The sequence below is a fragment of the Triturus cristatus genome, chromosome 2_1 (assembly GCF_964204655.1).
Source record: "Triturus cristatus chromosome 2_1, aTriCri1.1, whole genome shotgun sequence".
Taxonomy (NCBI): Eukaryota; Metazoa; Chordata; class Amphibia; order Caudata; family Salamandridae; genus Triturus; species Triturus cristatus.
Genome location: NC_140581.1, coordinates 230,924,085 through 231,068,263, shown reverse-complemented (window position 1 = coordinate 231,068,263; position 144,179 = coordinate 230,924,085).

The following is a 144,179-nucleotide window of genomic DNA, read 5'->3' as shown; positions in this document are numbered from 1 at the left end:
CATATGCACACTTACCAACACGATATGGTATCGAAAAATGAAACCATCAGTCTTGAATAGTTTTCATAATTAAGATGAGTCGTTCTACTGAAAATGCCTAGTAGAATCGTAGTCATATCTACAAATGAAAAAATCTAAGAAACACTATTGGGCTAAACTTTCCCATCTGTATAGGACAGCCTAACAGCATTAATCCAACTTAAGCTCCAGTTCCATTTCCCAGAGTAAAACCGTAGTAATTAAGTTCTCACATACACTTACCCAAGTGTTCTAATAGCTGTCAGGTTTAACCAAGGTAGGTTGTAGATAATTGCATTAGATAGCAATAAGTGATTTCTCTGAGTCCACCTTTACCACACTGTAATTCCATCTAGAAACCAAAATGATGAAAACCGCCATGTGAGCCTAATATTGCCAAGAGCCATTCAATAACTTCAGTAGATCAAAATGCTTAAGGGAGACGTTTTATTAGAATCGCAAACAAAATAATCTAATGTCGCCCTTCATATCTCTGCATGATACACCGAAACCCTTTGTATCATGGATGTATCACAAAAAACTCTGGGTCCAACATAAATGTTGACATTAGCACATATCCTAATATGCGCTATTGTGTTTATCTACGGTACTTGAGTTTTGAGAAATGGTAAAACTGTCCTCAGAAACTCCTTGTCCTAAGATTACATCAAAAAAGCCCCCATCACCAGGCTGCGTGACGCAACCTCCCAATTATTGGTACTCGTTTGTGGTCCTATCGCACTGTCATATACTAACTAGGCTGCAAATGACACAACGGCTCCACCTTAGCTTTCCCCAAAACAAAATCCACTGCTCAACACACAGCTATAGCCGAATAAAAAGAGCAAAAAGGCCACATACCCAACAGTTTCCACTTGAATTTTCTTAAGTAAAATTATTAGTTGATCTTCAAGAAGCACAAAAGACCCCCGTCCCAATCAAAAATCATGCAACCTTACTAATGTGATAACAAACAGTAGATTGCAGCTATCCTCTTTTACATACTGTGAGTACTCCCACTCCCATTAGCATCCCCTACGACAAACTGCGCAAACTAAACTCTGTCAAGCACTGCTCCACTATATATGAGCATAGTCATTAATTAGCTTAAGGGAGGATAGCTCCAATATACAGCTTGTTATCACATTATAGAGGTTGCATTGTTTTTAATTGGGACGGGGGTCTTTAGAGCCGCAAAGCAAGTGGTGGCTGAACTATAACGTGTGGAACATCATTGGATGTGGCTGAAATCCATGTTTTAAACTAAATTTGAATGACAAAACCATGAAGTTGAAACACTTTGCAGAATAAGAATGTGTTTTTTCAAGGAAGTGATATTATGAAACAATGTGTATAACTCTTTGAAGTGAATATATAGTGCGAAATTGGTTTGTAAACATTTTATCACAAAAAGGTTTTTGGGGCTGCATTCATATGATATTAGAAATTCAAAATGAAGAACTTTGACACAAAAGTAATTTTTGAAGAATGTTTATTCGTGCTCCCTACAAAATGTATATGTGTAGTTCTAGTACCTTCTCCTGCAGCCTCTGTGCAGGCAGACAATCCATTGATTTAGGATAAGGTAAAATATTCATTTGCATATTTGTTTACTGTTTCCTTAGCTAGAAAAACCTTTTCCACACAGAGATAGCCCATCCTGTACACCACCAAAAATGTTCCACGATTTGTGGATCTACCACATAACAAACACACACCATGTCGACACATAAAATAGCTTTTTGTCTGCATTTAATGGAGGGAAATGGATTCGGAATGTTTGTTAACACCAACAAAGTTTTCATATGATGTTTTTTACGAACATCCCCACCCCGTTTTCCAATTACTTTCCTACACATACTATGATGACATTTCTGGACCCACTGTCAATTTTGTGGGGTGATTAGCTCTTCCTGGGACCCTAAATACCCACAGATCCTATATCCATGAATATAGATCTCTCATGTGTGAATGCACATGACAATTACCGGGTTCAGAGCAGACAGGACTTGGGCACCCAAAGGAATCATCATCTGAACCTACCTTCTCAAGAACCTAGTTGAAAGGGCTATTTGTAAATTTATTGAACTATGGATACTGTTTGTGTCTTTATGCTTCATGAAACATTTTCCTTAATTTCTCTGTTTTTTATAGATAACTATCAAGAATGGATGAGTGTGATGAAGAACCCTCTCTATTTAGTTTTTGGTGTTGGTCCCAATTACTTAAGTGTGGACACATTTTTTCTCATTAGGTAAGAATATAACTTCATAACCTTTGTTAGAAAATATAAATTAGTTTATATAATCAGATACTGATTAAAATATGTAGTCAGATTTCTGTTTATCTCAGAGGATCTTTTTTGGTCAAAATAACTTTCATGAACCAGTTTCTTGTTAGTATCATTATATATTGGCAAATACTTTATATAGTGATTACATCCACATTTCAATTTGAGAATATTTGTGAGATTCTAGAGAAAATATACACTATAGTGGAATTTATGGATGGCTTGGTAGGCAATAACTACATAAGGCCTTACAATGTCTATAATATTAGCTGATAAGGCATATGATTTTGTCTTGTGTTGTTTGGCTTAATAATGTGCACATATTAATAATGTTATTTTAACTTATGAGTTTTAATCAATAACGTATAGATTTAATGGCAAATGTCTTCCTTATATTGTCAATTTTTCTTTTGTTATCAGTTCGGTCATATAAGGATACTATTTCAGTGTTTCTCTGTTTTGCACTCTCCATCATTGCTTCCCAAGAGTATTACAAATGTGCTAATTTTTCACTGTGGGCTACACCTGTGTTCATCCTTGTTCTAACTTCGAGGGACAGTCTCAATAAGATTGTGTGTATATCTGCAAAGCGCACCCTGCGTTACGTAGATTGCCCAATGCTTGTTTCCTATATCAAAATGGGACTTGCCCAATGTGGGAAGGTTATATTGTAAAGTACTGCACAGCTTACCCCACTTATTATTATGAAAGAAGGGGGGCACGTCTGATTCCTGCTTATCCATTGGCTGTGCCAAACTCATGATTGCAGAAACGCAGCCCCATGCTGTCCCCGTTCTCCTTAGACTGTGGAGATGGCAGCCCCAAACCTGGCCTTACAAAGCCAGTCCTTAAGACTTTCATGCTTGTCAGCACTTGTATTACACGTCCTTGAATAAATATAAACATGACGAGGCAGCGCCCCACGCAGCAGGGGTGAGACTGCTTTTCGACATGGCAAACCACAGGTCCCAGGGCCCGGCTAACAAAGCTCCTTCTGAGCATATTTGGGTCTGACTTCTGTCTCAAGAGTAAATAATCCTAAATTTACAGCTGTTATTCATAAAGTATTTTCGATAGCTTTCCAGCAGCAAAACATGCTTACCTACAGACCACAGTCTCAAAGTACTCACACCTGCCCCATCCCCAGTTCGGCATGGCTCTACAATATCAATTGCGTAAGACCAAAAAGAAAATATCATATTTATAGGCTACTTGGCCTATTCACAAAGGAATGATGTAGTACCTAAAGTAGTTATTTTGCCTACTTTTACATGTCCTTATGAATTGACCCCAAAACATTGAAAATAGACTTAAAATGGGCATAATCAGTGAACCTTCATGTATAGTTAGTATGAGTAGGGCTTTTACTAAATGGGAGTTGTACGTAGTCTTTTTTTTAACAGCTCTGTTGATTGACAGTTCAGTAAAAGACAGATACAAAGCATAGTGGTGCACTGACATTTTGATAGATATAGTTAAAAAAATGACACTCAATATACCAGACAGAACCCCCCTCCCACCCACCAACTCAGCTAACATCTGTGAGGGACCCCACCCTTTCCCCCCTTTCTTCACCCCCCCCCCTTCTTTTGTTCTGCCTTTACCCTGTAAGGAATGTCTATTACCATAGTGAAAAGCCTGCCTATATACTTGAGGTTTGGGCCTGTTGCCCATCAATATATATATCCCTTGACGAAAGAGAGTGGCCTGACATTGTCGGATAACTGTTATTGATTGTGGGGTTTATCCATCCTGTGGTTGGGCTGATATTTGGGCATTCAGTGAACTGGTCAGGCTTAATCTTAGCCATGATTATTGGCTATGACAGTGACTTTACGCATTGTGCTTCTTATGCATATTGGTGATAACGTAACTGTTTTGAAAAAATTTGTTTTCGACACTTTTTTTAATTGCATCAGACATTTGTGTCATGGTGGGATTGCTAAAGCCTAGTTTGTGAAAAATGGCTAGTGTTTGTGGCTCATACCCCTATGCTTCCTTCCTGTGGTGTTTATGTACACCATTTGGTTTGAATAAAGTTTGAAGGCATGGTTTCACTATAGTTGACATTGTTTTACAATGCCTTTCCATTATGTTTCCGCTCCATTAAAAGATTGCCGCCGTTTTGGTGCTGGGAACGGTGGGCCATCACGTGCTAAGTTCTCGCTCTATATGGGCGTGGCCGTTCCTATAACAGTGGGAGCATGAGCGAGCTCGCTGAGGGAGTGATTGAAACACCGGTGGAATGCGGTAGCGGTAAGACGGGTGTGAGAGGGCGCTCACATGGGCTGAATGAGCAGCGTGATTTAGGCTATGCGCTGTGGACTGCGGGATACATGCAGAATTGAGAGATTTGAAGATGTGGTCACAACAAAGTTGTCGCTAGGGTTATTTTGAAAATGGCATAATGATGAGAGAGGAGTGATTTATAAGTGTCTCATTCCATTTAGTGGCTCTGCGCGTTCTAAAGATTTAAGCATTCGTGCACAACAAGGATTATGTTCTGGTTGGACACATATCGACTGTCGGTAGTAATGGCCATAAGAAATAAGGTCGTTTTTAAAAAAAAAAGTGGAATGGTATGTGATACAATGAAGTGAATGCGGATTGAGCGTAGTACAAAATGAAGAATTGTGATGCGGGGGAGCATTGAACAGCAATTGATAGCACTATATATATATATAAAAAATAATGGTATCATTATCTTTGCACATAACCATAGGGGACAGGACCAGTGGCAGTCACCCATTGGGCACGCGATCAGTTGACGCGTTTGCCATGCTGAGATGGTTGCCGGTATGAGGGATCTATGCAACCATTTGGTAATGAAATATTTGAATCATTTCTGAGTAAAACAATGGCAGTGATTGCCAGAGGTTGGCTGTGGTTTTTACAGGTGGCATGTTCTTTCTCTGTTTTAATGTCATACCATCTTAGGTTTGATGTGATATTTCACAAGAAGTCTGTATTGGAACCCCAAGAGCCCTGAAGAAGTTGCGTGACTTGATTGCAACTAAACATGTTGGCTTTGAAATTGATTATGGTTTGATTGAAACCATTTTTAGTTGGGACGGCTTACAGCACAAAATAAAGTTACGCCAAGCTAGTAAGTCCTACCTGTTTTTTAATTGTGAGAATTGTTGGTTTGATTCTCACATGGGGTCCTCTGGGCATTAATATTGACACTATGCACTAACAGCTTTTTTATTTTGACTATTTTCCTTCTCTTTACTTTATTGGGTTGGAGACTTCCATGATAGAACACACACATGTTTCTAGTAGGGGAGAAAGTAACCGATAATGATAAGTGGGTGTGCGGGCGAGTATCAGCCAGCAACCCCCCTGGTGTTACGACCGTGAGGTGCTTTCTTCCCTGTCTCACTTTTTTTCACTTGTTCAGTATTGGTGGTGAGACTGATGGTATGTTGACATTTTTTGGTTGAGAAATTGATGCACCATGACACTTGTTGACTATCAATGAGGAGTATACATGTGAGAGGGTTAAAAATATGGGAAACCCCTCCAGTGTCAACAGTGAAGAGTAGGGTGTGTTTTTGGTCAGGCCACTGTTTTGATGTTTATGCGTTGAGTGGGGGGCGGCCTGTCCTTCTTTTGTTCCCCCTATAGCTCCCTTTTTTGACGAGGGACACAGATGGACCTGACAGCGTCCCCACCAGACCAGAAGAAGCTAAATCATTGCAAATAGTGCCCCTGTAAGCAGGCCATGTTCCTCAAATTGTTGTCCACTTTCGGGGGCATCACGGTCCTTCAATATTGCCACTGGCAGTTGTTCGTTTTGGGCTTGATTTACAGTGGCATATAAAAGAAGATGAACAGTATTCCTATAGAACTTATTCCCAAACTGATAAATGCTTTTGTGAATCGGCTCCACAATGTCCAAAACAAAATTACACTTTATATATATGTCCTCTGGAAGAGCAAGTGGCTTACCTTTGTGTTAGGTTGTGATCAGATTTAATTATTAAAAGCGTGCCATTGGTAGGGTCTTACTTCAGAATGCTCGTGATGAGAGATTCCACATTGGGGTTGTATCCAGATCAACATTCAAATAGTTGACAGCTGGAGATTTTCTCTGAAGGGCTTGTACTGCAGTGGCTGTGGTATATCACAGAAGAAATATCTTAATCACCCACTGATGTTTCCTGAGAGTTATTCACCACAGACAACACTTTGGTTAGATCTTTCTGGTGTATACTTTATCTAACCACAGATTTCTCACCTTCAAGAATGGATCCAAAGACTTATTTACAGTGGTGTTCCCGCAGACTGCTGGGTGGTGTCATGATTAATGAGGGGAGAGGGGCCTGCTGTTACACCAATTGCATTCCAGCAACCACTACTGCAAATGTTGAGCTGTCTCCTCCAAGACTTGGATGGCACTGACCACATTTCCTTGATGCTGGGCCCATTAGAACCAAATAGATTCCATTGCAAAGCATGCATGTGCAACCTAGCATAGCTGACAAGTAAGATGCAGGAGGACAAGGGGCCAAAACATCTCACAGCTGCCCTTAACATGAACAAGGACAGTGTCTGAAACATAGGGAACATAGCCAGAATGTTCTGGACCTGTTGCAACAGATGGAAACCCATGAGCTTCACTTTGTTCAGGATTGCTCCACAAAATGGAACCCACTGCCAAGGAGTCAGGTGAGACTTTGACTCACTGACAGTGAACCCCAATGATGGCAATAGGTGGGCCATAATCTGAAGGGCATCCTAGACTGACTGTGGTGAGCTTGCCTTTAACATCCAGACTTCGAGGTATAGGAATACTAATATCCATGACCGCTGAAGATGCGCCGCAACTGCTACCATCAATTTTGTAAACACCCAAGGAGTACTACCGAGGCCAAAAGGAAACACTGAAAATGCCCACACGCTGCCTGCCAGACCCAGGTCCATGGTTCCAAAAGGTGTGGGATGACTCTGCAGTGGTTGAGAAGGCTGTTGCTATCTATACACCAGCCATCTTGATTACCCTGTAAACTTTCTGAATTGATGCGGGAACTGTTACGCAGGGTTCAACAGCACCAAAGATTGCGCTGTAGCTCTATTGTCCTTCCAGTGATCTAATGCAGTATTTGCCTTCTCAATGAAAACTCAGACCCATCAAAAAGCATATCCATGAGGGAGGCCTGTACACCACCAGAAAGCCCTATGGAATGCATTCACACATATCAACAAAGTACAGCACTAGTACCTCCCAGGCAATCCATAGAATCCAGACCTCTGAGGATAACATATTTGGCCACGTCCTCTCTACCACCAACATCCTGTAAATCAGTGTATCAGGCATCTTCAGCAGAGTGAGGGGGAAGCAAACCATCCCTGTCACATCATCATCATCATCTTGTGATTCCCCCTGCTCTGGCATAGGATTAGATTCATAACCAAAAAGGTAATGAAGCCTCTGCTTTTAGGTGTGAAATAGGTTGCATGATGACCAGTTGCGCATTTGTAGGTTCGCAGCATGATATCAGTTGGGCCTGATGCGAAGTCACTTCAGGGTCCAACATTGGTGTTGGCACTGGGCCCTCCTTCAGCACTGGTGGAGTTGACATTGGCGCTGGTATAGCAGGGACCAGCAAGGATCTCAGGCCCAGAGTAAAAGGCTCTACCAGAGTCAGTACAGGCCCGGTAAAGAGTTCCAGAAAGACAATTTGCACTGGGATGGGCCTGCCAGTAATAATCAGTGTTGGTCCCTTAGGTTCCATAGGGCCCGGATGTGCACCAGAGGGAGCCGGAAGCACACCAGAAATTTGCAGCATGACCTTCTTGAAGGCCTCAATCTGCTGTGAGGTCAACAAATGGCCTGAGAAATTCGAAACCAACCGAGAAGTCAGAGTAGCTGGATAGCGTCAAGTCCTGCTTTGCTTTGCTTGTGCTTGTGCTTGTACTTGGACTTACGAGAGGACTTTGAGCACAAAGCTGAAGGGTCACAGGAATGGTCTCACGACTGGGACCGTGTTCGTGTCCACCACATAAAGGTCTGGCATATATCAGACCCCAGTAGAGTTGTAACTCAGGCTTCTCCAATGAGTATCTCTCCAGCTACCCAGAAGTAGCTCTCCTCTGTGCAGCCCAGCCTAATAAATAAAAAGCTTTTTCTTGGTTGCAATAATATATGGCTACAAAAATTCAAAAGTGTGTATTTTAGATGTAAATGTGTGTATTTTAAGAACTTGTAAGCTGATGTTTGGTGGAATATGGTTGAATTTACAAAACTAATTTAAAGTTGATATTTGATTCATAAATTATGCAGGGTTGGGGAGATTTATTACTATTGTTACTACCTGCAGTCGGGTGCACCGCACCTAGGTCTGTTACGTATTGCCCGCATAGAGGCATTTTGCATTGACCAAACCTTTTCTAAATTACTGCTGGAAACTTGTCTGAAGTGGTCACTAATAAATCACTAATAACATTAGTAGCTCGGGATGATTTTTACTGGATACAAGTAGCGCTGCTAACCACAAAGGCTGGCAGTCCTTGCCTTAACTACTTCTTGTACTCAGCAGCATCCAGCCTTGCCTCCCGGTGTCATGAGGGCGCACTAATCGCTCAATCTACAGTTGTGGCCTGAGCTCAGACATCAAAGTCACACCTCATGCGCGTCTGTGACTGACATCTGCCTCCTGCAGTCACGGCATGGCTTGAAACCTGTCATTTTGGGCGGGGACATCCTCCACTAGTAAAGTAGTGAAATTGTTTTGCAGTTGTCGGAAAACTGACAAAGTTGCAGTGGAACTTCAGACCTCAATAAGAAAGCACAGAAAGAACATGCGCAGAGGTGTCACTTTCATGCTGCTCCGCTATGTCACTCTGGGGCGGTACAGAATCAGCCTGGAGCCGCACAGCGCCACCCAGTGGCAATGGGAGGCAAGTTGTAAGATATTTTCTGATACAGTCTGATGCCTTGGGAGTATTCAAAGCTGAGGAATCTGCAGTTAGGAGTATCTATGAGAGGCGACATGTCTGACTCTAGAACCTGAAAATCTGCTTCAGCATATTAAGAAAAAATCCAGTCATTCGGTCAAATCCCTTTCTCTTCCTGTAAATGTGCAGAATGTCACTATGCAGTGTATAATCCCAGTTACAGGCGCCTCCATTTTATCCAGTGTTCTGTAATGTAGGCCTTGTTCCAGATACACCGGTCACAGTACAGATGTTTGTGATGTTTTCTACTGCACTGGTCTGCGCTAGGCCAAATACCTAAAAGAGTATAACTTTCTTAATAAAAAAATAAATCTTATTTTAACATATTTTCTATGTGTTCAGTGGTCTTTTAAGCACGAGGTCTTTTTTGAACGTCTTGAAGAATTCAGAAGAAAGAATGTCTTTCCTGGTGGCACTGAAATATCTTTATAATAGAATCGTAAGGTACGTGTTTCTTGATATTCTTTTGCTATTGTCAAAATCTGCCTTCATTAACAGGGCAGAAGAATAAATTCTGATTCATGCACTGATCGGAATGCATTTCAAAGCCTGACACTGTATTCTAAAACAGTTTGCAATTTCACAATTTGACGGACGCCATGCTGGGCCCATCTACCTGCGGGTTTAACTAGCAGCTTGGCATTCATCTCTTTCTGTAACTCTCCTGGCTAAATTATCTTATCAGACAGTGGACAATATAGTCCTGTTTCATAGAAATATAAAGATAATAATTGGTATTACCAATGCGCACCGTACGGTGAGCCAAGAATGGGCATTTACTGTTGCACAATATGATGATGAATCATCATTTTGGCATGTAAATCATGTTCCCTTATTTTTAAAGTAAACTACTCATATCCGGTTCATAAAGAGGACTTGGATAGCATTGTGAAGTATGCATGCTTATTCAGTGGGTAGAGGCTCTTGGGTATACAGTCGATCTGTTATTGAGTCAACAACTTTTAAATTGTTTTTATTTTCAGATCTAAATACAATTGCTTTTCTTTTTGAGTAAGCATGTCCTTTTCTTGAAAATTCATAAGTAAGAGACGCCTGCTGCTGACACGAGACACTGCTACTCACAGATAATATTTTGTGACTCAGACCTTGATATTCAGGAGTTAATTACATGCAGGACAGGAGTGAGAGAGCTTTGACACGGGCCCTAAAGACTTCTGTAAGCAATGTTGGTGAACCAGACCCCTATTGAGTTGTCAGTAGTGTAGCTGACATAGTCTAGCAGGCTGGCTAAACAACCATAGATCATAGAAAATCAGTATATCATGACATTTGTTTTAATTTATTGCATTGAGACCGAAAAGCTTTCACACAGTTTGTCTAGAAAACAGTACATTGTGTCTAATATCCCATCATATACTAATCGTTTCATTGGTGTGTTTTCAGACTGCAGCCCCTTCATCTCTACGTTGTCTGCCTCTCGGTTGGACTGTACTCATTGGTACCATTGGGGTCTGCCTGGGAAGGACCCGAGCATGAGTTAAATAACTGCAGAGCCTCGTGGTGGACGAATATTTTGCTTCTGAACAACTTTGTAAACGTGGAGAACGCTGTAAGTTTGAGTCTTTTCAAGTACATCTGATGTGTGCGGCAGAAACGCTTGACAAAGTTATGGAATGTGTTCTCTTTTCAAGCCTGGCACAAAATGTATATTGAAAACAACAGAAACGATACTGATGGTAATGCACAGGAGGTGGAATTTAGCCTCATAGTTCCTTCACCTCATTTGAAGGTGGAGAAACCGCTGAGTTGTGGGAGCGAAGCATCAGCTGACCCTTTTTTCCCAGTGATCCAGTTTTCACACCCCCACTGGATCCATTCTGTCGAATGGCTCGCTTTGTCTAGGGAAGAGTTTATGACAATATTTTTTCCTGCATGTCATGGCAGTCCCCTGCAGCAGGAAAAAAACAGTTCTCACAACGCACTGTGAGAAAACTCCCAGCATGCCATGGATATTGTTTTTATTAATAATCCCCATTTTGAGAGTTTGTGTTCGAAAAACAAAAACCAAGCAATCTAGCCGACCGTGCCTCCGCGACATGGCGTGCGGTTGGGATTGAGCAAGTTTCGCGAATGTGCTCCTGCTATGTGAGCAGAAGAACTTTCAGTGAAAGAGTCCCTTGCGTATGGGCAAAGATTATAACATATGGAGAATGGGGCACTGTGTGAAAGGCAGACCATCCACGCATTGCCCCTGCAGCCTGGCAGCCCATGGCTAAATGAAGCCCTCTGTCCATTATAGGTGAATCAAAAGCAATATAGGAATATGATGCAAATGACCTTCACTAAGGAGGGCTGACTTAACCCACAAGTGCCCCAAAAGGCCAACTGCTCTGTGATACTCAACTTACACCACCTACTCCTTCAATAATAGTTTCCTCCCCTAGCTGATACCTGACTGCCTGATACCTTCTCAGTTGGAAAAAAAAACTTCCCAAGATCACTCACTCTTCTTCCCCTCCTGTTCTCCCATAATAGCAGGCTAAAACTCTGCACATTGTAATAAAGCAGCACATGGCTTGTACTGTGATTTATGTCATCTCACAGTGTTTTGGGGTGAACTGAACGGCAGACAACATGGAGTTCCATGGTTACTGGCACCCAAGGTCACAACTATAACACTAAGGTGCCGATTCCGATCCTGTAAAACCCGGGTACGAATGGTCGTACGGAGCGTATTCTCCGTACGACTCGTACCCGGGAAATCCTCCTTACAAAGCAGCAAGTACAATTCATACAGAAATACCATTTCCGTACGATTCGTAAAAAAATACGTGCGGCTAAAAAATACCCACAGTTCTGATCCGGGACATCGCGTACGTGACGTCCGGACGGAGTCAGGCAGCGTTTTACAGACCAGCAAGTACGATTCGGGCCTACGTCACTCCGCACGGCTCATTTTTTATGGCAGCCAAAAACTCCCGGGAAATTGAGGACGACGCGAAGAAGGAGCACCGGTATGCGACGGACAGCCATGGACCCCATCCTACGTGTCATCCCGGCCCTCCTAGCCTACGACCTGGTGCACCGAAACCGCCGCGCACGCCGCAGAAGGTCAGAACAACACCCAGGGGCAAAGGGGGGGCGAGGGGCAGGAAACATAACCCCTACCCAATGTAAAAAATACTATATTCTGTACATACATTACCTCCAGGGTCTGGTCACTTCGGGGGGCCCGTCCACCAATCCCTGCGTACCGCAACAACAGACGTGGATGTGGACGCGTATCCGCCACCACTACAATGGTGGGACGGACCGTACCCACGCTCTAAGGGCATGGGTATGGTCCGTTCCACCATTGTAGTGTTGATGTAGGGGTACGCGTGGTACGGACCGTACCCACGCCCTCAGAGCGTGGGTGTGGTCCGGACCACCATTTTAGTGGTGATGTAGGGGTACGCGAGGTACGGACCATACCCACACCCTCGGAGCGTAGGTACGGTCCGTACCACGCATACCCCTACATCACCACTACAATGGTGGTACAGACTGTACCCACGCCCTCAGAGCGTGGGTACAGTCCGTACCACACGTAACCCTACATCACCACTACAATGGAGGTACGGACCGTACCCACGCTCTGAGGGCGTGGGTATGGTTCGTACCACGCGTACCCCTACATCACCACTACAATGGTGGTACGGACCGTACACACGGACTCAGAGCGTGGGTACAGTCCGTACCACGCGTACCCCTACATCACCACTACAATGGTGGTGCGGACCATACCCACGCTCTGAGTCCGAGTGTACGGTCCGTACCACCATTGTAGTGGTGATGTAGGGGTACGCGTGGTAAGGACTGTACCCACGCCCTCAGAGCGTGGGTACGGTCCGTACCACGTGGACTCCTACATCACCACTACAATGGTGGTACAGACCGTACCCGCGCTCTGAGTCCGTGTGTACGGTCCGTAGCACCATTGTAGTGGTGATGTAGGGGTACGCGTGGTACGGACCGTACCCACACCCTCAGAGCGTGGGTATGGTCCGTACCACCATTGTATTGGTGATGTAGGGGTACGTGTGGTACAGACCGTACCCACGCTCTGAGGGCATGGGTATGGTCCATACCACCATTGTAGTGGTGACGTAGTGGTACGCGTAGTACGGACCGTACCCAACCTATGAATGCAGGGGTACAGACCGCATCACCCGTACCCCTAGGGCACCAGTACATTTGTGATACAAGGCGTGCACACACCACAAATGTTGGCTTAGGGCCTGGTGCAGCTTATAACCAGCATATTGGGGTGTGTGTATGCCCAGGACAGCAGTGTACTGCACCAAGGGTGCGGGTGGGTGGCTGCCTCGGATTCCCAGCAGTGGACAAAGACATGTGAGGTGTGGGTGCAGAGGAATACCAGCAGTGGACAGAGACATGTGAGGGGTGGGTGCCTATCACTCCCAGCAGTGGACAGAGACATGTGCGGGGTGGGTGCCTATCACTCCCGGCGGGGGACAGAGACATGTGAGGGGTGGGTGCCTATCATTACCAGCAGTGGACAGAGACATGTGAGGGGTGGGTGCCTATCACTCCCAGCAGTGGACAGAGACATGTGAGGGATGGGTGCTTATCACACCCATCAGTGGACAGAAACATGTGAGGGGTGGGTGCAGAGGAATACCAGCAGTGGACAGACACATGTGAGGGGTGGGTGCCTATCACTCCCAGGAGTGGACAGAGACATGGGGGTGGGTGCTTATCACTCCCAGCAGTGGACAGAGACATGTGAGGGGTGGGTGCCTATCACTCCCAGCAGTGGACAGAGACATGTGAGGGGTGGGTGCCTATCACTCCCAGCAGTGGACAGAGACATGTGAGGGGTGGGTGCCTATCACTCCCAGCAGTGGACAGAGACATGGGGGTGGGTGCAGAGGACTCCCAGCAGTGGACAGAGACATGTGAGGGGTGGGTGCCTATCACTCCCAGCAGTGGACAGAGACATGGGGATGGGTGCTTAACACTCCCAGCAGTGGACAGAGACATGGGGGTGTGTACATCATTATCAGATGACCACAACTCCATGGGTGTATGTACGCATCCCTAATTTTCGACTATGTTGATAGTGCCATAACAACACATCACTGACAGCAGTGTCCCACTCCCATGAGGATGGATGTCTTTCCCCCACTGCATGACACAACTCATGTGGGTGTGAGGACAAATGACACATGCATACCCACCCCTGGCGGATGCAGCACAATACACACACAGAGATCATGCCACAAGACTGTATAGTCATGTCAATGCCTACTAAACTAAGAGTGCCAAAGGGAACACACCCTGTCACACACATCCCGGGACTGATAGGAATTTACAGGTGCTGGGACAGCCACCAAGATGTTGTCTCTCATGGAAGGAATAGGGTGGAGTTCCCACAGATACACTGCCCACAATTGTAAGCCAGGTGCCCAAATACCCTGCAGAACAAGTACCATATGTGTGCTAGGCTGGGATTACACACATGCATAGTGCGGAAAAGGGAGAATTTCTCCATGAAGGCATGGCAACATACTCAATACACAAGTACAGTGACTAGCAAGGATGGCACAGACGATGCAGCCGGAGACATTGCTGAGCAGGCATGGCCATAGTTGAAGGGATCCGTCACCAACAAAGGGAATGAATACACAGGTCAGCACAACAATTGTGCAACTCTCTGAAGGAAAGATGTCAGGTGCCACGGAGGAAGGGACATTCCTTGGTACAATGTCTCAAAAAACAAATAACACACACGACCAAAGATCCTTTGCAGAGACCTTGTGATGGCACGCAGATCCCATGGGCCACCTCATGACCATCAGACTCGAACCTCTTCCCGAAACATAACACATTACCACAACCCCAACTCCTGGAGCATCAGCACCAACATCAATACCTGAAATGCAATAGTGTTCAAAGACAAAAGAAAATGCTTTAATCAGCATAAGATAAAAATTGTATCAACAACACTATATACAAAGGCCAATGGCCAGTCCAGAATAGAAGTCCTTGGGGGGACACATGGGCACGTGTCTCCCCTAGCTTGCCTGCACATTAGAACCCTCAGGTTCGTGGACTGGGGGGGGGGGGCACATCATGTGGGGAAGGACCAGGCACCGCCGGGACAGGAGGTGTAAGGGTAGGTGTGGTGGGTGCAGGGACGGACGCCTCCACCACAGGGGGTGGGGCAGCGCCAAAGGTGGAGGTGAGCTCGGCGCTGCCCACTTCTGCCAGGGCGTGCAGAGTATCCCCTGCACCGGAAGAAACCACAGGCACAAAGGAGGGTGGGCCGGAGGGATGGGGTGCAGCGCTACTGGGGGAGGGGGTGGACATGGGGGGACTCAACTCCCCTACCCGGGGAGTGCCTTGCCCGTTTGCAGGCTGGTGACCCAGTGGGGCTGAGGCCCAGCACAGACATGTAGCTCTCCTTGTCTGATTGTGTGGCAGGGGAGCCAAGGGGAGTGCCTTTGGAGGGACTGGGTAGTGAGGCATGCGGACTCAGACTGTGGCTGCGTGTATGCCTGTGTGCCCCAGACCCAGTGGGTGTGCCTTTATCCCCCTGAGTGTGCGTGCCAGGAGATGTGTGCTTGCCCTTACGTGTTGGTGTGCTGCCTGTGTCTGGTGGGGTGCGTGCTTGGGAATGTCTGGGTGTGCATGGGACAGGCATGGTAGTGGGAAGTGTGGATGGGGCTAGGGTAGGGGGGGACAAAGCGCTGCAGGAGACTCAGTGCTGCCGTCAGTGAAGAGTCCATGGACCTCAGCAACATCCGTTGTTCAGACATCGCTACTGACATGCCCTCCATGAATGACACCATCTGTGTCAACAGTGTGGTGTGGCCATGGAGGACCTTCAGCATCGATGTCTGGCCAACCTGCAACTGCCACTGAATGTCCACAGACTCTGCAGTGAGGGCAGCAGGGGTGACAGGGGCAGGGGGTGTGGTGCCTGGCACGAAGGAAACATGGTGGTGCCCTGCACGGACAGAAGGGACCGGAGCAACTGGGAGGGCGGTGATGGGAATGGAGGAGGCGGGGACAGATGTTGTGCTGCTGCCAGGTGTTGGAGCAGCCTCTGCCCCCTCGAGGAGTTCAGCCTCGGACCCATCAGCGTCGTAGTCGGTGTCGCCACCAGACAGGTCCTCCGCCTGACTCCCCTCGCCCTCCGTGCCACTTGCTCCCACAGACTCGCCAGCAGTGGTGGCACCGGTGCTGGATCCCTCCTCCAGGTCCGTGCAGGTGTCTCCCTCAGTGTCCCTCAGAGAATGGGCACAGTGTTGGATGACACACATGATTCCGAGGCAAGGGTGTCTCAGGGGACTGTAGTGGGCACACTGCTCCATGGTCCTGGAATGATCTGACTGTAACATGAGCAACCGTCCCGGCACTATGCATATCCCCCACTCAAGCACATCATGTCTGAGGCCACAACATCGGTCATGCATGCTGCAAGTCTGTTAATTTGAAACCTCACACTCCTATGTTGAGACTCAGCATTAGTGCCAACAAATATGGACCCCCAAATGACTGAACAGGACAGGGCACAGGCAAGGTACCAACACATGTCACAGACCACCCCCACACATGATGCAGAAAGCAATGTGCACTTGGATTAACTGGCAACCTAGATGACCATGTGCAATAGTGATTACACACAGACCAGGGAACACATGTCAAGGAGGGGAAGGGAGGAAGAACAGCACCGGTTGACTTGGGGGAACAGGATATGCACTGCACATATAAACCCTGGCAGTGTATCCAGGCGACTGAGCACTTCCAAAAGCTGGTGACACACAACAAACACACATGTACCTACCCCCTCCTTGCTGCTGTATCTTCTGTAACCGCCTATCCATGTCAGGGAAGACCACCGCCAGGACACGCCTCATCTGGTGGGTCAGACATCAGCACCCGCCATGGGGGCGTGGAGGTGAGTCCTTCAGCAGGACCTGGGCGATCCTCCGGGTCCAGCACCGGATGTCCTGCCACCGTTTTCTTACTTGGGCTAGGCGCCGACTGCGACCCTCCACCGATCTCACGGCCCTGACAGCCTGCTTCCAGACCTCCCCCTTCGTGTAGGCAGTTACCTGTGAGGATGACAAAGTGAGACAACATCACTACACCTGCTCCATGTCAGAGAGGCACACATTTGAACATCTTTGATATGTTGAACAGGGCATAGGATGCTGCCAAGGAATAGCATATTTGTCATATGGACATTGGCCTCTGTGGAAGCCCCAATGCACTACATGGCATATAAAGTACACAGGTGGCATGAGGGGTGCGACACACTCCATGAACATGGCACGCACTGTGCATCACAAGCAACACCAGGCTGATAGACAGCTCCTCCAAGAAGTTACATGGTCCAGGCCACTGACGCAACCTCAGCAGAGTACACAGACACACACAGGCACAGATCAATCACATGCCATTGGCAACAGCGGAAACAAATCTCACTCTGCACATGTGCCACTTGCCTGTGGGGTGTCACAGGTGTGGGGCTAGCTCAGCAAGTCAGACACACAGCACGGCTTACTTCTCACATCAGATGGGTAGAGCTGTTGCCTCCTCCATGCAGCTGTGGTGCAACACTTCACATAGACACTCACCCACATGACAAGGAACATTCACACACATCAATATCCAGGGGGCGTACACATCACTTGGACACTCTCACCACAGCTCCACTCAACTCAGACACATCTGTGAGTACAGTCACCTGTCACACCGGGGGGGACCACTAAATCACCTCAGGACTAAAGACAAAAATGCCACAAAGGATTAGCCAGGCTGAATGTGTCATGCACTATGCAGTGAATGTCACAGTAAGAACAATGCAAGTGAGGAGTGCACACATGAACTACATCATGCCCTGCATGGGAGACATAAGCCATTCTCCCCCCTGGGACTCACTCTAAACAACATTGCATGTCTGTCACACCTGGACACAATGCCAGAAGTGACAGTCACAAAAAGGTGCACAGTCAAAGCTAGTGGAGTCAGCACTCACCTGCTCCCCTGGTCTCCCATACAGGATGGTGTACTGTGGGAGGATGACATCCAGCAATGCCTCATTCTCCTCCTGGGAGAATGGCTGGGCCCTCTCCACAGATCTTGACATGGTGCCAGAGGAAGCACAGACAGCAGCAGTGTTGTCAACAGGAAAGTTGTGCATGCAAGTGCCCTCTCATGGGTTCTGGCTGACTTATATCTGTCTTGCTGAGGGGCATTCATTTGGAGGAGTACATAGTGATTGGTCAGATTCATTCCCATCTTACGTTTACTCCAATCCCTTTCCACATACACCAGTTACAGGATTTGCATCGTCCAAATTTTGAGCATCATGTCAAGACAACAACCACTTTGCAACATTGTATTTTGTGGCCAACTGACTTTTCCAGGACACCTGATGGAAAAATTTGAACTGAAAACTCTGTATCCATGACAACCAGCATGCATTTAGTGCCTAATACTTGTCCCTTATGTGTCCCCTATGTAATTTTCAAATCCACACACAGGTACGGTGCATTTCACACGTCCCCCTATGGCACCAGTTACACAGTGCGTTTGACACGTATGTGTAGGCACTGGTAGTACACGTACCCGTACGTGTACTACCAGTGCATACCCGTACGTGTACTACCAGTGCGTACACGTACGTGTAGGCACTGGTAGTACACATACGTGTAGGCACTGGTAGTACACGTACGTGTAGGCACTGGTAGTACACGTACGTGTGTACAGTCCATACCACGCATGCTCATACGGCACCACTACTATAGTGATATGGACCGTACTTGTACGGTCCGTACCACGCGTGCTCCTACGGCCACACAACTCTAGTGATACTGACCGTACACACGCCCTCAGAGCGTGTGTACAGTGCATTTCACACGCTTACACTGTTGATAGGATGCGCACACGAAAGGAATGGAGGTCTCAGACTTGCACAAGGATGTACATCAAGTCATTGTCATTGCTGTCCTACATGTGCAGGGCCTAGGTGTGTCAGGCAGTGATATTGCACATGTCTCCTCATGTATTTGCGAAATTGATGTGTGATGACCTGTGCACACATGTCATGTGTGATGGGGTACTATGTGGCACACTTCCCCGTCACACTTTGCACATGTGTGCATGTAGTACAAACGTGTCAGGCACAGCATCACTGGTATGGCACAGTCACCACCACCCGCAACTGTCCAATTGATGCCAGGGACAGGGACACTAACAACTGACATTTAACGACCAGCGTGCACCGATGTGACTATGTCATGTGTGTGTCATGTGTTCCCATGAGCTTGCTGTTGGTGTTCCGTCAACTGCATCTGCTGTTGCTGCATCCAACATGTGTCTGTGTCTAGATGGGCATGGCACACATCTATGCACACCATGCCACATGTGGATTTCCACGTAACGTGTGTCTGTATGGATCGAACTTGATATTTTGACATGAGGACATATCTGCGTCGTCTCAATGTCTGTGTTTTCTGTTTTCACGTGTACCCCTTCATCGCAATGTGTGTGATCTGTACATTTGACATTCCATGTGATCTGTGCGTCTAGCTTGCCGTCAGCTGTCTGTATGAGATGACATCATTCAAATGCTGATATGTGGATGTATGTCACTCTTGTGATGTCTCTGGCTGTTCACTGACACTGGCCCACAGCTCGTTTCAGGGCATGTCATGTAGACTTGACATTCAACGGGTGTAGCTGGCTTTTCGCAGGAGTATCATCTGGCTGGCATACGTGTCCTGGATGTATTGCACAGACCAGACTCTGTATTTAGCAGATGTGTATTAGCAGTTGAGCATGTGCTCAGTTCATTGACATTGATATTGTTATGTTCTCACTCTTCGTTATTCATTCCAATTTTCTGCAGGGCACCGCCTGTCCCCAGACCAATGCCAGACTTGGGTGCTATGAGGGAACGTGACTGCATACGCCGTTACAGATTCACCCAACAGTTGATTGAGGACTTGACCGCCAAGCTGGCACCACACCTCCAACCGCGACACAGGTATCCTACTGCGCTGACCCCCAAGATGAAGGTGATGGCAGCCCTACATTTTTTTGCCACAGGTACGTTTCAATTCACCATAGCTGATGTTGGTGACATGTCCCAGACGATGTTCAGCCGTGTCCTGCATGATGTTTTGGCAGCCATGTTGGAGCACCTGGATGAATTCATCCATTTTCCGACTCCTGAGGAGTTGACAGGTGTCAAGGGTGATTTCTATGCCCTGGGAGGGATGCCCCATGTCATTGGGTCCATTGATGGGACACATGTGGCTTTGGTACCACCACAGGCACAGGAGGTCGCCTATCGCAACCGTAAACATTACCACTCTATAAATGCCCTTGTGGTGTGTCTTGCTAACATGCTGATTTCCCATGTCTGTGCACGTTTTCCAGGGTCAGCACACGATGCCTACATCATGAGGCGTAGCAGGGTCCCACAAATGATGCTGCGGCTGCACAATGAACGAGCATGTCTTGTTGGTGGGTGTACTCTGTTTGTCCTGTGTTTTGCGGTATCTTTGTATCTTACAGCATCTCCTGGCCCACTTTTTTACATGATGTTTCCATGTAGGGGACTCTGGCTATCCCAACATGACATGGCTGATGACGCCTCTCCGCAACCCAAGATCAGCTGCAGGTCACCGTTACAACAATACACACGGGCAGACCAGGCGATTCCAGTGCCTTCACAAGACAGGCGGGTCCCTCCCATATGCACCGGCGAAGGTCTGCAAAATCTTCCTCGTGTGCTGCATGCTGCACAACATGGTAGTGGAGAAGGCAGTGCCACTCATCCTGGAGCAGCATGAGCAGGAACATCCACCCATGAAGGATGAAGGGCTTGGTCACGAGGCAAGTGAGGAGGAGGAGGAGGAGGATATCCGGAGTCAGCTCATACGCAACTTCTTCTCATTATTGTGAGTCACTGGGTCTGAGTGTGCATGCTTGGAGCCTTGTGTGGCATGTGTTGCAATGTGTGTGTCCAGCTGACTGTATGCTAAGTGACTTAGATGTGTGTTCTGATGTGTCACTCGAGTGATGATGTAATTCCCCTCATTTTAGCTGAGACCCTAATTTTTCTAATTGCATGGTGACAACATTATTCCTTTAGAGCAGAGGTCTTCAAACTTTTGTAGGTTGAGTCCCCCCAACTGAATTTTTTGAAATGTCGGGCCCCCCCACCACCTGACAGAAATTTCTGGAATCTTATACACTACATAATTGACTGCCACCCGCATATCCCGGGCCATATCCGGCAAATAATGTTCAACGCAATGGGAGTTTAGTGAACTGTAGGTTTGTGAGTGGGTGTGGTTAATGACAGGCTTATTACACAGCTCAAAACAAACAAAATGTTCCAAGATAAAATGTGTGCAAATTGTTTTACTAGGATGCTTTGTTTTACACATGACAGATTGATAATAACACCACCAACATTAATGTGACGGGTGTGCCTGTTTTTCACCACAGAGACGTCAATCTGTGGATGGATTTTTGCTACTGCCGACGGTGAGTGTAAAAATTCAGGACAAAGGGTCAAAATTCAGGACACAAATTCAGGATAGAAGGTCAAAATTCAGGACAAAACTTCAGGACAATAGGTACGTTTTACAGACACATCAGAGGAGGTCACGCCATAGTATATAAGTAAGCCCACATATTCAACCATTTGCAAACCTATCCATCACGTATCCTTCCATCTATCATTTCACTCAACCATTCCTTCATCCATCCTTTCACTCATCCATCATCCATCCATCCACCCTTTCACCCTATCCATCTGTACACTCATCCATTCACTCTTCTACCCATCCATTCACTCATCCATCCAGCCATTTACCCTTTCACCCATCCAGCCATCCTTTCACTTACTCATCCATCCACCCAGTCACTCATCCTTCCACCCATCCACCCTTTCAGTCATCCATCCATCCTCCCTTTCCCTCTCCATCGACCCTTTCACTTAGCCATCCTTCCTTCCATCCATCCACCCACCCATCCATCTACTCATCCACTCATTAATCCATCCATTGACCCTATCACGCATCCATCCTTTCTCTCATCCAACTATCCTTTCACTCCTTCACTCATCTATTCATCCTTTTGTCCATCTAACCTCCCTTTCACTTACTCATCCATCCTTACATCCACCCTTTCACTCATCCTTCCATCCATTCACCCTTGCACTTATCAATTCATCAATCCATCCAACATTTCACTCATCCATCCACCCACTCACTCATCATCCACCTTTTCACTCATCCATCCTTTCACTCATCCATCCTTTCACTCATCCATCCTTTCACTCATCCATCCTTTCACTCATCCATCCACCCTTTTACCCATCCAGCTACCCTTCCACCCATACATTCAGCTATTTACCTTTTCTCTCATCCATCCTTCCACTCACCCATCAATCCATCCATCCTCTCTCATTCTCCATCTATTCAATCTTTCATTCATCCATTCACCCTTTCACTAATTCATCCAGCCATCCACCCATCCCTTCACTTACTCACTCGCCCACCTTTTCATATTAATTTTGAGCTGAGCCTTTTTGAGAAGAGGCCCATCAAGAACTTCACCCTCGCTGCAGGAGCTATTCCAGGACTGGGACAGGATCCACCAGGGTGGGCACAGGGGTGGGCATGCAGTTTTCAAGTATTCCAGGGAGGGGTAGGGCTCCTCACCCCCTCCTGGACAAGACAACTAGAAGACAGGCTCTCTTTCCAAAATGTTAGTTTTGCCATCCCCCACTGTGATGTACAGTACTTAAAGGAGAGACTCCAAGAGAACTGATTTAACTGATTGTCCTCCATACTTTGTTTAATCTGTGTGGGTGCGATTGTGCCATTTCTTTATTTTATTCCAATTATAGACTGCATGTTTGCAGAACCGAGGTTTGCTTAAAATTTAGTGACAGTAATTAAGCTCTGTGAAGAGAACCACGTGCTGCCTCGGGGTAATCAGGGCCGGTTCTAGGATGTTTGGAGCCCTGGGCAGGAAGGGAATGTGTGAGGCCCCTCTAAATTGCAGAGACGCATTCAGGGCTGTTTGCATCTGAATAGATGCCCCTTCGCCTGAAGCTGCAGCCCCTCCCGCTCAGTCACCTTCAAGCACCTCTTAACAGCTCATCAAGGGCTGAAGGTGTGAGGGTTGCCATCCCGCTGTGTTACGGCCGAATATCAGCCATCAGATTTTCGTGTGGAGTGCGCGCCCCCCCTGGGATGGTGGCGCGCCCCCCCTGGGGGGCGCGCCCCACAGATTGAAGAACACTGCTTTAGAGTAAATGACCATGTATGCGGATAACAATCATTTAGCTGACTTCTTGTGTGTCTGTCATCCACAGGTTCTTGCGCATGTTGTCTGGTCGTGTCATCGTTGGCCTCCTGCTATTCCTCATGAGTATTGCAACATGTGCTGAATCAGCGTTCCATGCACGGACATGGGGAAAAGTCATTTTAGGTGAGGATTGCAGCAAGGCATTTTGGGGGTGTTACGTGTTTGGAATGTGTGGGGACTGCTCCTGTGCATGTTGGGTTGCCATGCATACATGTCGTCTCACCATGGGGCACATGACATGTAGCATGACTCCCATGAATTGATAGTCAACCTTCGTGACAGCCATCTCTAATGGTTTGTGGATTCTGATGAAGGCATCAATGTGTGTAAAACTTCCCTCAGAAACATACGGGATGCTACGGGTGGGCATGGTGTGGGACATCCCCATAACAGGCTCAATGGGGAATTGCAGCCTCTCCGTGTGCAGAAGGGGGTGTTTCGCTCATCCCCTTAACTTGTGTGCCAGGCCATTTGGATTTACTACATCTGTGTTGTGAAGGGGGTGTCCAGTGTAGGTCCCACATGTTCAGCCAAATGACCTGTGTGTCTGTTCATATTGATGCATTTCCCTTAGTGTGAGCCTGAGTAATAAAGGGGTTCCTCACCCTCCAAGGTGCCTCATCTCTGTCAATGTAGGTCTCTTGCCACTTTGCATGCGGCATCTCTGGCATAGTTGTCAAGGATTGTGCATATGAGTCTATGTGTAGTTTGGCTACATGCATGCAGTTCTTCATGGGTTAGAATCTCGATTGGGCATGAAGTCCATGGTTGTGTATGTATTTGGGCATGTTGGTCCCCACGACTGGCCGTCGAAACCTGCTGAGGGTGTGTCTTCTGTGCGCGGCTCGGCCTTCTGTTTCCTGATCCTGTGTCAGTCATCTTTGGTGTTTGTGCATCCACTTTCTCTGCGTTTGCCATGGGTAACTGGACACTCCTTCCTTTACATACGCCTGTTGCAGTTGTCCTTTCTGACATCCTTGTCTTTGTGTGCTACTTTTGGCATAGTTTCCAGGACATGCCGCCAGCTGCTGCGGCCCCTGCAGCAAGGGCCCACAAAGTGGCGAGATTCGGCAACACACACGCCTCAAAGATGCTCCTCCCTGCCTCCCTCCACTGTCATCATCTTGTCTGTGCCACTGTTGCGGCCACGCGGTGCCAAAGGCAGGACCGTCAGCACATGCAACGTGCACATTGCACGACCCTCATGTCCTTGCATGACCCACATCACACTACAGTCTGATGTTGTAGCCACCCTCCAAGCAATGTCTATCCGAAACTCAACCGCCTGCTCTCAGGCATACCCTAAGCGCACACACGACACCTTTGCATGCTGAGTGTGCAACTCCAACTGCCTACACAGCGCTGCCCCACCTTCCAGGCCCTGTCACACCAACCAGATAATGTCCCTCCTGCTCCACACCGGCTCCGTCCACCAGCAAGGCCATGGGAGTGGGACTCAAGCCTTCAGCATGTGGTATAGTGGCGTCATCTGGCACATGGCCCAGGGATCATCTTTCAGCGTGTCAATCTTCAATGTGTCCAGGACCCCCCTCTCCACCATCACATGCGCACACAACCTCATCATCATGTTGTATGCCATTGACACCCAGGTGCTCTTCACCCTCACCAAAGATGCAGCCATTGCCAGTTCCAACATTCAAGAAGGCATGAGGTCCGTGGATGAATGGCTGAACATCAGCCACCTGAGGCTGGACTTGTACAGGACTGAGGTAAGCATCTGAGGATTGTCCCCTTACAGCATGCTCAACTCCTTGTGTCCCACGCGCAGGGGCCCTACACAAGCACCCAGTGGCCACGCACACAAGATGGTGTGCATCATGGATTTGTCACTCACATTTGCCATGCAAATCACCAGCATCTGTACCTCATGCTGCAACACCCTCTGCATGATGCACATGACCCTCAGCTAGATCCACTCCAAGGAAAGACAGACCATCCCCCAGGTCCACGACACCAGCCGTCTCAACTACTGCCCCGCCCTCTACGGAGCAAGTACATCCAAACTCACGGGAAACTTGTCCACATCCAGGGTGCATCTGCACAACTCAGCTTCAACATCCCGCACCCCATCAACATCACCGTCCACCTGAGATAGCTGCAAAGGATCACTGTGTGCTGCAGGATGACCTTCACACTCCTCACACACACTCAGGAGGCAGTCAACAACCCCAGACCCCAAAATCAACCTTGTACGTCTGTCATCCAAGACCCCGTTGGCCCAACTCTATGCATCCGAACTTGGCCTGGCCACCATTCTTCACATCCACAACACTCCAGCATGAAGGAGATGGTTCTCACGCCTGGACAAACATACCTGGGACTCCCTCCCGGGAACCTCCACATGAGCCATGACCTCTAGGCCTTCAGTATTTCAAGCCCCCCCTCAGCAGCTTGAGGCCATCACGGTTGAGTATTTGGCTCCCAGGCTGTATCGGATGATACATTGTGACCCATGTGTGTCCTGTACCGGACTCAGATCCCAGGGTATGGATGGCTGGAGTTAGTTCAACACTCAGGCATAGTTTGACATTTACCCACACTTATGTTGTGGACTAATGCAAAATGACTGTAACATCTCATGACAAAAAAATAGTTTTATTCTCGGTGGGGTGCGTGTTTATGTAGAAAAAATAAGGTGCTCTACCGGGTGCATAGAATCCAAAGTTCACAGGGGGAGATGGGATCCTTGGCATTTGCAGTCATCAGAGTCCAGACCACAGTGTTGGTCATCATTGGTCAGACTGTGACCAGCAAGTCCATGTGGCAGAGAATTTCAGTGAATGATGTGCTGCTGTTGCGCATGAAGGCCAGGTGCCAGGCCAGGTGACCTGGGAGATGTGGATGGTCCGCTGCCTCTCACGGTCTTTTCCGTGGACGACCCACCTTCCTCCGGGGACCCTCAGATGCAGGCCTGGACGATGTTTGGGACGCTCCGTCGGATGAATCCTCCTCCTCCTCCTCCTCTTCCCTCCCTGTGGCTGGTGCTGGTCTGCGCCTGGTGTCACTGGGAGGGTTGCCCATGTTCTCGGCGATCCGACGGAGTGAATGGCTTATGTCCCTTTGCACCGCCAGGAGCTCAGCCAGTCTTGCCTCCATCCGTCCTTGGTGTTGTTGTTGACTGGCGTGTTGCTCGGGTCTATGGGACCCCTGAGGGATGGCAGTGCCTACAGCAGGGCCAAGTGTCAGCTACCTTGTCTGTACTTTGCCAGTCCCTGTGCATTGCGCATGGTGCATGGGTATGTACCTGGGCCATATGGGCTGAGGGCAATGGTGTCTGTTTCTGAGTTGTACAATTTGTTTAGTGATCCCCACCCTCCCAGCATCCCGGACATCCAGTCTGGGGTTTGTGGTTTGTGTAGGCTGGGACATGGTATGGCCTTGCTTTGTGAATGGGGCATACACATGTTAGTGGCATGAGCATTGTTTTTGAGTGTGGTTGTGTCCGGTGAGGGCTTGGGGGTAGGTGAGTGCATTTGTTGTAGTTGGGGTGTGGATGCCATTACCCCCATGTTCCGTAAGATGTTTGTGTACTCACCGGGCTCGGCAACTCCTTCGACTCCGTGTACTCCCACCGGCGGAAGCAGGGCCATCACCATCTCCTCCCAGGGATGGTAATGTACCGGTCTGCGGGGCAGCCCACCTCCAGTGATGTTACTCTGGGCGTAGTCCTCGTTCATTTTGCGCTTGACTGCCCTCCGCAGATCGTACCACCTGGCTTGGCATTCATTTCTGGTCCTTCTGATGGGCGCAACAGCATTCACCCGATCGACGATTCTCTGCCACAGGCGTGATTTTTCGGCTGCGCTGGTCTGTCTGACCAATGTTCCAAAGAGATGTGGCTCGACTCTGATGACTTCGTTGACAAGGATGTCCAGCTCCTCCCTTGTGAATTTTGGATTCTTGTCTGTGGGCATGGTGTGGGGTGTGGGTGTGGATGGTTGTGGGTGTGTGGGTGTGAATGTGTAGGTGTGTGTGTGAATGTGTAGAGGGGGTATGTGTGAAGGAGGTTGTGTGAAGGTGTGTAAGTTAAGGTGTATGGGTGCAGTTGTTTGTGTGTGGTGTCTGTCAGCAGTGGGTCTGTTGCAAAGGCTCATGGGTTGTGAGTGTGGGCCCTTTTTATTGGTCCATTTGTGGGTGTGGCTGGGTTTGAACTTTTGGTGGGTGTGTTATAAGAGGTGGTTGTGAGTTTGGGCCTCTGTTTGCCTGTTTGGATGTGCCAGGTCAGTCTTTTAGACGTTTTTTGTACTGTAGACGTGTTTTTTGGTGTTGTGCGAAGCGAATTGACCCTCCTTGTGCTGTTTTACAGTGTCCTGATTATGTACGAGTCGTTTTAGCGTATGTAAGGTGCGTACATATGCGATGTTGTTGCACAGTGCTCACATATGCAATGTTGTTGTACGGTTCGTACATACGCGATGCTGGGGTACGGCGGTGGGGTATGGTGCGTCCAAGTACAGGGCTGGGTACGGTGTTGGGGTACGGTGCGTACAAGTAGGGTGCTGGGGTACGGTTTTGGGGTACGGTGCATACATGTATAGGGCTGGGGTACGGTGCGTCCAAGTACGGTGCTGGGGTACGGTGTTGGGGTATGGGACTGGTGTAGGGCGCTGGTGTACGGCACTGGGGAGGGCGCTGGGGTACGGTGTGTCCAAGTCTGGGCCTGGGGTACGGCGCTGGGGTACAGTGCGTCAAAGTACGGGGCTGGGGTACAGTGGTGGGGTACGGTGCGTACAAGTAAGGGACTGGGGTACGGCGCTGGGGTACAGGGCTGGGGTAGGGCGCTGGGGTACGGTGCATCCAAGTACGGGTCTGGGGTACAGTGGTGGGGTACGGTGCATACAAGTAAGGGGCTGGGGTACGGTGGTGGGGTACGGTGCGTACAAGTAAGGGGCTGGGGTACGGTGGTGGGGTACAGTGCGTACATGTACGGGGCTGGGGTACGGTGGTGGGGTACGGTGCGTACACCTATGGGGCTGGGGTACAGTGCTGACATATGGGTGGAGAGGGAGGGCTGTACGACTCGTATCCCGGGCACAAGTTTACCCGGATACGAGTGGTACGGCGTTCGCTCCGTACTGGGCCTTTTCCATGCGCTTGTGTTTTCGGACGAGCGTTACGGATCGTACTTGCGCGCTCGGACTTCAGTTTTACGATTTGTGTGTAAAACTGTCCGGGGACATCTCGTAGACTTTTCCCGAAGCGATTCGTATGTATTTTTCACGTACGAATCGTACTTCGCCGTTTGTACGGGTTTTGTACGATTCGTACGTAAAAAAATACGGATACGAGTCGTACGGTAATTTTTTTTAACGGATCGGAATCGGCACCATAGTGAGATAGTCAGCCCTGTAGGCAAAGCTACATATGATATATGGGCTCTTTAAATAGCTATCTGTCTCCTATACGTATTTGTTTGTAGCATGTATGTAAAACTACAGATGATTCCTCAGTCTGGCTTTGATCAGAGGATGGAGCAGGCTCTTTTCTAATATAATATGTGGGGCTGCTCTTTCAGGGTCATGCGGTCTTCACATGGTCAAAGTTATGGCCTACTGCTGCAGATTAAGAAGTATAAAAAAGAAAAACAAAACAGCCAGACTTTTCCATTGATGCACCCAGGATCTGGAACAACATCCCTATATCCATCAGAACTTCCCCAACACTTCTCCAACATAGAAAAGAGTTGAAGACCCTACCCCTTAAAGAACACTATCTCATACATCATTGATCGTCTACAACCCATCTTATCCCTTAATACTCGTTTACTTCATGCTTGTTTTTGACAATGTACAGCGCGCGCTCTGTGGCCTTTCGGCTATATTTTCTCTATAGAATTACCCAATACATACATATTTGTGGCCCGTCCACCGTTGTGTAATGCCATTTCAATCAGGAGAAATGTTGGAACACAGGAAGGTAGAATGTTTTCTGTTACCTATTTAATTTCCTAATACATTTTGACTTTTATTGTTAGTGTCCAGAAAAACACTTGATGAAAAAGTTTCATTCTTGGGTATACTTAAATTAGCTTCCATTCATCTTTTAGCTCTTAAACTAGATTATTTTATTGTCAAGTGATGCATGGTCATTACACAGTGAGAAAACATTATAAAGTACAGCTTGAATGCTGGCTCTGAGTATAATGGGCTTTGCTTGTCTGACAGGAAGGCTCTGATGGACTTAAAGATATATTGTTTTTGTGGACTGCCTTCTGTGTAAAATATTGCAGGCGAAAACCTTGTGCCCCATTTCTGTTTTTCCCCACTTGTGTTCACTATGCTTTGATTTCAACAGTTATTTTCTTTGTGAAATCCCTGAACAAACTACATAAATGACCCCTTACTGAATTTAGAATGTTGCCTACTTTTCAGCAGTCTACAGTTCCCTGGGATCCCCTATGGATTTCACATCTGCTTTACACTCAAATTGCAAGTAGATATAAAGTACAAACATGAGAAAATACTGTTTTTTTAGGCTAAGAAAAAAATCAAACAGTGTCTGCCTTCTTGAAGGGGCACAGGCACAAAGCTCCTTCCCTTTGCATTTTTAGAAGAAGGAGCTGTCTTCCTCTCTTCCAGCATGGAGCTAGATGGCAAGTGAACAGGCCAACAGTCCCTTCCTCTTATGATGCTTGTCATGAAGACAGAATGGACTTAGCAATATGCAGGAAATCTGCTTTTTATGCAGACCTAGTTTTTGACTGTTATTAGGTCTTTGTACACTGTGACACTGCTATTCGTTGCCAAAGTGTGTGTGCTCTAGCCCTAAAATGGTATAGGTAAAACTGTTTTCATTTAATTGGTCTATTTAGTATTCCTCTAAAGCTTTAGCATTATAGGCAGTAAATGATGCAAAGAATACCCCATTTGCATGGGAGTTAAATGGCATATGTGGGCTACAATGTGTAATTTATGCCACCCATATATATGACAAAGATATATGGCTGCCTGAAGCACCACTGTGTTTTGACTGTGCTGAGGGTTAAAAGCACTCCAGTGTCATCTGGCAAGCAAAAGTGATTTTGAAATGTAGAAAGACCTATTTTTACATTTTATTACATTACCCCCGGAGTGTGCTGTATAAGCCCGCAAGGCAATGTGTTTAATTCATTGAGAAGTGTAATACCATGTGTTTGAAATAGGTACTCTCACAGTGACTATAGGAAATTTGGTTACTGGCTGAGGGGGTGAAACCCTACTCCACCAGCGTCCACAATCTCTGCAAGTGGGAAACACAAGCAAACCCCAAATTAACCTGTGCTTAACTGTCTAGTAGTTTGGCACAAACCAGTCTGGCTTTATGTAGAGGCAATGTGTAAAGTATGTATGCAGTACTTCAAACAGTCATAAAGCGAAATCACAACACATGAAAAATCCCACACCAATTTAGAAACATAGGGTGACATTTTTGGGAGATCAAAATGACAAAAATCAAATCAGTAGAAGCGGTTATATGCAATTTCAACGTTTTAGGTAAAAATAGTGCCTAAAAGCATGAACCAATAACCGCAGCTATCTGGTCACGCCAAGGCAGGTAAAGGTTACATGTTCAGGCCCCCTGCGATGGAGCGGGGCTGGATACAGGGCCTAGCCTTTTGGGACTCCAGACTTCCAGTGACCAGGGCAGGGAGGAAGAAAATTCCAGAACCATCTGTAGGGGGAAATCTCCAGAAGTTTGTTCCACTTCTAAGCTGGCACCAGGTATAAAAATAGGACCCACAGTCAATTCACTGCCTGAGGCCTGCTGTGTACATCAAATGACTGACCTGCTGCCCCAAGAGGACTACCCTGCTGCCTGAAGCCTGCCCTGTGCCCTCAGAAGACTACCCTGCTGGTTGAGACCTGCTTTTCCGCTTGATCTCAGTACTACTTGATATTCTCCAAGGGCTAGTTGACTGGCCTCCTGTTCAGATCTACAGAAGCAGAAATCCACCAGTCTTGAACCTGCACCCGGACCCAGCCTGAGTGAGTCTCGACCATCCAAGTAGTGCCCACCCAGTCCTGGACTCTGAAACATGATGCTAAATGTTCCCAGACAGCCAACAAGCAAAACTTGAGACAGAAAACATTTTCATCCGGAAGGTTCTCAGAGAACTGGTTCAGTGATGATGACGTTTCCTCCTCGACACTGCTGGCTGTCTTGCTCCTCTGAACTTCACTTTCTCTGACAATTTTCTCCAAATATTCTTTTAAGACAGAAGGCAAACTGAGGCTGGGCCCAATCCACTCCATGTAGCAGAAGTGCACTCCATTGTGGTCAGCCTTAACTTTTGACTTTGCCACGGTCGAGTGCGACCAGAAACCCCTGGTTGGCACTTTGCTGGTTTTGGCTCTATTTTCACTTTAAACTTATCAGAACTCAGGTGATTAGATGTTTGTTGTTTTGGTGGCATTTTATTTATTACATTTTACTGTATTTTTCTAAATTGGTGTAGGATTTTTCTTGTGTTGCGTTTTCACTTTATTACTGCTTTACACAGTGCTTCTAAGTTAAGCCTGCCTGCTTTTGTGCCAAGCAACCAGAGCGTTAAACACAGGTTGATTTATTGACTTTTGTGGCTTGTCCTGACAAGGATTGTGGGTGTTGCTTGGGAGAGGCTCATCCCCCCTCAACCAAAAGCCTAATTTCTCACAGAAGGCAGCATACCTAGTTTTAGAACCTTTTGCCCTGCTGAATGTGGATGTAGTGATATCTGACAGTGTGGAACCCTTCAAGGCTACAGCTTACTGCCTTGCCCCACATGAGGATTTTGAGATCCAAAAATGAATGGGGCTTTCTCAACACTTATGTTGTTAATGGTACAGTACGTACTTTAGGGATGGAACTCCTTATCATCACATGGAGTGCTCAGCAACTTGGTTGTGTACGGCAGTAGTTTCCAGCATCCTGATGACATATCTACAATACCCCACATAGCTTACATTTCATCTCTTTTGTTTGACTATCATGATGCTCATTTACAACATGAGTCTGAGAGAGCCCCATGAGCACACCACACAGGAGCAAAACATGCATAAGTGACTGGCAATCTATAACAAGAAAATTATGACTGATCTTAGCACCAAAAGGGGGCCTATTGTAAGTTTCTTAGATGTTCGGCAGGGCAGCTGTTTCTTCTAACTCTGCACCACATCAGCTATCTTGTCCTAAGGTAGGCAGATAGCTTGTCTGAAGACAACTGTCTTTAAAATGTGCACCTAAATAAATAAACACATATAATACAAAAGGGAGGCACCTAAAATGAAGATATCAAAATATTATAGCATCCCCAAAATATTAATAAAGATAATAAAGATTATGCTATAAATAAATATATTGATATATTTATGCACAGAGATAAATCAATCAAGCTAAGCTATAAGGTCTTATTTCTATTTCATCTATTGTGGCCTGGTGCGCAAATCTGAGAATTAATCCATAAGAGATTAAAAGCACAAAGGAAATCACGTTGGGTGATTATACAAAAAAACAGTAGTAGTCTCTTATTGTCTCATTTTATTATGAAAATATGACGACTTCTTATGTGATTATTAAAATATTAATCAATGTAAACTGTTAAGTCCTTTGGCTTTAAAGTCTTTTTGGCACTATGTTAACAGGTGACTGGATTAACGACATACCTTTCGGAAATACGTTGAGCCTCCATTATTTCTCACTGACATATATGGGCAAAATTGGGGAAGGCTCCACACACCAAAACTCTTGAATTTTTATACAGCAGGATATGTAATACTCCTGTAGGGTTAATTTCACTATAAGGAACATTCTGCTTCAATGTGATGATACATGCATTTGTGTCTATAGTAAAGATATTCTCACTTACTCAGTATAGCAGTGTGTTTGTCGTCCTGAAGAATTTGTACTAATGTAAGCTAAATGGCAAATTGGAAAGATGCTGCTTTAGAAAATCCTGGGTTTCATAACGGCTCCAGTCAGAATGCAAAAGAAAGCATAGTCTGATAAGAAATAAGCCAGTTTAGTACTCTACGGAGATGCTGCAAGCTATCTTGTCACAGCAGTTTCATGCTAGGGGGCAAGTTCATCCCAAAAATATTATTTCAGGGGGACGAGAAAAGGGGAGTGTCTCAAAACGCATTTTCCCCAAGCAACTTCCCAAAGGGATTGTAGCCACGACTAATGTCCACAGCGCTGAACGGAATTGCATTAAATTTGTCAGAAGGCTAGATCTTGGTCCAGAAAGAGTACTGTTTGTAATCTGGTGTAAATCTGTTCAGTAGTTTTGGAGTTATTAAAGAAAAAAGACTTATGTATATCTAGAGATGCAGATCCGCGATCCACATGCCACAGCAATGGCGTGATTGGATGGCTGCAACCTGAAAGGAATGTTGCGGCTGCCATTTTGTCAATTGGGACACAGTTTCCGGGAGGGGAAATAAAGTGTAAATTGGATCTAAGGGGTCAGGAAAGAGGCATCCTTACACCATAGGAATGATGGACCACTCACACACCCACTCAATGACCCACACAGCCACCCACTTACCCACTCTCACACACACCTACACACTCACACAACCCTTAGTTAAAATCATTTCCCAGTGCAGAACCCCTTTTTTAGATTTCCTTATTATAGATTAGGGCATTCCCAAAAAGAAATTGTACATTTCCGCAAACTCCTATATTTATGGATGTGCACAAATTTCCACCCTACAACTCTTTGCCCCTTGCAGCAGATTCATCCAGGCATTGTTACACTATATTTGTATAAGTCCATTTATTTGCAAATGAATGTTTTGTATTTACCGAATGTGAACTTGCTCTCATAAGCGATTTCCTCATGTAAGATAAACATACATGTGAAAACGAGTATATGAATAAGACCCTTATTTAATGTAAGTGGGTAACAAATATCGAGAGTACAATGTTTAGACCTGTTCCAATACATATTCTTGCACCCTCCCCATCATAACCTGGTTTCTGTATCTGGTCTGAAGTGAACCATACACATAATACTGTTCTGTTTACAGTGCTTTGTGCTGCAAAAATAATGTTTCCTGTGAAGTACTCTGCTGTTCCTTGAAGCAAGGTTCTCTCTATATTAAAGACCTAAAATAAAGCAATATTGGGAAGACAGGTTATCACAGTTATTCCCAGAATGGCTTCACCAGCAAAGGTTTGAGGCATGAAACAATTTAAAGTTCCTATGAAACTCTGAAATGCTATGAGCACAAAATAAACAATAAGGTATAGACAAGACACGAACAGAGGACATTTCTAGCACTAACACAGCATTACTCACCCAGTACTGCTCCAAGCCAACATTTTTTTAATGAAACATAAGTTTCATAACCTTATATGACAATTTATATGTGCCATAAAACAGCCTTCATAGTATGAATATATTAAAGCAATACTGGGAAGCAGATTAAGTATTGTTGTTTTCATCTTTTATGACCACGCCATGACTCTGAGTGTGTTATCCAAAGAGCCAGAAATGTCATCTCACTGACCACTTTTGTTACGCTACTAAGCCCCAGTTGTGTACGCCTCTTCTCAACTGGTACTGCGTTTACTTTGGAGAGGTATTAAGGGCCATTTTTAATACAACATGATAGCATTAATTAACTTATATAGATCCTTAATAGATTTACAGAAGAGGTGTTGTCAGCATCCAGGACTACTCGCTACATGGTTGTTGCCTTTCTTATTTATATATTTATTTTATGTTCCAATTTTATACAGCCAGCTGTCCCTAAAAACAATTAGTTCACTTCATATGTAATAAAAAAAGGTTACAATCAACAATATTGCTGGGATATTAAAATGAACAAAGATTAACTGGTGAGAAAATAGAAGAGGAAGCAAATTAACATTGATTAACTGCACAATTAATTAGACACTATTGGAATATGTGTGTTTTCAACTTTATTTTTTATGAAAAGGAGGACCGGTTGTGTCCTGAGCAGGGCAGAAGGAAATTCCGTAAATTGGTAGCATGTGCCAGGAAATTATTGTTTTAGGAGCAGGGAGGTTTTAAATTGTGAGCTTTCCAATTAAAGAGTGCTTTACGCCCCTTGGACATCTCTCTCCCCAGGGCATTCAGATGTTTTGTCAGGTGTGGTGGGGTGTCCATATGAGATGAAGATTTGTTGGGGATTTGTTTCTTTATGTGGTTAGTTTAACATAGACTTTCAAAGATTTGAGTTGTGCTAGAATTATGTCAGACAGCATATTTAATTTGTGCTCTATCTTAGACTGGAATTTAATGTAGTTCACTCAGGCACTGGTGAGGTATGATAATATGTTCTCCTTATAGAAATAAGACTGTACCATGTAAAACTGTATTTAATGGTGCCTGAGGTGACTGAGAAATAACTTGGGGGTCTGTTATGGCTTTCTGGGTGTCTGAAATGTAATTTCTTTTCAGCTAGTTTAAGCTTAAAGTGACACCTGACAAACTTTTACCTGGGAAGAGAACATGACGGTGTTTCGCCATGACAAACCATAGAGATTTATCCAATCGTGAAAGAGATGGGTGGAAATTATCAAGTTTGAATTCATTCAGGAGTGTTCTAAATTTGTGATAAGGAGATTTTATCAAGGTCTTTTGCTGGAGTATTCTCTTTTCTGAACCCAACTCTGAAGACTTATTGGTAATTGGTGATGAGGGTATTATCATTGACATATTTGGATAGCTTTTTAGAAATTGGGCATTCAATTGCTTTATCTAGCCCTGGTAAGTTAGTAATAAAGTTTGCCAGGCTGTTTGGGTCAAAGTTTGCTTTTGTGGGTAAGGGGGTTATCTGACCCATTTTTTTAAAGTTGGCGAAATTAACTTGTGCGAGAGAGAGATGTATTGATCAACAGATGCCATGAGTTTTCAATTAAATTAAAGCTTGCCTTTATTATATGTGCTGATGTGTGGTGGTATGGCATCTTTGTAGGTTTAAGCTGATTTTTCACTTTTAATATTTCAAATGTGGGTGCAAAGGCCTTCAAGTTTGTTAAAGTGTTTGAGTTTATTTTGTGAGAAATCAGGCACATTTCTGTGTGTAACACCATTAGCTTATTTTGGCACAAAAGGACAGAAATTCCTTACAAATTAAAACTGGTGGTATTGGTGAAGAAATAGAAGGTGGACGTGTGTTTCCTTGGATGTATTTGTAAAGGACATCTGCTGGTCTAAGGAGGTAGAGATTTGTTTTTGTATGTAGTTAGTTTTTGCCTTTAACACAGCCTTTCAAGCATTTAAGTTGTAGAAGAATTATACAGGATTTTGAGTTATTGTAGGCTTTTTAACCACTGCTTACATTTCTCCTTAGGTCTTAAAGGAGGACAGTAAACCATGGATGAATTGGCTTGGTTTGGAAGTTTCATATGAGCAATCAGAGATTTCCAGAATGACTGTGTTGTACATGTTCAGAATGAAGTCCATGTCCTTGGTGGGATGGATGGGACTCAGTTTGCATGATAAGAAGTAATTTATGGTAGTTTCTGTGACTCTTCTAACTTTGATTTGATTGGCTGAGATTGGTTTTGGATCAGAATGAGAACACATACTGTCAGATGGTCTCAACAGTCAACTTTGAATGGAGGAAACTATTTACTTATGCTGAGTTTGCGCAGATGTGATTGAAAGTTTGACCACTAGTATTGATTTGGAAAATGCTAAATTATTGTAAACTAAACCAAATTTTCTGAAAATGGTAAAGTGTTTACCATAAACTTTAGATTTTTAAGTTGCCCAGCCAATATTATGGTCCCTCAATTAACGTATAGCAATATAACAAGGCTACTGGCCGAATACAAAGTGAAAAGATTGACTCCAACTCAGAGCCTTGCTTCAGCCTATTTGGAACCCAGCACAATTTCTTACAGACGTTCAGCTCTAAAAAGGATAGATTTCACTTCTCAACATCAGTCTTATTCGGTTTTCCAATGACTTGGGCTGCGAGTCATCTTACAATGGCTTTGGAGGACTGCCATGATGATAAATATATACACTACATTACAGACCCTTAAGAGTCCATTCGGGTGGTATGGTATCATTTCCAAAAAGATTTGAATCATGGAACCCAGTAAGTTTTAGGCAAAACCTGTCTTGGCAATATTGTTTTTCAGAGGTTTTCTGAATTGGGGTGGTTTGGTTGTGGTTCATAGTTTGAAGTTCAGGCAATTACTCAGATGGCAATCCATGTAAGACATGGTTATTTAACTGTGTTTCTAATGGTTGGAAGCGAGTAGAGGATTGAGATGTGAAGATGCTGACTTAATCAAAATGTTATGTGGGGCCAGTTTTTAAAACTATGCTCAAACTTCTGTGCCCTATGTATAGTGCAGAGTTTACATCAATGAAAAACCAATGCAGTGCTTTCAGAGACTGTTTAGCAGAATCATATTTCTGTAAGTTTAAGTGGTTTGGTTTTGGAGTCTTTAGGGTTCTGTCACGTTCTCTGGCAAGCCTTTGCGAATCATATTTCAAAAGTTGATCTATCCCAAAATAAGACATCTTGTAATTTCAGTTCTCCTGGCTGGAGAGCGGGTTTTGCAGAGGAAGGAGAGATGAAGTTTACCCCCTTCATCACTGTTAGAAATTAGGGTCTCTAGTTGGCAGAAGTAGGTACCTTTGTCCAAATAGGGACCCTTGCTTCTAATCAGGGTAAGGGGGATACACACTTTAGATAACCCCTGCTCACCCCCTTGGTAGCTTGGCATGAGCAAACAGGCTTATCCCAAAGGCAATCTGTAAAGTATTTGTACCAAAACATACAGTAACACAGTGAAAACACCACAAAAGGATGCCACAACAGTTTAGAAAAATAAAATATCTTTATCTAAACTAAACAAGACCAAAACATAAAAAATCCAACATACACAGTTAAAAATATGACTTTCAAAAGGTTTCAAGAACTGGTACCGTAGAAAACTACAGATGCGTAGCTTTTCAACAAAGTACCTGTAGATGCGTCAAAGTTCTCAAGCCAAACAGCCGCAGAGTCGGAAAACAAAGAGATGCGACACTCCTGAGACCTTGGGGAGGTGATGCGACAGTTCTGCGGCACGCAAAGAATGAGTTGCATTGAATCCGGTCTGTATGGGGAGTAATGCGTTGATTCTTTGTGGCGGTTCTGGTCCGCAGGTGATGCATCGGATGAACTTGCCGCACAGGTATAATGCGTGGAAATCCAGGATGCGTAGGCGATCGATGCGGCGTCGTCGATCGGCGCTGCATCGGTCTTCTTCAGCCGCGATCCCTTAATGCGTCAATTCTTGCAGCAGCGACAGGCGAGGCAGCGGTTTCCACAGCGGCGCTGTGATGCATGGAAATTCTTCTCACGCCATGGAGATGCGTCGGGAAAACAGCTGCATGAAGAGCGATGCATCGATTTCTGTAGTTCTTTGGGTTCTTCTTTCTTCCAGCTCCCAAACAGCAGCAACAACCTCTAGAGGCCCAAAACTGACACAGGCACCTCTTGGCAGGCTAGAACTCACATCAGCAGAGTTCAGGGGAGCTGGGGGTGAACACTTTGTGTCCCTGAGATTTCAGAACAGAAGGCCAGCACACTTCAGACCCTTGGAGATCTCCTTTAAGCAGGGGACCCAGCACACAGCCAATTCCTTCTCCTTTCCTTGGCAGAAACAGTAACTGCAGGCCAACCCCAGACACACAGCAAGGGCAGTATTTCTCCTCAGTCTCTCCAGCTCTTCTCCTCGGCAAAAGCTCCTTTTGAATTCCAGGAATGATCTAAAAGTCTGGGGTTTTGGGTCTGATACTTATACCACAAAATGTACTTTTTTTCTCTTTGTGCAAGGGGCTCTGAGCCTAGTTCAAACCAGTTCTGCCTTCACTGGTGCAGCATGACCACAGGAGGTGGAGACAGCATTGTGCAAGGGAGACAGGCACCATCCAGGTGCAAGGTAAATCTCTTCCTACCACTCTATATGCAGCCAGGGTCCATTCAACTCAGGGCTGAGTCATTCAGGAAGGACTAGGCACACCTCAACCCCCCCAGAGGCTGTCTACAGGGAATGCACATCCTCTGTCTCTGTCACACTGAAACCAGACAGTCAATCCACAAACAGGCAGAGGTACACAGGATGGATGAACAAAAAAATAGCCACTTTCTAAAAGTGCTATTTTCAAACACATAATTTACAAACCATCTATACTAAAAGATGTTTTATCAAATTCTGAGTTCAGGGATACCAAACTCCATTTTTGCATCTTATCCCTATGAGAAGATATGGTTGTAAAATGTTACAAAGCATTCCCTATTCTGTCCTATGGGGCAAGATAGCCTTTTAATAGTGAAAAATGAAATTGTCAGTATTTCACTATCAGGACATGTTACACACACCAGTACATGTCCTACATTGCACACCGCCCAGGGGGTACCTTGGGCCTACTATAGGGGTGCCCTATATGTAAGAAAAGGGAAGGTTAGGGCTTGGCAAGTGGGTGCACTTGCCAAGTCGACATGGCAGTTAACAAAACTGTGCACAGGCACCACGGTGGCAGGCCTGAGACATCTTTTCAGGGCTAGTCATGTGGGTGGCACCATCGGTGCTGCAGGCCACTAGTAGCATTTCATTTGCTAGCCCTGGCACACTTAGTGCACTTTACAAGGGACCTACTAGTGAATTAAATATGCCCATAACGAATAACCAATCACAATAACTATTTACACAGAGAGCACATGCACTTTAGCACTGATCAGCAGCGGCTAAGTGCCCAGAGTCCTATAGTCAACAAACACAGGTCAGGAAAAAAAGAGAAGGAAGAAGCAAAAAGCTTGGGGCTAACCCTGCAAAAAGGGCCATTTCCAACAATCACCATGTTTCTTCCTTTCTGAGTAATGAAGGCTGAAGGCCCAAGAGTAGATGGCCACTGAAATGGCAGAGATGTTGCGTCTTTTCTTCCTAAGATTATGATTTTCATTACATTTTCTATTAGACAAAGGAAGTGTTCTCTCATTCAGTGTTGTATATTTTTAAGCACAGGTGAAAGATTTGTGTTTTATCAGTGAGATCCAGAGGTGACGTCTTGTAAGGTACACAGTTAAATCCAAATTGGTATTTTCAAAAAATATGTCGCAGGCACAATCAGCAATCTCCGTTAGCCTTTCACAGAATGTTGGAAGCCGAAGAATATTTGGGAGATTCTTATTCCTATACCTAGGACATTCACCAAACTATATACTCTTTGAATTTGGTTTCTATTTATCATAACAACATTTATTCATTTTTAAAGGTACGAGATGAACGATGCCTGACATATACATTACAAATAACAAACTATGTATAGAGTACCATGTTTTTGAATTTCAGAACAGTTTAGCCTGTGAAATATCAGTCCTATCAACTGATAAATTCCACCGAACCCCACTGATTGCCTGCAACCGCGTAGATTTAGGTGCGTGTCTAGGGCCTTATAGCGGGTCGGGTGTGGCAGGGGGGTAGGTCAATACCTCGATATGTCACCCAGCCAGACCAATTCTTTCTATGTTTCTGCAGGCAGCCCCGTGCTTGGAAGACTATAATTTTGGCACACATGCATCTATCCATTGCTTTTTTTCATCCCCCCCAAACTCGGAGAAGCCGCCATCCATCTCCAGGCTATGTCCCTGTTGGCCAGTGTTAGGCCCAGGAACAGCAGATGTTGTTTGTAGCAGGTTCCGCCAATGTCCTCCGTACTGTGGAGCAACAGCAGTCTGGGATCAGGTCGAATGGTCCAGGCCAGGATACGACCTAGGCAGGACGTAATGTTCTGCCAAAATTGTTGTATCGCCTCGCAGCTCCACACCGTATGTAGAAATGTGCCTTCGGCGCCCAAGCAGTGGAGGCATTGGGGGAACTGGATGACACCCCTTTTCCACAGACGGGATCGTGTATAATTTTGCGATATTTGAATTGGATAAGGTAGTATCGCAAAGAAACCGCCGCATTCCGGGTACTAGCTAGGGCCTCTGCCCAATTGTCATCAGTCATGGTCGGTATGTCGGTCTCCCAGGCATCTCTGGTCGTATGTAGTGTGTTCCGTGTGTGGGTGGTGAGAGTCTGATAAATTTGTCTGATCTTAGAATTTGGTTTCTTTACGTCATGATCAGACATTTTATTCTAAATTATTAGAGATTTTATTTGAACATTTTGTTTAAATAAATCCCCTGTAGGTATTTTTACCCATAACTTTTTAAAAGTAGCATTTTCAAACTTACAACTTAAAATCCGACATTACCATAAGTTGTTATTTTACATTGTGAGCCCAGAGACACCATGCTCAAAATATCTCTTTTCCCAATTGAAAATTGCATTTATAAAATGTAATAAGGTAATCCCAGTGTTAACCTATGGGAAAGATAGGCCTTGCAGTAGTGAAAACCACATTTACTAGTTTTTCACTACCAGAACATGCAAAACTTAAAAGTACATGTCCTGCTTTTTAAATACACTGCCCCCTGTCGTTGGGGCTGTGTAGGGCCTACCTTAGGGGTGACTTATAGGTATTAAAAAAGAAAGTTTGGACCTGGGAAGAGGGTTTGACATGGCAGTTTAAATCGCACACACAGACTCTGCAATGCCAGGCCTGAGACATGTTTACAGGTCTACTGGAGTGGGTGGTACAATCAGTACTAGAGGCCTACTAGTAGCATTTAATTTCCAGGCCCTGGTCACATGTAATGCACTTTACTAGGGACTTTTAAGGAAATTTAATATGCCATTTTTAGATAAGCTAATATTACCATGTTTTAGGCAGAGAGTGTGAGAAAGTGCCATCTTTCTTGCATGGTATGCCCCCACGTTTTGCTAAATTGCTGAATGTACTTTGATTAAGTGTACCCTGGACTCCTGCCAATCAGGTGCCCAGGGCCTATGTTCCTTCCTCAAAACACACAAACTCCCAATTGGCAAACCCTGGCCACATGTCAGCCCCTGGTAAATGGTACCCTAGGTACCCAGGGCCTTGTGACCAGGGAAGGCCTGTAAGGGCTGCAGCACTCATTGTGCCACCCTTAGAGGCCCTGTACCCTTACACACACACACTGCCTTTGCAGGCTGAGTGTCTGGGTGCAGGACAAAACAAAGAGTCGACATGGCACCCATCACTGGGTGCCATGCCCATCACCTACACTGCCAAGGCATATGTCAGCCACCCCTCTGGCTGGGTGCCTTATGCCTATGGTGTGGGCACAGGAGCAGGAGCCCTGTGCCCCTACAGTACCCAGGTCCATTCCTGGGCACTGTAAGTGCAGTGCTGCCATTTACGAGTACATGGTGCTGAGAGCTCGTCAAACACGAGCTCCACAGCACCATAATGGCAACACTGAAGACTGGGAAGTTTGGTATCAAACTTCTCAGCACATTAAACCCACACTGATGCCAGTGTGGGATTTAATGTACTAAGCACCCCAGAGGGCATCTTAGAGATGCCCCCTTACAGCTAACCTACAATCCACGTCTGCTCTGAGGCTGCCCAGGCTGCCACACAGCAGACAAGTTGCTGGACCCCTGGGTGGGAGAGCACCTGCTCTCCCGGGCCTGCAACAATGCACATCCTGGGTGAGGTGAGAAATCTCCTCCCCCAGGATGAGCAAAGGGAAGCTTTAAAGGCATGCTGCCAGTTGGAGTTTCCCCAGGCCACTGCAACCCCCCACTCTGGCGGGAAGCTTGGCCGGAAACCCCATACAAGGACAGGGGATGTGCCAGCCTGCCCACCCCACCCCTCAGGTGGGGGAGGCGAGGTGAAGCACATCTCCGGGCTCTCGCCATCTTGAAGATGGGAGGCCCTACCCTATCGGGATTAGGCTACTGCCCCCCTCCCACAGGAGAGAGGCAGGATAGGGGGTGTACCCACCCCAGGACAAGGACCCATTGGTCCCTGGCCTTCACCTACCTGTAACGCCCCTAAATCTAGTATTTAGGGGCCCCCTGAACCTTCCTTCCCTAGATTCCAGATAGAAAACTACAAGAAGAGCAAGAAGAACAAGGACCTGCCCTGCAGCTGCTAAAGAGAGAGGAAGACACCAACTGCTTTGGCCCCAGCCCTACCGGCCTGTCGACTCTCGAACCTGCACCAGCGCGGCATCCCTCGTGGCCAGCAACCTCACCAACCCCGGAGGACCTGGCTACCTTTTGGCTCTAAGCCCCTGGGACTCCCATGAGTAGAGGCTCTACTCAGAAACCTATCTCTAACCCCTGGCAGCAGCCCGGAACCGCGAACCCAGCACACTCTGCACCAGCCAAGCCTGGCCAGTGCCGGAGTGGACAAAGACCCTGAGAACGACCCCACGGCGACTGTGACCCCGAGTCCGGCACCCAAGGACCCCCCTCGACACTCCTGAAGAAGCCTGCAGCCTCAGAACCAGGTGCCCCCCCCAACCGCGATCAACAGAGGGTAAGATTTCCCGACACCAAAAGGCACCCCTGCACGCGGCGCCCTGCGGCCCCCTGTGCCCAATCCCGGGGTACCCACCTAACCTACAACTACCCAACTTACCTCTCGAAGTGGTGGTGGCACCTGAAGCATCCTCGTCCCCGAGCTTGCAGCCTTTTTCCTAACCGGAGCATTCCCATTGATTTCCATTGAGCGCCCGACGGCTCAAAAGCACCCTGCACCCAGCCGCCCGAGTGGCCCTGGCAGTGCAATCTCTACACTAGCCTACTTCCCCACTTGCCCTGAGTAAGTGACCAGGAGCCCAGCTCCCACAGCCGCGTGGCTTGCCAGACAGCAGCCACCAACCAAGGCCCCCCTATCCCTCATAGGATAACATTGGGCCTAACTCTCTCTGCACCCGGCCGTCCTGAAACCGCTGAGGGTGAACTAACTGTACCTACCTGACACTGGGGGACCCCTGAGTCTATGCCCAGAACTTCAACTCTGCCAGTCGAGTACTTAACCTTAAACCGCTAACTTCATTTTCCTCATAGGGTAACATTGGCTGGCTTTTTCTTGAAAATTCTTCCAAGTGTGAACTTTTCAAAACTACAAATATTCACCAAAAATCAGCCGAGTGACAAAAACGAATTTACTCACCTGCTCTTAGGTGAGCTCCCAGTGCTGGATCCTGGTGCCCAGCACTGACTCTGAAAAGTACCCACAACTATACTTACCTTTAACTCATTTTTCTTCCATAGGAAACCATTGACTGCTTTTCTGTGAAATTTCTTCTAAGTGTCGATTTCTGCAATCTTGAAATATTCTTTTAAAATCGTACAATTTCTGCAAACGTAATTACTTACCTGTTTTTGATAAAGACCCCAGTCCTGAGTCTAGGTACTCCGTCCTGGATTACCAGAGTAACGGTAAAGTACTCTACCTGCAATTCGAGTTTCTTGCCATAGAGATCCATTGAATGTTTTTTTTTAAATATTTTCTAGGTGTCAACTTTTGAAATAGCTAAATATTATTTAAAAATCATTACAGTTATTAAGTCGACTTTCATCACTTGATTCTGAATACCGACCCAGGGCTGGATCTAGGAACCAGACCTGGAATTTCAAAAGTAATCTGAAAAGTAATTTATTTCAAATAACCTGAATTTACCATTGAGCTCAATGCATTGTTATGTTTAGGAAATAAGATTGTTTATTGCAACCAACTGTGACTGTTTACAAAAATCCATTGCTTAATGCAAAAGTATTTATATTCAACCTCTCATTCTGAGAAAGTATATTTTTATTCCCTTTGTGGTTCTAAAAATAAAACAAGCATATATTTTATATAAATAAACCATTGGCCTAGAGTTCAGTTATTGAGTGTGTGAGACCATTTGCTGACTGAGTGTGTACAACAAATGCTTTACACTGTCCTCTGGTACTGGCTTACTGCTCGACCAAGCTACCACTTTAGAGAGTAAGGTCATACCTAACTTTAACCTCTATCAGCCCCTGGGGGACTGTGGACTCTGTACACCCTGTACCTATCAGGGAACAGTATATACAGAGCCACTTTCTCACAGAGAGCACATGCACCTTAGCACTGGTTAGCAGTGGTTAAGTGCCCAGAGTCGTAAGTCAACAAAAATGAATTCAGCAAAAAGGGGGGGAGGAAGGCAAAACGTTTGGCGGTGATCATGCAGAAAGGGCCAGGTCCCACACATATTTAGAAGAGTTTTTAGTCAGTTGTCATCACCAATGGGTCTCTTAAATTGACATTTACATTGTACTTTCCCCACTACAGCATGCAACATGGGCCAACAAACCCAGTTCACATCCACCTAATCAGAGGTCCTTTCTCTTCAGTGATAACGTCCCTCGTGTGCTTTTTCAATATAGTTCATTTTTTATATTCACTATAAATAGTGGCTATTTACTTTGCCTGCGCTACGGGTGTCCAAGTAGATAATGATTTAATGTAATTCTCACTTTTAAAGAGATAGTATGTTTAAGTGACATTGTAACATTGTAGCTGCCCGCGATTTGAATGCATGGTTATTTCTTGTCTCCTTTACAAATACTAATAAAATCCATGGCACGATTTGATGACTTTTATACATTAAAAAATCACTTGTAAAACATCCACATCAGTGATGTTTTTTAAATGTAACATTTTTAATGTAAGCATTGGGCGACCACTTTAATAGCCACATGTATTCTTTTTAATTTTTGTCGCTCATTCCTTCAAAACAAAATAGAAAGAAATGAACTACCAAATCAGTATGCAAAGGGCAGGCCTAATTGCCTTGCCAATTTTTGATTTGTTAAGTTTTCTGATATTGTGTACTTACACCATCAGCTACTTTTGCTCTTTTTTGAGTTATTTGTTGATGTTTGAGAAGTAGGTGCAGAATTGAGTACATGGTATATAAGCTAGAACGAGTGGCCCATGTAAAAATAGTATTAATACATAATACTAGAATTTGTAGAGTGCGGCTAATCACTCCTGAGGGTCTCTAGGCACTGCTCCTAGGTACGGGGAGATTAGGCAATTTGCACAAAATCACAGTGTGTTGACCCAGCACCGAAGACTTGAACCTGGATCTTCAGCTCCAAAGTCGGCAGCTCTGGCCGTCATGCCACACCCTTTCCTAAAAATAAAGTCAGGCCCAGATTATACCTGCTAAAACACTGAGAGGCACTACAACAATAGCCAAAAATGAATTACAGAGATGTTCCGAAATAGTACATATAGGAAAGGAGATCACAAATTAACAGACCCCGTTTACCCCACCTCCTACGTTCAGCAAATTATACAATACAATGTCCAAGTCTCTGCTGTCCAGGTAAGAACATATTAATGAGGTTTCCCCTGTACAAGTTGTACAGAGGGAAAAGAACTAAGAGCATGAGCAACGACTGGCCACACTCATGGCGATAGACAGCATTCCAACAGATGTGAAGATGAAGAGGAAGAAGATAAATTATGGAACAAAGCCATCAAGGTAGACCAAAAGCAAATTCACTTTGCTAGCCATGTTCTAGAGTCCAACAGTGAACATGTCAAGTGAAATAGGTAAGACCATTCTCACAAGGGTCTACTCCATTGTGAACTTCTTTGTTTCCAAGGTATCTGGTCTACAGCTTCCAGTCATCAGTCCCCAGGAGGCGCTCAGAAGCCCATCCATTGCTAGCAGGATGTAGAATTAGTAACAGTTTGCCTAACAACTTTAACCAGCATCACAGCCTACAGGATACAACTCAAGCAAGACAGCTCGCTTAGCTTTAGGCAGTACACTGGCGAGCACTCAGCATTTCTATGCTCATCAGCAGGGGAACATAGGGATTCATTATTTCTCCTGGAGTGGGAATTCACATAGTATCAAGGCAAGGGTCCAGGAGGATGCCAGCCTGGGTCACAACTAGGCTGTCAAACCAAAACCGAACAGTACTGATATCTTCCAATACAGGACAGCAGGATCTGCCTTAAGCAGCAGGTGATCGCAAGGTAGGACCAGTGAGCACAGAGTTTTGAAGTTCCTTCTCTTTTTACCCCACCAGTGCTAACTGCACTATTGTTTTCAACAGCAGGTAAAGCTGGTGGGGCAAGCTAGAAAGTATGTCGAGTTGCCTCAAGCCTTTAAAAGATGGGCTTCTGCCTTATTCTGCCTTATTCTGCTGATGCGGCCACCCACTGAGGTTGAGGACCCTTCATAGTAGGACCAGATGCCAGGACAGCCGCCCAGTATAGGTAAGCTGCCCAGCCATGCTTCGTCCTACCACCTGTGCCCATCCTCCCTGCTGAGTTTGTGGTCCCCACAGACCTTAAGTGATGGGCATGGGAGCCATGTTGCCTTCAGACTTGGGGTCTGAGCTGGCCTGTACTTAGTGTGTTGGGGGAGCACTAGGTCAAGCTCCCCATCCCCATGGGAGCCATTCTTCCTGCCGGGTTTGTGAACCTAGCAGGCATTATGTGTGACAGGCCAGGCTTGATTTCCGAAACAAAATAGCCTGTCAGGCTTAGGGTCCTGGCAGGCCAGTAATTTGGGGACTACTATGTGACTCTTCCCTGCCCCATGGAGGCCATTATGCTCTTGGGATTGGGGTCGTGGCAGGCATTAAACTGTGGCTGGGTAAGTGGGGTATCAGTGCCTTGCTGGGCTTCGGATCCCAACACAGCAGTATTGTGTGGGTGGGACAGCACTTTGCAGCAGCTTCCCCATCCCTGTAGGGCCCATTCTGAGTTCAGGGTCTTGGCAGGCAAACATGGTAGGCTGAGCGAGCGAAGCAACACTGCTTGCTAGGCTTGTGCTTCCGGCAGGCCATTGTGTGGAGTTGGGGGGAGTACTTTGCAGCAGCTCGCCCACTCCTCCTTAGCTATTATTTTGCCTGCAAAATTGAGTTCCTGGAGGGCATCATGTGATGGGCCTGGCAGGGGAAGCTACATTGCCTGCTAAACCTAGGACCCCTGCAGGTCATTACCGCTGTGGATTAATGAGATCACTATGCAAAGCTCCCACACCCAATAGGGGTCAATTTAACCTTCCTTGCCTGGGACCCCAGAAGGCCGGTATTTTGGGGAGTAGGAGAACCCTGTGCCAACATCTGCACCCCAGTGGGGTCCTTTGTGGCTAGGGTCCTGGTAAGCATCCAGTTGTAGTCTGGGTGGAGGAGGAGCATACTTGTCTGCAGCGATTGGTGTCCTAACAGGTTAGAGTTGTGGGGGTAGGAAGAGTACGTTGCATCAGTTCATCCACCCCCATGGGGGTCAGTCTGCCTGCTGGACTTTGACTCGCAGCTAGTATCCTGTAATGGTCCAAGCAGATGGGGCAACACAGCCTGTTAGGTTAGGGTCCTGGCAAGCCAGTATTGTGGGAATGGGGAGCTCTTGGCAGGAGCTCCCGCATCTCCATGTTAGCATCATTCTGCCTGCCGGCTTTGGGGGTCCCAGCAGACACAATGTGATGAGTCAGAGAGACCAACATGGCCTGCCGGGCTTCGACAGTTCGTTGGAGACTTGGAAGCGCTATGCTAAGCCTCCGATCGCAGTGGGCCCACTCTACCTATTAGGCTTGGGATCCCAACAGTGATCAGGTGATGTGCCAAGCAGGCCTGACTTGGGGTTCTGGCAGTCCAGTACTTTGTCGGGCGGAGGATCATAAATCAAAACTTCCCCACCCCCATGGAGAATCATTCTGCCTGCTGGGTCTGGAATCCTGGAAGCCATTCTGTTGCAGGCTGAGTTGGGAAGCGTCACTGACCGCAGGACCAGGGCCCCAGGCAGATCAATCTTGATGGGTGTGAGTGCAGTATGGCATGCTTCACGACCATTATGTGGGCTAATCCACCCGCTGGACTAGGGTTCTCAGCAGGCTAGAATTGTGGGGGGTGGGGTGCACTTTGGGGCAGCTCCCCCATTCCTGTGGGGACCATTCTACTGCCGGGTTTGTGTTGCAGGAAGGTAGAATGCAATAGGTTTTGCAGGCCGTTCATTTGCAGGTTGGGCGTGGGAACGACACTGCCTGCTGGGTTTGGGGTCCTGGCAGGCCAATTCTGTGGAAACGGGAGAGCATTATGTCAAGCTCCCCACTCTCATGGGAGCCATTCTGTCTGCTGTGCTTGGGGTCACAGCAGGCATAATGCTACGACCTGGCGGAGGGGGGACAAATACTGTTTGAGAGCAGTAACTATAAAAACAATTTGAAACTGGTCCCCGTAGGGACCTATATTTATGTTGGTAACTTTACAGTTAAAAACACAGAACAATTTTTCAACAATGATTGTAAAAACCCTTCAGCTGATATATAGCTGGGGGTGCAGTCTGAGTTTACATTTCACGTTTTACCTCATCTTTTGTTCCTTAAGAGCATTTGCCTTTTCCAGATGTCATCTTTTAACTCGTGTGTGGTGCATACTGTTAACGGAGTGCCATCTAAGTTTGGAGGTGAGTGAAGATTGTTCGTGATGGGCATGATTGAGAGCTCTGGAGCTGAGACTAAATGCAGTCTCTCACAGTGGCATCAAGGTGTTTAGATGACATGTTCATCCACTTTTTGTTCTCTCTGCAGAGCGCATTAAAGCAATGGACACAAATGTGCCAATTGTAATTGCCAATATTTGTGAGATTCCCAGATGTTGAAATATTGGCAGTGCCAAAGGAAAAGAAAATGCTGTGTTTACAAGTGAGGCTAGAGTGTGCCTTGGCAGAAGACATGGAGAGAGGAGGTGACTTAAGGAAGTACATGTAGAAAAAACAGTGAAAAGTAAGTGAGGATTTCAGAAAGATGGGGGGGAGAAAAGAACACAGGTGACTTCTGCATAGCCATAGATGTGTATTCGAACTGGAACTCAGTTGTGATCTGCATGGAAACAAAAAGTACTTATGACATTTGGCAAGAGGTAAGCTTGTATTTCGAAGAAATGAACTTATGCTAGAACTCATCCTTAGTGACCCACATGTCCACTGATCCACATGTCCACACCAGACCTCACCATCCAAATATTTAATTTGATTTTCATGCTTTCATCTCTACCTATCCAAGGAATGTTTCCTAAGTAGACGTACACCCTTGTAATGCAGCACTCCTTATTGGGTTCTGTGGATCCCATTCTTTCTTTCACATTTGCAGCACAGGCAGTTTGCACCAGAATAGGACCAACAGGCTGGAGCGGACTGGTGCCAGAGCTGAAGAACAGACACATGCCACAAGAATTCACTAAAGATACGTTTTGTAAATAATTTAACTTATGGCCATGGCCAGTGACCCACATGCCCGCACCACTCCAAATATTTGATTTTGTGCGCTTGCTTTCACATCTACTGATCCAAGACATATTTCCTAGGTTGGGCTAGAGGTAGGCCCTTGTAATGCACAACAACTTATTGATTGCACTTGCTATTCCCTTTCTACTTGCTGTTGCGGCAGAGCTTGTGCCATCTCAGAACGAATAGCCTTTTGCTGAGAGGGGCCAGAGCTGAGGAACCAACACAGTTCTCAAGAGTTTATTAGAACCAAGCTTCTAATATTGTGAGGAAATGAATGTATGCTAGAGGACATCCCTAGTAACCGAAAAGTACATACTGCTCCAACTGGTAAAGTTTGCCTTCACACTTGCAAGTCTCTGTTGGCATTGCTCGCTTTATTAGAGCTCAAGCAGTTTTCTTTTGTCCCTTCAGGCAAAACTGCACAATGCCCCACAAAGCGAAGAGTGTAAAGGATTATTCAAGAGAACATAAAGATCTTGCGGTGGAGGGGGTACCTAGAAAGAATGCCATCTAAAACCCACTTGAAATTTATAAGGTTTCTGAGATTTTAAGATGCAGTGTGCCAAATGCCTCTCCAAGAGACAATGACCTGCTTTAGAAGAAGCCGCAGTGAGGAAAATGATGTTGCCCAAAAGTCATGCCATGTCATGTCAATAAGAATTTATAAAGCGCGCGTACACCGGGAAGATTTCATGGCGCTGGTTAAGCCGAGAAAACTGTTAAAAAAGAAAAGTTAGAAAGCCAATCGGAAAAGCCAGGTTTTTAGAAGACGTCTGAAAATAAGAAGAGTGGAGGAAAGACGGATTTCAGAGCGGAGGGAGTTCCAAAACTGGGGAGCCAGGACAGAGAACCTGGCTCCACCGGTGCGTTTGAGTTTGAAAGTAGGGGTCGAGAGAAGATTCTTGTGAGCAGATCGCAGGTGGCGCGCGGGGGTGTATTTTGTGATCATGTTATTAACAAATTTCGGGCTGCGTCCATTGAGTGATTTGAAGATGAGGCAGCCGATTTTAAAAGCGCTGCACTGAGCAACAGGCAGCCAGTGCAGATGCTTCAAGACGGGGGTAATATGGTAATGCCTAGGTTGGTGAGTAATGAGTCGTGCTGGAGCTTTTGAGATAGATGAAGGGGAATTCCAAAGTACAGCGAATTGGCATAGTCGATATGTGACATAACCATAGCAATAATGACTTGGATGCGGGCGTCATAAGTCACCGAACTAATCTGGGGTTTCAAGGTTAGGTCTTGACTGATGTGCACTCCCAGGCTTTTAGCTGTACTAGAGGGGATGGGAGGCTGACCCAGTTCACCGGGCCAGAAGTGGGGTCCCCAGGGATTTTTGGCAATACCGCCAGTTAGAACGACTTCCGTCTTGTCCGGATTAAGTTTTAAATGATTATTGTTCATCCAAGTGCTGATAAACAGCATAGTGGTTTGGAAAGCGTGGACCGATTCAGGGGTGTCGCTGATAGGGAAGATGAGTTGGAAATCGTCGGCATAATTAAAGGTGCAGACTTTCCGATCCTGCAAGGAGCGGACAAGAGGACGGAGGTAGAGATTGAATAGTAGAGGGGAAAGAGAGGAGCCCTGGGGCACGCCACAAGAGGTATGCACACTGGGAGCAGTAAACTGAGCTGTTCGAACTGCCTGGGAGCGATTTTCCAAAAAGGAGTTGATCCAGCTTAGGGCCAGGCCCGAGATACCTGCCTCCCTGACACGGTCGACCAAAAGATGGTGGTCGACCGTGTCGAAGGCAGCCGATAGGTCAAGTTAGACCAAGGCCTGTGGGGAGCCTTTGTCAACCTCACCGTGGAGGGTGTCCAAAACGGTGAGGATGACCGTCTCGGTGGAGTGGGCAGGGCGGAAGCCAGCTTGCTGGGGGATAAGAAATTCAGATTTCTCCAAGAAATCGACAAGGCAGCTGGTGACATGGGCTTCCAAGAGCTTGGCCAGAAAGGGGAGAAGAGAAATGGGCCGATAGTTGGCGAGAGTGGCGGGGTCTGAGCCAGTCTTCTTCAGAAGAGGAATAACAATGGCCTTTTTAAAGGAGATCGGGACGGTACCTTGAAGTAGGGATTTGTTAAGAAGATTGAGATCAGGATGTGGGAGCATAGTGAATATTTCTTTCAGAACGCTGGGGGGGCAGCAGTCAGTAGGCGAGCCAGATTTGACTTTCGAGAGAAGTTTAGCAAGGGTGAGATCTGTTAGTAAGGGAAAGTGAGATAGTGAACTGGAGTTGATGCTAGATGGGGGAGAAGGGGACGAATCTGGGATGGCAGAGATGCTGGACTGAATTTTCTTAATTTTGTCAATGAAAAAGGTGTTAAGGGAATTACAGAAAATTTGAGATGGTGGGGAGCTGCACAGGGTTCTTTCAGGGTTAGAGAGCTCGTTAACAATGCGAAAAATCTCCTTGGAACGATTGGTAGCAGACAAAATTTTGGATGAGAAATAGGTGGATTTTGCCGTTGCGATGGATTTTTTGTAGGAGTTCCGAAAGTTACAATATAGCAATTTATCTTCTGGTTTATAATCGCAGCGCCATTTCCTTTCTAATTGCCTGAGGGTAAGTTTGAGGAGTTTAAGTTCATTGGAGAACCATTTTTGAGCGTCATGAGGATGGAGGGTGGAAGGCTTTTTAAGGGGAGCAAATTTATCAGAGGCAGTCAGAAGCCAGCTAGTGAGCTGATTGTTGGCTGAGGCAAGGATGGGATTGTCCAGAGGGGCGGTATTCATCAAAAAATCGATGAAAGGTGCTTTCTCCAATTCGTTCCAGTTTCTGCGGGCGTAAGTGGCTAGGTTGGGATTTTTAATCATAGCCTCAATAGAGAGGGAGAAATGAATGAAGTGGTGATCGGACCAGGGACAAGGATCTACAGAAACCGTGGGAACCAGAATATTCATGGTCCAGACCTGGTCCAGAATGTGACCTTTGATATGGGTAGGTGTGAGTATGTGTTGAGTGAAGTTGAGCTCGGTAAGTAGCTCGGTGAGCTCAGCCGATTTTGGGCCACCAAGAGTGTCATTGGCCCAGTAGTTAAGGTCGCCAATGAGTAAGACCCTCCCATGGTTAGTAGCCAAATGGGCTATCTGTTCAGCCAGGGAAATGGGGCATGCCTTGAGGGGGCCTGTAAAGCAGGACACACACAAATGAGGGAGCCCCAGGTTCAAGCTCTATGTTTATAACCAGGTTGTCAACCAGGGGAAGGTCGAGTGGGGGAAGAGTTTTGTATCTGAAGTTGTGGCGAGAGATGATGGCTACGCCACCACCGGCTTTCCCCTGGGGATGATTAGCCTGAGTGATGCAGTAGTCCGAGGGCAGTGCCACCAGGATATCAGTAGAGGAGTCTTGGGACAGCCATGTTTCAGTGAGCAAGAGTAAGTCGGGCTGTTCACATTTGAGTAAGAGAAAAATGTCAGATTGATGTTTCACCATAGAGCGAGTATTAAGATAAATGACTGAAAGTGTGCGGCCCTTGTGGTCCTGTTTTAATGGCAGGCTGGGTGGTTTAATTGTGTGAACCTTATGTATTTCAGGGAAGGAGGTCCTGTGTACCAGGATTCCCTGTTTGGAGATGCTGGAGCGCATGTAGGGACTAAGAGCAGGATTAGCAGGAATAAGATGAAGATCCAGTAACTCTGTAACTGTGTAGAAGATGCGCTGGGCAGGACGACAGGCCGTCCGCTGCGCCTCCGTGCTGCTGCCGGCATGAAATAGCCGGTGGCAGCCAGCAGCTGCGGACTGGGGGAGAGCGAGCGAAAGAGCGAGGCAAGTCAAATTTCACAAGAGGATTTCAAAAAGTCACAATGTTAACACGATTTTTAAAAGATTAAAAGATTTCCCTTTTCTTAGCAGCTACTAACAGTACTTTGTGCAAGCAGCGTTTCGGCAATAATGCTTTCCCGCGCTACAATCGGCTGAAATAGCCGGTGGTAGCCTTGGCTCAGCCCCCCTGCGCGCTGATAGGCTGAAGAAAAAATGAGTCAGCCAGCAGCTGCGGACCGAGGGAGAGCAAAAGTGCACTCATGCTTTATAGCAGCCTGCCACCCATTTGAACCAGGCTGATGGCCCCATTTCACAGATGTGCAAAAGCAGCCAAGTATGCAAAATACCACTCCAGACTAACACTGTACATGATATTACAGCATTACTCCATGGTGAAGTTAAGATTTCTGTCACTATGGATGAACCCTTGAGATGCCTGGGGTCCCAGCAGTGGCAGTGATTATCACATCTTGTGATGCAGGAAATGGGTGGGGCTGCAGTACTATTAGGGCCAACCTGGATTCTTTAACAAACCAGAATGCAGTTTCAGTTACAGCAGTGCTCCTGAACATGCTTGATAACGTTTGGTAATAACTGGAGTGATATTGTATGCATCTGCAGCTATTCTGGTAGTTACAGGATGAAATGATGTCATGTCCTTTAACAGGGAAAGGCTTTCAGTCAGAAAGCCATGCCATTTACAAGACTGTGTTTTAAAAGCTGCTGTAAAATCTTCAAAAATAACGAAGGAGACAGCTGAGTATATTGTACATTGTGGCTCACTATTTAGGTGTGCACTTTCGCAACTTCTATGGCATGAGAGAGAAAGTGATTCCTACAGTGTCCTTCAGCAGGTGGTTTTCTGTGCCTTAGGAAGTAAATACAATTCCCTCTAAATGGTGACCACTCACAGACTTTCTCCTGAGTGCTGATGTGACTGTCAAGAAGCGTGAAGACCTTAAGGGCTCATTACAATGGCCGAGGGATTGCCCGCACTGGCCAGGCAGTGGCGGTCCTTCCGTCATCTCCATTCCCATTTCTCCCTGCCAGATCAGGATGGCGGGGGGGGGGGATCGTTCCGCAAGCATGCCCGCCACGCTCCCGCCACAGGCAATCGTAACGATTGCCTGGTGGAGTGGATAAGGCCGTGGATATGGGGGCGGTGCCTCGAAGGCACCGCCAGCCCGATCACAATACTGGCGTCAGCCAGCCTTTCCACGGTGGTTGAACTGCCATGCAAAGGATGGCGGAGGCTGGCGTTGGGGGGCCCGTTACGTGTGGGGTGTCAATTGTGCACGGGGGGTACCCATAGTACCCCCTCCATTTCCATGCACAAGGTGGCAGGCACCGCCGGTGCCTGCCACATTGTGCAGGGACATGCACAACATGGCCATTTGACATTGCGGCGGGTGCTGCAGCTAGCAGCACCCGCCGCAATGTTAAATTGCCAGATGCGACCGCCGCAGTGGTGGTCGCATCATTATCAGGGGTGCGGGACTGCCGCATGACAGGCGGGCAGTCCCGTTACCGCTAGGAAGGCGGGCGGACTCAAGTCTGCCCCCCATCCTAATGACCCCCTTAGAACTCTCATTGATAGTGAGGTTTAAAACAAATACAGTCTACTGCACCCACTGATTGTCACATGAGAACATGACTGCAGTAGTTGACATCATAAAAAACGTAGGGCCTCATTACGATGTCAGTCGGACCGACATCCACGGCCTCTTCAGTGTCGGTAGGACCGCTGCAGTCTCGCCAGAAGCAGTCAAACCAACTGCTGCATTACGATACATGCTGAATGCAGTCTGACCGACTGCTGGAAGACCGCCGACTCCGACAGCTTTACTCTGACCGCTGAGATGAGGATGGCAGAAAAGCAGCTGCCATAGAACTGTACAGGAAGTTCCAACCACCATACAGTGTGAATTTCCGATGAGCCGGCTATGGCAGACTGACCAGCTGCCTCAACCCGTCAGAAATGAAGGATATGGGGTACATACTCACCCCAATCTGCTTCTCCTCGCAAGTCTCTGACATGGATACCCTTCTCCAGGACCCCCCTACACTGTGGCAGCTGAACCCCGTTGACTGCAACCCTGTGTGTGCCGGAATGTAGTCCGTAAGTGGCATGTATCCCCGTTGGCTGGACTCTACACAGTTCGCCACACTCTAGCAATGGGTTACATGCAGCACAAAGTATATCCCCACATGTCATGCATGTGTGTACATATCACATGTTTACTGTGAGTTTGTATGCACTTGCAGCAGCATATTAGGGGATATGTGCACCTCCGCAGATGAGACCGCAGAGGTTGCAACGGTTGCATCATAATACAGTGGGAGGTACTTTCCCGGCCTTGGTGGGCAGAATTTAATCAGATCGTGGCGGTTGGACAGCATTGTAGTGAGCCCTAAGAATCAGAAACTACATTTATTACAAGTGTTCTTCATGAGGAAAAGCTGGGGAGCACTTTCAAGGACTTTCAAACTACAAAACGCTCACTGTTGGAACGTTTGCTTCTAGGGAGTCAAAAAACTGCAGATGATATGTTTTGGACCTTTGATGCCATAATGCATAACAAATGTCAAGATATGTTGGTCATAATATCTCCTCAAAAACTTTATTTGATGTCAGTAAAGCATCTTTATGAAACTCAGTGCAAAGTCTTTTTTTCACAAAGGAGAACTTGCTTCAAATTTTGAAACATTTGAGTTTATTTTTGATCATTTTGATGACAGAGTATTTAGACAATATTGAGTTCAAAATATTAGAAGACAGAAATATCGTGAAAAAATATTGTAAATCAAAAATATTGTGATGCAAAAATATTGTTGTTAAGAATATCATTGTTTTTAATATTATTTTCAGTAATATAGTTGTAAATGTTTTAGTTTTTTAAATTATTTTAAAGCATTTCAGTTAAGTGTTACTATTGTTTGTGTAATTAATATTAATGTTTTTGAATATAGTTTGCAATTTTAAGCAATTTATATTTTATATTTAATTGTTATTTTATTAATTGTTATTAGCAATTTCTAGTGTTGTAGCAGGATGTTTGGTTTGTAGGGGATATATTTATGTATGTTTTTGGTTGATATTAGTGTTAACAATATTTTTTCCCAACGCTATTTTTGTACTTACCATTATAAGTACATTAACACGACATTGTGGTAAACAGTATTTTTGACACAATGTTTTTGTCAATAATATTTTCTACCACAATATTGTGTTAGTGATCCGATGACAGTGGGCACCTATGTAGCCAGCTCTGTCCATATGTTGGGACGCCTGTATCAGAAAATAGCCAGTTTTAGGTACACAATTATTTGCGTTGAAAGCAACAACAGTGCCCTGAGCTGACAGCATGTGTTTTGAGTATTCTTGCACTCTTAGGGGCTTATTTACAAGCCCCTTGTGCCGCCGGTGCGTCACTTTTAATATGGGAAAGAGTGATGTACCAGCGGCGCAAGGACTTGTAAATAAGCGCCTTAGTATTCTTGGTCTCTAATACGAAAATTGTGAAGGCCATCTCACAGGTCAAAGTGCTCATGCGAAGGAATGAAAGGGCAAATGTGAGTTGTAATTCTCTTAACAAATATTGCATGGTGTACTACAACATGTTTGACATGTAGTAATGTTACATTTCTTAGAAGAAACATTTGTGCAGGCTAAACCACTCAGAAAATCCATCACTGGTTTCCTTTCTTAAAGTGAATGAATATATCCTGTCATAGCAAATGTAAAACTATAGGTATTCTGCAGTGTTGATGTGAGAATTATGCATGCACTGCAATATTATTTTTTAATGTATAAACACTGATAACCACTGATTCTGAGAATGTTAGAAAGCACTGGAAAATAGTCAAATAATGCCAAAAAATAAAAACTGAAAATAGGACAGGTTGAAATCGAAATAGCCCTCTGCCAAGGGGCAGATCAACACAATCCTGAGTCACGCAAGTAAAATGAAGGAAACAGACTAAAATGGGATCCTGAAGCACTGTAGGACCTGAACAGCGCCAATGAATACTGAATAAAGCACATTGACAAACTATCTCTGTAGAGTGGCAAGTAACGGGCTGAAAGGAAAGCCAAGGGGTAATGGATAGTGGTGTGATCAATAATCCCAATATCATGTGGTAAAAGCACTTTTAACACATAGGAGCCTGACTTACGAACTTTATCTTGTAGTACGTGAAATAGCACTACAGTAGTAGTACTTAACTGTTAGAAAATGAGTCTCAGGGGCAGAGATCCCTATGGAAAAAGATAGCGAAAAGTTTATTAAATTTGAATGCATTTGTGAAAAAATCAGTGGAAATCAATTTTATATATTTAGCTTTCGTTTTAAAACAAAATAAAAAAGCTACAGCACTGGTAACTTAATTTTGAAATAAACATTTCACTATTTTAAACATGTTAAATTGAATATCATTACTTTTCTGGAGTTTAAGTTAAAAAATCCCACCTAAAGTATTTTTTATGTGTTAGCAAATATTATAAGTGACAAATAGAATTAGTTAAAAGTAATTTAATCGCTTTAATAAAAATTAATGTTACATTTGTTTTTTAATTCACAAAAGGTTATTAAAACATGTTCTTTTCTAAAATATGACAAATTAAAATATTACATTTTAATAATTATATTTTGAACAATTTTAAATAATTTAGTTTAATTTAATGTATTAATTTCTATTGGGTTATATTTTAATAAACTACCTCCATTATTTTCTATGAAAGGATGCTGCAGTATCACGCTTGGCTATGTGTTGTGAGGAACATAGTGCTGCTCCTTTTTGGCAGTAGTGACTTTACACTCATTCAGGAGGTGGAGACACGTAAGTCTACACTTCTGAGTAACTTTGCACTCAGATTTTGTGAATTGCCCCAAAGTAGTAAAGTTATTCAAAAGTGTAAGAGTAAATTTACTAGCAGTACATTTGCATATGTAGATTTACATTTGTGAATAGGCTCCAAATTGTCCATAGGCCCAGGACAGGGAGAACTATGCTGAGGGAGTTAACACCAGTCATGTCTGTGAACGCTGGGAGTACACCAAGATTTGGCCTGAAAACAAATTGGTCCTGGAAGTGTTAGACTATCAGACATAAAGAAGTGTACAGAACCAAGATTGCAGTATGGTGCATATCTGAGAAACAAGACAGCATCATATTGGGTTATGGATATATGAACAATCTTCCAGCCTATTTCAAGATTCATAAGGACATGGACCCTATAGAATCAGACCTGAAGATGGTGCTGAATTAAAACATATACTGCCCCATTTATTCACTATTTTATTCTATTTCCTCACAAACATGATCCTTTGATATTTAGTAAACTTTGGACACATTTAAGATAAATACTGATCTAACTGCTTCCAAACCATCATTCACTTGTACACACTAAGGGCCCGATTACGCTGAGGGTTGGAAAGCCTCCAACAGCCGCGGCCCGTGGAGGGAGTTCCGTGGGGCGGTAAGGCGGGGTGGGGGAGGGGCAGGGTGGGGGGTTCTAAAAAACGGAATATGGATAATTGCAGGTAAGTAAACAATTAAATAAATAAAACGAATTTCGTAGTGCACGCTGCATCGCATATTATTCTCCTATTGTGAAATCAGGAATAGATCAGCGAGATTTGTGTTTTGGTGTCTCAAATTTGACCCTGACAAGTGATGAGGGTATATTGTTGCTATTGTTGCTATTTAACAACAAGGCCCTGCACCCAGATGGGATACCTCCTGTTCTGCGTAAATCAGAACCAACGTTTTGTGCTCCTATTCTCACAAGACTATTAATGCTGCTATTGACTGAGGGAAACCCCCCATCCCAGTCTTCTTTTATTGTTGCCTTCATTTTTAAAAATCTCAACAATTGACCCGGTTGGGTTATCCTTAACAGGCTATCTACCTGGGACAAAGAGAATCGTATTCGCTTGGATTTTCAGTATGGATTTAGGGCATTACTAGGAGTTCGGTGATCTGTGGACTGCCGTAACCGCGATCCACCTGCTGGGAGCTCGGTGGTCGACCTCCGTATTACAAGTTGTTCGGACTGCATTTGCAAAGACAGCTGCTTACCTGCCGACACCACCAGCACACCACAGACTCCTGGGTTCGCAGTCTGGGAAAGGAAGCTGCCATAGGGCTGCGCAGGGGAGTTTCACCACCGCCCGGATTACAAGTTGGCTTTTCCACGAGCTGACCGTGGCGGTGGGACCGTCAGTTTCAAGTAGGCGTAAATGTAAATGTAAATATAAGCTGCATTTATATAACGCAGACTGTCACCCAATGGGCATCCTGGCGCTGCGAGTTACCGGAATATCAAAGTATCAGGCTGAGACGGCTATCCCCAGTCTAGAAAAGGGCAACGAAAGAAGAGCAGCGAAAGAGGAAAGAAGGTATCTGAAGAAATCCATATCACATCAGCATTTTTGTGTTATTCCTCCCTAGGGAACAGCCACGTTTTCACCTTCTTCCTAAATTGAAGCAGATCCTGAGTTTGTCTGATATTGATGAGGAGAGCATTCCACAACCGCGAGGTTTCAGGACTAAAAGCTCTGCCTCCTCCTGTCCTGGATCTTTTGAATCTTGTGATATTCACCAGATTTGTTGCTGCTGAGCGCAGATTTCTTGAGGGAGCATACCACGAGAATTTATTCTGGAGTCGTTTAGGTCCTCGACCATGGACTTCTCTAAAGACAATACAAAGAGATTTAAATTGTATTCTCTGATGAACTGGCAGCCAATGGAGATCCCTCAGAGCTAAAGATGTAGAGGACCTTCTCTGCCTTTTTAGAGCTAGTTTTGCTGCAATCGTCTGAATTCTTTGCAACTTCCGTATCAGTAAATTGGGTGCTTCCAGATACAGCGAGTTGCAGTAATCCAGCCTGCTCAGGATTACACACCTCACCACTTGTATCCTGATAGAATCTGGTAGTAATGGGAGGATCTTTCGTAAGGCTCTGATCAAGGAGAAACATGTGCTGACTACTTTATTGACTTGAGAGTCCAGCTGAAGGTTATTATCCATTAATACCCCCAGATTACGCACTGTTTTTGCTGGAATTAGTGGTTTGTCTGAAGGGGTGAGCCGAAAGTCAATAGATAGGGGGCGAGCTATTTTATTTGTAGCACAGTACACAATTTCCATTTTGTCTCCATTGAATTGTAACTGATTGTTTCTGAGCAAGTTTGTAGTGCTTTGCATACATTCGTGAAATTCATCCATCGTAACTGCCCGGCTCCCCTCTAGTGAGAACCCTAGTTGTGTGTCATCTGCATAGTTTATTAATTCAATGCCAAAAGATTTAGGTGCCGATTACGATCCTGTAAAAAATGTCCCCGTACGACTCGTATCCGGTCTTTTTACCGTACGAATCGTACAAGTGCCGTACAAACTGCCAACTACGATTCGCATGGGAAAAAGTCCATACGAATCGCATTGGGAATAATTCCCCACACGTCCTCGGGTCGGAAAATGTGCCCGACACGTCCCGGACGAATTACCGTACAAATGTGAAAAGTGAAGTCCGACCGCGGAAGTACGATCCATCCCGTGCGTCCGATGTTACAACCGGATGGAAAAAGCACCGTCCGCACCGAACTCCTATAGCAACCATGGAGACATGTGCCCACATACGCGCCCAACACTCCCCCCAGCCCCCGTATGTACGCGCCCAACCCCCCCCAGCCCTCCTATGTACGAGTCGAACCCCCACCCGTGTATGTACACCCCCGTAGGTACGGCCCGTACCCCCACCCGCGTATGTATGGAGCGTACCCCCACCCCAACCGTGTATGTACGGCCTGTACCCTCACCCGCGTATGTATGGAGCGTACCCCCCACCCCAACAGTGTACGTATGGACCGTACCCCCACCCGCGTATGCATGGAGCGTACCCCCACCCCAACAGTGTACGTACAGACCGTAACACCACCCCCGTATGTATGGAGCATACCCCCCACCCCAACAGTGTACGTACGGACCGTACCCCCACCCGCGTATGCATGGAGCGTACCCCCACCCCAACCGTGTATGTACAGCCCGTACCCTCACCCGCGTATGTATTGAGCGTACCCCCACCCCAACCGTGTATGTACGGCCCGTACCCTCACCCGCGTATGTATGGAGCGTACCCCCACCCCAACCGTGTATGTATGGCCCGTACCCTCACCCGCGTATGTATGGAGCGTACCCCCACCCCAACCGTGTATGTACGGCCCGTACCCTCACCCGCGTATGTATGGAGCATACCCCCACCCCAACTGTGTATGTACGGCCCGTACCCCCACCCGCGTATGCATGGAGCGTACCCCCACCCCAACAGTGTACGTATGGACCGTACCCCCACCTGCATATGCATGGAGCGTACCCCCACCCCAACAGTGTACGTACGGACCGTACCCCCACCCGCGTATGCATGGAGCGTACCCCCACCCCAACAGTGTACGTACGGACCGTAACACCACCCCCGTATGTATGGAGCATACCCCCCACCCCAACAGTGTACGTACGGACCGTACCCCCACCTGCGTATGCATGGAGCGTACCCCCACCCCAACCGTGTATGTACGGCCCGTACCCTCACCCGCGTATGTATTGAGCGTACCCCGACCCCAACCGTGTATGTACGGCCCGTACCCCCACCCACGTATGTATTGAGCATACCCCGACCCCAACAGTCTAAGTACGGAGCGCACCACAGGCCCCAACACCAGCACCTTCACCCAACATCGCGCATGTACGAGTCGTACCAAGCCAGAGACAAGGACAGCACTGTACAACAAAATGGCCGATGTACACACCGTACACACGCTAAAAACACACGTACACAACCAGGACAAAGCAAAACAACACAAGAATACTCTATTCGAATCGCACAATGCCACAAAACATGTCCAACAAGCACAAATACAACACATTCACTGACCTGCAACTGCCAAACTCCCAAACAGAGGCCAAAAACACAACCACTCCTTATAACACACCCACCCAAAGTTCAAACACAGCCACACCCACCAATGGACCAATAAAAAGGGCCCACAGACACAAACCATGAGCCTTTGCAACAGACTCACTGCTGCCAGACCCCACAGACAACCCACAGCACCAAACTTGAACCTTTACTACACCTTACACTTGCACACCTTCACACAACCACCTTCACAAACACCCCCTCATCACATTTACACACACACCTGCACAACCACACCCACACACCCACAACCATCCACACCCACACCCCCCACAACCATCCACACCCACACCCCTCACCATGCCGACTAACAAGAATCCAAAGTTCACTAGCCAAGAGTTGGAGGTCCTTGTCGACGAAATCCTCAGAGTCGAGCCACACCTCTTTGGAACATTGGTCAGACAGACCAGCATTTCCGAAAAAACAGCCATGTGGCAGACGATTGTCGATGCTGTGAATGCTGTTGCGTCCACCAGAAGGACCAGGCATGAATGCCAAGCCAGTTGGTACGATCTGCGGAGAAGGGTCCGAGCCAAAATGACGGACGAGCACAACCAGGCCAACATCACTGGAGGAGGGCCGCCCCGCAGACGCGTACAATACCATCCCTGGGAGGAGAGGGTGATGGCCATACTGCCGGTGGTGGCAGTGGACGGAGTAGAAGGACTCTGAGAGCCTGGTGAGTACACAAACAACTCACCTCACATGGGGGGAACGTCATCCACAACCAAACTCACAATCATGCACGCAACCACCCCAAGCTATCGCATGACTCAACCACACTCCATAAACACGCACATGCCACTAGCGCCACCATGCCCCATGCACCCAGCTGGACAATCCCAAGTCACAGGCCACAGAAAACACCAACACAAGACACGGTAACCCGGATGGCGGGAGTGTGGGCTTCAAAAATCACATAGTGCAACTCAGAAGCAGACAACAATGCCCTCTGCCCATATGGCCTAGGTCACAGCCAGACAAACAGTGTGTCCCCACACAGGAAAGACTTGCCAGCAAATGGCGGACGCCTTGCATTAAGACATGGGGATGAAGGCACTTTTTGCACATTACAGCAGCTAATGAACAGCCAACACTGTGAAAGAGTGGCAGCACACACCACCACAGCAGCAGCGCAGACACAGACACTACACCCAATGGGTGCCTGGAGATCAGAAACAAACTCACATGAACAAGCCAAGGGCCATTCAAAGATCTGCAAAAAGTGTGTGCCTAGGAAGCTGGCCTGAGGTGACAGAAGGTGACACACAGATGGAGGGAGAGGGTGAGAGAGAGGGAGGGAGACACAGGGAGACGGACAGAGGGAGGAGGCTGACACAGGGAGGGAGGGAGAGGGGGACAGAGAGGGAGTGAGAAAGGGAGACACAGGGAGACCAATTCAGCCTTGGGTGGTGTGGGAATGTCTGCTCGTCAGCAGGTGGACTGCGTGCATGTAGACAAGGGTGGCCAGTGCCTGAATCCCCCTCTCTTCTCCATGGCAAAACACTGGGCCATGTCTCAACTTGTGCATGAGCACAACGACAGCTACCTGCATTATATAAGTGTGTGGAACAACTCCATGTGCCCACATACAGTGCAACACGGAAGGCGCCAATGCATGGCTCGCCACACCTGCTCACTCCACTGCTGACTGCAGTCACAATTGACGCAGCAAGTAAGACTGTGTCACACATAGGTAAAGTCTCAAAAGCTGTGGCCAAGGGACATACCCATGCACAAGTGCACTGTGAGTGGAATGCAAGACATATCCAAATACCCAGAGGAAATGTGCCAACTTTGAAACAAATGAAACATGGATGTTGCATGGAACAAAAATAACATTGTCTCTCTCACACACAGGTCAACGTCGTGGATCACCCCCCAACACGGGGGGGGGGAAGACTCACAGGACCCGGCTCTGCGGGATGACGATCCCACCGGCAGCGACGACTCTCACCACTCTGTGGACGACCCCGACCAACCTGGCCCCTCTGGTGTCCAACCACCTGCAGCACCTGCGTCAGGTACAACTGGGCCAACCACCACCCCCACTCCTGCCACATCCCAGGAGACACCCAGGATCCCTGCCCCACCAACACAACGCAGCCAGGCTGACCAGGAGGGACACGGTGTACCGGGCACCCAGGAGGAGGCAGGCGACAACGCTAATGCCACCCCTCAGGGGTCCCGGAGACCCGATGTGCCGACAAGGGCAGGCCAGGTGCAAGTGGGCAGGGGTGGTGGGAGTGGAGGACGGCGGAGGCGCGAGCCTGACCAGTTGGCTGCGGAACCGGTATATTCCCATGTGAGAAACATCCTGGACACATACCGGCAGGACACCACCGGCATGAGCCAGGTTGTGTCCACCCTCAACGAGATGAAGGGGACCCTCGAGGAGATCAAGACCCAGCAGGCCCAGCAACATGCGGAGCAACATGCCTGTCTACTGCGACACCAAGGGCGGATGGAGGACAGACAGGCTGAGCTCGTGACGGTGTTCACGGGAATTCACCGTACACTCCGTCGGATAGCCGACAACATGGCCAACCCTCCCTGTGCCACCAGGCCAAGAACATCACCACCCACAGGGAGGGATCAGGAGGAGGAGGAGACATCCGATGGAGCATCCCAAACATCGTCACGGCCTGCTTCTGAGGGTTCCCGCAGGAGGGCGGGTCGTCCACGGAAAAGACCGTGAGGGTCGGCGCAACAGCACCATCTCCCAGGACACCTGGCCTGGCACCTGGCCCACTGGACCAACAGCAGCACATCAGCAAAAGACATTCTCTGCCACATGGACTTGCTGGTCACTGTCTGACCAATGTTGACAAAGACTGTGGCATGGACTCTGATGATTTCCAATGGCAAGGACACCAACTCCCCCAGTGAACTTTGGATTCCACACACCCGGAAAGCCCCTCTTGTCATACCCCCCCCAACACGTACCCCAACACAAATAAAAAGTTACACGATCAAGAGATGATGCCTACATTTTGCATTATTACCGTACATGTGTCTTGTAAAGTCTAACCATGCCTGAGTTCTCATATGACTTCAACCATCCATACCCTGGGGCCTGAGTCTGGCACAGGACACACATGGGTCACAATGTATTCGGCAAGACAGACATGGAGCACCATACCCACCCGTGATGGGCCCAACCAGCTGAGGGGGTGGCCGCACAACCGTGCCGACAGACATATTGAATACAGCAACAGTCATTCGCAGAGGTCAGGGATCATGTGGAGTGTCCTGGGGGGCACCCAGGTATGTGTAGACAGGTGGCAGAACCATGTCCTGCAAGCTTGAGTCAGGTGGATGCAGAGAATGGTGGCCTGGCCAACGTTGGATACATGGGGATGGCACATGTCACAATACCCACACAGTCATGGACATCATGCACAATACAGAGTCTAATCCCACACAAACAGCTTGCATCTTGCTACTCTACACATAGACACATAGCCACTATCACGGAAAACCATGCCAGACATGCCGTATGCACCGTGGCAACACACCAGCATTGACTGAGAAGAGGCACCTGGGAGGCATAGGGACACCTTTATTAGTCATGTATTCCGGAATGCAGAGGCAACTCGGAGTACACATACACAGGTCATGTGGAGTAACATGTGGGTCCAGCACTGGAACCCCCCTTCTGCAGCACAAATGCGTGATAGCCATGGAACTGGCACACAAGTGTCGGGTAACAGCTAAACACCCCCTGCTGCTCACGGAGAGGCTGCCATACACCATCAATCCTCTGATGTGGAAGTCCCACACCATGTCAAGCCAATGCAAACCGTATGTGTCCGAGGGCAGTGTTACACACATTGATGCCATCATCACAATCCACTATCCCATCACAGATGACTGTCAACAAGTCTGACCATCTATTCAGGTGTATCCAGCTACATGTAATGTGTCCCATGGTGATGCGACATGTCTGCAGAGGAACCAAACATCGACTGGGGCAGTGTGCACACATCGTAAACAACTGCCACACCCAATACACCCTGATGCATCCATTACCCTAAGACTTCCAAACTTGTCCGTGCGTGTAACGCTGAGTCAGCAAACGATGACGTGTCCATGAGGAATAGCAGTGCCACACCAATGCAACCGTTTAAACTAAGGGTAAACCCAAAAAGTCGCTGGGACCTGGGTATCAGAACAGTAGAAAGGAAATGGTCCCAGAACAAAGGAGCTTGTAAAAGCCTAAACAGAATCAGCAGTAATGAAAAATACAACAATGAAATAGCATCCAAGTGTTATTTAATCACACCTAGATGGGAACATATTAATGTAGAAAAAAATTCACAATATTCAATCAGTGTGGGGTGCCACGGGGTAAGGGAAGGGAGTGATGGATTGGGTAAGGTAATAGGCACAGTCTTATGTCGACGTTTCGACCCCAAAGCATAGGTAGGCGACTGAGGTCCTTACTGGCGGGGCCTGCCAATACCGACAATAGTGCAATATGCACTGGTTTCCTCTGATCGTATATGGTTTTTGTCAAATCATCTATTTTCCTCTGTGAATGGATTTCATACTAATTAATTGGCACAATATTGCGTGCCAAACAATTGATTTGTACGAGTAGTAAAAGTTTTTCCATGTCACTTATCCTATTACCTTACCCAATCCATCACTCCCTTCCCTTACCCCGTGGCACCCCAAACTGATTGAATATTGTGAATTTTTTTCTACATTAATATGTTCCCATCTAGGTGTGATTAAATAACACTTGGATGCTATTTCATTGTTGTATTTTTCATTACTGCTGATTCTGTTTAGGCTTTTACAAGCTCCTTTGTTCTGGGACCATTTCCTTTCTACTACACCAATGCAACCAGCAGACGGCATGCGCAAGTACCTGGGAATGAGAGACACACAAGAAGTCAGCCACAAAAAGCACAGCCACTTGCATGTGCATGTACTCGACACATGTAAGGATGACAACATGCTAGGTCACAATTATGACTGTGGAAATACACTCATCACTGGCACCATCACTGGAGTGACACATCCACACACACCTCTGACTCACGTGGCATACATGCAGATGGACACACACATCGCAACACATGCCACACGGGGACCAATGCGTGCACACTCAGACACTGGTACTCACCACTAAGCAAAGAAGTCGCGTATGAGCCGACTCCGAATGTCCTCTTGCGGAACCACATCCTCCACATCACTAGCCCCATTGCCAAGCCCTTCGTCCTCCACGGGTGGATGGTCCTGATCATCTTGATCCAGGATGAGTGGCACAGCTTTCTCAACTGCCATGTTGTGCAGCATGCAGCAGACCATGAAGATTTTGCAGACCTTCGCCGGGGCATATGGGAGGGCGCCGCCGGTCTTGTGTAGGCACCTGAATCGGCTCCTCAGGAGGCCAAATGTCCTCTCTATCACTCGCCTTGTCCGGCCATGGGCGGTGTTGTAGCGGAGCTGGGCCGGCGTGCTGGGGTTGCGGAGAGGTGTGATCAGCCATGGCATGTTGGGATAGCCAGCGTCCCCTACATGGAAACCACATGGACATAAGTAGGACAGGAGAAGCAGTCGGGCTGGAAGTCTACGCAAAATACAGGACAGACAGAGTGTACCCACCAACAACACATGTTCGTTCGTTGCGCAGCTGCGTCATCATTTCAGGCACCCTGCTACGCCTCATGATGTAGGCATCGTGTGCTGATCCTGGAAAACGAGCACAGACATGTGAAATCACCATGTTGGACAGACACACCACAAGGGCGTTGATGGAGTGGTAGTGTTTGCGATTCCTGTACGCTACCTCCTGTGCCTGTGGTGGTACCAAAGCCACATGTGTCCCATCAATGGACCCAATGACATGGGGCATCCCTCCCAGGGCATAGAATCCACGCTTGACACCTGTCAACTGTTCAGGAGTTGGGAAATGGATGAACTCATCCAGGTGAAGCAACATGGCCTCTAAAAAATCATGCAGCACACGGCTGAACATGCTCTGGGACATGCCACCAACATGAGCTATGGTATATTGAAAGGTACCCGTGGCAAGAAAATGTAGGGCTGCCATTACCTTCAGCTTGGGTGTCAGTGCCGTAGGATACCTGTGCAGCGGTTGCAGGTGTGGTGCCAGCCTTGCCGTCAACTCCTCAATCAACGGTTGGGGGAAGCGGTAGCAGCGTATACAGTCATTCTCCCGCATGTCAGCCAAGTCCGGAATTGCTCGGGGAAGAGGCGGCGCTCTGCAGTAATTTGGAAGTGACAAGGAAGAGTGAGTGCACTACAACAACAATTTATATGTACCGAGCACATGTTAATCTGTCAATACACATATGCTACATACGGAGTCAGGTATGTGCTACATGCCTTGGACACGTATGGCTGACAGGTGACACTCCTACCAAGACCCAGCTACACACGGAGATTGTGAACCTCCACATCCCATGGCATGGGACTAGCTGTGTCCCAGTGTAAGTGAACAGCCAGACGCAATACAGGAGTGACATACATCAACATATCAGCAGAAGTAGGATGTTGATTGCAGAGACAGGTAGCGGAACACTAGAGCCACAGGTCACATGACATTACACTAGGACAGCCCACACACCTTGCCATGAAGGTGTACATGTCATGACTGACCACACATACATTGAGAGGATGCAGACAGGTCCTTGTTACGCTACTCCGTGTCCCATGCATACATACACACCTTACATCCGATACCACATGTGGCCTGGTGTGCGTAACAGTGTGCCATGGCCATCTACACACAGACACATGTTGGTTGCAGCAACTGCAGATGCATTTGAGGGAACACCAACATCAAGCTAATGGGAACACACCACACATACATGACATAGTCACATCCTGCAACGTGGGTAGTCACATGTCAGGTGTGGTAACCCCTGTAGCGGGCATCAGGGGACACTTGCGTGTGTTGTTGACTGTGCCATGCCAGTGACGCTCATCTCAAGTGTTCTGTACGACATGCACACATGTCAAAGGAGTGAAGGGCATGTCTGGCACATAGTGCACCATCACACATAACATCTGTACACATCTCATCATACATCTATTGCCTTCACAACTCAGGAGTAATGTGCCACATCACAGACTTTCACACCTGTGCCCCACACATGTAGTACTGTACAGACAATGCCTTGATGGCCATCCATGGACAAGTATGTCAGCTCTATTCCCTTCTGTGTGCTGCCTGTCACCACTGTTATGTGTGAAAGTCACCGTACATTCGCTCAGAGGGCGTGTGTACGTTCCCTATCACTATGGGAGTGCTGCCGTAGGCCTACCCATAGTGATAGTGAGTGTACACGCGTATGTACGGTCCGTATCACTATGGGTACGTATATGCGAGCACACCCATAGTGATAGTGAGCGTACACGCGTATGTACGGTCCGTATCACTATGGGTACGCATACGCGAGCACACCCATAGTGATAGTGAGCGTACACGCGTATGCACGGTCCGTATCACTATGGGTACGCATACGCGAGCACACCCATAGTGATAGTGAGCGTACACGCATATGTACGGTCCGTATCACTATGGGTACGCATACGCGAGCACACCCATAGTGATAGTGAGCGTACACACGTATGAACGGTCCGTATCACTATGGGTACGCATACGCGAGCACACCCATAGTGATAGTGAGCGTACACGCGTATGTACGGTCCGTATCACTATGGGTTTGCTCGCGTATGCGTACCCATAGTTGCATTTGGGGTGCCCTAGGGCCCCGGAACGCACCGTACCTGTGTGTGAATCTCCAAATTACATAGGGGACACATGAGGGACAAGTATAAAGGCCTACATGCATGCTGGTTGTCATGGAGACCAAGTTTAAAGTATGAATTTTTTTCTGCAGGTGCACAGCAAAAGTCGGTTTGAATGTATCTACTTTGTTGCAAAGTGGTTGTGGAGTTGACATCATGCTCAAGAAAAAAAACAATAAAAACCCACTGACTGTGCTAGGTTTAAAGGGATTGGAGGAAACATAGGATGCAAATGTGAGTGACCAATCACTCTGTACTCCTGTGCATGAAACAGGCCAGCAAGGCAGATATAAGGCAGCCAGGTCCCATGAGAGAGCACTTGCCTGCACATCTTTGGATTCTACGACCCAGCTGCTGCTCGTGATTCCCTGGAACCATGTCAAGGTCTGTGGAGAGGGCCCAGCCTTTCACCCTGGAGGAGAACCTGGCATTGCTGGATGTGATCCTCCCACAGTACCCCCTGCTGTATGGGCGACCAGGGTATCAGGTGAGTGCAGAGTCCACTAGCACAGACTGTGTCCCTTTTTTGTGACTGTGACTTCTGGCATTGTGTCCAGGTGTGACACACATGCAATGTACTGTAGGGGGAGTCCCAGGGGGGGGAATGCCTGATGTCACCCAGCCAGAGCATGCTGTGGTGCATGTCTGCCGTCCTCACTTGCATTGTGTTTACTGTGACAATCACTGCATGGTGCATGCCACATTCTGCCTGTCTTATCCTCCTAGGAATGTTGCCTCTACAGTCCTCATGTGATTATGTGGTCAGCCCAGTGTGACAGGTGACTGTACCCACAGATGTGTGTTAGTTCTGTGTACCTGTGCTGAGAGTGTCCACATGATGTGTTCGTACCCTGGACATCGGTGTGTGTGTAAGTCCCCTGTCATGTGGGTGGGTGCATATGTGGAGTGTAGCACCCAAGCTGCATGAGGGATGGATATACCCTGCCCATCTGATGTGAGCAGGGAGCAGTGCTGTGTGTCTGACGTGCAGAGCCAGCCCCACACCTGTGAGCCCCCCCCGTCTAGTGTCACATGTGCAGAGTGAGGTTTGTAGCTGCATTTGGCAATGGCAGGTGAATGTCCTGTGCCTGTGTGTGTCTGTGTACTCTGCTGAGGTAGCGTCAGTGGCCTGTGGCATGTGACTGTTTTGAGGTTCTGCACATAATCCTGGTATAGCTTGTGATGCACAGTGTGAGCCTGGATCATTGATTGTGTCGTTGCCCTCATTCCACCTGTGTACTTTCAATGGCACGTACTGCTTTTGCCCTTCCCCAGAGGATAATGTCCCTATGACAAAGGTGCAATGCGTTGGATGCATACTATGCCTTGTTGTAACCAGCAAATTTGTTCTAATATGTGTCTCTGTGACATGTGCCAGGTGTATTGATGTAGTGTCACTTGTTCATCCTCACAGGTAGGCGCCTCTGCCAAGAAGCAGATCTGGATGAACGCCGTCAGTGCCATGAGGAGGACGGAGGGTCGCAAGCGGCGCCTGGCCCAGGTGAGAAAACGCTGGCAGGATATCCGGTGCTGGACGCGGAGGATCGCACGGGTCCTGCTGGGGGACTCACCTGAGACCCATAAGAACCGTGGGCGCCGCCGTCTGACCCACATCCACAAGCGTGTGCTGGCAGTGGTCTTTCCAGACAGGCGCTTACAGGAGAAGCAGCAGCAGGAAGGGGGTAGGTACATGTGTGTTTGTTGTGTGTCACCAGCATTTGTAAGTGCGCAGTTGCATGGATACACTGCCAGGGTTTAAAGGTGCTGTGCAGATCCTGTTACCCACAGTATAGCGGTGCTCTCCTGCCTCCCTTCCCCTCCTTGCAATGTGTTTCCTGGTCTGTGTGTAGTCACTCCTTCACAAGGTTATCTAGGCTGGCAGTTTATCCACGTGAACAATGCCTGTAGCATCATGTGTGGGGGTGGTGTGTAACAGGTTTTGGGACCTTGCCTGTGCCCTGTCCAGTTCAGTACTTGTGGGTTCCATATCAGTTGGCACTGATGCTGAGTTCAGACATGGGAGTTAGTCTCTCAAGTGTCATGCCTTACAGCACGCATGTCCTATGTTGTGGCCTGTTACATGATGTGCATGAGTGTGCGATACGCATAGTGCAGGGATGGTGGCGTGTGTTGCAGTCATTCCCATTCAGGACCATGGAGTTGTGTGGCCACTACTGTCCCCTGGGGCATATTTTCCTAGGTGTCATGTGTGTCATCCCAAAATGTGGACACTCTCAGTGTCTACAGCATGGGTTGTGCTCTGTGCCATTGTCCCCTGGCACCATGTATATTGACGTAAAATGTAGTACAAGTGTCCACTGTACAGCCTGACCTGATTTTCCTTGTTCATACTCACAGTGGCCAGTGCCTGTGTGTCTTGTTACAATCATCTGATGATGCCCATTTGTACATGATTATTTGGACAGGCGCACCTTGGGTATTTTGTGTCCAATCTTGCATTTTTCCAGCCCATGTGTATTTCACCCAGACTAAGAGATATAAGTGCTTCCTGTGTCTCAACTAATTGTCTCATGTAGGAGGTGGTTGGTGCAGGCAAAGCCTACATGTCAAACGTGAAATCTCCTTGCTAGGTCTGGCCAGTGTGTGATGTTTGTCTGGACATACACTCAAGGTGCAGTGAGCCAGTCATGGTGGGCATGTTTTCAGTATTACCTAGGCAGCATGTGCCTAAAGTTCATGGATATGGTCCCTGCTCATCCCTATTTTCGGCAACGCTGTGTGGTGCAGATGCAGTGCTGGATTGTCCCCAGAGCCTGGCTCCTCTGTCAAAATCCATTTCATGTCATTTGCTATTGTGTCATGCTCTCCATAGTTTTTCAGTGGCATGGTGGGTCAACCAATTGTGTGTTGCAGGGCCTACATATGTACCTTGTTTTGTAGATATTACTCATCTTTCTTTTGAGGCTATGCACTGTAACCTATGTAGATTGGACTCATGTGACATATGTATACAGGTGTATGATTAATTCCTGTCTCTTCACCTTGCCCACAGCATCGTCGGGGGACACGGATGGAGACATCAGCACAGACCGAGCGGAGGGACCGAGCACCAGTGCCAGCGGTGACATCTTGGCTGGCACATCGAGTGGAACTGAGGCGGAGGAGAGTGAGGCGGAGGACCTGTCCACTGCCACCACAGAATATGAAGCTGACGGGTCCGAGGCTGAGCTCTCCGAGTGGGCGGAGGCTGCACCACCAGCTGACAGCGGTACAACATCTCTCCCCGCCCGCTCCATTGCCATCAGCCGCCTCCCACTTGCTCGTGTCCCTTCCCAGCGTGCCCGGTCACCACATGACTCCTTCCTGCCAGGCACCGCACCCCCTGCCCCTGTCTCCACTTCTGCCGCCAATGCCGAGTCTGTGGACATCCAGCGGCAGTTGCAGGTTGGTCAGGCTGCGATGCTTAATGTCCTCCATGGCCACAGCCAAGTGCTGAACAACATGGAGGCATACTTGGAGGGCATTTTCTCATCGCAGGCTGACCAACGCAACTTGCTGAGGTCCATTGACTCGACACTGACTGCAGTAGTGGGTCTCCTGCAGCGCTTCGTCCAACCCCCTACCCCTGACCCATCCACACTTCCCACTCCCATGCCTGTCCCACGTACACCCAGACGTCAGCATGCACCCACCACAACAGACACAGGCACCACACCAGCAGGGAAGGTCAAACGCACACCTCCTGGCACGCACACACAGGGTGAAGTAGGCACACCCACTGGGTCGGGGGGCAAACCTAAGACACGCAGCCAGAGTGGGAGTCCGCATTGCACGAAATCCACTCCCTCCAAATCCCCTCCTATCAGCTCTCCTGCCCAAAAGTCGGATACAGGGTCAGTCCTGCCCAGTCTGTCCATCAGCCCCAGTGTGGCACCACCCCGCAAGCGGTGGAGGCAGGACACCGGCAGGGGAGTTGAGTCCCCCCCCCCCTGTCCACACCCTCCCCCAGTGGCGCTGCGACCCATCCCTCCGACCCCCCCCTCCTTAGGGCCTGTGGTTCCTTCGGGTGCAGGGGAGTCGCTGGAGGACCTTGCTAAGGTGTGCAGCGCCATCCTGACCTCCGCCTTTGGCGCTGCCCCACCCCCTGTGGTGGAGTCCTCCGTCCCTGCACCCACGACGCCTACCCTTCGCCCTCATGTCCCTGCGGTGCCTGGTCCTTTCCCCCCACATGATGCCCCCCCCCCCCCCTCTGGAAGACAACGGAGTCTGACTGTGCAGGCAAGCTAGGGGACACGCGTCCCACTGTGTCCCCCACCTGGATTTGAACTTTGGATTGCCCTATGGGCATTGTACATTTTGAACTTTCAAGGGACAAACAGATTTTTGGATGCTGAATAAAGCAATTTCTTTTTCCTTAGTACACTACTGTCTATCTGGTATTGCTGTTGGTGGACCTGCTCCATTATTTTGGGTGGTGATAATGTGTTGGGTGTGTGGGAATTGTCGTCTTGTGCTGGTCATAGGGTGGACCCTGGTATCTGTGTGCCATCACAAGCTGTTGGCTACATAACTTTGTTCATGTAAGCAGTTACTGCATGGTGACATCGTAACCTGACATCTTCCCTGCAGGGTCATTCCAATATGTGGTGTTGAGCTGTGTCTACATTGGCTGGGTGTGTGACGGACTCGTTAGACTTTGGCCATGCATGCTGAGCGATGTCTCCACCTGCATCATTCGTGGCGTCCTTGGTGGTCACTGTACTTGTGTATGTAGACTGTTGACATGACTTCATGTGGACATGTTTTCTTTTCGGCGCTATGCATGTGTATACTCCCAGCCTCGCACACATGTGGTACATGTACTGCAGGATCTTTGTGCACCTGACTGACATTTGTGGGCATTGGATCCGTGGGTACTCCACCCTTTTCTTTGCAGGGGCACTGCTGTGAGTGTTAGGCACCCACCCCTCCTGTGTCTGGGCACTGCTGGGAGGACTCTGCACACACCCCTCTTATGTCTGGGCACTGCTGTGAGTGTTAGGCACCCACCCCTCCTGTGTCTGGGCACTGCTGGGAGGCCTCTGCACACACCCCTCTTATGTCTGGGCACTGCTGGGAGTGTTAGGCACCCACCCCTCCTGTGTCTGGGCACTGCAGGGAGGACTCTGCACACACCCCTCTTATGTCTGGGCACTGCTGGGAGTGTTAGGCACCCACCCCTCCTGTGTCTGGGCACTGCTGGGAGGACTCTGCACACACCCCTCTTATGTCTGGGCACTGCTGGGAGTGTTAGGCACCCACCCCTCCTGTGTCTGGGCACTGCTGTGAGTGTTAGGCACCCACCCCTCCTGTGTCTGGGCACTGCTGGGAGGACTCTGCACCCAACCCTCCTATATCAGGATATGTACGCTTAGAACATACACGGGTGTGGGTTCGCTCAATGCATACGGGGGTGGTGTTACGGTCCGTACGTACACTGTTGGGGTGGGGGGTTCGCTCCATGCATACGGGGGTGGAGTTACGGTCCGTACGTACACTGTTGGGGTGGGGGGTACGCTCCATGCATACGGGGGTGGTGTTACTGTCCGTACGTACACTGTTGGGGTGGGGGTACGCTCCATGCATACGCGGGTGGGGGTACGGTCCGTACGTACACTGTTGGGGTGGGGGTACGCTCCATACATACGGGGGTGGGGGTACGGTCCGTACGTACACTGTTTGGGTGGGGGGTACGCTCCATGCATACGGGGGTGGTGTTACGGTCCGTACGTACACTGTTGGGGTGGGGGTACGCTCCATGCATTCGTGGGTGGGGGTACGGTCCGTATGTACACTGTTGGGGTGGGGGGTACGCTCCATGCATACGGGGGTGGTGTTACGGTCCGTACGTACACTGTTGGGGTGGGGGTACGCTCCATACATACGGGGGTGGGGGTATGGTCCGTACGTACACTGTTGGGGTGGGGGGTACGCTCCATGCATACGGGGGTGGTGTTACGGTCCGTACGTACACTATTGGGGTGGGGGTACGCTCCATGCATACGCGGGTGGGGGTACGGTCCGTACTTACACTGTTGGGGTGGGGGGTACGCTCCATGCATACGGGGGTGGTGTTACGGTCCGTACGTACACTGTTGGGGTGGGGGTACGCTCCATGCATACGCGGGTGGGGGTACGGTCCGTACATACACTGTTGGGGTGGGGGGTAAGCTCCATACATACGGGGGTGGGGGTACGGTCCGTACGTACACTGTTGGGGTGGGGGGTACGCTCCATGCATACGGGGGTGGTGTTACGGTCCGTACGTACACTGTTGGGGTGGGGGTACGCTCCATGCATACGCGGGTGGGGGTACGGTCCGTACGTACACTGTTGGGGTGGGGGGTACGCTCCATGCATATGGGGGTGGTGTTACGGTCCGTACGTACACTGTTGGGGTGGGGGTACGCTCCATGCATACGCGGGTGGGAGTACAGTCCGTACGTACACTGTTGGGGTGGGGGTACGCTCCATGCATACGCGGGTGGGGGTACGGTCCGTACGTACACTGTTGGGGTGGGGGGTACGCTCCATGCATACGGGGTGGTGTTACGGTCCGTACGTACACTGTTGGGGTGGGGGTACGCTCCATGCATACGCGGGTGGGCGTACGGTCCGTACGTACACTGTTGGGGTGGGGGGTACGCTCCATGCATACGGGGGTGGTGTTACGGTCCGTACGTACACTGTTGGGGTGGGGGTATGCTCCATGCATACGCGGGTGGGGGTACGGTCCGTACGTACACTGTTGGGGTGGGGGGTACGCTCCATACATACGGGTGTGGGGGTACGGTCCGTACGTACACTGTTGGGGTGGGGGGGTACGCTCCATGCATACGGGGGTGGTGTTACGGTCCGTACGTACACTGTTGGGGTGGGGGTACGCTCCATGCATACGCGGGTGGGGGTACGGTCCGTACGTACACTGTTGGGGTGGGGGTATGCTCCATGCATACGCGGGTGGGGGTACGGTCCGTACGTACACTGTTGGGGTGGGGGACGCTCCATGCATATGCGGGTGGGGGTACGGTCCGTACGTATCCGTACCCACGCTGTGGAATGCTTGTGCAAGCCGTACCCAGGCCTTTGCCACGTGGGTACGAGCCGTCCCGCCATTGTTGGGGTGACGTAGGTGTGGGCGTGGTACGACTCGTACCCACACTCTTAAGGCGTGGGTACGGGACGTACCTGTATTGTTGTGTTACCGGTTCGCGTCGTCGACCACTTCCGTTGTGGCGGACGCTGGCTTTGCTGGACACGCCCCCACCCCCTCGTAGTGACCAGGGCCTGGGGGTCAGGTATGTCCAGGGCATGTGTGCTGTGTGACTTGGGTGGGGGTTTTGTGGCCTGCCCCTGCTCCTGCCCCCCCCCCCTTTCCCCCCTCCCTTTGTTGTTCTGACCTTCTGCGGCATCTGCGTCGGAACCTGTAGAGGAGGTCGACTGCTATGAGGGCCGGGATGACACGTAGGTTCCGGGTCCATGTCTGTCCGTCGCGTGCAGGTACTCCTTGCTCGCGTCGTCCTGATTTCCCGGCAGTTTTTGGCTGCCGGAAAATATTCTCCGTGCGGGATAACGTCGGTGCGAATCGTACTTCCTGGTTCGTGAAAGGCAGGCTGCGTGCGTCCCGACGTCCCGACGTCACGTCGGCGCTTTCCCGGATCACATTTGGATGTATATTTTCGTCGGTCGGTGTTTTGTACGAATCGTACGGAAATAGTATTTCCGTGCGAATCGTAATTCCATGTTTGTATATTGTTCCGACCGGGTACGCGTCGGACGGAGAATATGCTCCGTCCGACGGTTCGTACCCGGTTTTTACAGGATCGTAATCGGCACCTTAATGATGGGGATGAGTGGGCACAGATATATATTAAATAAAATCGGGTTTATTGCTGACACCTGCGGTACCCCTTGTTGAACGGCGCTTTTTGTAGATACAAATGGAGGAATTGTCACTGCCTGCTGTCTGCCTGTCAGATAGGACTGGGGCCATTTTAACGCCTGACCCTTGATTCCTATATTCCTGAGTCTCTCCAGCAGAGTATCATGGTTCACCGTATCGAATGCGGCTGACATATCCAGTAGTACCAATACCACCGGATTTCCATTGTCAGCACGCATTCTTAGGTCATCAAGGACTGTGACTAAGGCTGTTTCTGTTCCGTGCTCAGGACGGAATCCAAATTGAGCCTCATCTAACAGATGGTTTTCTTCTAAGAAGAGAGAGATGGATTTGCTAACTGCGCGCTCCAGAATTTTGACAGGATAAGGTAGTAGTGAAATAGGCCTGTAATTGGACGGACAGAGAGGATCAAGTGACGGCTTTTGAAATAGGCCTGTAATTGGACGGACAGAGAGGATCAAGTGACGGCTTTTTAAGCAGTGGAGTCACCATTGCCTGCTTCCATCTTTCAGGTACCTCTCCTTTGTCCAATGATTGGCAACAAATTTGATACAGTCGTGGGAGGAGTTCTGAGCTGAATTCCTTCCATATTCTCTGCGGAAGAGGATCCAGCGGTGAGCCGAAAGTGACACTCAAAGCTAATTTATTGAACTCATCCACCGTAGGAATGTGGAAGCGTTCCAGTATAGCCTGTAGACCAGTATCGGTTTCCTCCTCCTGCTTCTCCAACAGCAGTGATGTCACTAAAATATTTCCATCACTCGTGCTAGACGCTTGATTTAATTTCAGCCCATTGATAATTTTGATAATCTTATCGTCAAAATAGACTGCAAGATCATCACAGAGCTTTTGTGTCGCTGTGATCTTACTACTCGCACAGGCAGGTTTAGATAAGTCCCTCACTATATTGAAAACAGTCTTGGCACTGTAGGGAGCCTGCAGGATAATTTTTGCGTATTATTCAGCTTTTGACTTAATGATTGCTGCCTTATATATGACCATTTGTGTTTTCAAGCTTGTTTCATCTAGTTCATCATAACATCTCCTCCATTTTCTTTCTGCCTGTTTACATTCTTTATGCATCAGTTTCAGTTCCTCATTTTACCAAGGAGCTGATTGTTTATTTCTGTTTTTTAACTTTTTTACTGGTATGGTAGAATCCAGAGTATGATATATCTGATCACAAAAGGTCTGATAATTAGCTTCCACCGACTTACTGGGGTCGAAGGGGTTCTTTTCTGTAAGCAGTGGGATGTGTTTGTTTTTTATCAGCCTGGTCCATTGCCTTCCCTTACGGAAGTGCTCCGACGGGATTGCTCTACTACTCACATTAGGTAGAGTTAGCATAAACTGAATAAGGGAGTGATCGGTCCACCATAGAGGTAGAACCTCGACCACCTCCGCCTCCGTATGGTTGCCGAATACTAGTTCAAGGATATGCCCATCTTGGTGTGTTGGTTGTAGCACCAATTGCGGCAAACTGAGACTCTCGCATGTTTGCACTATTTCTTTCAGTGCTGGGCCAAGACTCCCATTATCCCAAATGTTGAAGTCCCCAAGTATAATCATCCGAGAGTGGGTCAGAGCCATTTTATAAAACATGTCGATCAATATTTGATGAAGGAAGCTCTGCCCTCTTGGTGGCCTGTAACATACTATGCCTGATAATATTTGTCCACTAGCCTCTTTTAAGGAGAACCCTAATAGTTCAGTACCTGCTACGTCATCAATGTGTAGAGGTACAAGGTTCCGTTCTTCTTTAAATATGACTCCAACCCCTCCTCCTCTCCCCGGGGCTTGTGAAAGGCTTTGTACCCTGTGAGGCAGGCTAGTCCCAATTCCACCTCTGAGTCCTCACGCATCCAAGTCTCCGTTAGGAATAGTACATCCAGGTCTCTGCACTCCAAAAGCGCAAAGATCTCTTGATGATGCTTAACTAGAGACCTGGAGTTCAATAGACCGCATTTCAGTCTGTTTGATGTCTTTTCCAGCCTCATGCTCTTACCCCTTCCTGAGCTGGTCATTTTTAAGTTTATATCACCCTGCTCACCTATGTATAGAAGGTGCTCCTTTGAATATTGGAGTCTTCGTTGTCCTAGTGGGCGACCGCAGCGTGGCTGACGCTGTGCGCGGTCGATGCACAGACGGGCGCAGACGGGCTTGCCTCTGGCGCGCCAGGGGTGTGCCCGCTGCGCACGTGCGCTGCGCGCTTGCATACCGGTTCCTTAAGTAGGGCGGAGCGTTCACGGTATGCAGGTCAACTAGAGCGCTGACCAAGATGACGTGAGTTCCGTGACCCGCTCTGACAGACGGAGTACACCAGCTCACCTTGGTCAGTGAAGGATTAAGTGAAAGTACGGGTAAGTGTCCAGAAATACAAGTTCATTCAATTTTAAAATCCCAGTTATTTACACCAAATAAAACACATTTGCTAAAAATTTCTGAGACTGCCTTTCCTTCAATTCTAAAAACGTTACTAATGTGCCCTTTGCTAAACGCGGAAGTTTGTCAAGCAGCTGATTTTAAACACGCATTGGGTAAACTCTAGAACTGCGCACTTGCATACCAGTTCCTTAAGTAGGGCAGAGCGTTCACGGTATGCAGGTCAACTAGAGCGCTGACCAAGATGGCGTGAGTTCGGTGACCCGCTCTGACAGATGGAGTACACCAGTTCACCTTGGTCTGTGAAGGATTAAGTGAAAGTGCAGGTAAGTGTCCAGAAAATCAAGTTCATTCAATTTTAAAAACCCAGTTATTTACACCAAATAAAACACATTTGCTAAATATTTCTGAGACTGCCTTTCCTTCAATTCTAAAAATGTTAATAATTTGCCCTTTGCTAAATGCAGAAGTTTGTGAAGCAGCTGATTTTAAACGCGCATTGGGTAAACTCTAGAACTGCAGGCTTGCATACCGGTTCCTTAAGTAAATGATGGGTTTTGGGTGCATACTCACCCCTTTCCTGTTCTTCCCATCAGAATTCAACATGGATCCCTTTCTCCAGGTCCCCCCGTCACAGCAACATCTTCACTTTGAGGATTATAACTCTGTTTTTGGCGATATACAGGTGAGTCCTTCTTGTTCCATATACCCATTGCCTGGTTTGACCACATATGGGCCAGACTCCGTCAATTTTTTCCACATGTATGATGCTTATATGTGCATTCGACACATATGCAGTCAAAAGGTTCACACAGGCATCGATATATATGGAATACCAATCACCACCACAGCAAAATCTCCTCTGCCACACTGCGGACCCCGTAGTGAACTCGTAATACGGCGATCTGCAGACCACCAGCGCTGCGGTCTTCTAGTGGTCGCAGACACGGTGTTCAGGTGGTTGCACCGCCAAACTCGTAATCAGGCCCTTAGACCAGTATGGTGTCCTGTTTATCAGTGTCTGAATCTATATTTTATAGTGCAGAAGTACACCACTGTTAAAGCTGGATCTAGCCACCTGGCCCTTCACGGACCTTTGATCTGCCTTTGACAGGGTTAATAGGGACAAGTTGTGGAAATTGTTGATGACTGCAGGTGTGGATCCAGATATTGTGCATTTTTTTCTTGATTTGCACAAGGCTATGTCTGTGGTAATTCATTATAATAAGGATGCTTGTTGTTCTTTTTTTTTGTCCTCATTCTGCCAACTCTCTTGCTGGTGTTACTCTTACCCCTCAGATGTCAAGAGGGAAAATAAGGGCATTGCCCCATGAGAATACTGCTGTTTCCAATTCCATCTCCTTCACGGATGAGGATCCAAACACAGGAGAAACCAGGATCGACAGCATGTTTGGCTTAATCATCGGACCTGTGTGGGTTCTCTCTCCATTCCACCAACACTGTCCAAAACTTATCCAGGCTCCTAGGGTCACAGGCCATATCAGACTGGCTTGTATAGAGAATGCTTTTGAAGCACTCAGCAAAGTATGGAGGACTACCGGATTTCCAAAGCCTACATATCAGTGGCCTCGCCAACAGAACCACATAAAATATAAACTTAGTGATAACTGTATTTGTCTGCGAATCCCCTTCTTGATTAAGCCCAAAAAATACAAGACGAGTGCTTACCTTGATCTGTTTGCCAGTTACTTCCCACAGAGAGTCACAAACTGAGGCCCAATAGAAAAGTATCTTCGGACACAGCATAAACAAAGGCAAATCATCTGCTAAGGGAAGCATACATCTTCTGCAGACGCACTAGTTGCTTGTGACCCTTGATAGCTTAGCTGGAGACCAATAAACTCTATGGGTAGTAAACAAATGGTTACGTTTAAGCGAGGTAGGTTTCACCACTGTTCGTAAAATGGAAAAAGAATCAGACCAAACTTGCTTCAAATCACCATCCCCAAGCTCTTCTACCCATAGGTTTGAGATTTCGTAGTCGATCTTTTAATCTGCCTCTAGGAAAGCCCAATACCAAGATGCAACTTCCTTTTTCCATCAGTCAGTTCTCATCACCTGATCGAGGCTTGAGTCATCTTCCTTTGCGGCCCACTCGTGTGAAGCCTACCAAGAACGTAGTTGATAATATTTAAATCTAGTCAATTGACCCATGCTGCAATTGCTTAACACTTCCTAACTCACTAGTCTTGTTCCCTTCTTAAGATCATCCCAATAACATAACCTCCCAGATTTTAAAGGCAGACTAAGTTGATCCACCAAGCAATCTGGGGTACCCAGGAAATCCCAAATAGGAGCCCGTGTTGAATAATATGGGATACCCAGCCTTTTCCAAACATACATCCAGGTACTTAGGGCGGACCTCAGAATCTTCAACCTCACCTTTATGAAGAACTTTGGGACTTCATATTTAAGAAGGAAATGACACTGGCCTTGACAAACATCAGCTAACTATGCCTCAAAATGTACACCCATAGGTTACCTATCTGTCTTATTTGGAAGCATACGGACGTTCTTAAAGTGAAAGGCATGACAGCACACAAGCAAATCAGGTAGAGCCAAACCTCCTGCTTCTAGCCTTCTCCTCAGCTTCTTCCAGGCTATCCTGGGTCCCTTTGAGGCCCAAATGAAACTACCTATTTTCCCCTGGAGCTTAGCTATATCCTCAGTTAAAGGAATAGAATTAAACAGAAAGGTGATTTTGGGTAGAACAATAATTTTTATAAGATTTACCCGACCATATATATTCAAGGGTAAGTTGGCCCATCTTGTCAGCAGACTCCCTATCTCCTGGCTAACTTTTCTCCAATTTATTCGGGGGAAGTCATCGAGTTTCTGTGTGATCAATATACCCAGGTAGCGCATTTGAGTTTTTACCACCCGACTACACATCTCCTGATTCCATTCCATAATTTTGGTCTTATCCGCGTTCACCTTATATACTGAAATTAAACTAAAGCTCTCTGCCTTCGCCATCAAATTAGGGATTGCATCCAGAGGGTTGGTGGTATAGATAATCAGGTCATCTGCGTATAGAGCCAGTTTTACTACAAACCCAGAGGACTTAAAAGGGAGAATGGAGGGATCCCCTCTAATCGAATTGCAAAAGGCCCTATATACAAATGAAAGAGGAACGGAGACAGGGGACAACCCTGTCTTGTACCCCTTGTGATATTAAACCAGTCTGATAATTCTCCATTCACCAACACCCTGGCCCTGGGGAGATAATAAAGATGTTGGACAGCCCTCACCATGTTCTGTGGAAAACAAAAACTACTTAAGGTCTCCCAAAGATACGCCCAGTGCACTTGGTCGAAGGCCTTAGCTGCATCCACAGCTACTATATTCAGAGGTACGTTCTGAGCCTCCGCCATATCCACATCCCCCATCATCAAGAACGTGAGCTCATTAAGCTGTCTCCCTGGTATAAAACCTTTTTGATCTGAGTGAATAACTCCCTTTATGACCTTTGCTACTCGTGACGCCACAATACCTGAGAAGATCTTATAATCTGAATTCAAGAGTGATATCAGTCTGCACAAATCCACTCTCAGTGGATCTTTATTTGGTTTCAGTATTAGAGTTACCATAGCCTCAGACCAAGAACTGGGAGCTGTTTCCCCAGCTATATAAATTGCATTAAACAGATCTTTTAAGACTGGAGCTACTTTGTCTATGATTTGAGTTTAAATCTCAAATGGGAGGCCATCTGGGCCAGCTGCCTTACCGCCTGCCATATTCCTGCACTGTACCCTGATCTCCTCTTCCGTAATCTCACCCTCTAGAACCCCCTTTTGCTCATTTGTTAATCGTGGGAGTTCTGTCATCTTTAGCCACGCCTCTATACATTCCATCCTGGGTTGTATATCCTCACTATAGAGGCTGCTCATATATCCTCTGGCTTCTCCACTTATATCTTCATTAGTGTGCAACATCTCCCCTGACTCTCTATTTATTCAATTCCGAATTGAATTTCTAGCCCTATCTGTTTTCGCTTTCCAAGCCAGCAGTGAGCTGCACCTTTCCCCCTATGAAACTCCACCTGAACCCTCCATCAAATCCTTCTGGCAATCACGTTCTCTGGCCTTAATCACTCTAATTCGCCTTTCCTCTTCCAGCTTCGCCACACGCCTCTTACCAGCCATTGTGGAGCTTAAGATTGCCCTTAAATATGTTTTAAAAGCATCCCAAACTATTTGCCCTTTTACAGAGCCCCTATTAACCTGAAAGAAGTCATCAGTCATTTCCACTAGATTGGCTATCACCTTCTCATCTAATAAGATAGTCCTATCCAACTTTTCTGTCCCACCTTTTGATGGAGCCTTAGGGACAGGGCCATAGCGCTGGGATGCCTCCGGGTAGCCATGCGCTATATAAGAATATTTTCATTCATTCATTCATTCATAGAAGAGTGGTCAGACAGAATTGCAGGGACATGTGTTACCACCTCCACCTCTGCATACATCCCCTGATCTACCAGAACATAATCAATACAGGAGTGATGCCCATACTTTTTACTATAGAAGGTAAAATCCCTAGCTTCCCCCATCTTACTACGCCAAATATCAATCAAGTTAAAATCAATCATCATATTTTTAGTCTAGCAGATGTTTTTGGACAACTAATATATTTAACTCTTGATGTTCTATCTAGTTCCTTATTTAGAACTAGATTAAAATCTCCTCCTAGTCTAATCGGGGCTGTAGTCTCCAATAAACAAGATTCTAACTTCCTACGGGCTTCAGGATTATCATTATTTGGTCAATAATATATTACACACACTACTGACCTGCCTTGGATCAATAAAATTGCTACTAACCATCTACCGGAGAGATCCGATTCATATTTTAGTAGCCTAATTCACAAATTGTTCCTAATATTTAAAGCCACTCCTCTAGTGCATCCTCTCTGGTCTGAGCACACTACCTCCTGGGCCTAACATAAATTAATAAAACATGACCTACACTCATTTCTTTCCAGATGAGTCTCTTGAAGCAGTATGACTTGCGCTTCACCATTACTAAGATATTCTGTCACCCAGGCCACCTTCTTCCTTGATCTCAAGCCGTTAACATTCCAGGGTAAAACATTAACAAAATCTGAGCTAGTCATAGTTGAAACCCCAGGCTCTATCCCTATTCCACTCCTTCATTGCCTTGAATATAGACCCTCGATTAGACTTCCTAAACGGATCGACCCCATATATGACAAAACCCAACTCAGAGAAAGCAAAAAGAGGACTCATTTTTTTTCTTTTTTCACCACGCTCCCCACACCCAGTGCCCCTCCTACTCTCCCCCAAGAAACCCCCTCTCCTGTCCCTGGGCAATATAATCTGCCCTTCGTGAACCCCCTTACCAAAGAGAAATATATAAATGTCCTCAGTATACTTATAGAAAGAAAGCCTAACAATACATAATGAAATTAATATTTAGAACCTATTTCATCCACTAGGAGGCCTTACAAAAAAATATTTGAGACTGAAAACTGATCCCTCCATCTGTGCTAGGAAGGTATCAACCTCTTCTGGACTACTAATATTATACATTTTATTTCGCCACATAATGTTCAACAATGCTGGAAACCTCATCTGGACCTGGGCAGCTTTGCTACGTAACTCGTTCATCCTTGTACCCAATTCTCATTGCCTCTGTCGCGTTCTTTTGCCTAAATCTAATCTCACTTGATAATTAAAGTCTCCATGCTTCAAAGATCCTTCCTTCAAGGCACGCCCCAACACCAACTCCTTAACGACATATGTAAGGAAATTGATCAGTCTCTTTTTGGGCGTCTTCCTAGCGGGGTTTAACTTAAAGGGATCAAGATCCGGCCTATCATGCAGTATCCCTTCTCTGAATAAGTTACAGATGAAACTCTTTAATATTCCCTTTCTTGAACCCATCCGGGATGCTAAGAACTCGCAGGTTGTTATGTCTAGACTGGGTTTCAAGCCTCTCCAAATCATCCTGCAGGGATTTGTTAAGATATTTCAAAGACTCTATATCTCTGGAGTTCTCAGACACTACTGCAGACAAAGCCTTGTTGTTCTGATTCCATGTAGGATCGGTAGGGGGGTACGTCAAGGCTGTATTCCATCTCTGTTTTTATTTATTCTCTATAAAAATGAGTAGGAATGATTTTTGACTACATAGGGATTAGATACCCCAAAAGTTGGAAAGCAACTATTGCCTTCGTTGTCATAGGCGTACAACGCAGTTTTGCTTTCAAGAAATGTGTTGAGGCTGCAACATCTCTTGAACTCTTTTGTGATGTTCATGGACAGTCTGGATCCGTCCACGAATTACATGAAGTCTCGTGTGATGGTGGTTGGACCAAAGTCAAGTAGGTGCAGGACTTTTCATGTACAGGGTCAAGAATTAACTAGTGTGTATTCCTTTTCTTATCTTGGAGTTCTATTTCAAAAGAAAGGAGTCTGGGCCCCACTTTTAAAGGCAAAGTTTTTTATTTTTTACATATTATTGGTTCTATTTTTGATTTTGCCTCGAGGTTAGCAAATAAATATATGTTGGTAATTTATCAGGTAAAATGTATTTTCCCAGTAGCCCATGGAAGTGATATTTGAGGATACTTTAACAGTAATTCCTTACAGGTTCTAGAAAATAAGTTTCTTAGGCGCTTATAGAATGTTCCACCATCTATTTCCGCTTATGTAGTGCACAAAGAGGTGGTACTGTTTTTTATCTGATATCTTGGCTCTGCGACCCCTCCTGTGTTGGACCACCATCTGGTCAAATATTGAGCCATTATACAGGATTGCCACGTCTTTGAAAATGTAAAGTGTATTCCATGGCTTTCTGTTCCGGTTCATCTCTTTATTGGCACCCACCGGAGGACACGGGGCAAGCGACCAATGACAAACACGGTCTCCTCTTCAATGTCCCAAGTGTTCCAGTGATGCACTTAACATTCTTTTAAGTGCATCACAATTAAAGGGACAAGATACAACACATCTTCCCTTCACAAAATAACAAAGAAAAAGAAGAAGAAAAGTACAGTGTAACATATCTAAGAAGAGAAGGAATAATAACTCTAAGGAGAGAAGAATAATAACTAACAATATCCTACCACAGCAACCGATCATACATAGAAAAAATCAACAAAATGCAAAACATTAAGTTAAAATATATTCATTGAGATACAATGGAGATTTCCTCCTCCTTTTTTCCACAGACAGATGTTCAGAATGTGTTCCAACATGGGTTGCGTCATGAACCAACAAATCCTTCATGGGAACAACAGTGTCGCGAGCCAAAACATCTTTCCTGGAACCCGCCACCTGACCATTGCGTTTTGAAAGCCGAGACATACTCCAGACATCACCACCATCCAACATTACAACATTTTTCATGACTTTGATGACGCGTTTAGGTTAAAAAAATGTGATTTCCCTTTAGGGGCCCAAACTGCTTTCTTCACAAACACCATATCACCCACATTTCAAAGATTTTCCTGCGCCCCTCTTTTGGTATCATACCTTTTTTTGTACATATTTTGATAACACTTCACTCTTAAATTAGATTCATTAGAAAGTAAACCCTTTTCCCATGCAACCATAACATTGTAAGTTTGGATCCTGCTAATCTACTTCTGAGTTTCTTAAAAGGAGACACACCAGAAATGCTGTTGGGCATGTTCCTGTGCGCCCACAATTTCTCTCTTTAAATGGACATCAACGAAACATTAATTTCCACAGCAGACTGTGCACTAGCTCTCACAAGTCTGTTCATGCTCTCAACAAGTCCATTGGCTTGCGGAGCTTAAAGAGTAGTGTGGTGATGAGTGATAAATAGGTCTTTAAAAAATTCTTCTATCTTTAAAGAAGTAAATTATACACCAATATCGGTGACTATAACATCAGGAATGCCTTCACAAACAAAAACATCCCTGGGAAATTCAATTATGTTCTAGGTAATCACTGAACTCATGCAACAAGCAGACACCCAATTGGATGTGTAATCAACAAGAACAACCACAAATCTTTCATTGGGTGCTAAAATATCATAAGGACCCACAATGTCCATAGCTAATTTAGTCCAAGGTTGTTCAGGTAATTTAACAGGAGAAAGAGGGGTTGCTCTAATTTTCTTAGATTTGTCATTATTGGCACAGGAAATGCAATCTCTAACAACATCCTCCACCTGTTGGTCAAGTTCAGGCCACCAATAAGATTCTCTGACCCTGGACTTAGTTAAACTACGTCCAAGATGGCCTTCATGTACAAGATTGATTATTTTTTTACGTAAAACAGAAAGGAGGAACCAACTTCTCACCGCTGTAAAGATTCTCCGCTACTATGCACAACTCATCCTAAACGCTCCAAAAACCTTTCGCACACAAGGGAACATTAGGGAAAGCGGGCCATTGACTACAAAGACCATCACCAGTCTACTGGACTCATCATTAGCAACACCGAAATCCTTTTCGAATTTGTTTAGAGCTGGTTCTTTGACCCATGAATGAGAATGGTCATTGTTGTCTGAAATGGTTAATGGCACACGTGCATGCCAACGCTTCACGTTAAATGCCGGAGGAACATTCTTCAGCTCACTTGAGTGAGCGTGAAGCGAAACCAATAACCCTCTCATTGCCATCAATTATTTGGGAGAGTACGGCACACTTTATCGGTGGTTAAGATGTTTTTTTTGGTGACATCAAAGTGTCCTAATGTAGGCATACGGGAAATTTCCTCTTTGACTTAAAAGTTGGTTAAAAGTGGCCACACACTCTTCAGACCAGACAGAATCAGCACCTTTTTTAGCAATATCTCAATGGTTGTACAACACTTGCAAAGTTTCTAACAAATTTCGAATAGTATTCAGAAAGACCAAGAAATGATTTGACCTGGTCTTTGTTCGATGGTGTTGGAGCTAGTGAAATTGCCTCTGCTAAGTAAAATTTTGGACTGATGCCTTCACTGGAAATTGTGTGACCAAGGTAAGATACAGAACTCACACTAAATTTGCACTTTTCTCTCTTTAAGGTTAATCCATACTCTTGAAGTCTTGACAGGACCTTGTCTAAAATCATGTCATGACTAAGCTTGTTTTTCCCAAAAACAAGAATATCATCTTGGAAAAAAAAAACTGAATCGATGCCAGCTAAAACCTCCTTCATCACCCTCTGGAAGCAAGCAGCAGCTGAAGCTAAACCAAAAGGCATTCTAATAAATCTGAAGGCTCCCAGAGGAGTGACAAACGAGGTAAAAGCCCTCGATTCTTCATGTAGAAGGACCTGGTGATAGGCTGACGATAGGTCCATCACATTAAAGACACAAGCATCGTTCTATTTGGCCAGAGCTTCATTGATATTAGGTAACGGTTGTCTGCCCATCCATATGCATATATTAAGACTGCTCAAGTCAACATACATTCTAATTTTCTTTCCTTTGTCCTTGGACGCCAAAACAATTGAAGCCAACCATTCTGAGGACTCTATCTCTTCAATGATCCCAGATTCAAGTAATTTATTGAGCTCCTCTTGAAATTTCTCTATCATAAGGTTGGGCACCTTCCTCACCTTGTGGACTACTAGTGGTGCTTTTGATTTTGTGCTTAAAACCACTTAATAAACCAAATTTGTCACTAAAAACTAAAGGAGATTTCTAAAAAAAATTCTTGTTTTTACCTTGCTGCAAGACTAACTTAACTTGCTCACGGGCATTAGGATTTAAAATAATACCAAGGTCCCTTTGATGGTGTCATCCCAGCAGATTGTCACCTCTTTTAGCAACATAAACTTTCCCTACAGCAACTCTACCCTTAAATGTGATAGATTGAGTAGATTATCCAACTCGATCAATGTTCTGTCCCCTGTAACCCACAAGGTTGATGTCTGGAGGCAGAAGAGTGATGTTGTCCTTACCAAAAGTGCAATCTCAGATTTTGTCACTGATTAAAGTGTACGGAGAACCAGAATCAGCTAAAACAGAGACAGATTTGGTACCAATGTAAATATCACACTTTGGGATAGTCGCTATGTCAGAGTCAATTCCCTTCACATCCTGGATGGCAACGCTGGGAGTTTCAGAAATGTGGTGAATAATATTTTTAAAAAAGATGAATTTTAGACAGGTTTACCCTGCTATGTTATTTTTGCAATTACTAAATAATGAGTTTGTTTGTTATTCGGTTGCATACTTTTTGTCAGCTGCTCTGGCCATTAGAAAGTCGTTTGACTATTAATTTGAAATGTGTGTGCCAGATGTTAAACTAATGAACACGTTTTTTCCCCGCTATCATTTTTTGGGGGATGGTTTTATTGTTGGCAGGGTGTTTTTAGTTTTGCTTCATCTTTGGAAATGTGATGCTGTAATGCATTATATTGTTCTTTTATGATTTCTTTTGTTAAACCGAATAAAGATTTTATGTTAATATGTCTGATAGCAGTCCAATCAATCAATGAATCAACTTGGATTTGTAGAACACTGCTTATCACACAAGAGGGTATCCAGGCCTTGGGTTCTTGCTGGGATCAGCCGAATAGCCATTTCTTGAGTCCCTTTCTGAATTCAGGGAGAGAGGATGATGTTCAGAGGTCGTTCCAGGATTTGTTGGTTCAGTAGGAGATGGAACATCCTACACAGCTGCTTCGGCAGATGTGTGCATGTGAGCCAGAGCGAGGGAGGTAGAGTGCAGGTGTCTGGAGGGTTAGTGGAAGTTCAGGCGGTGATTGCTATATGCTGATCCTTGGTCATGGAGGGTCTTGTAGACATGTGTTAGTATCTTGAATTGTCATCTTATCTGGATGGGGAGCCAGTGGAGATTCCTGAGGTGGGGGATGATGTGGTTCCATTTGGGGTGGTCGAGGATGAGTCTGGCAGCTAAGTTCTGTAACATCTGGAGTCTCTTTAGGAGTCGGGTGGTGAGTCCTACATAGAGTCCTTTGCCGTAGTCCAGCCGGCTGGTGACTGGGGGTTGGGTGATGGCTTTCTTGGCATTGACAGGGAGCCATCTGAAGATCTTTCGGAGCATGTGAAAGGTGTGGAAGCAGGCAAAGGCAACTGCGTTGATCTGGCATTTAATGGTGAGTTTGCTATTCAGGATGATGCCATGGTCTGTCTATTTTGGAAATGCGAGTTGCTATGAGGGAGGGGCGTTCCCTTCCTAATAACGAGCGCAACCCCATGTACATATGTTTTGCGACCACAATTGCGATTGCAAAACACTCGCACCCTCTTCAAGAGGGTGGTAATTACCACCCTCTTCAAGAGGGTGGTAATGAGGTCGCAAAGGGAAGGGGTCCCCAGGGGCCCCCTTCCCCTTTGCAAATGCATGCGGAAATATTTTTTAAGGGCAGGCAGTGATCCCAGGGACAACTGCCTGCCCTTAAAAAATTAAACAAAAACAATTCATTTTTTTCTTTTTTAAATGCATCTCGTTTTCCTCTAAGGAAAACAGGCTGCATTTTAAAAAAAACTGCTTTATTTAAAAGCAGTCCCAGACATGGTGGTCTGCTGAGCGCAACAGGCCATCATACTACTTGGAGGGCCTGTCATTCCCAATGGGGTCGCAAATTGCGAGAGGCTCCTTAATATTCATGAGCCTCTCAATTTGCGACCCCCTTGGGAATCGCTAATAGTGTGTTACACACTGTAGTACATCCAAAATAACGCCTAGTAAATTGTGAATCGCAAAAGACTCGCAATGTGCTAGGTGCTATTTTGGCCGTCGTACATCTGGCCCCAAGGATATTTTGTTAAGTTTCATTGACCCTAATGTTTGCAAATACCATAAGATAAACAGAAAACATAACAAACTTGCAAGAGCCTAATATAAAGTGTGCATTGTAACCTTCACAGCATGGAGACAGTGTCACAGATTTTAAAAAGAGAATTGACTAGACCCAGAGAGTGAAGCCTCCCTCTTGGGCTTACTGTAAATAGTGTTGGTCCCCTAAAATGGAAATATCTCACTATCTGGGTGACATAGTGGTTCTAGGTAAGAGTTTTCTTACTCAGAGGGGACTTACCTCAGTGGTGGAGGAGGCAGGCCACAGTCTTGCCCACAACTGCTGGTGCAAACCCACAGACACAAACAGCTTGCTCTTGTCCTCGCCATCTCTCTCAATCCAGCTAGCTGGTAAGTGAACTAAGAGCTACATAATTGCAGCAAAATCAGGGACAAATGAAGAATTAAATAACAAAAGAAGTGTCATTGCCAAGCAGAGTGACCACTTGGTTTGTCTGGGCCTGTCACCACGGTAAGTTGGTTGGGCCACCCTCTCCAGGTGCTGTGTCCTGCTTTGGACTCTTAGCTAGCTGGCAGATTGCATGCAGGCAAGGTCAGCAGCAGCAGTAGGTCAGGTGAGCACAACCTCAGCAAGGGCCTCAAGGCCTGTTGTTAAACAATTTTAGACGCAATAAGGTTTTTTTTTAAAAAAAAAAGGGCAAAGCAGCTGACAGGATAGAAATGGGCTGTTCTCAACTCCACAGTTTAGATGCTTCAACAGCAGCAGAGTCCAGATCTGTCTGTTGAAGAGGAATGTTCCAGCACAAGTTTAAGGAGGTGGGAAAAGACCTGTCAATTACTGCATTCTCCAAGTTTAAATGTCCTTCCATTCAATACACCTTTCCAATGACTTACTCCGATGGAAACATATTTGTCCTCGAAACAGCCCCAAAGAAGAAGATCTGATGGAGGAAGAAGAAAGCATATGTGATGACATTGTCCTCTGGTGGCTGCAACCATCCTTTATCTTGCAATCTTCACTTTTAGAAAAATGAATGTTCATGAATAACCATGGATATGTGTTAACTTAGTTGTTCTGTTTCCTTTTCTACCCCCTCCCCCACTGGTTAGATGGGATATCCCTGAATGGAATGTTGTGAGACAGCTGCAGAACAGTCCAGATTTGATCATAGAGGAAAAAAAGGTACAAAATGAATATCAAAGTGACATCAGGAAATTAGATTTGAACTATCTCCCTCATGTGAACACAATATTGTAATTGTTTAACTTTGGATTCGGGGCACTAGGTAAGGATGAGTCTTTTGAGGATTATGTAACATAGTTATGAAAGCTACAAATTTGCCGTAACAGAAGAAAAAAGGATTAGTGACCAATTTGTGTAGAAATGCACCAGTGACAAAGTCCAAGAAAAACTTTAGATGAAGGTCAAGCCGTCATCGGAGGAAGGGATTGCTATTGCTAAAAGAATTGAGCACTTCTGAGATGTGTGGGACAATTGAGTGGAGAAAGAGAGATGAAGACTGTGACAAAAGTGGGGAAGGATGACACTGTGTGTGTTGTTAAGAGAAAAAGTGGTGCAGCAAGTTTTTGGTGTAGGTTTAGAAGTGAGCGTTTTCTCTGAGGGGGAGTTGGGTGCAAAACAAATTCGAAAGAGTATAGAGTCGTAAACTCTGTGCAATAATTGTACAGTAAAGAGAAAAGAAGTAGACAAAAAGGTGTGAGAGAAGTGTGTGCTGAAGTTGTATTATAAGTTAAGAGAAAGTCTAAATACCATTCCTCTGGTATATGTGGAAGGTGTTTATTTATTTATTTACAGGTTTTGAATAGCACCTGAATCACCCCGGAGGGGTATCTCTTTGCTTCGAACAGTGCTGCAGGAAGGCTGACGTGGCAGTTTTTAGAACAGAGCGGTCTTGAGAAGCTTTCTGCATTGGAGATAGTCAGAACATTGTCTCAGATGGATGGAGAGCTGGTTCCAATAAAGGGGAGCGAGGTAGGAAAAGGCTTTCCCACTCAACCTTGATTTCCTAACCCATGGGACCAAGAGAAGAGATTTGGTTCCTGAGCGAAGAGTCCTGGGGGGGACATAGTAATTAAATTTCTCAGCGAGATAGGAGGGGCCATTGTTATATAATGTGAACGGTGCAGCAGGTTTTAGACTTAATCCGCTTATGCACCGGGAGCCAATGAAGCTGTTGGAGGAGAGGAAGGGAGGCAGTTTTAGGGGGGGCATTCAAGACAAGGCATGCTGCCGTGTTCTGAACCACCTGCAATCTGCATAACGAGGACTCGTTGGCTGAGACCAGGAGAGCGTTGCAGTAGTATAAGGAACTTAATACCATTGTCTGAATAAGGGTTTTACATGTGGAATCTGGGAGAAAAGGAAAAACTCGCTGTAACAAACCCAGCACATGGAAGCAGGAGCTAGCAGTATCAGCTGCATGCTCCGTCAAGGTCAGTGCCTGATCTAGGGGGATGCCCAGGTTCTTAACAAGGGTCTTGGGGGCAGGAGGATCACCAAGGTCTGCCGGCCACCACTCTGGTGTCCACAGCAAAGGTGCCTCTCTGAAAAGCATAATCTCAATCTTCCCTATGTTTAATTGGAGAAAATTACTTCTCATCCAATTGGAGATGGCAATCATTCCAGAAGAGAAAGTAGACTGAACAGAGGGGGTAGATTTCTTAAATGAGAAGAGAAGCTGAGTGTCCTCAGCGTATGAAATGAGAGTAAAGCCACAGGTCCTAAGGAGGTTAGCCAGGGGAGCAACATAAATGTTGAAAAAGGTTGGGCTCAAGCATGAGCCCTGAGGTACTCCCTTGGTCAATTCCATCGTCTTTGACCGAAAAGGATCTAAGTTAATGGTCTGAGAGCTGGAGGAAAGGAAGCTCGTCATCCACTGAAGGCCGGGTCCTCTGAGTCCAATTTCCTCCCATCTCAGGAGCAGGATCTGGTGAAAGACCGTGTCGAATGCAGCAGAGAGGTCCAGCAGCACAAGAATCGTAGATTGGCCGCTATCTAAGGTCATCCTGATATTATCCATGACAGCCACCAGAGCAGACTGTGCTGTATTTGGGCCTGAAACCAGATTGAGAGGAATCCAAACTACCTGTAGATTCAACATGGTCGGACAGATGTTTATTTATGTACTTTTCCAGTAGCTTGCTCAGGAGAGGCAATAAAGAAATGGGACGGAGATTGGAAAGGTCTTCCATAGGGACCTTGGTGTTCTTACGAATAGGGATGACCTGTGCCACCTTTCATTCCAAAGGAAGATAATGATCTCCCATAGAGAGATTGAGAAGCGTACCTATTGGCGAGGACAATTGATTAGAAAGAGAAGCAGAGATTTTGGCCGGGATAATGTCAAGGCGGGAGCCAGATTTTACTGTTTGTAGTAACGCTTCCACATCCTCAGAGATCAGAGGGGGGAAGCTCTCAGCAGCTGTGCTTTTGCGGATGCAGGCAGGGTATAAAACGTAGCATCCGGTTGCTGGCTCCCTAAAGAAGTGATCTTGTCGTAAATTAGCTCAATTTTCTGTGTGAAGTACTGAGCAATGTCATCGCAGGGGCCTATATATTGTCACAGGCTTTGGGATTGGTAAAGGAATTGAGGATCTTGAATAGGGCTTTAGGGGCATTCCCTGCCCGGGCTAACTGTGATGCCACTGAGATGAAGTTTCATTCCTGTTCACATCTTGTGAATTTATCTAAACACATCTTCGAAGAGTGTTTTGGACAAGGTAAATGTCTGAGTAATATGGACATTACATCTGGTGGATATGGTGGTGTGCCCATAAGGATTATGGGGTAGTTTGTGGTATGTATGGCGGTAAGAGAAAGGTATTCTATAAGGCTATGTCTAACATAACAGTGATAACTTAAGTGGATGGCCTCATCAGGCCAAGCTTGGTGTGACCTTGAATCCAAATGACACACCTCAAGTTCAGTATAATGAAGTGAAGTGAGAAATAGTGTATTTTGTGGTAGAATTTAAAAATATATTTGGTAAGAAACTGGGGTAAGCACAAAATAGTTCTGAGAAAGTCCCTGTGGCTTCTGAGGTGAGGCTTTTGTCATCCAGGATGCAGTAAGTTGGGAACAGAATATGCTGTGGGGGTTAGGAGTGATCAAATCTGTTGAGGTGACCAAGTGGTTGACCTCCAAAGTCGTGGCTCATAAAACTAATGGTAAGATGAGCCTACGCATTGATCTTGGTGTCTTAAAAAGAAAGGTGGCGGAGGATACGGTACCACTCCAAAATATTGAAAAGATGTTTTTCATCTTGCCCAGGGATTTATATTTTGCCAAACTTTGATCTTGCACTCCACACAATCATTATCAGATACAATATTAAATGAAAAGAAGATTATCAATCCATTCAGCAGGTCTGGTTTTAGGTTTCTTTATTTAACTTTATTTAACTTCTTTTAAAACGACCGTAGACAAAATCGATATGGACCGCACGATGGAGGGATTTCTCTTTTGAAAACAAATTGTAATAGGCCAACCTAAAGTACCTTACAGGGATAGACATTAGTAGAGGATCACTATAGATCTGTGAAAGCACGCAAGGCTTTATACAAGACTGTTTTTTAAAAGGGAGCGATTGCCATAGGCTCCAACATTGGAGAAACACAAAGAAAAGCCCCTTATATTGCAATTTTGCCCTGAAGAAGTCCTTTTGGACAAAACGCGTTGGCTACGGTCGTTTTAAAAGAAGAAGTTAAATAAAGAAACCTGTAACCAGACCTGCTGAATGGATTGATAATCTTCTTTTTATTTAATATTGTATCTGATAATGATTGTGTCTAGTGCTGGATCACAGTGTTTTGTTTATGGTTTATAGGATCTTAGATCCTAGGGGGTTTAGAGGTATTGAACCTCAGATCCTTGCCTCCCATAGGAGTAGGACCGACCACAACCCCATTGAATGATAGGTGCAGTCATTTTTGCCTCATACCTCGTTCTCTTTGTGCTTAGTCATTTTACCACACTTCATCTAATCTCGGCCTACCATCAGGTGGTGTTGAATGAGGACTCACAAGATTTGACAGCCTAACTCCCATGTGTGTTCACTTTTAAAAGAATGCCTTTTCGGTTGATTTGAGCAGCCCCTGTTTTTTCAGAGTCCTGATGTCAGTTGTGAATGGCCAAGAGGAAGTAAAGTGTTGACAAGGTGATCTTTTGAGCTGTAGGGGAAGTGTACACAAGTATGAGAGTTTGTAGGGTGTTGATGGATATTGTTCAGACTCTAAAGGCTGACAAATGAAAATTCAGAGTGAAGATGGTGAATTAGTTGGGACATTTGATAACGGGTGATGTGGTGCGTCCCAAGTAAGAGATGGTAGATGCCATCAGAGCAACAAAAGAATTTCTCAACACGGAAGAATTATGATCATTTTTCTGCAATGGTAGAATATTATGGGATGTTCATCAAGGACAATGCAGGCAAGAGTGCATTCATGAAGAAAAGGTTAGGGTAAGGCTACATTCAGTTCGGGAAAAGGAGTGTCAGAAGGAAATCAGTCAGTCAAAGAGGATTTGATGAAGGTGCCGTGTTTGCAGGTATTTATTCCAGGTGAAGAAACCATAATAGTTACTGATGCCGGTCCTAGTGGTTAGGTGGCTGTGCTATTACAAAAAACAGGGAGTTGAACAACTTATTGCATGTGCTTCTTGAGCTCTTTGCGGTGCCAAGTATAACTACTCAGGCACTTGCTATGTACTGGGGACTAGGCAGATTCACAAACTTTGTGTGGGGCACAAAGGTGAAGGTGTTCATGGATCACAAACCCTTAATAGAGGTATTCACAAAAATATTTAGATTATGTATCATCCGGAATACAGAGATGGCTCATGGGTTTAAATGTATTTTCTTTTTCTGTTGAGTACATACCTGTGGTAAGAAACTCCTCTGTTGATTGTCGAGGTTGGTTGAGATTAGAGATCCTAAAGATGATGGAGTCTCCTCTGGGATGTTAAAGAACCTCAGAGGGTCACAGACAACATAGGTGTGTGTGGTTACTCAAGGTACGGTTTCAGAGGAAGAATTGGGAGAAGAGCTTGGTAAGGATGAAACTCTTGGGCGGGTAATTTATTATATTTGTGCTTGGAAATTGGTCAAGAACTGTTTGCATAAACTAGATAGCCCATGGTGAATGCACAGCAAACACAAGGAGATGGTGAACGGAACGCTGAAACTTTTCAGATACTCACCCCCAGCTGTGACTGATCTGGGTTGAATCAATCATCATTCTTTAGCTTACTTCGCCACCCCAGTTCAGACCCAGCCATATGCAAATCAGTCTTGACCCTGTCCTTCATGGTCACAGTCCAGCCCGAACTGCCAAGCCAGGTCTTCCCGGGGCCAGAAAAAAGCATCCTGGGACTGGTTTTGGGGTAAGACCCCTCATCAGCCAGGCTCGCTTGATTTCAGTGGCAAAGTGAGCAAGGGGCCCACGTCTGGGCATACCCTGCCAATTTAGGGCGAACAAAGCAAACACAAGGAGATGATGGACGGAGCACTGAAACTTTTCAGATACTCACCCCCCCCAGTCACAGATCTGTGTTGAATCCATCATCGCTCTTTAGCTCACTTTGCCTCCCCAGTTCATGCCCAGCCATATGCAAATCAGTCTTGACCTGCTCCCTCATGGGAACAGTCCAGCCCGAACTGCGAAGCCAGGTCTTCCCTGGACCGGAAACAAGCATCCTGGGACCGGTTTCAGGGTAACATCCCTCATCAGCCAGGCTAGCTTGACTCCAGTGACAAAGTGAGCAAGGGACCCACTTCTAGGCATACCTTGCCTACTTAGGGCGAACAAAGCAAACACAAGGAGATGATGAACGGAGTGCTGAAACTTTCAGACACCCTCCTCACCCCCCCAGTCACAGATCTGAAGGATGACCAGTAACAAGCTGGCTGTAGATAATTAGATCTTAATGTGCGGTACTAGTTTGGAGCCTCCTGAGGGGGTTAGAGATAAGAGTGGGCGACAATTTCCGTTCCGCTCACGGAAATTGGAAAAATTCGACATTTTCGCGTTCTGCGCGGAACGCGAAAATGTCAAAACTTCTGCGATCTGCGAGGGAACGGAAATTGTCGCCTAGGCAGGTGTGCTTTCTCCCCATATCTACTACCGTCAACAATTTGCTGTCATCCTTGATGGAGTTTTTTGCATTCATGAGTTTCTCGAGCGCAATTGCCGTGTAGTTTCTTACACCAGGAGTTTCTGTCTCCTCATCTGCTGCTCTGATCCGTCTCTGGCCCTTTATAAACAAGAGGCATGTGAACTGCATGGAAGCCCCTCGTGTTTGGCCCCACACCCCCCACCCCAGCGGTGTACATCGTCTTTCCTCCCTTTCTCCCACTATGATGGACAGCTCACTCGATGGACCCCGGCGCCCGTCGGCGCTCTGGCAACATTACAGACACACATGGTCGCTGTAGACAACTCTTCTGGCCCTTTACGCAGCTATCAAGTAGGAAAAGGAAACAAAGCACTATACTTTTACCCAACGAGGTAGCACTTACTGATTAGCCAGTAGAAAGTACTCCAGTTGAGTAGAGGTATTGCACAAAACGGTGGCATCTTCTTGAGTAAATATGCAGGGCAGCATTCATTCTGGCACGATGCTCCTGCCACAAAAATGAAATCCCAACAGGAAGCACTTGTATTTGACCTTCAACTCGGGCACCTGCTTTATTTATATCTGTAAGTCTTACAGATATGAATAAAGCAGGTGCCCGAGTTGAAGGCCAAATTCAGTAACGCATTAATCAGCAGCACACAAAAATCTCCGCGATCACGCAAAACTTCGCGTGATCGCAGAGATTATTTGCCGTTTCGCGATATTTTGTGAAAGGCACTTTCGCAAATTCCGCCCACCCTTAGTTAGAGGTAAGGTTTTAAAGCTTTCTCATAATCAACATATGGATGGTATAAAGACCAAGGACACACTCTGTAGTAATTTTTGATGCCGTGCATTGGACAAGGACGTTGAGCGTATGCTGATAAGTTGTGTTGAGTGCAACAGTAGTCACAAAAGTTTGAGAGTGAGGCAGTTACATTTGGTGTACCAGTCCAGAACTTGCCATTCTGTCCTTGGGAAGAGGTTGAATTCGATTTGGTTGGACCCATCAATGCAAGGCATGCCGCAATGTACCTAATTGTGCTCATGAACCTACCTGTATTCTAGGTGGGTGGAAATGTCATGTATACGGGACATTAATATTATATTTTTAGAATCCTCAAGCATGAAGGTAATCTCAAGAGTCTGCTGGCTGACAATTTAGTGCAATTTTGTTCAAGCACTATTGAATTGTGAGCATAAAATGTGTTCATTATAGCTTTATACCATTTGACCAATGGAGCAATGATAAACAAGGCTTTGACAGATGGGATAGGATGTGCCCGAGCAAATGGGTTGAATTGGAAACTAAAATTTTAAAAACATATTTTTTGCTTGTCATGCATTCAGTGATTAGAAAATATCTTTATGAGTTATTCGAGGATTGTATGCCGCGTACAAAGGTGTGTCCAAAGTGGATGGCCTAGTACAAAGGTTTGATGGACAATAATCCTGGTGCATGTGGAGAGAGAGGAAACATCAGGTCAAAGGGAAGGTGAGCTTTGACTTGAGAAATAGTATAGCTGATGTGAAGGTTGAAGTAAGGAATTGGATTAAGATTTGATCACCTGTTGATTGCACTGATTGGTCCAAGATCACTAAGAAGTTGAGGGTAGTCAAGCATTTTAAAGCTGCCATCATGCCATCTAGACATATAGGGCCTTGTAAATTTATGAGGCCCCTAGCGACACTTTTGCACCACCAGAGCATCAAAAAAGATGTTCTGGTGGCGCAATGTGCCGCAGGCCTCACATGTGCCCCTTTCACGCAGAACAGTGCGCGAAAGGCACGTTCCATGGGTGTTGCTGTGGTTGTTCCCATGCAACATCCATGGAATCTGAAGCATTCCCAGATTTATGAGGAATTGTAAACCTGGGAATGCATCAGATTCTAACACTCCATGGGTGGCTTAGGGAGGCGTAACGAGGAGAAATATCCTTATTTCTCCTCGTTTTTTCCTCTTTCTGCAGGACACATAGAAAGAGGAAAATATATCATGTGATTTTGTTTTGCAGCAAGGTGTTCCTTCCTGCACAAAAACTATCACCCCTACAATGCAGACACCCTTGCACCATGGTACAAGCTTGCCTGCGTTGGCACATGGCAGCCCATTGTGCACCAGCGCAGGGGAAAAGGACATAAATCCCCATTTATTTTGACGTAGGGCAGTGCAGCTAGCTTCCTTGCAGTGATGCCCTGTGCCAAAACCTTGTAAATGAGGCCCCTGATGGGTGGATCTGAATAAAGGTGGGATGGTTGTTGTGCAACATAATCACAAAGGGAGAAAGGATGGGAGAGAGTTGTGTGAGTCAAGATCGCTGTGGTGGTGGTGGTGGTGCAGCGAGTGAAGAGAATGAGTAGTTAAGAGGCCATGCTTTCTTCAATATTGTGTTCTGCATTAATGGAGTAAGTTGAGGAACTGAAAAAGTGTAGTGTCTTGTTAGTTTTGCTGTTTCTTTTTCTCCCCTCCCCCTTCTTTGTTTGGAAGACCAAGCATATTACAATACGCAGTGGTAACTGCCCTGGTCTAACCCTGACGACAATTCTGCAGAAGCCTCTCCTGCTGCCACCGGGAGAAAGAGGGCCCATGAAAAACTGGTCCCTTCAGCCCTCTGTACTTTGAAACGCGCGAGCAACCGGTGAGGTATGCAGCTGCCTCCTCATAAACACAAAGAGGAAAGGAAGGCGGAGGGGGGTGGGGGGGCTTTGGGAGCCCGATCTGACACTGGACTCGAGCTGGGCTGCTGCTGGAGAGTCAAGCAAGGAGGCCCCCCACCCACCGCAGCTACGGCTAAATGACATCTGCTTTAGGGAAAGTAAAAACATTTTTTTTAAATGTACATTTTTTCAATTTCTTTGCTTTTGAAGCAATCGCATCATCCGCGTTTTAGCTTAAAACATTTTTAAGCTAGAGCGCGGGTGCCAGCATTGTAACAAAAACCATTGTGGGAAAGCATGTCCTGCATGAAGCAGGCAGGAGAAAGCAATTCAGGAAAATAGTGCTTGGAGGATGCATTTAAAACATACCTTGCAACAATACAAGTAAAAGGGCCAGCCTTTATAGGGTGTAACAATGCAGACAAGGTGGTACTAAGGAGGGACTAACACGCCTATTAATGAATCAGAAGCCAATATTTAGAAAGGACAATGATCAAGCCAATGAAAAATATAGGTGGAGAGTGGGCGGAGCTACAAGTCCATACCTGAATACAGCATGCCTCGAAGAGCATGGCATGCGCTGCCCAGGCTGGACCTAAAAATAAACAAGAAGGAGCACAGCCAATACCTAATCTCTTGTCTTAATTTACATTCCCGCATCTACTGAAACCTAAAAAACATATTTTGCTGCCACCAGCCGGGGTGTGTGCGAGGAGAATTAATGAGGGCTACCCTCTTGAGACAACAGAGTGGGAAGGCCAACATGAGGTATTACCACTGAGAAAATGCCAAAAGGTTGTCCTGATGAGCGTCAATTCAAGTAATATATCGGGATCAAGGAACCCCACAAAGAGGAGAGAGAAATAAATTTAATAGACAGCTGGGCCAGCAGAGAGACCTCAGACCAACAGGTGAGACACTGAGAGACAAGGATGTGTGTGAGATGGGAGCGAGAGTAAGGGAGAATAAATAGCTGAGTTAGAGAGATGAGGAGAAAGGCATTGGACTGATAGAAATAGGTGTGAGAGAGGGAGAGGCAGATGAGAGAGGTGACGAACACAGAGACAGGGGAAAAAGAGCCTGCAAAGAGACAGAGGGCAACACAGGAAAATGATGTGGCTGGAAGCAGGTGAAAAAGACAGAGCAATGGGACCCAGAAAAAGAAGGTAAGCCAGGTGTGAGAAAGATGTGAAAGAGAGGCTAAAAAACACAGCAGAGAAGGGGAACATGTGAAAAACAGGCATCTGAGAGAAGGAGGAAACAGTTTACTGTGACTTCATTAAGGTCAAAAGGTGTATGATGGCACTGCAGCTATCCCTGGGATTTTGGTGAATCAACATCTATGAGTCTGGTGTCTGGTTGAATATTTACAACCAAGTACTTGATTCATGAAACAAATAGACCTATAATGGGGAATATTAGTACTTGCACACAGTTCATGGAGCAGGCCTGATTTCAGTATCACTACATGTGCAGACTGTTTCCATACTGGAGGATATGCATTGTATAAGGCTAGGAATTGTATATTTTTTAAATTAGATTTAATCTTTAATAAACTTTTTCCATGTAAGAGTCCTCCGTTACTAAACCCACCCTGCTAAGCATGAGAATTCGATGTACTCTCTCACATATTTTGCACAACTTCACATGCCTGTTTAGAAGGGCAGAATAAGCTTGAGATCCACCTGCAACGTATGGGAATCTCCTTAAAAATCATGACTCTGAAGTGTGCTCACCTCATTTGCATTAATCATTCCTCCAGATCCCCTACCCTACCCTCTAAGGAACGCTGATGGACTCGGCCCCCCATTACCCCGCCCGGTCAATTTTCTGACTGTGAAAATTCTGCATATGGCATTTGATCAATTTGTAAATGCTTCATCAAAGTGCAAAATATGTTTTTTGACTCACCGGTCAGATTAGCAGGCAGTGTGCACAAATTTTACTTGCTGAAGTCTAACTAAATGGGATGTGTATGCCCAGGTGTGGGTACTGTGCACACTGTGTCACTGGAATCAAGCTATAAACAGCTGATGAGCCTATAACAAGGGTGAACCGGTCCTCGGTTGCTTGTGTTCTGGTTCAGGGAGGTCCTGACTTGGCAGTTCGGGCTGGACTGTTCCTATTGGAGCAGATTTAAGGCTGATTTGCATATAGTTGGGTCCAAACTGTGTTGACATAGTGTGCAAAATAAGGAAGGATTGGGTATGTGGCCCAGAGTAACTACCAGTGGCTGAGATTAATTCAACCACTCCCTTCAGCAGTTGTTGGTGTACTTTAGTGTGTCGCCCGAAGTCTAACTTAAGTTTAGAAAAGTTTTTTGAATCACACTCTAACTGTCTCCACAAGTATACATATACTGATGATGATGACAGCATACAATATTGGATTACTGGAACAAATCATATATTGCTCTTGAGGTGTATCTACAAGCTCTGGCAATTGAGAGATAAGTTCTCAAAAGTGGTTTAATATTCCAGTGCTGTAATAAGATGTTGACCTGCCAGAAAGGACAGGTTTAGAGGACTTTGGCATTAGGAGAGGCTTGTTCAGTGGACCAGAATTCCAGTAATCAGATTTACTGTTACCAGCTGTACAATACCTCAGGGGGGCAGAAAAACAATATATGACAAATTGGACACCGAGTGTCAACTATAAAATTGGGAAATATTTCTGGAATTAGATTTAGCATATCTGATTTCCTAGTAATTATTCATTCTTGGTCCTATTTTCACCAACAGACAGTGCCTCTTTTGAGAAGCCAGAGTACTAAGGGCAAATTGTCCAGGACTCCAGATTTACCATCTTACTCATAATCCCGATGGACCCAGTGACTCCCATCAGTGGGCCCATCTGAGATCAGGAGCAACTCAAAATGGAGCCCCTGTGGTATGGTCAAAATTATCAGGCAGCAAAAGATTGATATGACTTCATAGATTTCTGGGGTGCTAAATAGAAAATCTGGGCCCAATTCACGAAGGCAACATATGTGTAGTAAAGTTACGAGTGCAGAGTCTTTGCACTCAGAGCGGAATCTCCGTGCTGCCCACTGCAGAGAGTGCGCAGTGCGAAGCTTCCCCCCCCCCCCCGAGTGCAGAGGTTCTGCCCTGAGTGCCAAGACTCTGCTCCAAGTGTGGAGATTTTTCACTCTTAACTTTCGTACATGTAAGTTACTTTCATGAATCGGTCCCACAGGGAGTGGTATTGCAATTGTAACATAGATTGCCTACATGCTAGGATTCAGAAATTTGCTATTTTACCATATACGATAACTCTAGTTGCGGTCATACCCCGCCAAGAATCACTGCCTGCGAAAGACCCTATGCTATCAAACAGATATGTATGTGCAACGTGAAAACATATATTTAAAAGATAAGACATTAGAATATCATGGATGAAATATCACCTGGAAAAAGTTTGTGGCCCAAATTAAGCTGACAAAAAAATCAGCTGGAATTGATAGTAGAAAATCTACATTCAATGAAATGATATCCTTATCAACTATATTTAGGACACAATATTTGTGATGCTTTGGTCAATGATAGTCTAACATGCAAGCACTTGAACATGTGCACTGTGGAAATGGGGAAGAGGGTATGCGTGTATAATCACAAATTATTAAAAACCCAGCTCAGTTTCCCCTATCCACCTAGAGCTATTATATTTAGCCATTTGGGCTCATTATTACCCAGCGGTGCATAAGAGGCTATTGAAGCAGAGTTTGTAGTGGTAAATAGGATATACGGCTACCTAGGTAGGAATGGTGGTAAGTGTTTTAGAACTCCATCATAAATATGCATTGTATTCACTACAACTCCATGTGACTTTGAGTTTTATGCCTGATACATGACTGACGTCTGTATCAAGGCATGTACATGTATTTTTATGTTACATGTAATACAGGCCTGTTTGTATACTAACATGATAGTTGTTCTTACTCTTAAAACACTTGAGTGTTAGGTCTAGAGGGCAGGCCAATCTGCTGGAGTAGAGCAGTTAAAAAATGTATGCTTGATTGCCATGTTTTCCATGTTCATGACCCCATCTGCTGAATATTGCCCCTTGTGTGTTCTGTCTTGAAGGAAAAGGGAAGAAAAGTGGCAGTGAGTTACAACTATATATTGAACAATAAGCATTGTTCCATATCCTGTGCAACAATATAAGTCTATGCATGAACCAACCTCTCCTCACTCCATAGGACACCATTATGGTGTTGTGAGACTATGTGTGCTAGGACCCTTGCAGTTCTGGGTGGACTCAAAAGAGGAAGTTTACCACCCAGAGAACTCTCTGTTCTGAAAAATCTCTGTCTAGCCAAAGTTCTGAAGTTTATAAAGACAAGGTTAGGGGGCAGATCTCTCCTTCTTGGGCCCCTCTCTCAGGAACAAACTTCCATTGACTCTCAGGTGCATCAAGGCGACACCTGCGTTTCGAAAAAAACTTAAGACTTGGCTTTTTTCCTGCCCCTAGGCCTGTCCTCCTTTCTTTCTTTCTTTCCTCATGATGGTCCTTCTGCAGTAACGTCAGGACACTCTTCGGAGTAACAGTCGCGCTTTATAAATCTCATACATAGACATAGACAAGTGTGTAGCTGGTTGGGAGGTGTTAAGGTGTGGTTATTAACAGGTTTGACATAATCAGAAAACAGTGTGTGATTGTATGCAGAGGAATAAAGAAGTACAATCCAGAGCTCCGTGTTGGCATATTCATTTGAATAATCTGCTGTTCAACAGCACAGAATTCAGAGTGTTTCTAGTCAAAATTAATATCAAGCATCAAAAGAGTACACCGCTGTGGTCCAAAGCAAATGGTGTTGTGGAATGATTCATGGGTACCCTCACAGGGAATTCAGCAAGCATCAATTGAGGGTACTGAATTTAAGCAAGCCCTGTGTCAAGCCCTCCATTCTTATTGTTCAAGTTCTCACTCCACAACGGGTGAAAGTCCCACCACCTTGCTATTTGGGAGAGCCATCAGAACCAAACTGCCACAATGGACAGTAGACCTCCCCATGAGTGCTGATTAAGTTTGTGTCTATGACACTTCCCGAAAATGAAAAATGAGGGTCTAAGCCGATCGGAATCGGAGATCCCAAGACACAGTCCTCAATGAAGGTGACTTTGGGGCTGATTATGAGTCTAGTCGCTGTGGCGTCGGTGGTGGAGTAGGTGGTCCAACGGCCCGATTATGGATATGGTGGTCAGACCGCCATAAGACGGCCGGCACCTACAGGATCCTCGATGCGGCAATGGTGGGAAGGCAGGGGAATTGGAAGCGGTGCCGATGCCGGCACTGACATGCCAATTACGAGTTGGATTTCCACCGACCTTTTCATGGTGGGAAAAGGTCGACAGAAAGGCAGGGAAGTGGACCCAAACAGGGTTCTTGTGTGCATTTGCCCATCGGACATTGCAGCTGAGGGCACAGGTTGTGAACCCCCTATGCCTGCACTGTTGTGCGTGCACTGCGTGCCATGCACGACATGGTGCCTGCCTGGCAACAGTTCAAACATGACAGTGCAGGTACTTTCAGGCTCACTCTGCGTTCTCCTGGCTTACCGCTACGGTAGACGGACTGCCAGATTCACAATCAGCCCCTTAGTCCTGGTCAAGCATAAGTGAAAGCGGAAAACAGATACTCCATTTGCTGTCTATCCTCTGAGGCTTGTGACATGCGAAGGACACATGGTGACGGCCCATCATCCCGGTCAGTCCATCGCATGGGACTCATCAATCAATCAATCAATCAATCAATCAAACATTTGTAAAGCGCACTACATACCGGCGAGGGTCTCAAGGCGCTGGCGGGGGGGCTGCTACTGATCAAAGAGCCAGGTCTTGAGTGTTCTCCTGAAGGTCAGCAGGTCTTGGGTCTGTTGTAGGCTCAGCGGTAGGGTGTTCCATGTTTTGGCGGCGAGGTGGTAGTTCTTCGGACCCGTGGAACAGTGGCAAGTGCGAGGTCGGCGGATCGTAGCTGGCGGTTGGGGTTGTAGAAGGAGAGTCGACTGTTGAGGTAGGCAGGGCTGGTCTTGTGGAGTGCCTTGTGTGCGTGGATGAGGAGCTTGAAGGATATCCTCTTGTTGACGGGGAGCCAGTGCCGGTTTCTCAGGTGGGGGGTGATGTGGCTGTGGCATGGTATGTCGAGAATCAGTCGTGCCAAGGTGTTTTGGATGCGTTGTAGTCGTTTGATGAGTTTGGTCGGGGTTCCCGCGTTGAGGACGTTTCCGTAGTCGAGTCTGCTGCTGACGAGGGTTTGGGTGACTGTCTTTCCTGTGTCCGTTGGGATCCATTTGTAGATTTTGTGGAGCATGCGGAGGGTGTTGAAGCAGGAGGAGGAGGCGGCGTTGACTTGCTTGGTCATTGTGAGCGTTGAGTCTAGGATGATTCCCAGGTTGCATGCGTGGTCTGTGGGTGTCAGGGCTGTCCCTAGTGCCGTCGGCCACCAGGAGCCGTCCCAGGCTGAAGGATTGGAGCCGAGGATGAGGATGAGGACCTCCGTCTTGTCCGAGTTCAACTTCAGACGGCTGGCCCTCATCCAGTCGGTGACGGCCCTCATTCCTTCATGGAGGCTGGCTTTGGCGGTGATGGGGTCCTTGGTGAGGAAGAGGATCAGCTGGGTGTCATTGGCATAGGAGATTATGTTGAGGTCGTGCTGTCGGGCGACGTGTGCAAGCGGGGCCATGTAGATGTTGAACAGTGTCAGGCTGAGGGAGAAGCCCTGGGGTACGCCGCAGATGATCTCGGAGGCTTCGGATCAGAATGGGGGAGGCAGACGCTCTGGATTCTGCCTGAGAGGAAGGGTGTGGTCCATTCCAGAGCCTTGTCTCGGATCCGTGCGGGGTGGAGTCGTGCGCGTAGTGTGCGGTAGCAGACGGTGTCGATGGCGACGGAGAGGTCTAGGAGGATGAGTGCTGCGGTCTCACCATTGTCCAGCAGGCTCCTGATGTCATTGGTGGCGGCCATGAAGGCGGTCTCAGTGCTGTGGTTGCTGATGAACCCTGACTGAGAAGGGTCCAGAATTCTGTTTTCTTCGAGGTATTGGGTTAGCTGTTTGTTGATGATCTTCTCGATGACCTTGGCCGGGAACGGGAGCAGAGAGATGGGCCGGAAGTTCTTGAGGTCTCTTGGGTCTGCTTTATTTTTTTTAGAAGAGCGTTGATCTCGGCGTGTTTCCAGCTCTCTGGGAATGTTGCGGTCTCGAGGGAGAGGTTGATGACGTTGCGCAGGTGGGGTGCTATGGAGCTGCTTGCTTTGTTGAAGACATGGTGTGGGAATGGGTCTGACGGAGAGCCGGAGTGGATTGTGCTCATGGTCTTGATGGTGTCATCGATGCTCACGCTGGCCCAGGCTAGCAGGGGGTCGGAGTCGATGATGTGAGGAGAGTCTGTTGTGCTGCTGTATGTTGGGGCGGGCTGGGTGTTGAAGCTGTCATGGATGTCTGCTATCTTTCGGTGGAAGAAAGTGGCGAGGGAGTCGCACAGGGCTTGTGACGGCGGGATGTCGTTGGTGTTGGAGCTGGGGTTGGAGAGTTCCTTCACAATGTTGAAAAGCTCCTTGCTGTCATGTGCGTTGTTGTTGAGGCGGTCTTTGAAGGAGGTCCTCTTGGCAGCCTTGATGAGGTGGTGGTGGTTGCGGATGGCGTCCTTGTGTGCTTCAAGGTTGTCCGAGGTCTGTTCATTGTGCTGTTTCTTCTCTAGCTTCTGGCAGGCTTGCTTGGAGGCTAGGAGTTCTGGGGTGAACCAACTGGTTTCTTTACTGGGGTGTGGGTGTTGGCACAGTCCTCGATCCAGCGTCTGAGGCTGTGGGCAGCGTCGTCGGCGTTGTAGGGTTCGGTGGGTGGGCTGAGAGTGAGGTTTGCATGAAGTCGATCTTCGGTGATTTTGCTCCAGCAGCGGCGGGGGATCTGTTGGGTGTGGTGGTGTGTGGTGGGTTTCTGGAAGGTGAAGTGAATGCAGCGGTGGTCGGTCCAGGGGAGTTCGGTGGTGTGGTTGAAGGAGACGTGCGGGCTTGAAGAGAAGATGGGGTCGAGCGTGTGACCGGCGGAGTGGGTGGGCGTGGTGACGAGTTGCCTCAGTCCGAGGTTGGCGAGGTTATCGATCAGGGTTGTGGTGCTGCTGTCGTTGTTATTCTCAAGGTGAAAGTTCAGGTCTCCGAGGAGGATGTAGTCGGTGGAGGTCAGGGCGTGCGTGCTGATGAAGTTGGTGATGGAGTTGCTGAACTGGGGGCGTGGTCCGGGCGGTCGGTAGACGAGGGTGACTCTGAGGGTGGAGGAGTTGGGGTCTGTGTGGATCTGGAAATGCATGTGTTCGGCGGTGCTGAGAGTGTCGTTGGTGCTAGTCGAGACCCTGATGCTGTTCTTGTGGAAGATGGCGATTCATCCTCCGACTCCGTTGGTGCGGTCTCTGCGGGTGATCTTGTAGCCGTCTGGGATGGCTATGGCGATGTTGGGTGCGGAGGAGTCGTTCATCCACGTCTCTGTCAGGAAGGTGACATCCGGGGATGTTGTGTCGAGCAGGTCCCAGAGCTCGACGGCGTGTTTGCGTGCGGAGCGGGTGTTCAGAAGTATGCATTGGAGGTGGTTGGGGGTCTTGTTTGGCCGGTGGTTCATCGGTTCTGAGGCTGGTGTAGCTGCAGTTCCGGCAGGTGAAGGGGCCGTGTGTGCGTTTCGGGGCGGCCTTGAAGCAGGTGTGGGTCCGTCCGGGGTTGAGAGCATGCAGAGTGCTGGCATCCTAGTGGCGGCGTTCCGTGTGGCGGGTGCGGCGACCAGGGGTTCTGGCGCTGGGCGCGGTCCAGGCACGGACGGGCGCAGACGAGCTCGCCTTAGGCGCGCCTTCGGCACTGCCGCAGGGGAGGCAGTGGCAGGAGTGGAGCGGGACGACGAGGGGTACAGAAGGCAAAGAGGCACAGGTGAGGGGGGGCAACGAAGGCAAGGCAGTTATGGAGGTACGGGGCAGCGAGGGATACAGAGGCGAGAGTGGGCACAGAGACGCGGGGCACAGAGGCGAGAACGGGTACAGAGACGCAGGGCAGTGAGGGGAACAGAGGCGGGAACGGGCACAGAGATGTGGGGCAACGGGGGGAACAGAGGCGAGAACGTGCACAGAGACGCGGGGCAGCGAGGGGAACAGAGGCGGGAACGGGCACAGAGACACAGGGCAGCGGGGGAACAGAGGCAAAAAACAGGCACAGAGCAAGTACAGGCGGCGGGGGAGGACAGAGGAAGAGCAGTTACGGGTACAACAAAGAACAAGCAGTACAGACAATGCAGTGACCAACTTAACTCAGCAGCAGCAACGGCAGACACACAGACGGTGCTGTGTGGCGTGGTAATGACCTACCAGGTAAGCGCCTACCTCCGCGATTGTGAGCTCCTTCTCTTACAAATGAGGCCACACAGCCTGACACTGCAGATCAAGCATCATAACCTGTACCATCGGTGCAGAAATAGAGTGCATCTCAACCACTTCATGGCACTCGATCTGGCTGACTAGTGTGAGTGCTTCAACAACTTATTGAAGAAATATAATGTAACTGTTGTTCGCACTTTTTTATTTAACAAAGGGGGAGATGTGGTGTTGTGAGACTGTGTGTGCTAGGACCCTTGCGGTTCTGGGGGGACTTAACAGAAGAAGTACGTAACTGGCTGGGAGGTGTTAAGGTGTGGTTATTAACGGTTATAAAGTAATCAGAGAACAGTGTGTGATTGTATGCAGAGAAATAAAGACGTACAATCCAGAGCTCTGTGTGTGGGGTATGCATTTGCATGCTCCCAGGCTAGGGATAACGCTACAACCATATTTTCGAAAGGTGTGTAAGGAGCTGGTGTAGGGGTGCGGTTAGACACATGGACCAATTGCTGGAGGAATGCTGAAATACAGAGTTCCAGCTTCAGACCTGAAGGCACAATAAGGCACAAAGGGGCGCATTACATCACTTGCTATATTGTGAAGAACTTATACAACCACGCTGTTAAATTGCAGGATATAACTTAAGTAGTTATTAACTAATGAGGTAGGGATACATGATGAAATATGGATTTAACCTCTGCCCTAATTTGAATAATTATTCGTGAGCTGCTTATTATACTGAAAATTATTCTAATGCACATTATTTGTACAGAAATGGTGCCCAGTGAATCATTTACAGTGAACTACCAACTATAGTATCTGTGTGCTGAGTTCAGGCTGAGGTTCTGGGTATGCACCGCCCGCACATGAGAGATGCTCTGACAGGTCTGTCTGACTCCTAACGCTCCCCCTATTGCAGCACGACTCAGCAACACCTGCCAGGTCTCCATATCTTTGTAAAGGAACATGGTTACCTTTAGGCTGTGACCTCAATAATTTGGGGACAAGACATTACTGACAGCATTCCATCTCTGCTCTCATCCTAGGCACAGCACACGCACACATGCACGTGCAAAGCACATTAAAAGTCCTTAATGATGTGCATACTGCCTTATACCAAGCCTCGCCTGGGGAGCACACCTCCCAGCGAATACGGATACCTGTGTTTGATTTCTTTTACCAGAGCCAACACATTGTAATCCAACAAGGAAGTGCTCTCTTGTGGAGATGCAATTCATAGGCTGTTAAACCAGAGTTTAATGAGGGTCTATTTGCAATACCATGATTAAGATTAAAATATACCTGGGGCAGGTGCGCTGAAACCGATTTGTATGAAGAAAAAGGGAATTACCGCGCAATATTTCAGTATTACAACATAGACAAATATTTAAGGCGCCGACTGCTGTGCTTATAATTGCACTGGGAATTCTCAGACAAGGAAGGAAATGAACAAAATAATCATTATAGTTCCTGGAAATAAAACATACTTTCAGTCAGAAGATCCAATATTATTTCAGCAGCCTTTCAGATGCGTGGAGGCTATTTTCGTTACTGTCCTTTCAGGCCAACAAACACTAGGCACCTTCTCTTAACATTGTTTTCCCCACAGGCAGTTTATATGATAAAAAGCATCAGCTACAAAAGTCCATTACCTTTAACATTTGCTCCAGCTCCCATCTACAGCAACAAATTAGCTAAAATGGCAGCTACTGTTAAATGTTTATTTAAATAAAATGCGTTTTGCATCTCTACAAGCATTTCAAAGCAGTGTAAAGATGTCGTTCAATATTTGACTGTATCGTTTAAGAATATATATATATTCAATGTCATTTATGAATTCAAATTATTTTTAACTGATGTAACTATGTGACTGGTCCTTTAACAGCAAACCTTTCAGCTGCATTACAAAATAATTTACTTTTGATATGGTAATTCATCCTATAGAGCGCACCATCGCACATGGCTGTGTGGGGCTATAAAAACAAGTGGGGTAAAAAGACAGGAGGCCACTTAGATTTTGCCTGCAGTCTGCCATGTCAGTGGAGGCCATCGCTGAGTCTGTTCCAACGAAGGCATTGCCAAGTAGGCGCCATGTTTGATGTGCTTGCTCTTCAAAGTTTTTTATTTTTCAAGAATAAACTCCCAAAAGACCTTTTGTTCGTGCAAAACATAAAATCAATAAACCTGAAGCTTGGGGACTTTTCTCCGTGCACGTGGGGTCCATTGGGCATAACCCCCCACCTGGAAATATTGTGCTTTCTGTGGTGACCCAGGACAGGGAGATCTAGCGACGTTAGTTCCACCCTAAATAGAGTGGGATGACTATCTCAGTGGGCCCTGCGATGGACAGCTGGCAGGAGAGAGGTTTGCTGAGCTGGACCAGTGGAAGCTCCACCGTTGGAAATCTACCTCTTCTCCCCACTCGAAATAGAGTGGGGTAAACATGAGCTTGGCGGGACAGGAGCAGATTTACAGCCGTCCTCTTGCTTTGCAAACTCTAAGTGACACTAGTTTGCACGGAACAGATATGTCTTTAGTCATTTTCTTATGTAAATATGCCTCTCAGCCTTGGACATACATATGGGAGGCATTATATGATCTTAATTATCAAACTAAAAAAGCTCTATCAACAGGTCCAACTCTATGGGCTTTCAAAGTGCTTAGGAATTGATTATGAGTTCCAACCCGTAGTCTGCGTGCAGTGGCGGTTGGGGACCACCGCACCACTGGTCTGACCGTCGTATTACAAGTACGCCAGTTGGACCGTTTTGGGACTGCCGCCACTGGCGGTGATGCAGCGGTCTGGGGCAGAAATATGCCTGGCGGTGCCGCTGCGGCACCACCAAGCATATTCTGAGTTTCCCCACCACCAGCTATTTCATGGCGGTGGAAACCGCCATGAAAAGGCTGGCAGTGGGGAAACAAAGGGAGCCCTTCAGGGCCCCCTGTTGCCCCTGTACACTGGGGTGCATTGTAGCACATAGTGTGCTCCCCTGTGTACATGCACGCCCAGTTCCTGCACTGCCTGGACTTTACAGTCCATGCTGTGAAGGAACATGCTTTGGCGTTCCCATTGCTGTGCCGTAGGAACGCCAAAGGATCAGCCACCAGACCAGGAGAAAACTGTCACAAATTGTTTTAAATACCGTTTTCCTTTAAATAATTTTTAATGTGGAGGATGTGTGCGAGTCTACTGCAGACATTTTGCAGAGAAGTATTGTGTGCATGTTTCATGCAATATTCCTAGAAAAAGTTTCTTTCAGAGCAAAACAGGACCTCACCTAGGAGAAATGGGACGGGGTCACAGAGAATATTTGCATTAATATTAGTGAGCTGCTGCTCTGTTACAATATTTAGATTATTTGCAACAATATTAGTGAACTGCTGCTCTATTACAATATTTAGATTATTTGCAATAATATTAGTGAGCTGCTGCTGTGTTACAATATTTAGATTATTTGCAATAATATTAGTGAGCTGCTGCTGTGTTACAATATTTAGATTATTTGCAATAATATTAGTGAGCTGCTGCTGTGTTACAATATTTATATTATGTGCAATAATATTAGTGAGCTGCTGCTGTGTTACAATATTTAGATTATTTGCAATAATATTAGTGAGCTGCTGCTCTGTTACAATATTTAGATTATTTGCAATAATATTAGTGAGCTGCTGCTCTGTTACAATATTTAGATTATTTGCAATAATATTAGTGAGCTGCTGCTGTGTTACAATATTTAGATTATGTGCAATAATATTAGTGAGCTGCTGCTGTGTTACAATATTTAGATTATTTGCAATAATATTAGTGAGCTGCTGCTCTGTTACAATATTTAGATTATTTGCAATAATATTAGTGAGCTGCTGCTCTGTTACAATATTTAGATTATTTGCAATAATATTAGTGAGCTGCTGCTGTGTTACAATATTTAGATTATGTGCAATAATATTAGTGAGCTGCTGCTGTGTTACAATATTTAGATTATTTGCAATAATATTAGTGAGCTGCTGCTGTGTTATAATATTTAGATTATGTGCAATAATATTAGTGAGCTGCTGCTGTGTTACAATATTTAGATTATGTGCAATAATATTAGTGAGCTGCTGCTGTGTTACAATATTTAGATTATGTGCAATAATATTAGTGAGCTGCTGCTGTGTTACAATATTTAGATTATGTGCAATAATATTAGTGAGCTGCTGCAGTGTTACAATATTTAGATTATGTGCAATAATATTAGTGAGCTGCTGCTGTGTTACAATATTTAGATTATGTGCAATAATATTAGTGAGCTGCTGCTGTGTTACAATATTTAGATTATTTGCAATAATATTAGTGAGCTGCTGCTGTGTTACAATATTGAAAACACACATCACTAGCCCTGCATATTAGATATAAACACATTTAGAATTTGGACGAGTGTGTCTGTACAAAAAGGGCATGAAAGAGATGAAATTGGATCATATATTCAAATATGTTCCGAGTAGGGGCCCCATTTAGCCCAGGGCCCCCCAAATCCTTAAGTTTTTCCTCCATAAAAGCACTTCTGTGCAAATAAATAGTCGCTCGTTTGTGGTTTCATTGTAGGAGCCACGTTCTGCTTCCCACATATTATGACATATAATATGCTTGAAGCCTAAACTGAAGAAGAGGAAGGGTGTTTGTTTTATTATACACCTCTTTAATATTTGCAATTACTTAACCAACTCCTGTATTCAGATATCATTGTTATGTTCATTTTTACTACACACTCCATATTTATGCAAATAACAAACATTTTTGTCATATTCCTCTTTAGTGCTGCCCTTGGACATGGTATCTCGCTAATGATTTTCAGTTCTATCTCTCAACACCTCTTCTCGTGTTCTTGTACATCAGGTAAGCAATTTAACATAATACAGGATTATAGAATATCAACTTTGACAGTGGTGACCTGGTGCATGTATTTTGAATTTATGGAATGTTTGCTTGTATTAGATTTTGGTGAAATATGCCATCATATATTATCTTTGAAAAGTGTTTACACTGTCAAACATTTGAAAGAGATCAGAAATATTTGTACATAAGACCCTGATTTTCCTTTGATGCTGTGTTACTTAAGATTGTAATCACAAATTAAATCCATCAACCTCTGCATTTGAAACCGAAGCCTGACACCACCATCTCAATTCAACCATTCAGGCCCCCATGTAGAGTTTTGTAGGTGGGGTACTGTGACACAAATGTAGCAGATATCATGTACGCCAAACCACAGGTCCCCCGGCTCAATTTAAAGGAATATGTGATGTTACAACGCATGCCATTAGATCGCATGCCCAGTGGAGGGCTCTCCGACAGTCAGGCAAAGATCTCTATGCCTTCGACTGTGGTTCCAATAATTTCACTGAATGTTTGCTGAGTGGCCACCATTTGTAATGGGGGAGTTTGTTATTGGAAAACCAAACAATAAATGTCCCCGACATTCTAGTAGGTTTTTCCTAGCATTTCAGTGTAATTTTTTCGCTTTATTGTTCAGGACTGCCAAGCTTTTCCTAGTGGTCCCAAACAGGAAAAAAGTATGTCAGGACGTCCACTCTAAATATAGCAGATGGTCTAAGATACAGCCTACTATTTGATGGGCTGTGTTAGTCAAAGGTTTCCACCTTCTAAGCCAGCGAAGTCTTTGCCAGAGGAAGCATGGTGATTTGCAAGACTTTAAATTGGGAAACAGCATTTTCAACGCAACCCTTACAACGCATGCAATTACATTGTATGCCGTTGCAACGCAAAAGGTGTGCAGCAGTGGGTAGAAGATGTTGGATTTAACTCCAACACCTTCCCTACTGTTGCACACACTAACGTTGGAATAGAAAATTAATCTATTCCAACTTTCAGCGCTCCCCCTACAGAAAGTCGGGGTAAAGTTTTGCGTTGCAACGGCATGCGATCTAATGGCATGCGTTGTAACGTCACATATTCTTTCTTTGAGGTGCTGGCTATGCTCCTTTGGCAGTACAAACTGAAATTACTTCATAAAGCTTTATGACCCAGGTTGTGAGAGGCAGTCCGTCCCAACCCACGTTGCTGTCCAACGAATGCATCCTCAAATGTTCTGGGGTCGTGAAAATGTCTCCACTTGTTTTTTTTTTTTTATTGTTTTTTATTGAGAGTTCATAAAAACAAAATCATCAATACAGAACACATTTGTAGTAAGATTAATACGGTACAGGGCACATAGGTGAAAAAACATTTTCCAAATTCATCAGTTCAAAACTTGATTATAAAATGCAAAGTGTAAAACCAAAAAAAAACAGACGAATTTCGACAATTCAAATCTCAATTGTAAAGTGTAATGTCTCCACTTGTGACTCTGTGACCAGTTAACCCTGTGCGTACCAACTACATAGGCAGCATGCATGTGCAATAGTCCTGGGAGAAAGGAGCGGCCAGGATAGACAGCCTCATTCCCTGTAACTATTTAATATCCCACCCTCCTTTGCTGTCATGAATGAAACTGCGGTATAATAGTGGGGGGTGGTGCTCTGTTTAATGATGTCATACCTTCCTTTCTAGAGGAATAGGAAGCCTCAAATATGTTAAATTATTTGGAATGAAAACATTTCAAAGGTTTGTGCAGCAAAATGTTATCAAATTCACAGTTAATCCCACAGTTCCAAAAGTATTAAAAGTGCCAAGGTGGCATATTTCTTTAGATCCCAATAATGACCAATGCAAGTGGAGCACTTTCACTAGTATAAACCTGTCACATTCCAATGTATACAGAACTCGAATGTAGCATGTTCACGTAAATCATGAATGTGTCAGTTTCATATAACAAACTGATGGGCAAATTCATGGAAGTCAATACTATGGTAGAACATAGGCGAACAGTACTTCTATAGAGAATTCATATCAAATGTATGCACAAATGTGATGTCCGGCTATGCAATTTTCATATGCGGCGTGGATGGGGCACACTCACGCAAAGCACGTTCACCCCCAAGTTCAAAAATTCACATAAATCACTAACGTTTCCTAATATAAAGCGCTAATGTGCATTGATAACATATATATCCACAGAAGAATAATGTGAGAATTGTGGAAGTGTATTTCACCACAGAAGTTGGATATTAGTGTGGTAAATGTATATGGAGCAGTACTGTTACCAATGCATGTTGAGAGGTAATGTGCAAAAAGCATGGTGGGAAATGATGTGGGAAATTCATCGAATGCAAAGCAGTAAAAAAAATCCACGATTATCAAAACTGCGAGGAGTTTGGGACCAAGTGTTGGAGAAAGTAACATTTCAAGATCCTACAGTTAAATTATTGGATGTGTGAAATTGAAATGTCATGCTAAAAGAGTTAAACCTTGTCCCTGTAATCTAGCTTTTCTTGCCTAGCTGAACCAAAAATAAAAAAATGCAAAATCTCTTCTAACAAAATAGCCTTGTAGGTGTTGTGGGAGGAGGAATATGTACTAAACAAGAACAAGCATGAACCAAACCTTGTTTATTTAGAATGATATTCCACTTTGGCAGATGTACTTGCACCTGCATGGCTGCAGATGAGCACACACAGGAGGACTGCCAGTGGCTGCCGTAGACTGCCACAGGTGTTGCTTGGAGTCTGCCTCTGGGCGCTATCATTTCTATGTTGAGGACTGCTCCTTTCAGGGTTTGCAGGGCTGGAAGCAAGTTTCTGCTCAATGTCCCCACCATTTAATGAGTAGAAGTGGTACAGGGACCATGGCTGCACCAAGAGACACAGGGGCATATTTACAGGCCCCTAACGCCACCGGAGTGGCACTTTTTTTGATGCTCCGGTGGCACTGCACTATTCCGCATATTTACAAGGTGGTGATAAGCCACTTAACGTGGCTTAACGCCACCTTGTAACTATGCCCCTTACTGCTGCAGTCTGCTGCGGCAAAGGGACGGGCAATGGGTGTTGCTGTGGGTGTTCCACCGCAACACCCTTTGCTTTTTGACGCCGCCCCAGTTTTACAAGGCTGGGGCAGCACAAAAAACTAAGGTCAGGTAATACCTGGTCTTAGAATGGCAATACGAGGAGAAATTATTATTTCCTCCTCGTTTTTTGCTCTTTACATGTGCACTGCATTCTGCAGCACACATAGAAAGAGCAATCGACATTGCTGATTGTTTATGTGCAGGAAGGTGTCCCTTCCTGCACATAACCAATTGCCCCTGCAGAGCAGGCACCCTCGCAACATGGTGCAAGGGTGCCTGCACTGTTGCTAGGCAGCTTTTTTAGTGCCAGTTATAGGGGAAATGCAGTGGTGCGCCGTATTTTTGTAAATAAGGCACATCCCTGCATTTTGAAAATGTCAGAGCGCGGCGTTGCGCACCACGCTCCGGCATTTTCTTGTAAATATCCTCCATAGAGTGGAGTTTAGAAGCAGGGCACTCAGAAGCTGATAGAGTGGCAGTGTTGCTAACAGAGGCCTTGTCAGGAAGAAATGAGCCACTTACCTCTGCACTTCATCACAACAACTCAATCCCATTACAGCCAACTGACAGGGAGGGAACTATTTACAAACTGACGTTGAGGGATCATGTGGAATGAGAGCGAGTGATAATGAGCCAGTGATAATGTGAAAGAGGAGTTTGGAGGCAGAAGGTGCTCAGAACATTTTGGGTGTAGTATCGTTAACAAATAATCAGTGCAAAAAGAACAATTGATGGACAGAATGCAGAACAATGTCATACATTCACCCCAGTACTGAGATCTGGGCCGAAATCCATAGTTTTATTGCTCACCATGCCATTCCAGTTTGAACCCAGCCATATGCAAATCAATTTTGACCCTGTGCCCCATGGGAACAGTCCAGCCCGAACTGCCAAGTCAGGTCCTCCCTGAACTGGAAACAAGCATCCTAGCACCCGTTTCGGGGTTTCACCCCTCATCAGCCAGGATAGCTTTGACTCCAGTGGCATGGAGAGCACGGGACCCATGTCTGGGCATACCCGGACGACTCTGGGTGACAAATGCAAAAAGAACAATTGATGGACAGAATGTAGACAATGTCATACATTCACCCCAGTACAGAGATCTGGGCCTAAATCCATAGTTTTTTGCTCACCATGCCATTCCAGTTTGAACCCAGCCATATGCAAATCAATCTTGACCCTGTACCCCATGGGAACAGTCCAGCCCGAACTGCCAAGTCAGGTCCTCCCTGGACTGGAAACAAGCATCCTAGGACCGGTTTCGGGGCTTCACCCCTCATCAGCCAGGATAGCTTGACTCCAGTAGCATGGAGAGCACGGGACCCACGGGGTCAAGACTGATTTGCATGTAGCTGTGCCTGAACTGGTGTTACTAATGCATGTTGAGAGGTAATGTGCAAAAAGCATGGTGGGAAATGATGTGGGAAATTCATCGAATGCAAAGCAGTAAAAAAATCCACGATTATCAAAACTGCGAGGAGTTTGGGACCAAGTGTTGGAGAAAGTAACATTTCAAGATCCTACAGTTAAATTATTGGATGTGTGAAATTGAAATGTCATGCTACCTTAATAAAAGAGTTAAACCTTGTCCCTGTAATCTAGCTTTTCTTGCCTAGCTGAACCAAAAATAAAAAAAGCTAAATCTCTTCTAACAAAATAGCCTTGTAAGTGTTGTGGGAGGAGGAATATGTACTAGACAAGAACAAGCATGAACCAAACCTTGTTTATTTAGAATGATATTCCACTTTGGCAGATGTACTTGCACCTGCATGGCTGCAGATGAGCACACACAGGAGGACTGCCAGTGGCTGCCGTAGACTGCCACAGGTGTTGCTTGGAGTCTGCCTCTGGGCGCTATCATTTCTATGTTGAGGACTGCTCCTTTCAGGGTTTGCAGGGCTGGAAGCAAGTTTCTGCTCAACGTCCCCACCATTTAATGAGTAGAAGTGGTACAGGGACCATGGCTGCACCAAGAGACACAGGGGCATATTTACAAGCCCCTAACACCACCGGAGTGGCACTTTTTTTGATGCTCCGGTGGCACTGCACTATTCCGCATATTTACAAGGTGGTGATAAGCCACTTAACGTGGCTTAACGCCACCTTGTAACTATGCCCCTTACTGCTGCAGTCTGCTGCGGCAAAGGGACGGGCAATGAGTGTTGCTGTGGGTGTTCCACCGCAACACCCTTTGCTTTTTGACGCCGCCCCAGTTTTACAAGGCTGGGGCAGCACAAAAAACTAAGATCAGGTAATACCTGGTCTTAGAATGGCAATACGAGGAGAAATTATTATTTCCTCCTCGTTTTATGCTCTTTACATGTGCACTGCATTCTGCAGCACACATAGAAAGAGCAAATCGACATTACTGATTGTTTATGTGCAGGAAGGTGTCCATTCCTGCACATAACCAATTGTCCCTGCAGAGCAGGCACCCTCGCAACATGGTGCAAGGGTGCCTGCACTGTTGCTAGGCAGCTTTTTTAGCACCAGTTATAGGGGAAATGCAAGGGTGCGCCGTATTTTTGTAAATACGGCACATCCCTGCATTCTGAAAATGTCAGAGCGCGGCGTTGCGGACCACACTCCGGCATTTTCTTGTAAATATCCTCCATAGAGTGGAGTTTAGAAGCAGGGCACTCAGAAGCTGATAGAGTGGCAGTGTTGCTAAGAGAGGCCTTGTCAGGAAGAAATGAGCCACTTACCTCTGCACTTCATCACAACAACTCAATCCCATTACAGCCAACTGACAGGGAGGGAACTATTTACAAACTGACGTTGAGGGATCATGTGGAATGAGAGCGAGTGATAATGAGCCAGTGATAATGTGAAAGAGGAGTTTGGAGGCAGAAGGTGCTCAGAACATTTTGGGTGTAGTATCGTTAACAAATAATCAGTGCAAAAAGAACAATTGATGGACAGAATGCAGAACAATGTCATACATTCACCCCAGTACTGAGATCTGGGCCGAAATCCATAGTTTTATGCTTACCATGCCATTCCAGTTTGAACCCGACCCACTCTGTGTGACAAATGCAAAAAGAACAATTGATGGACAGAATGTAGAAAATGTCATACATTCACCCCAGTACAGAGATCTGGGTCTAAATCCTTAGTTGTTTGCTCACCATGCCATTCCAGTTTGAACCCAGCCATATGCAAATCAATCTTGACCCTGTGCCCCATGGGAACAGTCCCGCCCGTACTGCCAAGCCAGGTCCTCCCTGGACTGGAAACAAGCATCCTAGGACCGGTTTCGGGGCTTCCCCCCCCATCAGGCAGGATAGCTTGACTCCAGTGGCATGGAGAGCACGGGACCCACGGGGTCAAGACTGATTTGCATATAGCTGTGTCTGAACTGGGGTGGCGAAGTGAGCTAAAGAACGATGATGGATTCAACCCAGATCAGTGACTGGGGGTGAGTGTCTGAAAAGTTTCAGCGCTCCGTCCATCATCTCCTTGTGTTTGCTTTGTTCGCCCTAAGTTGTCAGGGTATGCCCAGACGTGTCTCCCTTGCTCACTTTGCCACTAGATTCAAGCTAGCCTAGCTGATGAGGGCTATTAGCCCAAAAACGGTCCCAGGATGCTTGTTTCCGGTCCAGGGAAGACGTGGCTTGGCAGCTCGGGCTGGACTGTTCCCATGAGGCACAGGGTCAAGACTGATTTGCATATAACTGTGTCGGAACTGGGGTAGCGAAGTGAGCTTAAGAACGATAATGGATTCAACCCAGATCTGTGACTGGGGGTGAGTGTCTGAAAAGTTTCAGCGCTCCTTCCATCATCTCCTTGTGTTTGCTTTGTTTTCCCTAAGTTTGCAGGGTACGCCCAGACGTGGGTGCCTTGCTCACTTTGCCACTGTATTCAAGCTAGCCTGGCTGATGAGGGCTGTTAGCACGGAACTGGTCCCAGGATGCTTGTTTCCGGTCCAGGGAAGACATGGCTTGGCAGTTCGGGCTGGACTGTTCCCATGAGGCATAGGGTCAAGACTGATTTGCAAATAGCTGTGTCTGAACTGGGGTGGCAAAGTGAGCTAAAGAACAATGATGGATTCACCCAGATATGTGACTGGGCGTGAGTGTCTGAAAAGTTTCAGTGCTCCGTCCATCATCTCGTATGTTAACAAATAATCCGCCCAACCCTAATTGTGTTTTCACATGTCCATCTACCCAACTGTTGTTTATTAACTCAACCTTTTGGTTGTTTGTCAGATTATCCAGCCCAAAAATATCGTGCTCAATACATACATCTTTAGAGTACACGTAGGTGGAGTTAAGAATAGTAAATCTGTACTTACCTGTATGCATACACCTTTGCGATATATGTTCATAATCATTATTCTAGCTGTGATAGTTTTGTAGCAAAATATATAATATTTGATATTGTGGTATTGTACACCACTAGTTTATTAGTTTTAGCATTTTATCCCATTCTGTCTGCTTCTTGCCTCCCTACTTCATTATATTATTCTGTAAGGCTTTTAATTGTATAGCCTCATAGGAGAGACGCATGCTAGTGCCTGATCACATATGATCATGCCAGAAAGCCCTGACCGGCCCTGTGCAGCTATTCCACTGTGCAGTTGGCCACATAATTGCTGTTCATTAAATAAAGAAAGGGTAAATCCCACAGGGACTATGAAGGCTCTCAGTAAGATACCAACAGGAGCTGTGGGTACTCTTTCGGCTACACCACTTTGCCCATTATTGTGGGCTCAAAAGTAAATTTCCAAGGTTTCAGACACTGTCCAGAATCTTGATAAGACAGACATTCTGGTTACACTAATATCATGTCAAAGTCCACAAGATTTGAATGTACATAGGAAAGGATCCGCTGTGAACCCCTATTGGTCTCCAACACCTATTAGATACAACTAGCAGATATTCAGCTATCAACGGTCTAACCATCAATCTCGACAAAACAAAGGTAATGCGACTAAACCAAAAAAAGAGAACCTCTAGTTACTGCTGGCATTTGGCAGGCACATTAATAGAAGCAGTCAAAAAATATAAGTATTTGGGGGTGTTAAGTGACAGCAAAGGTACATTCAGAACTCATAAAGAAGCCATCAAGAGAAGAGGCAACTCAATTGCGGTAGCTTTAAAATCCATCAAACATAAAACTGCCAGTCCAAGCCTTGCCCCACTGTTACAGGACTTTCAAGCAAAGCTCATTACAATATCACCTACAGGAGTGAGTGCCTAAGGGGGAAGACGCGGACGTTCTCAACAGAACAGTTTCAAGATCGGTAAGAGATATTCAACCTACCCAATTATGTCTCGCCTGCTCAAATCAGGCTCGAATTCAGACCCAGAAAATTGCTCGCAAAGGTGCCTATGTCAAGTGCTGGCATAGGATTAAAAAATCTGAACCAGGAACACTGAACACCCACCTATGGAACGAAATACACTCAAGCAAGGAATGTGCAGCCATGGGCTATCTGACATCATCAATAAATTGTCTAGGCCTTGAGGACCTTTGGGAGGCCTCAGGTACTCATAACAGCTTTAAGCAACTTGTAAAGAAGACAGTGAAAAGGCTGGCTATAGTGGAAGACAAGGCAGCACTCAAAGATAGGGCACATGGATGGTTTGTCCTGCACAGCTACGCCAGGCCACTTTCGCAATCCTATTTAGGCGCCGGTTTCAACAGGAAAATGAAAGAAAAATATCTACGCTTCCAAATGGGCATTTTACCAATCTTGCCGCACCTCCCCCCTTGGAAATGATTACTGACATCGACAAACTGCTGCTCATGTGGGAAAGTGGAAGAGTGTCTTACACCCAGTGGCGGCTCGCCGATGGAGTGCTGCGGGGTGGGGGAGGCTCAGGGTGGGGGGTAGTGGAGTCCGACATATGACGGACAGGAGTAAGGTAAGTAAGTAAATAAATAAAACAATGTACCTGGTGCGCGCTGCATTGCCGAGTTGCCGATGCAGCGCGCGCAAAGTAAATTGTTTCATTTATTTAATTACTTGCCTTACTCCTGTCCGTCGTATGCGGACTCCACTCCACCCTCACCCTCCCCCGCCCCGCCCACCAGCACTCCCTCGGTGAGCCACCACTGCTTACACCTGTTATGCATCTGTGGGGAACTGCAACTTGAACGCCGACTGCTACTAAAACCCATCTTTAAAACCAAAAGGACAAGATCCTGCAGACAAGCACTGAAGGCATGCCTGGGGGGCAGAGAGTACACCTAGTGTGCCGCTTTGTACGTTTTATGGAGGTGGCAGGGGAAAAAATTCAGAGAACAAGCGACCAGCAATCACTGCAACCAAAGAAGTTCATAGTGCCGCCGTGCAGTGGACCATAAGCACTTAGACCAAGGTCCTTCCTACGCAAACCTTATCAGCAAGTTGCACACTTTTCAGACCCCCTTCGAATCAGGAACTTACCCCCTTGGTCGCGTGGGTCCTTTAAGCCTCATGTTCCTCACATCGGGGCTCTGACACAGCCGCTTGGGACATAGGAATGATTAGGACTCGACAATATAACCTAGAGCACAACCCCTAACAGAAAAATACCATTGCAGTTGTGCAAAGATCGATTGAGTACAGCAATGTCCCATACTTTTACAGAGCTTTTAACCTGGACTTGTTGATTCATGTTGCCATGCACACCATTCCTTTTTTTTTTTTATTCCGTTTTTTGGTAAATAAATAATTTAAAAATGTTCTAATTCATTGTTATGGCCTTTCATCAATTCAAGCGACTTTAGGTCATTCATATTCATCTATGACGCACCAGGCACTTTATTTGACTGCAACATGCAAACTTTGAAATTGTGAAGCTGCTAAGCAAGACCGAACTTTGTTTTGACAACTTAAGCTAGTAATGCATTCAGGTCTCCCTTCTAACATTTCAGTATCCAAGAAACTCATTCTGCCCTCTGTACGAACTGTTATTTAGCTGGAACTTTGTATACTTAATTAATCGCACAGTAATAATTTATGCCCGATCAGAAAATTGATGCTTTTACTTTTTTTTATTGTTCGACATTAACCAGGTATTAATGTTTTACGATAAGCTCTTTGATCTTCTAACTATGGATTTCACTGTACTATGCTTTTTATGTGAAAATTGTTAAGGTTTTTATGAACTAAACAATACATTTTTACTTACTTACATAGGAAAGGACAGTAGACAGTGGGATCTTAGATGGAACTTTTGGTCAACATGGAGAAATGCCAGTCCAACATGAAGTCATACTATCTGTGAAATTTGTGGCTTTACAGTAAAAAAATTTAAATCTCACAACAGTGCACCATTCATACGCTTTTGTTTGTTCTTACCATATACATGCACATTGATTTCAGTAGGCATTCAGAATATTCCATAAAAATCCAAAGACTTTTGTGTCAATTTGAACAGGGAATTTTATCTTAGAAAAATGTGAGCAATACAGAAAAGTTTTTGAGATGCAATATGTACAATTGAAGCATACCAACACAGGGGTGCTCACATGATCAATAAAAAGTTCTAATAATTCAGAAACTGGATTGAGGACAAATACAAAGAGTGTGATTCCTTGATTGAAAAAGTTGGAATGAAACAATGCAGCGTAAAAACACATAAAGCTGTGCAACAAGTAGGAGACAGAGGCAAACCTTGACTTGAGCTGCAAACCGGAAGAACAAATACAGCATCGACTGTTGTATTAAGTGGAAGGGCACAATTATAACACAAACGTGCAAAGAGAAGTATAGCAATGCACATTTCTGCTGAGATCAGATGGATTAACCCCGGCTGAACTATTATAAGTTACAATATTGCCAGTCACTACATTGATCTACCACAACATTGAGAGCACTACATTTAGGGATATTACATCATCCAGGTAAGTATTTAGGGTCTGGCTTGACAGCGCAGTCGTTGCAATATAATTAAGTGAGTATCACTATAGAGGGTCTTTGGCTCAACCCATTTCTTGGGAGCCAGGAGTACATGTTTTGATTGGGCAGAAGTTGATCACTTCCATTAAAAAAAGTGCTCAGCCCTTACCATCCACACAGCTAGGATCTGTTTGTTTATTTACCCAGCTGCCTGAGCTTGAACATTTAGGGGCACACACCATACACTGTAATGATATTAAAGTGTCTTAGATAACTAGGTGACTTATGGTGTTTTTCTCTGGGAGCAGCACAGATAGGAGGAGTGTAGTCATTAACCTACATTAATGTTTAGTTTGGCAATGCAACTGTCACCTGACCTGTGAACCTACACCAATATGATGCTACAGTTCTTTGCTTCCACACAAATACATATCCATTTATGTTCTATTTTCTTATAATTCTTCACGTTACCATACAACAATCCTTTAAAGCCGGACCAATTGGCACTGTCAATGCTTATTTATGGTTTTTACCAATACTTCAAACTCACTACATCAACCATACAACTATCTAGATATTGTTTTAAATAAAATAAATATTATTACGAATAAGAACAATTAAAATAACAATAATGATGCTGATAATCATAATAATACATTTATTTGAGAGCAATTATGTATTACGCTTGCTGTTTGCACTGATTGGGTCAGAGGCCTTCTCCACCTACTTGTTGTAGAGAGGGCCCACAGATCACTTGTATCATGGTCCCCTCCAGGATCCCCTGCCACCCCAATATTGCAAGAATTCCTAACTTTTGAGTGGGATAGAGATACTGCTATAAGACTAATCTGTTAAAACCACACTCTGTTGTTTGAAGTCTATCCAATCTTTTTATTCTCAGACTGCATTCTAGCCGTACATAAGGCAGGGGTGAAATATCTTTCAATTAAAAACAACTCCTGAAGGAGGAGACACAGTGGGTCATGCTCTATCAACTTAGGTTTAAGATTACCCATCATGGAAAAATTTATATATTTCAAACCCCGCAACGGGTATCTGAGCTTCTCAGGAGTCTACCTGGGAATAGCCCTCAATACTGTGACTGTGATGACCCTCGACCCTCCGCGTTGAGACTCAGACTAGCCCCTCTACTCATTAAGAGTTTATAACTCTCTGTTGTGGAGGCTTCCTTCACTGAAGCTACTGGTCCTCTAATGTTTATTGTCGGTACATCATCATGCACTAGTTTTCGGGTACCAGAGTCTTTGCATATACCTAAATAATCTTGTGTGTTGGATATTGCTTTGATATTTTTTTTGCATAGCCAGTTTCATAGATTGTTCATTGCTTTGAGTGCGTTAGCCAGCAAGAAACTGCACTTCACACCCTATCAGGAAAACTCCACCATGGAGTAATGTTATGATTAGTTTCCCTTTGTGGCTCTTGACTTGGAATGTCAGGGGACTCGACAACATTCAGAAGATGCATCAGGAACTGCCATATCTTGACAGGCACCAAATAAGTGCAGGAGACGCACCTCACCAAATCTACCAAACTCACATTCGTGAGTAAATGGCCACCCACCACATTGCCTTGTCATACTCCTTCTATGCACGGGTAGAGGCAATCCTCTTTAAAAAAAAAGTGCAATTTCAGATACTCGGCAACCAAATAAATCATCATGGTAGATATGCACTTCTTTGGAGTATGCTGGGGGCATTTGTGTCGCTATCATTAGTTGCTAGCCCCTAACACTGATGACCCTTTGTTTTTTTACACTCTATGAGGAAAGGTACTGTCCACAGAATTCCATGGTCTGCTAATGGGGGAATGGTGCAGGGGGGCGATTTCAACTGCATCCTACATTAACTCTTTGACAGATCCTCTAATTCAGACGGAGGTAGGACAGCAGCTGCCTGCTCTCTAAACAGCATAATGACTGAAAAAAACGACTGGACATTTAGTGGCACAAATATCAGAAACAAAAAGAAGGTACCTTTTGATCTCCATTCACAACATGCGGATCACTCCCTGGTACTACTTAAAGCAGAAAGTAACTGATAATGGGATAGTAGAATAGTTCTAGTTTAACTGAGGTTTAGCAGAGCTTTTGGGTGCTGTCTGAGAGGCACTCAAGTTGGGTGATCGGCATGGCCAAGCAAAATGGGATGCTAAAATCATTGCGAATACATCTATCACACCTGAGGAATGAGAGCATGGATATAGAGATGACACTTGTAGTTTATGAACACACATCCATCTAAGTCAAAATAAAAGAAAAGATATCTGAATACTCTGAGGTTGTTGACAGAAAATGGTTAAGTCGCAACAGAAATTAATTGGTCAATGAATATGGAGAGGAAAAGTGCCCTGGTAAATCATTAGCACTTATGATATTTATATGAGGTATATGAGGTAAGGGCAGCCAACACCATCACCAAAATTGATAATCCGTTGGGTGCCACACCAACAAACAACCCAGATTGTGGATCTATTTTTCACATACTTTGCTGATCTATACTCCTCAATAAGATCACACGCACCTGTAACATTTCTGCCTAACTAGAGTTAAAAATATTAGCCTGGCTAGGAGATGCCCACCGACAATTCCTTCACCAGCCCATGACATTTGAAGAACTAAAAGTAATCAAAAGCATGTGTCTGTTGGGCGTGGCCTCTGGCTCAGACAGGCTTCTTTCTGAATTTAATAAAAGGTTTGCTGACATCCTCATGCCCCACCTATTCGCTGTCTTTGAGGCGGCCAGAACACAGTATATTTATCCCTCAACACTCCGTGAAGCTAACTTAATGGCTGTATTAAAATCAAGGAAACACGTCAACAAGTGTGAGTCGTATAGATCACTATCCCTTTTATATTGTGACATCAAGATTTTGGTGAAGCTCGTTGCTAAATGACTGGTCCTCCTCCCTGATCTGGTGCTCCCTGATCAGACCGAATGTATTCCTAACAGATTGAATATGCACAAATTGTGTACTCTATTCGCTCTCCTCCATGGCCTAGAACCAAGTCTGGATGCAGTTACTGTATTTCTGGAGACTTCAAAGCCATTTGTTTCTTGGAATGGGAATACCTCTGTACTATATTAGGCAGACTCTGCAGACTTGCTGGCTTCAGGGAGTGGATCAGATTACTGTACTACTCCCCCGTAACCTCTGTCTTCATTAACATTACCTCACTTGCCATTACCATCTCCCATGGGACCACGCAGGGATGCCCCTTATCACCTATCCTTCTTGCGATAGACCTAAACCACTTAAAAGTGAAACTCGAGCATTACTACTCGAGCCATGATTTCAGATATAACAGCCGTCATCTCCTTACATCTCTTTAAGTGGCTAATATGACTCTGTATCTGAGAAATCTAGGAGAGTGCCTTAATTCTATTGAGAATGTATAAGATTTGGGGCCCTATTGACAGTAACTATTAATTGGAATAAGTCACAGATCTTCCCCTTTACTGCTAACACAGTCGGATATACACCAGACATCCCATTGGTATGAAATGAGGTCACTCAAATAGTAGGGATTAAAGATCAACCGGCATAAGGACCTAGAGATGAGAGATATTATGGTGCCATCCTGGATAAAAGATCAAACCACTCGGTGGTTATCGCTCCCACTGTCACTGGCAGGGAGGAAAGTCCTTATGAAAATGATTATCCTACCGAAATTGCCTGATCCCTTTGTGAATATTCCTACGTCTCTCAACAGATCTTTTTTTGAACGCTCAGCAACCATATTTATAGGTTAAAATGGGCTGCAAAACAATTTAGGATTAGGTGGGAATCATTGACATTACTCTTCCGTTGAAGTGGTTTTGTGGCACCTGACTTCAAGTTATACTGTTTGTGTGCATGGTCAGTGTTAAGGCTGATTTGCATATGGCTGGATCCAAACTGAGGTGGCATGGTGTGCAAAATAATGATGGACTGGGATGTGGCCCGAACAATTGTCAGTGGCTGAGGTTAATTTAAGAATTCCATCTATCACTTTTATGTATACCTTAGTGTGTCACCTTAGGTGAGACAGTTATGCTTAGATGTGGGTTCAGTGCATACTGTATCACTGGAACCAAGCTGAACCTGGCTGATGAGCCCTATCTAGGGTGAAACCACAGTTGCTTGTATTCCGGTTCGGTGAGGAGCTGCCTGACAGTTCATGCTGGACTGTTCTTATTGGGGCTGTCAAGACTGATTTGCATATGGCTGATCCAAGCTGAGGTGACATGGTGTGCAAAATAATGATGGACTGGGAGACGGCCCCAGTAATTACGAAATTGAGATTAATTCAAGCATTCCATCCAACACGTTTTGTATACTTTATTCTGTGTGTCTGCACAAGAACACTCTTGATTACTATGGTTTCATCCATACCCTTACCTGCCTCACACTGCTGTTGAATTAGATAATGTAGTTCCTTTACCACTGTAATTATTGGTGGAGACACCACCACCAAGGCAAGTAACATCCATAGATACCGCAGTGAGTACTGTCAGAGCCTGGGATGATCTGCAAGGGAAGGCTGGTCGAGACCGTATATTTCCCCTTACTTCTCCTATCTTATCACCCGAGGCTGCCCGTAACACACAAAGCAAAGGTGATCATCCAGTTGTGTTCCCTCATTATTCTGACCTGGGGTAATCTATATAATAATGTCAATGGCATAACACTTGTAGACATCAAGGAGAGCTTTTTGCTCCCACCAGATATCTTTCTATATTACCATCTTCTATATTCCAAGGGCAAGTGGGACTGTATTTCCTTTGTTCTTGATGCAAGCTGACGCACCACGCGTCGAGTGCCCGACCAGGGTCGGTTGGGCACCAGATTTGAGAGAAGAGAGTGTGGAAGAGTTGTGGAAGTTCTGTTGCCCCAAACTGGTTTGATTCTCCGAGTAGTAGGCTTCACATAACTGACTTTAAATATTTACCTAACTATTACACCTCTATGAGTTTATGGAAATATGATCTTAGGACCAACTCGAATCGCTCCAGATGCAGTAACCTGCAGCAGATTTCCTTCACCTGTCCTGGTCATGCAGTCCTATACAAACTTTTGTTTTTAAACATTGCTTTGGCACTGCTGCTAGCCAACAGTGCAAGGTATATGCCCCAGTTACTGTAAATATCAACAGTACTGTTACAGAATACTGTGAATGTGTGACTATACTGTCTTCCTGCCAACCTATTAAATCTTATATCACCTGGAAGGGTATCCTGGTGCCCCTGAAGGGGTTGTGTAGACCTATCTGGGGTCTATTGGAAGAGGCAGGTTTTTTAGGGGCAGATTTATGAAAGAGTTGCATTGCCCTTGCACCAGGCAACGGGGCGCAAGAGTGATGCAACTTTTATGTTTGATTTATCAAGCCACAAAAGGCCACCTTGCGTGGCTTTGTGTAGTTTGATGAATCCAGAGTAACGCAATGCAGGACAAACCGCTACTTTGTGCAACTCTGTCTGAGGCAGGCCTCCCATGGGTGGAGCGTGGGTTTTCCTACACATCCACCCATGAATTTTGGAGCATTCCTAGATGTGCCATCAGTGCTAGACCTGGTAATGCATCAAAATGCTAAGCCTCCTCAGGTGAGGTGTAACAAGGGAGAGAATCTTTATTCGCATTCGGCAGCACATATAGAAAAAAGAAAATGCCTCTCAGGATTGTTTCTGTGCAGGAAGCTCCACCTTCCTGCACAAAATTAATCCTGCTTACAATGCTGGCACTCCTGCACCTTGGTGCAAGGGTGCCTGCATTGGCACTAGGCAGCACATTGTGCGCCAGCCCAGGGAAAAGGAATGCACCATATTTTTTAGATACGCCCTTCTCCGTAGTTCTTCCATTAAAGCCTGCCCTCTAAGGGAGTGTATTCAGGCAGGTCCGGGGGAATATTTTCAGCCTTCCATGCATGTGCAAGTTGTAGATATTTAGAGTACTGTCAGTTGTGAAGGGAAGAAAAGGGCATCAAAGTTCCAGCCTCAAGGAAGTCGCCCACCTTGGCAATGCCTATTCGATCCCAGGGTGTAAAACCTTTTAATTTGATCATTTTTTTCAAGTTTCTACCCGTCCATAGTGGAGTTTCCTGGGTGATTTTCTATTTTCATCTCATGCAGGAGTTTGCTGTATCCCATGCTTGTAAAGTTACTTGAATTTCCTCCCCCTACCGCCGTGAAGGTAATGTTGATATGGGTACACCTGAAATTGGATCCTTTCTAGGGCATAAGTAGGATGATCCCTGCCCACCGATCCCCAGTCATTGAAAGCTATTAAGTGGGATGCCCAGTAACAGGCCCAGAGATCTGGGAGAGCTATACCTTCATTGTAGTTATGTTGTAATTTACGAAGGGCTATTCTTGAATGGCTGTTATTCCACAGTAATTTCCTGTGTTCAACCCTCAATTCTAATGAAAATATAATCCGGGAGTCTAGAGTATGCGTTCTGTAGGGCGTATAAAATGTCGGGAGGGTGATCATTTTAAGTAATGCCGCTCTTCCCAAGAGCATTATAGGAAGTCTCTTCTGCATTCTGCAGCACACAAAGAAATAAGAAAATGCCTCTGAGGAATGTTTTTTGTGCAGGAAGGTCCACCTTCCTGCACAAAAACAATCCTGCTTACAAAGCAGGCACGCTTGCACCATGGTGCAAGGGTGCCTGCTTTGGCACTAGGCAGCACATTGTGGGCCAGCGCAAGGAAAAGACAGCAATGCACTATTTTGTTAGACACGTCACATTCCTGCCCTTTCCCTATCACGCAGCACAGCGACTTACATCCATGCGTGATTTCTTAATTAATACGTCGCTGAGCTTCTTACGGAACTCTAGGATGGAGCTGGCAGGTCTGCTGTGGCAGAGGGGATTGCTAAGGGTTTGAACAGATGCCATGCAGCTGTCAGATATATCCCTGTACTGTTAGCATCTTGGATTGGGTCAGAAGCTGTGGTGAAAAGATCATTCCAGAGTTTTGTGAAGTGTGTACACTATAATCATTATATAAAACATTAAAATCATACACTAGCTGTGACATCACTGAAAAACTGTGATAACTGGGGCATTATGCAATAGGCAACATATGCATAATGATGAGATTGTGAAAGATAACAAAGTGAATTGACTGCAGAATTATGGAATAATGTAGAAGGACACTAAACAAATAGCGAGGTGAGCTACCTGGATATACTGATAAAGGCATATTGTTGTGCTAGTTTGGGAAATTAGGGAACTTGCAAGATCTGATAATTGGGGCATAATGGAAACTACTAACTAAAACAGTGGCAGACTCCAGTTATAGTGACTGTTTCCAATCCATGTTTTCATCTATGTTGCAAAGGTGCATTACTGTGCATGCGCGCACATGGCATGTGTGTACAATTCACTCCAGTATATTTTACACCTCATGTGCTTGTCTCTCACTTTCTATTTAAGATTGCTAAATTGTTAATCATCTTTTGTATTTATTCTCTCTTTCCACAGAGCTAAGCGTGTAATGGTTGCCATCGTGACGATTCTGTTTCTGGTACTTTTCCTTCTATCCGGATTTCTTTCCTTCTTTTTTCGTCTTCCAATCCGGTATCATGGAGGCGAACAGTAAGTGTTTATTAACTGATGTTGATAAGGTTTTCACATTTTTGTTGCTTAATAATTGTTTAAAAGAGAAAAACGGGCAAACCAGTAGAAAACAAGCATTGGCAAAACCAATACATTTGCCTGCAAAGCGGGAATACATGCACACACTGTCGTGCACAGATGTTGTTGCCATGTGCTGGCAGATACAAACCGGACCTTCAGGCTTTGCCAAGGCTTGCCTGCATTCGTTTGGAAAAATAAAGTTGATACAAACCTACTCTCAGGACACCCCCGCGTCGCACGGCCACCAGCTGTAGCGTGTGCCTCCCGCCTGCCGCTGCCCTCAGCCTCGCTGAGCCTGCCTGCTGACCCCGCCCCCCGCCGTTTTGTTACGTGGTCTCCTGTGCTAACTTTGTTTCCTTTTTGGTAATTCTGTTTTCTCTGCTGTAATCTTGCTTTTTGTCCCTATTCCCTGTTATTGTGTGGCCCCCTGTGCTGTTTTCCCTGTATCTGCCCCCTGTGCCCACCCGCCCTGCTCCCTGCCGCCGTGAGAGCGGCCATGCCCCCTTTTCCTTCTGTGCCCTCCCCGCTCCCGCCTCCCAGCTCCTCCCTCCCACTTCGCCATAAATGGCGACCGCGTTTACGCGCAGCGTTGACGTGCAGCGGGCGCGCCGATTGTACGCCGAAGGCGCGCCAAAGGCAAGCCCGTCTGCACCCGTCCGCGCCTGGCCCGTGCCCAGCGCCAGGACCCCTGGCCCCCGCAGACACGAGCCCACCCGCAGGACCTACAACGCCACCGAACTCAACGCACTCAACACCGGCCGGATCCCTGGATGCTACCAAGCCACCCCGAGACGCACCCACGGACCCTTCAGCTGCCAATCCTGCAAGTTCTCCTGCATCCGGACCTGCACTACACCCGCACCAGCCAAGCCGAGCACCAACAGCAACCACCTGAAGTGCATCCTACTCAACACTCGCTCCGTCCACAGACACGCCGTCCAACACTGGAACCTGATCGACACAACATCACCAGACGTCGCCTTCCTTACGGAAACCTGGATGAACGCCTCCTCAGCGCCCGACATCGCCATCCCGGACGGATACAAGATCACCCGGAGAGACCGAGTCAATCAGAATGGAGGAGGCATCGCCATCGTCCACAAGAACACCATCCGCATCACGACCAACACCCACGACACCCTCACAGCCGCCGAACACCTGCACTTCCAGATCCACACTGACCCCAAGATCACCCTCAGAGGCACCCTCATCTACAGACCCCCGGGACCACGCACACAATTCAGCGAAGACATCGCCGACTTCATCAGCCCGCACGCCCTCCCCTCCGCTGACTACATCCTCCTCGGGGACCTCAACTTCCACCTGGAGAACAACAACGACCGCAACACCACCACCCTGCTGGACAACCTCACCACCCTCGGTCTCAAACAGCTGGTGACCACCCCCACCCACTCCGCCGGACACACACTCGACCCCGTCTTCTCCTCCAGCAAGGACATCGTCTTCAGCCACGCCACCGGACTCCACTGGACGGACCACAGCTGCGTCCACTTCAGCTACAGAAAGAACTTGATCCACCACCACCATCAACAGGCTGCACGCAGAAGCTGGAACAAGATTACTGCCGACCAGCTCACCGCCTCCCTGAGCCAGGACCCCCCCGCCAGCTCAGCGAACCCCAGCCAGGCCGCCAACAACCTCACGAAGTGGATCAGCAACTGCGCAGACGACCTCGCCCCACTGAGGACCCCGCCCAGCAGACCCAGCAGCAAGAAAGCACCATGGTTCACCGACGAACTCAAGAGCTCCAAGAAGAACTGCCGAGCCCTCGAGAGAGCCTGGCGCAGAGACCCTACACCAGACAACATGACCTCCCTCAAGATCGCCACTCGAAAACATCACCAAGTGATCCACACCACCAAGAAAACCGCATTCAAGGAACGACTGGACACCAACGCCCACAACAGCAAGGAACTCTTCAACATCGTCAAAGAGCTCTCCAACGCCAGCGCCGGAAACAACGACATCACCCCATCACAAGACCTCTGCAACTCCCTCGCCTCCTACTTCCACAACAAGATCGCGGACATTCACAACAGCTTCAGCACACAGCCGACGCACCCCACGACAGCACCTGCACCCCCCACCACCACCCTCCGCGCCTGGACCCCGATCAACACCGAAGAAACCCTACGCACAATGAACTCCATCCACTCCGGATCCCCAACCGACCCCTGCCGTCACCACGTCTTCAACAAGGCCGACTCCGTCATCGCACCCCACCTGCGAGACATCATCAACACCTCCTTCGACACCGCTACCTTCCCGGAGAGTTGGAAGCACGCCGAACTCAGCGCTCTACTGAAAAAACCATCAGCGGACCCCACCGAACTCAAAAACTACCGCCCCATCTCGCTCCTCCCGTTCCCGGCCAAAGTCATCGAGAAGACCGTCAACAAGCAGCTGGCCGCCTTCCTCGTGACGAATGGTTCCCTCGACCGCTCGCAGTCTGGCTTCCGGGCCAACCACAGCACTGAGACCGCCATCATCGCAGCCACTGATGACATCCGAGCCCTGCTCGACAACGGGGAAACAGCGGCCCTCATCCTCCTGGACCTCTCCGCGGCATTCGAAACTGTCTGCCACCGCACCCTAGTGCAGCGCCTCGGCAACGTCGGAATCCAAGAGAAGGCTCTGGAGTGGATCATCTCCTTCCTCGCCGGAAGGACACAGAGAGTCCGCCTCCCCCCCGTTCAGATCAGAAGCCACTGAAGTCATCTGCGGCGTACCTCAAGGCTCCTCGCTCAGCCCCACCCTCTTCAATGTCTACATGAGCCCCCTGGCGGCCATCGCACGCCAACAAAACCTCAACATCATCTCCTACGCCGACGACACCCAGCTGATCCTCTCCCTCACCAACGACCCTGCCACCGCCAGAGCCAACCTACACGAAGGGATGAAAGACGTAGCCGAGTGGATGAGGAACAGCTGCCTGAAACTGAACTCAGACAAGACGGAAGTCCTCATCCTGGGATCGTCGCCCGCCGCCTGGGACGACTCCTGGTGGCCCCCCGCCCTGGGCAGCGCACCCAATCCAACAGACCACGCACGCAACCTGGGCTTCATCCTGGACTCCGCCCTCTCCATGACCAGACAAGTCAACGCCGTCTCCTCGTCATGCTTCAACATCCTGCGCATGCTACGGAAGATCTTCCGGTGGATCCCCACCGAGACCAGGAAGACGGTCACCCAGGCCCTCGTCACCAGCCGACTGGACTACGGCAACTCCCTCTATGCCGGAACCACTGCTAAACTCCAGAAGAGACTCCAGCGGATCCAGAACGCCTCAGCGAGACTCATCCTGGACCTCCCTAGACACAGCCACATCTCCGGACACCTGAGAGACCTGCACTGGCTCCCGGTCAACAAGAGAATCACGTTCCGACTCCTCACCCACGCACACAAAGCCCTACACAACCAAGGCCCAAGATACCTCAACGACCGTCTCAACTTCTACACTCCCACACGCCAGCTTCGATCGACCAACCACGCCCTCGCCGCCGTCCCTCGCATCCGCAGAGCCACCACAGGAGGAAGGTCCTTCTCCTACCTGGCCGCCAAGACATGGAACTCCCTCCCCACCCACCTCCGCCTGACCCAAGACCATCTCGCCTTCAGGAAGCAGCTCAAGACCTGGCAGTTTGAGCAGTAGCGGACCCCCCCTCCCCAAGCGCCTTGAGACCCTCCGGGTGAGTAGCGCGCTATATAAATGCATTGATTGATTGATTGATATTACTGTACCAGTAACACTGGAATATTTTTCCAGAAAAATGCATGCAAATGCCGGGCAGTTTGACCCATTCTTTTTTGTCTACCTAATAGTCTGCAATGATGGATGCTGTCTGGACCAACACATTGGGTAATGCCTAAATCCATTCAGTGTTAGATTGGCCTGTCGGGCAGTCTGGCAGATGGGCCCGTCTGAAAGGGCTGGAATGTGGGCGGTTTTTGGCCTGCCTTGACAAGAACAAAACAAGCATTTGCAATGTATTAGGTCTCACATTTGCGAGAGTTAGATCTATTGGCTTTTTAAATGACAATGTCTTTTACCTATGTGTTTTGGTGTGGAGTGGAGTGGAATTATATGGGTTGGATCGGAATTGTGTGGGGTGGAATTGAGTGGTGTGTAGTGCATTTGTGTAGTGAATAGATAGGGGTGGGAGCTGCACAGACTAGATAGAAAGAAAGATGTAGAGAGGTAGTTTGTGCACAATTAGGTGAACAAACTCTATATAGAGGAGTAGAGAGTGTGTGAGAAAGAGAGAAAGAACGGGAGAGCAGGCCACAGATGGAAGTGAGCGCCTGGGTACGCAGAAAACACCCCATCAAGAGGAGGAGAGCGTGGGTTTGAGGGATAAACATTGAAAAGGCACGGAAAAATGGTGCTCGAAGACCTGAAATCAACTATATGAGAGAGGTGGGAGGAGTGTGTGAGAGAGCAAGAGAGAGGAGTGGGAGAGAGTAAGAGAGAAAGGGACGAGTGGGGGGAGGCAAGAGGTAGGGGAGGCGAGAGGTGGACCAGTGAACAGCACGAGGAGGCGCAGGAAGGTAGCATGTGTTAGCAGGCAGTATAGGGAGGAGAGAGGGAGAGATGAGGGGGGCAGTAAGATTGCGAGATGAGAGGGTGTAGTGGCAGTGTGAGGGGAGATGAGGGGGCAGTGGTATGGGGGAGAGATGACCTGATTGGTGGAAGTGCGAGGGAAAGATGGGTTGTATTGGAATTGTTTATTGTGGAACTGTGTGGCATGGATTTGTGTGGTGTGATGTGGAGTTGTGTAGTGGAAATATGTGGCATGGTGTGCTGTGGAATTATGTGGATAGTAATTAAATGGGATTACGTGTACTGGAATTATTTAGAGTGAGATTATGTGTTATGGAGTTTATTATGTGGAATGGTATAGGTGTTACGGAGTGGCATGTTGTAGAATTGAATTATGCGGTGTGCTGTTAAATTTTGTGGCATGATGTGGAAATCTGTGGTGTGAATTGGAGGTATATGGTGTGTTGTGAAATTGTGTTGTGTATTTGAAATATGTTGTTTGGTGTGGAAATATGTGGTGTGTATTAGAAATGTGTGGCGTTGAATTGTGTGGCCTGGAACTGTGTGGCGTTGAGTGAAATTATGCTTATTGGAATTAAGTGTCATACTGTGGAGTGCATTTATGTGGACTGCTGGTATGTGGCATAGATTGCATTTATGTGGGATATGTTTACGTGGTGTTGAGTAGAGTGTAATTATGTGGAGTGCAAATATGGAGCACTGAGTAGTATTATGTGGAATATAATTATGTTGCATGGTCTAGAATTGTGTGGAATTGTGTAGTGTTGTGCGGCATAAAGTGGGTGGTTTGGAGTGGAATTATGTGGCATGTTGTGAAGTTGAATTTATTTTGTGCAATGCATATAAATCTCACATTTTCAAGAAGAGCTATTGGTGTTGTACATGACAATGTCTTTTACTGGTGTGTTATGGAGTGGAGTGGACATATGTGGTGTGGAGTGGAATTATGTGGATTTGAGTAGAATTTTTAGTTGTGGAATTGTGTGGTTTGGAATTGTGTGGTGTGGAGCGAATGTGTGTAGTGGAATTATGTGGATAGTGATTATATGGCATTGAGTGTACTGGAATTATATATAGTGTAACTGTGTCATGGAGTTAATTATGTAGAATGGTATTGTGTGTTGTGGAGTGGTATGCAGTGCACTTGATTAATGTGGTGTGCTGTTAGCTTTTGCGACATGATGTGGAATTCTGTGGTGTGGATTGTGTATGTGGTGTGGATTGGGTATGTGGTGTGTTGTGGAATTGTGTTGTGGAATTGAATGATGTGGATTGATCTGGAATTATGTGGTGTGGAATGGAAACGTGTGGAGTTGAATTGTCTGGCATGCAACTACCTGGCGTATGCTGATTGGAAATATGCCACATGGTGCTCTACATTAGCCTGTCATTTTGTAGACTGCCAAATGCATCTGTTCACTGCTATGCAGTAATCTGAGAAATACTTTACACAACTTAATTAAGAATGAAGAAATTACTGTACAAGTATCTAAATTTGATGAATTTATTGCAGAACATCTGCTAAAAGCAGAATACACCACTAAAGTGTTAAGAGCCAAAAGACTGCACACACAGCAATATCACTGAAAAGTGTGCCATGTTTGAGTAACTTGTTTAGAAATTCTTACTCTGGTGTAAAGTACACGTAGTTACTTGAAAGTTCAACCCCTAACGGTCTTGAACCCTTGAACAATCTATGCATACGTCACGTTATTAACGCTCAATGAATGAAACAAATGAAAAAAATAATATCAAAAACACGTGATCAAGCCTCCGGAAATACATATCGTCAGACTTATGATCAACAACCATCTACATCTAGACAGGTTTTTTTAGGTCTGGACCGGAGAGGCTCAGGTCAACCCCGGAGACAACGAATAGCGAAGAGAGGATGGTCCCGGAACCAATACACAGCAGGGTTCAGGCACACACGGAACCAATACTACGAGTGGTAGATTCCATAGATTTTGTACAAACCATTCCAATTTTCAGCCTCCCACAACACACATTGTCAGAGTCAGAAGTTGTGATCCCCTCAGCAGACCTCTCTTTTGTACCAACTAAGAAAAGTGATCTTTTTCGAACAAAATTGGAATTATACAAATTCTTTCGATCCATGAGATTAAGGAACTTCTTTGCCCACAACATAACTACACATAAGGCAGATACCACTGTCCTACATGATTGTTCAACATTCTTTCCAACCAACGCCATGGTTGCCGAAGAGACTATCACCTTTGAGAACGCCACGATCACTGAGATTGAAAATCCATTCAAGAAAACACCCTTTGTCAAATACAATCTCACGCACGAAGAACAAAATTCACTCCAACATCTCCAAACCTTGCCTGGAACGATTATAAAACCAGCAGACAAGGGTGGAGGCATTGTGTTGTGGTATGAAGGTGCTTATAAATCTGAGCTTTTAAATCAACTGTCTGTAGAAGCAGATTACAAAAAGTTGACAAGCAACCCTACCAGTCACCTGAAAAAGTCAATTTCCATCCTTAGTCGCCAGGGATACGATGGAAGCTGGCTTAGTGAAAAGGAGGCTTCCTTCTTAATACATAAATCACCACTGTACCAGTAATATACATCCTACCAAAGGTACATAAGAATGCCAAAGCACCTCCCTGAAGACCGATTGTTTATGGCTGCAACTCCATTCTCAAACCATTAGCTCAGTATGCTGACTTTTTTATCTGTCCTTTTGCCACTGAGGCAGTGACTTATATCAGGGACACTACAGCAGTGATCAATGTGGTAGAAAATCATCCCTTTGACCCCACTTGTGAACTGTTGGTGTCCATGGACATAGAAAGCCTGTACACCAACATTCCACAGTTGGAGGTTTTAAATATCATTGAACAACTACTTGAAAGTCGACCTAGACCACACAATGTTCCAACTGAATTCATTACTGAATGTATTAAGATCTCTCTATGTGAGAATTTCTTTCTATTTGCGAAAACATTCTATCAACAACTAAAAGGCGTTGCAATGGGGGCTGTTTATGCCCCTGCTATAGCTAATATCTGTGTCTCTGATTTTGAACAAAAGTTTGTCTATGATGTCTTAAACCCCTTCACGTCCAATTTCACATGCTGGCTAGGATACATAGAGGACGTGTTTCTGATTTGGAGAGGCAGCAAAGATCTGTTCTCTCAATTCCATGATTGGATCAATTCTAGAAACCCAAATTTGAAATTTTCATTAGAATTTGACAAAAACAGCATGAACTTTCTAGACATCTCTATCAAAGTGGATGGTAATAACTCCCTCTACACTACTCTGCATACCAAACCTACAGCTAGAAATACCTGTTGAAATGTAGCAGCCACCATCCACAAGCCCTTAAGGATGGCCTCTATGCAGAAATTGCTCAAGGAGGGAGGACTACTTTTTGGAAGCAAAAAAACTAAAAGAGAAGTTACGTGCACGAGGTTATCCGAGCACACTACTTAAGAATTCCTTAAAACAAGCATGGTATAATAACCGCAATACGTTGCTGGAAGTCAAAAACAAATCAACTCAACCTCAATTGGTCTGTGTGACCACTTTTGGTACAGCGCCTAACAATATCAAGAAAATAGTGAATAAACATTGGACTCTACTCTCTGGAATTCCAGAATTAACAGAAAAACCCTCGTTTTGTTTCAAAAGGGCCTGAATGAGAAAGATTGTCTTGTTTATGCCTATAAAGCCTCTGACGTACATGTTGTAGATAATATGAGACAATG